This window comes from Myotis nattereri, assembly GCF_964212035.1.
Source record: "Myotis nattereri genome assembly, chromosome: 9".
NCBI classification, from domain to species: Eukaryota; Metazoa; Chordata; class Mammalia; order Chiroptera; family Vespertilionidae; genus Myotis; species Myotis nattereri.
The window spans coordinates 620,219-757,669 of NC_138084.1; the positions used below are offsets into that span (position 1 = coordinate 620,219).

Sequence of the window (137,451 nt, forward strand, 5' to 3'; positions counted from 1 at the left end):
CCACCCCAACCAGGGAACCCCCGGCCAGGAGGACAAACACCATTCTCCAGGCCCCTATCGTGCCAATGCCAGCCTCTACCTGCCCAGACAGCCGCGCCCACCATGCCCATCCGTCAAATCCCGCCCAGACCCCATCCTTGGCCTCCCCGCAGGCCCCCCCCACCACCACCACAGGGCCCCCGCGGGCCATCCCTGACCTCCATGGCCGGGCCTCCCAGGTCCCACAGCACCTCCCCGCCCCCCGCAGGTGTGCCCAGCGCCCGGGGCAGCTCAGATGTTCGGGGACCAACACTTCGCCCCTCCCGTGCCAAGAGGGTCAGTCCCAGAGCCACAGGACGCCCCTCCTTCCAGCTCCCCCCTCAAGGCGTCTCCGAGCCACTCGGAGCCACGTGGGTGCCGGGGCCCAGCCCGCGCTCTGCCTGTCCTGCACCTGCGGCTGCGCCTTCCTTCCCGGTTCAGCTCTGCTGGGCCCTGGGCGCAGCGCAGCTGGTGGGCGTGGGAGCGAGCACGTGGGCGCGGGTGGGAATGGGGAGCAGGTGGGCGCGGGCGGAGCCGAGCACGGAGGGTGGGGCGAGGACGGGGTGAGAGCAGGGCAAACAGGTGAATGCGAAAGGGGCGGGCCGGACAGGTGGGCAGAGGCGGGGCGGGACCAGGCAGGTGAGCCAGGTTCCCCGCGGGGCCAGGGCGCCCCGTGCGCGCCGGTTGGCAGGGGCGGGGCGTCTGGCCCGGGGCGGGGCGCGCCATCCCCAGGGACCGGCCCGTGGCCACCGCCCCCTCCCGGCCCCGCCCCCACGCCCGGCGGGCGGGCACCGGCCCCGCGGCAGGGCTGGCACCAGAGGCCGCCGGCTCCGCGCCCCGACGCCCGCCTTGGCTGCAGCTCCCGGAGCCGCTGCCCGGCCGGCCCGCGCGGGCCTCCCGGGCCATGGCCGCGGCCTCCTCCCCGCCCCGGGCCGAGAGGAAGCGCTGGGGCTGGGGCCGCCTGCCGGGCGCGCGGAGGGGCAGCGCGGGGCCGGCCAGGAAGGCGCCCTTCTCGCTGGAGCTGGCGGAGGAGCGCCCGGCGGGGGGCGCGCTCTATGCGCCCGGCGCGCCGCCCGCCGCCGACCTGGGCCCGCGGCCGCCCGTGAGCCTCGACCCGCGCGTCTCCATCTACAGCGCGCGCCGCCCGCTGCTCGCGCGCACCCACGTCCAGGGCCGCGTCTACAACTTCCTCGAGCGCCCGACCGGCTGGAAGTGCTTCGTCTACCACTTCGCCGTGTGAGTACCGGCCGGCCCGCCCTCCGTCCTCCAGGCTCCGGGGGCTTTTCCCGCCGCCGCCTCCGGGGAGGAGCCTGGGCGAGCGGCCCGCGCCACCTGCGGTCCCCGCCGCCGCCGCCCCCGAGCGCGGGGAGGGGAGGAGGGCGGAGGGGAGAAACGGGAACCCCGCGAGCCTGCGCCTTGGCGCTCAGGGACGTGGGGTCTGACCCTGGGGGCCATGAGGGACACCCTGGCTGACCCGGGAGCCCCCCACTGGCCCTGCCCAGGCCTGTGCGTGGGGGCAGCCGGCTGGGGAGGGGGGGGGCCCAGCCGGGACTCCAGGTGTTAATCATCTGGGAAGGGACCTGTGCCAGGGAGCGCGCCCTTGGGTGCCGGGGAGAGAATGCCCAGGGGCGGCTGGCGCCCTCGGCTCAGGAGCTCCCGGAGGGGGCGGCGCCCTGCTCAGCGTCCCCGACCCCAGACCCCGCAGGCCCCTGGTGGGGGCGGCCTCCTGCCCAGCGGGGTGGGTGCCCTGCAGGGCCGCAGGCCTGCTGCTGTTCCCTGAGGGTCAGCGATGGGGGGGGGGAGTGTTCACACCTGGTCCAGCTCAGGAGAACCTGGGGGAAGCAGGGGAGGCTGCGGGGGTGTCGTGTGGTGCGGAGGGACGGGGCCCCCGCGTGCCAGCCCCAGGAAGCCGGCGGGAGGAAGTGGGCCCTCCCTGCAGCACCTGCCCTGGTTACCAGGTGGCTCCAGTCGCCGGAGTGGCATGCCTGCAAGGGGCAGGGCAGGGCACTGGTGGCTCAGGGACAGGGGCACCAGGAAGTTCAGGCCTCAGGGCCACCCTCCATGGTGCCCGCCCGGAGCCTGCCCCGCCGCCGCCCGCTGTGGCCCTGGTGCTGGCGGCCCCGCCAGCTGCCCCTTGGTCCGGTGCCAGCCTCTGGTCTGTTCTGTGAGCCTTCACCCCGCCGTGCCCGTGCCGGTCTCAGGGCTGCGTGGGGCGGCCTCCTCCTGGCTTCCCACGGTCCCTGCTGCCTCGCCTGGCCCAGGGCTGGGGGGCGGGGGCAGCTGGGGTGTCCAAGCCCTGTTTTCTCCCTGGGGGCCCGCGGGGGCAGCGGGAGCCAGGACGGCCGGTGGCAGGCAGCCTCCGCCTCTCCCCTTTGGCCTCTGAAGGTGCGGGCGGCACCGGGCTTGCTGCCCTCATGCCCTCTGTGGCAGGAGGGACAGAGAGCAGTGTCCCCAAGGCACGGGGCCCTGTCCTCAAGCCCCTGCCCTACCGCCCAGGGCCACAGAGCTGGTCTCGGGGTGTCACGTGCCGTGACCTCGAGGGACCCCGCCTGAGCAGTCCCGCTCTGCAAACACCCAGCCGGCGCCGGGCTTGTGGGGCCACTTGCACACGAGGTCCCTCCTCGCCTGCTGGGCCCAACGCCGTGAGGCCCGGGGGTGGGGCCTGGAGGGGACCCTGCCCGGCTGCCTGCCCATCCCGTGGCCCTGGGTGCCGGCGCCCAGCAGAGGCAGGGCGGTGTGGGCAGAGGGCTGCCAGGGAGTGCCGCAGTGCCCCCGGCCAGAGGGCCACCAGGGTGAGGGGCCACCAGACACCCCGTGGGTTGGCGCCTGGGACGCAGGCCCGCGGGAGCGTGGCCCGGCGCTGGCCCCGGCGGTGCCTGGGGAGGAAGAGGGCCGGCCCGCCCAGAGGAAGTCTCCGCTTACACTTGTGTTTTCTTCCTGGTTCCGATTGTTCGGCTCTCGGAAGTTCGCTCAGCAGAGCTGCCTTCGCCCGGCCTCCCGGGATCTGGGGCGCAGGGTGGCTTCCCTGGGGGATGGGGGCAGGGCGGGAAGGGATGCTCTGCGGCGGCCGTGTGCCCGGGCGGCTGAAAGGAGGGGTTTGCAGGAGGGTCCCAGGATGAGGACCCGGGCGAGGCTCTCACGCCTGGCACGGTGCCACCCGCCCTGCCCTCCGCTCCTGCCCGGCCCAAGGACTTTCCGGCGGCTTCGGCGGCACCTTCATGGTGTTAATCATTGACGCGCTGGAAGCCAGCCCCGGCGGTTTGCTGGGCCGAGCCCGCCCGCCTTCCCAAAGTGCAGGCCAGTCGACGGGCCATGTGCCGCTCCCGGTGCCCCCCTGGCTGGAGGCTCCTGCCACTCGCAGACCCTGCGGAGGGGGCAGTGGGCAGTGAGGGCGAGGAGCACATGGGCCCTGGTCCGAGGATGGGCGGTCTTCCTCCACTGTCCCCTGAGTCCGCTTCCTGCTCCTGGGCCCGACCTCCACGGGCCTCCTGACCTCGGTGGACGCTGACCTCAGGGGCACTGTTGCAGAGGGGGAAACTGAGTCACGGGGTGGGGCGGGCACACCAGGGATCCGACAGCCACGACATGGCCACGGCCCAGCACAGACGCTCACCGCCCCAAGGGGCTTCTCTGTGACTCGGACGCGGGAGCAGGAAGGAGGAAACGCAGACGCCCTCCCAGCCCCGTCGGCGGAGTGTGGGGAGGCCGTGTGCCTTCTCACGGCTGCATAGGCTCCCCTGGCAGCGGCACCGCGTGCATGTGGGCAGCCCCGTCCACGGGGGTCAGGCTTCCAGGGCTCAGCTCCCGTGAGCACAGCTGGACCCAGCTCTCCAGCGGCGAGGGCGGGCCGCGGCCGCCGCACAACAGGAGAAGGTCTTGTCTGGGTGGGTGCGTAGATGGGTGGACAGACAGACAGAGGGAGAGGTGCTGGGTAGATGCACGGTGGGTTGGGGTGGATGGACAGGAGGAATGATGGGTCGACAGGTGGGTGGATGGAGTGGCGGACAGGTGCACGGAGCCTCGGACGGCCGCACGCCATTCCTCAGGGGGGCTCTGGCCAGCCTTGCCCCCCGCGTGGCTGGGTGGGTCACTGTCCTATGGTCCGTTACGGTGACAGAGCTTTTCTGTGTGTCCTGGGCCAGCGAGCCAACGCCCCAGATTTAGAAGGCAGAGGGTCCTCCGTTCCAGGGGTCCAGCCCTGCGCCTTTCCCGAGGGTGTGGGCGCCGCCGGCCTGGGCCCTGGATCCCTGGCGGGGGGGCTGCTATACGTCCCTGCGGTCAGCGTCCCTGGGCACGAGTGTGGACAGCCGGTGTGGCCAGTGTTGGGGCCTCGGTCTGTGCCCGCCCTCAGACTCTCAACTCCCTCCACCCTCTGACCGGCCTGGTCCTGAGCCTCCCTCCTGCCTGGGCTCCCAGCGAAGGCCTCGGATTCTAGAAGGTGCTGACGCCGGGGTCATGGTGGGAGCCGTGAGGGCCCTGCCGTTACCGAGCGGTGGCCAGCGCTCATGCGCACGGGGGTCCTTTCTATGCTCCCGCCCACTTCCAGGTCCCCGGGGTGCAGGGCGAGCAGGAGGGATGCGCTCGGCCCTTGTGGGGGTCAGGACCCGGTGCCATGGGGGCTCCTTGGTGACCCCCCTGAGAATCAAACAGCTCGGGAAGCCGGGCCCTGGGCGAGGGGCTGGTGGGGCCCGGCTACCGCAGAGGCCGCGGTGGGTGGACAGATGGATGGACAGCGGGACGAGGGCCGTTTCAGCCGCAGGTGGGCCCAGCGGGGCCCCTGCAGCCCAGCCAGGAGGCCAGGTTCCTTCCGAGGCACCAAACAGCCATTGAGGGTCTTAGGGGCAGGCGGGGTCCTGACCTGGTTTGAGCCTCTGGAGCTGCTGGGTGGGGGCTGAGGCGGAGGGGGGTGCCTTTGGGGCCGGGGGAGCGGGTTGGGTCCAGGAGGCCCCGGCGTGTGTGTGGTGAGTGGGGAACCTGACATGTCGCTGTGCCCGGCTGTCCCGAGCTGCTGGGCACCCTTGGGAGACGGACTGGCTCCCTGGGTCTCTGGGGAGGCCCACCCCTACCTCGCTGGACGGGGACATGGGGACATGGGCCCTGAGGGCCCCGCAGCCTGGGATGGGGGCTGCTCCCTGCCCTGAGTCTCCCGAATCAGAGGCCGCTCAAGGTCCCTGCGTGAGCTCCGCAGTGCGGCACCTCCAGGCACCTCCTGGGCAGCGCTGGAATGTTCTGGCTGCCCTTGGCCCGGGGGATGGGCCGGCTGGGGGCTCTGCGGGCCTGGCTGGCCATCCCCGGGGCAGGCCCCGCCTCCTGCACTCTTATCGCGTCCTCCTCGCTGCCAAGCTCCGGCCACCTCAAAGTCACGCTGTCCAGGGCGTCCGGGCCCTTCCGCCTCCCCAGACGGCCTTGGGGTGCGGTCACCCAGGGACTCGCTCAGGGAGCTCCAAGAGGGGCCGAGCTGAGCTCTGAGCCGGCCTCTCGCTCCCCGAGACCCCACTTTCGGCAGGACCTTTCCTGTCTGCGTCTCGGCCCCGGTGCACAGTGGCTGCTGGGGGCACCGTGTCCTGTGTCAGCAGGCCCCGTCTGTCCGTCCATCCGTGATTGTCCCGCAGCCCCCAGTGGCCTGGCCCGCTCGACTTGCACGATCTGTTTTCGCCGGGGCCCTCGTCCTGGCCACTTTGAACCGACCGCACCCAGCACCCAGCAAGGCCCCCGAGCCCCCGATGGGCCTGCAGAGTAATTCCCGGGAGGCGGTGCCAGGGGCGCCCCGGGTGTGAGTTCCGCGTGGCGGTTTCTAAACTTTTGCTTAATCTGAACTTTCTGCTTTAAAAATGTTGGTTGTTTAAAAATGGTAGATGGCTGTTTCTATGATAGAAGTGATGAGATGGCCCCCAGGCCATGTCCCCGCCCCCTCAGGGGTCATCCGGGCGGCTTGTCCCGAGGGGCCGAACAAGGTGTCTGGCCAGGAGGGTCACTTGTCTCCCGACGGGCCCCGGAAGGCCTGGCTCACCCCGAGGAAGGGAGAGCGTCCCTGGCACCGACAGCAGGCTCGCAGCTGGTCCCCGGGCCCTCCCCCTGCCTTCGGGGCGATACAGCAACGGTGGCCCTCAGACCACGCCTGCTCCATGGCCAGGCCCGTCAGGGTCTGATCGGAGGGAATCAGCCACCAGGGCCGAGGCAGCTCACGGAGCAGGTCAGGCCCGAGGACACAGGGGCTGGACCCCAGCATAGGGCTGCCCGGGGCTCCCCACCCCGTGCCTGCTCACCCCATGGGCCCGGGGCAAGCTGTGTGCTCAGGACAACGGGCTGGGGGGCGGCTGTGCCTGCCAGTGGCCAGAACGGGCTCCCTCCCCAGACCCAGGCAGGGCCTCTCCCTTTGGCTGGTGTCCCCAGGGTGGCACCTCTGAGCCCCAGGCTACTATCTGGGCAAGTCTGGGCCCAGGCTGCCTGGGGTGGGTGGGTGGGCGGGGCAGAGGGGCAGGAAGAAGGGGCAGGAGGAGGGGCAGTTGGGCTCTGGCCGGAGGCCTGTGGGAGGTTGGGGTGGGGATGGCCTTGGGCTCTCTCTCCATGGCCTCCCGATGGACCGGGTGGGCGAGACCGGCACGCACCTCGGCCAGGCTTGCCTGCAGCCCAGGGCTTGCTGCGTGGGTGGGTGGGGACAGTGTGCCCCCAGCCTGTGCAGCCCGGGGGTTGGGGGGAAGGCCCGACTGCTCCCCACGGTGCCTCCGAGAGCCGGGAGGGGCCTCGCCAGCCCGGCTGGCGGTGGTGGGTGCTGAGCCTCACTGGGTGGCTCTGGATGTGGACAGTTCCTGGTGCCACCTGCCTGGCTGGTAATCTGACCCCTCTCCCCAGGGAGCTGGAGGATGCTGGTGCCGCCTGCCCCGGGGGTGTGTGTCCGGCCAAGGGCAGCCGTCCGCAGGCCACCCATGTGGGCGGGAAAGCACCTGCGCCTCCTGAGGCCTCCGCCCAGGGCGCGTCGCCCGCAGGCCCGGCAGTGCCCCCCTGCTGAGGAGACTGGGACGCATTCTGCCTCGCTCCTGTCCTAGCGCTGGGGAAAGCGAGGCCTGGATCAGAGAGGGGGCCTTCGGGGCAGGAGGGGGGAGGGGGGCAGGTGGCACCTGGGCCAGTCTCCAGCCTGGACAGGTGCTTGTGGGTGGCAGACGCCCTGGGCCCAGGCCCCACCCCTCTGTGCCCTGCAGACCCTCCCAGGGGCCAGGGGCTGGACGGGGTGCTCCCTCCTGGGTGGGGGCTGGGCCGTCCCCGCCTGGCAAGGCCCCACAGGGCCCGAGGTGCGGCCTGGGGGGGGGGGGCGGTCCGCTGAGGAACCACGGGAGGCAGATAAGCCTCAGGAAGTGGCCTCAGACACGGAGGCTGGGCCGTGTGGATTGGGTGGGTGCAGGGAGCGCAAGGCCGACCCCATTGCTGCGGCCCCCGCTCCGCCTGCGGGGCCTCCGAGCACCTCGTGCGAGCAGGTTACCGGAGCCACGGAAACAGCAGCCGCACGTGCTCAGGATGCACGGCGTGCGGGGCCCCGCGGGCGCAGGCCTCCCCTCTCCGGAGCCGCCTTCCCACCCCTCCCCGCACCCTCTCCCCACCGGGGAGTGTCCGTGGACGCGCCGCAGGGGAGGGCGCAGGTGGGTGGGTCTGACCCGGGAGCTGCCCCTCCCCTGGTGGGAGGTCCCTGTCTTCCTCTCACCCTGTGGCTCCTGGGGTGCGCCCCCTCCCCGACTTGATCGCGTTTCCCTGGCGACCGGGGCGCCCTGTCTTTCCCCGCGCACCCGCCAGGCGACCCCTCTCTGGCGAGGCGTGCACCGCGCCGTCCACGGGAGAATCGGCCGCTCCATGCGCTGCCGGCGCCTCCGGGAGCTTCTGGCTTCGCTCCGCCCGGGCCTCCCGTCCGCGTCCCTCCGGAGGGAAGGTCTTAGCGTCGGGCGTGGATTCTCCCGTGTCCTTCGGGGGCTGTGGGCCGGCGAGTGTCCGAGGACCTTGGCCGAACCGGGCACGCGTGGCTCCGGTTCTCCCCGAGAAGTTGTGTCGTTCGGTTTTCCGTTCGGGCCCAGGCGGCCGCGGGTTCACTTCTGCGTCAGCCTGAGCGCGGCTCCGAACCGCCAGCTCCACGTGCGGGAAGGGCTGTCCCCACCCCGCCCCCAGCGCCCGCCCCGCCCCTCACACGCCCAGCCCCGCCCCTCACACACCATGCCCCGCCCCTCATACGCCACGCCCACCCAGCGCCCCGCTCCTCACACACCACCCCAGCGCCCGCCCCTCACACCGCGCCCCGCCCCTCACACACCACGCCCACCCAGCGCCCGCCCCTCACACACCACGCCCACCCAGCGCCCGCCCCTCACACACCACGCCCACCCAGCGCCCCGCCCCTCACACACCACGCCCACCCAGCGCCCCGCCCCTCACACACCACACCCACCCAGCGCCCCGCCCCTCACACCACGCCCACCCAGCGCCCCGCCCCTCACACACCACGCCCACCCAGCGCCCCGCCCCTCACACACCACGCCCCACCCCTCACACACCACGCCCCGCCCCTCACACCACGCCCCGCCCCTCACACACCACGCCCACCCAGCGCCTGCCCCTCACAAACCACGCCCACCCAGCGCCCACCCAGCGCCTGCCCCTCATACACCACGCCCACCCAGCGCCCGCCCCTCATACACCACGCCCACCCAGCGCCCTCCCCCTCACATGCCACCACACAATGCCCCGCCACTCACATACCACGCCCACCCCAGCCACGCCCCCATATATCAGGCCCACCCAGCATCCCGCCCCTCATACACCACGCCCACCCGGCACACGGCCCCCTCACATGCCACGCCCACTCCGGTGCCCTGCCCTTCCGTCACCCCGCCCCCTCCGATGTCCCGCCCCTCCAGTGCCGCCCCTGTCCCCGCCCACCCCCACCCCCTCCACCTCCAGTGTCCACCCTCTGTCTCTGGACTCCCACAGCGCGTGGCCCTCTGGGATGGCCGGCGTCGGGGTTCCACTGCCTTTAAGCCGAGTGACATTCGGCTGTCCGCTCATCCGTGCTGGCCCCTCGGTGGCCTCCCGGGCGTCTGGGAGCCGCCGCTGCCGTCGAGCCGCAGGGTTTTGTTTGAGCACGTGGTTTGGATCCTTGGGTGTGCACCGGGGGTGGTTGTGGTCATGTGGCTGCCGGTCAGCACCGCCCGTGGGGGGCCCCCCGCCGCCCCCCGCAGCAGGGCCTTCACCTGGGGGCACCTGGCCCCCTCCTGCCTGCCCCACCCGTCCCCCAGCTCTGGCCTGGATGAAGCCCCTCCCGCTGCCCGCTCCCTGCCCACCTTGACCTGTCACACGGGCACCGGCTCTGCCAGGGCCAGCTCCTCCCTCCGCCCGGTGTGCGCCCACTTCTGTCAGCCGGAGGCCCTGCCGCTGGCCCTGCGGGAGGTGGCAGCGGAGCCTCAGCCCAGGTTCTGCCTGTGCCAGGCAGAGCCACACTGGTCCCCACGGCTGCAGGCAGGGACAGGATGCGCCCAGCACAGGCCCTGAAGGAGGGGGGGAGGCCTCCTCTCTCCTCCGGCCTCGCCGCCCTCCCCTCATTCCCTCCGCCCCGTCTCCTCCCTCCCCCTTCGTGGGCGAGCTGCCAGCTTCACCTTGTGAGCAGGCGCTGACGTGAACACCTCGCCAAGATACAGAGAGAACTGCCGCCCGGCCGGCTGGCTCAGGGGCTGAGCGTCGACCTAGGAACCAGGAGGTCACAGTGTGACTCCCGGTCAGGGCACAGGCCCGGGTTGCGGGCTCCATCCCCAGAGTGGGGCGTGCGGGGGCAGCCGATCCATGATTCTCATCATTGATGTTTCTCTCTCCTGCTCGCCCTTCCTCTCTGAGATCAATAAAAACATATTTAAGCCCTGGCTGGTGTGGCTCAGTGGATAGAGCGTTGGCCTGTGGACCGAAGGATCCCAGGTTCGATTCCAGTCAAGGGCACACGCCTAGGTTGTGGGCTTGATCCCCACTAGGGGACGTGCAGGAGGCAGCCGATCCATGATTCTCTCTCATCATTGATGTTTCTATCTCTCCCTCTCCCTTCCTCTCTGAAATCAATAAAAAAAATATTTAAAAAAAACCCAAACATATTTAAAAAAGGAAGAAAGAAAACTGCTGACCAGCATGTGTGCCCGCGGAGGCAGGAAAGCCTGCGCGAGTCCGAGAGCACGCCCGTGGTGGGACCGGCCTAGGTCATGAGCTCAAGGCCCCGGTGCCCTCGTCCACCTGCGAGTCTGGGGGTGGGGGCACTCAGAGCCGCCCCACGGGTGGGTTCCTGACGAGGGAGGGGCCCCTTTCCGGGGGCAGCACCTGCCCCTGGCCTGGGCGGGCAGCATCCACCCCTCCAGGAACGGGCGGACCCACGCCAGGGAGCCCGGCCGGCTGTCCCGGCTGCTGTGTTCTTGCCAGACACATGCCAGCGTCTCACTGCGGCGGCCGCAGATAAGGCCACGGCGAAGGACACAGGGCAGCGCGCTGAGCGCGTCAAAATGTCAAGGTCAGCAGTTCAGGCGCAGGGGCCGCGAGGCGGGGGCGCCGTGTGGAGCCGCTCCCGTCCCCGTCCCCGGGAAGGCGTGCTGGCGGGACCCGGGGAGTGCTGGGGCCAGTGTCGGTGTGGAGTGTCCGCGCGGACACGTCCGAGGCCTGTGCTTGTGCGGACGCCCTGGCCCCGAGGGGCACTCCTGGCACGTGGAGCCGCGAGCAGGCAGGTGTCCCCAGCTGGCCCCGGAGGCTCAGAAGGCCCACCCAGGGGCCGGGGAGCCCAGGGGGCCGGGGAGCCCAGGGACCGGGGAGCCCAGGGGCCGGGGAGCCCAGGGGACCGGGGAGCCCAGGGGCCGGGGAGCCCAGGGGCCGGGGTGCCCAGGGGACCGGGGAGCCCAGGGGCCGGGAAGCCCAGGGGGCCGGGGAGCCCAGGGGGCCAGGGAGCCCAGGGGATGGGGGAGCCCAGGGGGCCGGGGAGCCCAGGGGCCGGGAAGCCCAGGGGACCGGGGAGCCCAGGGGCCGGGAAGCCCAGGGGATGGGGGAGCCCAGGGGGCCGGGGAGCCCAGGGGCCGGGGAGCCCAGGGGACCGGGGAGCCCAGGGGCCCGGGGAGCCCAGGGGGCCGGGGAGCCCAGGGGCCGGGAAGCCCAGGGGGCCGGGGAGCCCAGGGGGCCGGGGAGCCCAGGGGATGGGGGAGCCCAGGGGGCCGGGGAGCCCAGGGGCCGGGAAGCCCAGGGGACCGGGGAGCCCAGGGGCCGGGAAGCCCAGGGGATGGGGGAGCCCAGGGGGCCGGGGAGCCCAGGGGCCGGGGAGCCCAGGGGACCGGGGAGCCCAGGGGCCAGGGAGCCCAGGGGACCGGGGAGCCCAGGGGCTGGGGAGCCCAGGGGACCGGGGAGCCCAGGGGCTGGGGAGCCCAGGGGCCGGGGAGCGCAGGGGCCGGGGAGCCCAGGGGCCAGGGAGCCCAGGGGACCGGGGAGCCCAGGGGCTGGGGAGCCCAGGGGACCGGGGAGCCCAGGGGCTGGGGAGCCCAGGGGCTGGGGAGCCCAGGGGCCGGGGAGCCCAGGGGCCGGCGGTGCTGACGCAGGAAGTGGGCTGTTGAATCGGGCAGAGGGCGCTGGGAGTTCCTGTGCTGCTCTCGCCGCTGCTCCGGGCGCCGGAGAGTGAACCGCCCGAAGGAGAAGTGACCAGGCCGCTCTGGCTTCCTGTCCCGCCGCGGGAGCGGGCGGTGCCAGCGCTCGGAGGGAGCGCACTGAGGGGAGCGGCCTGCGCCTCTGCGGTCGCTGCTCACGGCCCCTGTCCCGCCGCCACGGGGACGTGCGGCCAGGAGGGGCCTTGTTCCGATGATGGACCTGACATGCTGAGCGGAGACCTTCCAGAGATCCCACAGGCGACAATGAAAGCGACTCTGCCACCACCTGGGGGTGCCTGCTGTCCGTCCTTCCAGGGCAGCGTGTGCATGTGTGTGTGCCTATGTGTGGGCATGCGTGTGCCTATATGTGTGCAGGCCTGCATGTGTGCGTGTGCATATGTGCATGCATGTGTGTGCCTATATGTGTGTATGCATGTATGTGTGCGTGTGTGCCTATATGTGTGCATGTGTATGCCTGTATGCATGCATGTGTGTATGCCTATATGTGTGCATGTGTGTATGCATGTATGCGTACATGTGTGTATGCCTATATGTTTCCATGTGTGTATGCCTATATGCGCATGCCTATATGTGTGCATGTGTGTGACTGCACACATAGGTGATGTATAGGCACATGCATGTGCACACAGGTGACGATGTTTGTGTGCGCACCCATGTGTGTTTTGGGCATGTGTGTGTGAAAGCACCTGATGCTGTCTGGTGAGAAGCAGGTCCACAGCTGGACTCCCCAGCCCCGGCCACTGGCCTATCCTGCCTGCGCCTTGCTCTCCCCTCTGTGCAGTGGGAACAATGTGGGTCCTTGCCGTGTGCTCGCTGGGCTGCAGGGGTTGCTGGCGGGAGCACGTGACAACAGGGCCAGCGCAGAGCACGCTCCGCGGTGAGCAGGGTCGTCCGTGTGCACTTGCACGTGTGACCTTGAGGGGAAAGTGAGATGACCACTCACTGTCCCTTTCATCATGTGACGTATGGTGGACGTCGCCCCTCATCCATCCTCCGCCAGCGGGGTTTCCGCGGCCGCCTGGCGTTTCCACCGTTTCTGAACCGGCGCCGTGGCCGTCTCCCTCCTGTGGACGCTGGGTTATCGCCTGGTGGCCCTGTAAACGCACCGCGATGCGAACCCGTGGACACACTTTCGCCAGAGCCCGCGCTATTTCCCTGCGTCACACGTGCGAGAAGACGGGCAGGTCAAAGGGCTCCCGCGTGTCTACCGCGTGGGCACCCCTCCCAGAAGCCTTCCCGCCATTCACCTCCTTCCCTGGCCGGCCTCTCGCTCTTTTCACTCTCTCTAAAGCCGGGCGTCACCACGAAACACGCTGCCGTTTGGATGAGGCAAAAATAGCATCTTGTTATTTGTGCGAAGTCAGGAGGACACGTTCACGTCTGCGCCCTCCTTCCCCCGCTGCCCGCTGTGCCCTGGGCCTCGGGGAACCACGAGTCAGTGAGACAGGATCGCTGCCCCGGAGATGGCGTTTGAGAGAGGGCGGAGGGAGGTGAACCAGCGACTAGCGGGCCCCACGGTGGTGAGGGCCGGGGAAGGTGGCAAGCAGGGAAGGGGTGGAGACCGAGGTGGGGCCCTGTGGGGAGGGGTGGTCAGGGCCAGCCTCTTGCACTGAGCAGAGACCTGAAGGACGGGCATCTGGCCAGAGGAGGCAGCATGTGCAAAGGCCCTGGGGTCGGGCTGTGCTTGGCACCTGTGAGGCGGAGCCAGGGGCTGGGGAAGGTGGAGGGGAGGAGGCTATGACGCTGAGAGCCCTGGGGCAGCGAGCGGCTCCAGCGAGGAGTGATGGGGGTCTGCCTTCTTTTAGTTTCTGCACTTTACTTTTAATCTTCACCCAAGGATGCGCAGAGAGAGAGAGAGAGAGAGAGAGAGAGAGAGAGAGAGAGAGAGAGGAGAGAAATCGATCGGTTGTCCTCCATATGTGCCCTGACAGGCGATTGAAACCGCAACCTTTCGGGGCACAGGATGACGCTCAACCAAAGGATCCACTCTGGCTGGGCTGTATGTCTCATTTATTTTATATTTTATTTTTCAGTTGTCTGTTGCCTTTAATTAACATCTAAATAGATAACATAGCTATAATAATAAAAGCGCAATATGCTAATTAGACCGGACGTCCTTCTGGAGAGCCTTCCGGACGCGGCTGGGGCCGTGAGGGAAGCCGGTGCCCGCAGCCGGGGGAAGGAAGGCCGGCTCTTGCACGAATGCTGTGCACGGGGCCTCCGGCTCTCCTGTAATTGTCACGTGGAAACGTCTGTGGACAAAAGAGGCCCATGTTCTGGCAGACGCCAGGGAAGGGCCGTCAAGGCCGGCCAGGTTTCAGCCGCAGCAGCCGCGTCTCTGCCGCCGCCGGCCCGTGTCGGGGACAGAGGCCAGTGTCCGCGTCCCTCTGGTCCCTTCTTCCAGCGCCGGCTGTGCTGGGGGCAGCCCCTTCTCCTTCAATCCTGGGGACTCGGCTTGGACCCCTGCACCCCCCTGCCCAGCCCCCTAAACGCCAGCGACGGTGGCAGCGTCGCCCGAGGACGGCTTCCGTGAGGGTCCGGGTTCCCTGGGCCCCCTCGCTGCGAGGCCCACGTCCACGCGTGCTGCCAAGAGGAAGCTGCCTTCTGCCGTGGGCACCGGCTCTCTCACCGACTGGCCTCAAGGCCACGGCCGAGTCTGTCCTGTCCCCGCGGCTGTCCGAGCGAGCAGGCCCTCGGGCGGACCCGTCGGGGCAGGGGCGCTGCTGTGGACGGGCTTCAGGCCACCATGCCTGGCCGCCCCCCGCCGCCTGGGCTGTATGTTTTAAAAACAAATTTAGTCAGAAAAATAAAAACTTAAACTTAGCCCTGGTCAGTGTGCTCAGTGGTTAGAGCGCCCGCCATGCCCGTCTCCGACTCCCGCTCAGCCCACGGCTCAGCCCCGCCCTGTCTGCGGTGACGGTGACGGCTCGGCAGCAGGGAGCGCGGCTCTCACCGACTGTCTGTCCGCCCGGGATGCGCATCCCGGAGCTGCCGTCTCACCGGGGACAGCGTTCCGTCCAGAGCGCGGGCGCCACCCTGTCTGTCTGGGGTGTTCCTACGACACCTGTCCCCACGCCCTCGGGACCCGCCTTTCCCCGCCTCCGTGCGGCCCTGGCGTCCACCCCAACGCAGTTACACGCGCTTGTGAGGCGCCCGTCCATCTGAGTGGCTTTATTGCTGTGATTTGGGGTCTGGGAAGCGTCGGGGGTTTTTGGGAAACGGCGTCCCCAAGGCCCGTCACTCCCCGCCCGTCCAGCCTGCCCGCCCGTCGCTGCGTCCAGCCCGCCCGTCGCTGCGTCCAGCCCACCCGTGCGCGCATGGACTCTGCAGTCCGCCGTTCCTGTCCTGCTGGTCTCTGCACGGATGAACGAATATTCATGTATTTTTCGTCGCTTTCCTTTTTAAACATGTTTTTATTGATGTCAGAGAGGGAGAGGGGGAGAGAGAGAAACATCAGTGACGAAAGAGAATCATGGACCGGCTGCCCCCTGCACGCCCCCACTGGGGACGGAGCCGCAACCCGGGCCTGTGCCCCGACCTCCCGGGAATCGGACCCTGACCTCCCGGTTCCTAGGCCGACCCTCAGCCCCTGAGCCCCGCCGGCCGGGCTCCCCTGCCTTTCAACTGCCCTTTTATTTTCTGTATTTTTAATTTTTTGTTTTTTTTTTTCAATCCATCGCCCTTTTTGACAAGAAGGGAAGCATGAAAATTTGTGAATTGTGGTGAAACACACAACACAGAACTGACCCCCCGGAGCCATTGCTACGTGCGCGGCTCAGGCATGAAGACCGTCCTCACCACCGCCATCTCCAGAACTTTCCGTCGTCCCAAACTGCCATTCTGTCCCCATTAACCACTCCCCCCGCCCCCAAGCCCGGCACCCACTCTCCCCCCCCCCCCCCCCGTCTGTGGTTCCGATGACTCCAGGGTCCGCGTAGACGTGGGGTCATAGCTCTTGGCCCTGCGTCCGGCGTGCTTCCCTCGGGCCACTGTCCTCAGGCGTGTCCACCTGTGGCAGGTGTCCGCGTCTCCTGCTGAGCTGAGTCACGCCACGGCCTCTGTCACGCGCGTGTTCACTCGCCCACGACGGGCGCGTGGGCTCCGTCCTCTGGGCTGCGGCGACTGAGGCTGCTGTGGGCACGGGGCACCCGACTCGCTCCGGGGCCCTGCGTTCAACGTTGGGGCTTCTGTTCCCAGAAGTGGAATTGCTGGGTCACGTGGTCATGTTGCCTTTAAGTCTTTTGAGGGGTTGCCATCCTGGTTTTATGGGGGCTGCGCCGTCCCATCCCCTCCGACGGCCCAGGCTTCCCGTGGCCCCACGTCCACGCGACACTTGTCACCTCCTGTCGCCGTGGGCGGAGCCGTCCGGCGGGCGACGGCCCCTCGCCGCGGCCCCGGGTGCGTCCCCCCGATGGTTGGGGATGTGAGCCTCGCCCCGCCGGCTGGCCCCTCGCTGCGGCCTCGGGCGCGTCCCCCCGATGGTTGGGGATGTGAGCCTCGCCCCGCCGGCTGGCCCTTCGCCGTGGGCCTCACTCAGAGAAACGTTGATTCATTCGGCGCCAGGCTGTTTCAGCTTCATGGCGGTTTGATCGACGGATAAGATAGAAAGATACGCAAAGCTCGCCCGAGAGGGACTTGATATGCATTGAGGAAGGGTCCCCAGCGAGGGAAGCGTCCAACCGCCACTTCTCCTGTGCCCCGTGCGGCGAGAACACGTCCCTTCTGTCCTCTTGGCAACTCCCAGCGGTAACAGGGCTACCAACCATCCTCGCGCCTGACACCCTCGCGCCTCAGGCCTTACTCGCCGTCTCTGCCCCCAGCACCCCCGGCCCCGACTTGGGGGGGCTCCCTCGCCCCGCTGAGTGGCCAGGCCCGGGAGGCGGGCCGTGCGCGTGGGGGAGCTGAGTGGCCGGGGCGGGCGGGGCGGGCGGGGGGTCTGCAGCGGGGCAGGGGGCGCGCAGGCGGCCGGCGGCTCGAGGATGTGCTGCTATTGTGGGCAGCGGCAGGAAGTGGCAGTTCCCGCGGGTCCGAGGACAGGACAGCGGGAGGCGTGGCTCCTGCCGGCGGTGGAGGCGTCGGGGTTTCCGGCCCCAGCGCCTGGGCCGGTCCTCGTCCTCGGCCGGTTCCCCTTTCCCTCTGCTTTGTTCCCTCCTCGGCTGCAGCTCCTGGACGGGGCCAGGAGGCGGCCCCGTGAGGAGGGAGCCCCACGCTCTGGGGGGAGGCGGGCAGGTGTGGGCAGGGCGCGGGGGCGGCCAGCAGCCCGTGGAGATGCCCGCCGCGGTGACGTGTGATGGCGGGGTCGGATCGCGGCTGACGCCCCCTCTGCTTGGATGCGTCCGGCACCCGACGCCGGTTTCCTGGGGTTCAGAGCGCCTGGCGTTTTCCCGGCCTCTGTGGTTGGTGTGGACGGAAGCGGAGCCTTGCTGACGTCTGCTTGGGTCGCTGGGGCCCCGGCCAGGAGCTCGGTTGACAATCAGCAGATTCCCGCCCAGAGCTGTGTCCGCCGGTTCCAGGAGGCGTGGCACTCGGAGATGCCCCTCCGCCGCCTGCAAGCTCTCTCGGGCCTGGCCTTCCTCCGACCTCATCGCTGCCGGCCCCCAGGTCCTTGTCCTGCTCTCAGCTCCTGGCCTCCGACCACCAACCCTGCCACAGGGCCTTTGCACGGCAGTTTCCTCTGCCTGGAGTCTCCAGCCTCAGCCCTAGCTCATACGTTACCTCCTAGAGCCGCCGAGTGGCACCAACGGATTCCCGTCTCTGAAGCCTCCACAGGGCCAGAGAGGCCATGCCAGGCCCAGGCGGCCTCCCCAGTCCGCCTCTGGCGGGCGAGGGCCTGGCTGTCCTGAGCCCTGGTCCCTCCCTGGTCCGGGAAGCCTCCCTCGGGGCTGGCGGCGGTGGGCGGCCGGTGACAGAGGACTGTGTCTTCGTGCCCTTACTCGGTCAGCGGTGCTGGTGCACGTGCTGATCTGCCCCTGGGGTTGGCACCGGGCTGCCATCTGGTGGGATGAGGATGCTGAGACCGAAATAAAACTGCCAATTGCATCCGGCGTGGATGGAGCAATCGCAGCCCGCCCCCGGGGGGAGCGCCGAGGCCGCCGGCTGCCGCGGGGGGAGGCTGGTCTGGCCCGGGTGGCCGCGGGGGTCCAGCCCGCAGAGCGCCTGCACCTGGGCCCGGCCCCGGCCTCTCACACACGTGTGGGGCCCGAGTGTGTTTGCGGGGCGAAGGGCACAGATGAGAGCGGGAGACGGAGTGGGAGGAAGTGCCCGGCCTGCTGTGTCCCCAGGCGGCCGACAGGGAGGAAGCAGGTGCTTCCTGGACACACTGACCCTTCACAAGCGGCGGCTCGAGTGGCAAGACCGTCTTGTCCCTGGATGACCAGGGGAGGCCCAGTGTCGAGTACCTGCCACGCACCAGACACCGTCCCTCCGACGCTCCACCTGCACAGACGCCGGGCCCTCATGCTGGGTGCTGGGCCGGCCCTGCCCCCCTCCCTGCGGGGCCAGCCCCAGGCCACAGCCCCAGGCCACCACTCCAGGTCACAGCCCCAGGCCACAGCCCCAGGCCACCACTCCAGGCCACAGCCCCAGGCCACAGCCCTAGGCCACTACTCCAGGCCAGCACCCCAGGCCACAGCCCCAGGCCACAGTCCCAGGCCACCACTCCAGGCCACAGCCCCAGGCCACAGCCCCAGGCCACTGCTCTGGGACCCTGCAGGCACCATTCGGGAGGCAGGGCCCTGGGCCCTGGGTGGGGAGCCCGTGGGCCCCCTCCCAGCCCCGGGTGCCCAAGTCCTCGGGCACCGCCGCCTGCTGTGGGAGGATGTGGGCAGCCCTGGCCATCGGTGCCCCCAGCAGGCCTGCAGAGGCTCCTGTCTCCGCCCGAGATGCAGGCCCGACAGGGGGAGTGACGGGTGCAGGTGCATCTGCGAGGCCCGCGGGGCCCTCCCGCCCGGCCAGGACCCCTCACGGGGAGACGTTGTGCGTCCCTGGCAGATGAGGCCCCATCTGTGAGGCCCCTTCAGGCTGTTCTCCGGCACCTTCTAAATATACCCTGTGAGGGGTTTCTTATCACGGCCAGGCCGCCAGGCGTGGTGCAGGGGACGCTGGGGGACGGAGCCGGCCCGGGCCCTGCCTCCACCTCCGGTCCTTGTGCTCCAGCCTAGAGCACGGCTGCGGGACCCCGAGGGCGGGGCCTCCCCCTGGAGCCTGCCCCCTCCCCCTGCCACGCCCCCTCCCCCCGCCACGCCCCCTCCCCCCTCTCCCCCCGCCCCCCCCCCCAGCCTCCCAGGGGCAGGGAAGGCGGAGAGCTGCCACTCCTGGCTGCCCCCGGCTGCTGGCCTCCTGGAGGCACAGGCTCGGTTGGTGGGAGGGGCTGGAGGCTGGTCCTCGGCTGATGCTTGGTGCTGTGTGACTCGGGGCGGTGGCTCGCCCTCTCTGAGCTCCCCCTTTCTCCTGTGATGAGGGACAGGCTTCGTGTGATGGGGGCGTGAACGGGAAGTGGGCTCCTGAGCAGCTCGTTCCCACCTGCCCGTCACGCCGGGGACTTGGATCCCGAGGCGGCCGATGGGAGAGCAGATGGGTCCCAGCTCCGTGGGTGGCACTGCTGGGCCTGATGAAGATGGGGGACGCGCCTGGGGTGGCCTGGGGCCGGGGCCCGGTCCGAGGTCGGCCACCCCAGCCTGGCCCTCGGACGTGCTGTCGTGTTCCGATGGAGTGGACCCCTGCGGAACGGCACGTGCGCCCCCACCCAGATGCACCCCCAGACGCTCCCTCCACTGGGCACAGGGCCCTCTGTGGCTGCAGACCATTGCTTCTGCGCCAGCCAGCCAGCGCCCGCACTTCTCCGTCAGCAAGTGATACATTGTATCGCTTATAATTAAAATGTGTAATTAATGTGATACATTCAGTGAATTAACATCCTCCGAGGTGTCCGGCTGCCGCCTGTGGGGCCTGGCATTTCAGCTGGCGACCCGGGTCCGCCTGCCACGGGTGCCGAGGCCCCTGCAGCAGCCACGTTTCCTCTGCAGGTGACGTGTGTGGTCCGTGTCCCCGGGGACCTCCTGAGGGTGGGGGACGCTGTCACCGAAGATTCAGGGGCTTCCCCAGCGTCAGGGCCTGTCCCCTGCCTCTCCCGGGAGACCAGCCGGGCCTGGGTTCGGTGGTTGGGTCACCTGAGCCGCCCTGGCCCGCGTGGGTGCCGCTCGGGGCCGGCCACGGGCAGGAGGAGGGCTGGCCTGGCAGGGCTCAGGCTGCCACGTGCTCCGGGTCACCTGGCGGCTGCCAGCGGCGCCCGATGTCCGATAAGGCCGGACGCCCCGGGGCTGGGCTGCGGTCACAGCGTGGAGGTGGCTCGGCCGCCGGGCACAGGCAGGGCATTGTTTGGGCCCAGGGCCACCCTCGCCCCTGGCGGGGCCTCTCCCTCCAGGGTTGGCCGGCAGCCCTGGGCCCATCCTGCCTCCCAGCGCCTCTTCCCCTCGCCCTGCCTGGGAAGTGGGTCTGAGCCCCTCGTCCCCTGGGCCCTGTCCCCGCTCTCAGGGTGGGGGCTGCCTGGTCTCAGAGCCTCGGGACTCCGGCCGGGACCGAGGGCCGGGCTCGCCCTGCGCAGGCAGGAGGGGGCGCCCCGCCCCCCGGCTCTGAGCCCCGGTCCCCCCTTCCCGGGCGCAGGAGGAGCAGACAGGCCCACGGGTGGCGGGTTCTGCATGCCGTGAGCACAATGCCTCCCGACGTCGGAGCCACGCGGGCCTGAACCCGTCCCCTCACCTGAAGGGCGCCGGCCAGCAGGCCTCCGGGCGGCCCAGAGGCTGAGCCGCGCTGACCGTGGCCGTCACCGGATCCCGGCCAGTCTCCCGGCAGGAGGGACGGAGATGAGGATGGGCCGAGGGGCCTCAGGTGTGGCGAGGGAAGGTGTCCCGGGATAGGGGGCCCCCGCGTCTCCCTGCGGCCCCCACGGTCGTCACTCGTGTCCTCGGAGGGACGGTCAGAGGTCGGGGGGGACCAGCTGCTGTCCTCGCTGCCCCTCCTCAGGCCGGCCCCAGCCCTGTCTGCCCCCCATGACTCTCGGGGGCCTCGGGAGAGCGAGGCTCGGTTCCCCGTCCGTGACGTCGGGGGAGGACGGCCTGCGGGCGGTGGGATGTGCGACTGTGTGTCGTGCTGGTGGCCGTGGGTCCCACAGGGGGACGGGCTTGTCCCCACGGGCCGGGCGGGGAGGGGGCAGGAGGGATGGCTGGTGCCAGGCCGGGGGCGTCCCGACCGACCATCCCTCCTGCGTCCGGCTGTGCTGCCGCCCATCGTCCCATGTGGAAGAGGCTCTGACTTGTGTCAGGGAAACTGAGGCAGGGACCTACCTGGGCCTGTGATCCTGGGAGCAGCACCCGGGGCTGGGAGGGGGGGCCCGTCCGCGGTTCCGTCCCTGGTCCTCAGGACGGCTTCCGGGCTGGGAAAGGTCACGACCCAGAAGGAAAGCCTCACCCACTGCCTGGGCACCAGCCGTCCGTCCGTCTGTCCGTCCGTCCGTCCGTCTGCCCTTGGGGAGTTCCCACGGGGACACTTCAGGGGCCTGGGGTCCCAGGCTCGTGCTCATCAGTGGCCGCTCGCGCCGCCGTGTCTGGCTGAAGGCGCGTCCCTGGCTGGGGGTCAGCTCAGGCCCGCTGTGTGGCTGGGTCGCGCTTACCATTGGTTCATGGCTGGTGGGGGCTGGGGGCTGGGAGGGGCGCCTGTGGGGGGAGGGGCGCCTCGGGGGAGGGGCAGGTGGCCACAGGAGCAGACCCCGGCCTGACCGCTGTCCCCTGTCTCGCAGCTTCCTCATCGTGCTGGTCTGCCTCATCTTCAGCGTGCTGTCCACCATTGAGCAGTACGTCGCCCTGGCCACAGGGACCCTCTTCTGGATGGTACGTACCGGCGGCCGGCAGCACCGCCCGGGGCCTCGTCTCCCCGCTGTGTGGGCGTGGGGCGGGGTGAGCTGCCCCTGGCTTCTCCCGCCTGCACGGAGCCCCTGGACCGGTGCCCCTTCTGCTGGCTGGCGGCTGTGGTCTTGCCTCGATATCGGGGACCAGAGGAATGGGGGACCCCACCCCCAGCTCTGGTATGTGCAGGATGTGAGCATTGAGCCAGCAGGCCTGAGGCGGGTGGTCTGGGAGGGCCTCCTGGAGGAGGCGTCTTCTGAGCTGGGCCGGGAAGGAAGGACAGGAGGATGCGGCCACGGGGAGCTGGGGCTGTGGTCGGCGGGGACTCGCCCAAGCCTGCACTTGGGCCCGAGGTCTGGGTGACTCTTGGCCTGGGTTGCAACTGGGACACACAGACCCGGCAGCTGTCCCAGCCCCTCCCTCTGCCCCTCCCCTCTCCCTGGACACCCCTTGCACTGCCCTGCGAGGCTCTCACCCATATGCCTAGGTCCCCGGCCCCCAAAGAGGGACTCGGGAGCCGTGAGCACAGAAGAATGGCCAAGACCGGGCCTGGTCCCCTGCTGCCCAGCCTGTCCGAGCGCCTCACTCAGGGCTCCTCTCTCCCCACCAGCGCTGACCCCTCGGACAGGGCCTGGGACAGCCCCCAGGGCTTCGGGCCAGGGTCCGGAACGCTGACCCCAGGAGGGGCACCTCCCAGGGGACCCATCTCTGAGGCTGGAGTCAGGGATGGTGGGACGCGGGGCGGCCGGGTCCCCAGGCGGCTGCCTGACTCCAAAACCCGGGCATGTGCCCGACCGGGAATCAAACCTGCGACCTTTTGGTGCACAGGCGCCGCGCCACCCCTGGGCCTCCGGCCGGGACGTGAGGGCGTTTCTATCGTAACCGGGTGTCCGGGGGCCAGCAGGCCGCCTGGGACCCCTGTTCAGGGCACGGGTCTGAGCGACCTCACATCCCAGGGCCGCCTGCCTCCAGGACACGAGCCCCGAACTGTTTCATTTCATGGTGTGGTCCCCACCCGGCTCCCCAGGGGCCACCTGCCACTGCCCCCCAGTTGGCTCTTCCCAGGGACCCCGCAAACACCTGTCCTGCCCCCGGAAACCCCGATGCCTCTGCTCGTGAGTGTGGGGCCTGAGTGTCTGGTGTGGGGGCGCCGTCCGTGAGCCTGGGGGCGCCCGTCGTGAGCCTGGGGGCGTCCGTCGTGAGCGTGGGGCCTGTGTCCGGGGGCTGGCGGCTCTGCCGTTGGGGCTCAGAGGCGGTGTGGGGTTCACTTCTCGGGGGAACGGCAGTGGCAGCGATCGCCAGGGTGGCCGGGGCGTCTGTTCTCTGTGGCCGTGGCCCGTCCCCCGCGTGGCCTGTTCTCGTCGGCGGTGGCTCAGCCGCTGGTCCCACAGGGATTTGTGGACACGCACCGGCGAGCAGATGCGCACGCGGCCTGGGGAGCGGCCTGGCCGGCGGGGGGACTCGGGCCGTGGGCCGCGCTGGCTCCGTCTGGGGGCGGCTCCCGGCCTCGGGTGCAGGGCCGGCACCCGTGAGCGGGGTTCACGCAGGTGCGGACGCGCATCTTGCCGGCTGCGTGGAGCTGGCTGTCCCCACGGGGACCCCTGGCTCTCCTGGGCAGGCCCGTCCCCGGGTCCTGGTGGCTGGTTTAACTGCCCTGCACTCAGCTCCGTCGCCGCATGTGCAAGCAGGACAGGCTGCGTGGCAAAGGGGTGGGCACCGTGCCGGCGGGGGACAGTGTGTGTGGGTCCCGTGGTCCTGCCCCCTGCCCCCTGCCCCCTGCTCCCGGCCTGCTGCCCCATGCCCTCTGCTCCCTGCCCCCTGCCCCCTGCTTGCTGCCCCCTGCTCCCTGCCCGCTGCCCCCTGCCCCCTGCCTGCTGCCCCCTGCCCCCTGCTTGCTGCCCCATGCCCCCTGCCCCCTGCCCCCTGCTTGCTGCCCCATGCCCCCTGCCCCCTGCCCCCTGCTTGCTGCCCCATGCCCCCTGCCCCCTGCCCCCTGCTTGCTGCCCCCTGCCCCCTGCTCCCTGCCCCCTGCCCCCTGCTTGCTGCCCCCTGCCCCCTGCCCCCTGCCCCCTGCTTGCTGCCCCATGCCCCCTGCCCCCTGCCCCCTGCTTGCTGCCCCCTGCCCCCTGCTCCCTGCCCCCTGCCCCCTGCCTGCTGCCTCATGCTCCCTGCCTCCTGCTTGCTGCCCCATGCCCCCTGCCCCCTGCTCCCTGCCTCCTGCCCTCTGCCCCTTCCCTGCTGCCAGCTTCCTTCCTGGCGTCGCCTCCCTCCTGACATTTCTGAGGTCTGCCTGCCCCCTGGTGGCCAATCTCTGAACTGCGGGCACAGTGTCCACTGAGGATGGGGGCTGGGCCTGGGCTGCGGGACCAGAGAGGGGGTGTGCCCTGAGCACTGAGCCCCTTCCCACCCCTGTGAGGGCAGAGGCCGGGGCTTCCCCTTCCCCCCCTTCTCTCCTGTGGCCCCCTTGCTGCCCTGCTGTCCCCCAGGCACCCTCTGCACACAGCAGGCCTGGTATGTGTGTACATGTGCGTGTGTGCGTGTGTGCGTGTGTGTGTGTGCGTGTGTGTGTGCGTGTGTGTGTGTGCGTGTGTGTGTGCGTGTGCGTGTGTGCGTGTGTGTGCGTGTGTGCGTGTGTGTGTGCGTGTGTGTGCGTGTGTGCGTGTGTGTGTGCGTGTGTGTGTGCGTGTGTGTGCGTGGGGGGGTGCAGGTCTTCCTTTAAAATAGCGGTTCTCAACCTGTGGGTCGCGACGCCCTTGGGGGTCAAACGACCCTTTCACAGGGGTCGCCTAAGACCAGCGGAAAACACAGATATAATGACATATTGCTTTTGTGATTCATCACTTTGCTTTAATGATGTTCAATGTGTAACCATGAAAATACATCCTGCATATCAGACATTTACATGACGATTCATAACAGCAGCAACATGACAGTGATGAAGTAGCAACGAAGATAATGTTATGGCTGGGGGTCACCACAACATGGGGAGCTGTATTTAAAGGGCCAGAAGGTTGAGAACCACTGCTTTAAAAAATCTGATCACCCGGCCAGCGTGGCCCAGGGGTTGAGCGTCAACCTATGAGCCAGGAGTCACGGTTCGATTCCCGGTCGGGGCACAGGCCCAGGTTGCGGGCTCCATCCCCAGTGGGGGGCGTGCAGGGGCAGCCGGTCCATGACTCTCTCTCATCATCGATGTTCCCATCTCTCCCCCCCCCCTTCCTCTCTGACATCAAGAGGTCTGATCGCTCCAGAAGCTCCTCTCGGGCCCCAGGTGCCCCTCAGCCAGGCACCCCTGCTGCACCGCCCGCCCCCCCTCTCCCCACGTCCCCTGTGCCTGCCTCTCGCTGCCCCGGGCCCTCCCCGCTCTAGACCAGGCTGTTCCTCCACGGACATGGCCCAGGCCCAGCTTCTCACCTTCCCAGCTCCGCCTGCCTGTCCCTGCCTCCAGGAGCCCCTGCCCTCCATGAGCCTCCAAACCTGACCTCCATGGGGTCCCTGCCCCCCGTGGGGTCCCTGCCCTCCATGAGCCTCCAAACCTGCCCCCCGGGGGGTCCCTGCCCTCCGTGGGGTCCCTGCCCTCCATGAGCCTCCAAACCTGCCCCCCGGGGGGTCCCTGCCCTCCATGGGGCCCCTGCCCTCCATGAGCCCCTGCCCTCCATGGGGTTCTCCAAACCTGCCCCCCGTGGGGTCCCTGCCCTCCATGGGGCCCCTGCCGTCCATGAAGCCCCTGCCCTCCATGGGGTTCTCCAAACCTGCCCCCCGTGGGGTCCCTGCCCTCCATAAGCCCTCCAAACCTGCCCTCCATGGGGTCCCAGCCCCCCGCGGGCCCCTGCCACCCCCCTCGCCCCTGCTGTCAGACCCGTGTGCTGGGGGCTCTGGGTGGCTCAGTGCTCCCCCCACACGCCGGGAGGCCAGGCCCAGGGGGTGCTCCCCACGTGCCCACGTGGCCTCCTGGGTCTGCCACTCCCTGCTTCAAGCCCACGCACCCCGAGCGGCCCCCGTAGGACAAGCCAAGTGGCGGAAGGGTCCTGGGCCTCCATTTCCCCGCCCGTGAAGGGGAGGGGTGGGCAGGACGGCCTCAGCCAAGGTCTTGCTGGGTCTCATGCGCTGCTGAGTCAGGGCCGGGTGTGGGGGATGCTGGGGAGACAGGGACGGGGCAGCCCTGGGTCCCCCACCCCGGGGGGCAGAGGTGAGATTCTTCAGGTCTGGCTGGGAAAGGGGGTGCGAGGTGAAGAGAGAGTGTGGCCGGACGTGAGAGCGCCCTGGAGGGTCCCCTGAGACGGGCATGGCGGGAGGGTGCACGCGGGTGCTGGGGGGAGGCCTGGGCAGGAGGCCCCTCCCCAGCTCACCGTCTCCAGGGTGGGCCCCGGGGGCTGCCGGTGCAGGTGGGAGTCGGGGGGCTTCCTGGGGGGTTTGGTCTGCTGGGCGCCGACCCCACCCAGAGGCAGGGCGTGGGGAGGGGGCCCGGGAAGCCAGGGTGCCGCCCCCGCCCGCCCGCGTCCACCCGGATCCCGGCCCCGGACACCAGGCGGCGCTGTTGTCGGCAAAATGCGGCGGCTGCTGGCGGCGGCCCAGCGCGCGGAGCCAGACCGCAGGCTGCAGGGCGGGCGGGGTGGGTCCTGCGAGGGGCCGGGCTGGCGGCGAGGCTCCGGCTGTGTTTTCCCAGGGAGCCCATATTTCTTCCTTTTTTCCGAGGCCCCGCGTTTACGGTGCCAGAACGCTGTTATCTCAGCCGGGAAGGCAGCCCCGGCCTCCGGGGATTACGCGTTCTGCTGAGCCAGGGATATTCGGGCCTGAAAAAGCCATTTTGCTGGAATCCCGGCTCTGCCGCGGGGTCTGTCCGGGGCCTGCGCCGCCACGTTGCAGCCCTGAGCTTTGTTCACGGCCGCTGGGGCGGGGGCGCGTCGGGGGGCTGCGGCCGCGCTCAGCACGGGCCCCGCGTCCGGAGGAGGCCCCGGGCGCGCCTCTGTGCGTGTGTGGACACGTGTGTGGACACGTGTGTGGACACGTGTGTGCTGCTCACGCACGGCGCCGAGGGCACACGCGTGTCCACGCTCTGTGCCCGCGTTTCCGGGCGCACCCGTGACGGGGTCCCAGGTTTGGGGGCGCTCCCGGCCCCTCCCCGTCCTGCGGCCGGGCCAAATCCCCCCCCACCCCCCGCCCCGTTCTCCGGGAGACCCTCCCCAGCGGGGAGAGCGGCCTTTTGTCTCCAAAGCACACTCCGTGTTTTCTGATTTTTTCCAAATCCCACACAAAGAGCCGCTCTCCAAAGCCAGCAAACACAGGTAACCGCCCGCAGGCCAGGCCAGGGCCGTGCGGGGCCCCAAGCTGAAGCCGCGAGGCCGGAGGCCTGGGGGATGAGGTCATTGCTGTGGCTTCCTGCTGCCGCGGGCGCCGGCCCCTCCGGTGACCGCCTCCCGCCAGCTGCATCCCCCTCCCCAGCCCGGCCAGACCCTGGGGCCCTCGCCCCGTTCCCAGCTGCACCCGGAGGCCCAGGGGCTCCACGGCCCCTCGCCGCCTCCCGCGGTCGAAGTCCGGGCTGTGCTCCCCACACCCTTCACTGCCAGAGGGGGCCCGGCTCGGGGAGGCCCCCGCCCCCGCCCCTGCCCCCCACCCCTCTCTCGCTGGCGTCCCAGGGCTGAGGTCCCTTCTGCCCCAGGCCCCCTTCTCTCCTCTGCCTCCTGCGTGGGGCCCCCCTCAGCCCTCACCTCTGCTCGGCGAGCGCCTCATTTCCTAGAGTGGCCTCTGGGATGCCTGCCTGCTGCCCCCGGACTCGGGGTGCCCGGGAGGAGCCCCTCGCCCCTCCTGGACCCTCGGCCCCTTTGTCTCCGTCCCCGGCCCCTGGGAGCCGCTGGCTGAGATGTTCCTGCAGCCCAGGCCTTCCTGGTGGCTCTGCCCCGAGTTCAGCCGCCGCCGCGCCCGGCTATGGGTCCTGCGCCCTCACTCGGCCAGCACCCCGGCTTCATGCCTGCACTCCGACCCTCACCCCGGGCCCGGAGGAGGGCGTCATGCCCGGGCAGGGCTGACCCTCAGTTCCCGGGAGCCGGAAGGCAGTGGGCATGTGCCCTCCCGCGTGGGAGTCTGTGTGCGGGCACACGCATGGGGCGCCAGGCCGCCAGCTCGCCGTTCGGTAGAAACACTGGGCGCTAGAGGAGGCCCCACCCGCAGCCCCCGGCCCTGATGTTCCCCGATGCCTGTGGCGAGGGCGGCGGCCACCTCGGGGCCGGGCCTGTCTGCTCTGCAGGTCTGGGGGGCCCACAGCCTCGTGCCCACCCCAGGGAGCTGGCGGGGGCGGGGGGATCCTGGGGACACAACCCAGGCCACGCCCCTGAGGCAGGGCCTTCGGCTCCCTGACCCCTGACCCTGATGGGTGCCCTGTCCCACCCGCCCCGTTCGAGGGCCGTTGCCGGCCCAGCGGTTGCAGCAACGTCTTTTTTAAGAAAATGTTTTTTATTGATTTCAGAGAGGAAAGGAGAGGGAGAGAGAGACATCCATGATGAGAGAGAATCATGGGCCCGCTGCCTCCTGCACGCCCCACACTGGGGATCGAACCCGCACCCGGGCCTGTGCCCTGACCGGGAATCGACCGTGACCTCCTGGTTCCGAGGTCGACCCTCAGCCCCTGAGCCCCGCCGGCCGGGCTGGGGCACCTTCTCCTCTTCTCACGGGCTTGTCACTGGTGGTGGCGGCTGGGCCTGGAGCAGCCTCGCCCCTCCCGTCCCGGGCGCCCCGAGGGGCGAGTCCCGCCGTGGAAGGGGGTCCGTGTTCTGGTCCCGAGGGGGTCCAAGCAGGAGGGGCCGAGGCCGGAGAGGACCTCGATGGCCCCCCCCCCCGGCCCCCGCCCGGTGGGCACAGGCTGGGCGGAGGCAGCTGCCGGGGGGACAGCTGGCATTCCTTCGCGCGGGGCCTCAGAGCGTGAAAACGGGGATCGCGCTGTAACCAGAACCTTCTTCGAGGACCCTGCCCTGTGGGGGTGTCCTGCATGTCTGTTCTGTAACAAAGACGGCCTCTGTGCGGCCCCCGGCCGGGCCCCACGGCGTCGCTGCCAGAATTGTCATATCGATCAAGCCCGTTCGGAACACGGGGTGGGGGCAGGAGGAAGAGGAAGCTGTGGAAAATGTTTGCGACGTTCCCGAGGAACACGTAACCCGAGCCTTGGCGAAGGGGCTGAGTCAGGTGGACGGTCCTGGCCGGCGAGAGTCCCGGGAGGGAGGGAGGGGCCCGGCCCAGCACGTCCACCTGCCCCTCCCGGCCTCCCCCTCCCTCCCCACAGGCACCTCTGGGCCTGCATGCTCCGCTGGCCCCTGAAGAGAGAGGGGAGGGGGCCTCGGCTTATGCCTGGTGCTGGGTCCCCTTGGACCTTGGGGAGACCCCACGGGGTCCACTGGAGGCCCCAGGGGCCCAAGACCAGCTGGGCTCCCCCTACCTCCCCCCTCCCCCCCCCCCCCCCCCCGCTGTGGGAACCGCGAGCCGGGCTGTTTCCATGGCATTTCCTGTTTTCCAGCCTTAAAACCGGGTGATGGAAGGGGAGGGCTGGCACCTGAGACCTTCCTTCCGGGGGTGACCTTCCCGGAGCCCCTCTGCCCCGGCCCGCGGACCACCCTCCTCCTGGGGAGCCACCCTCCTCCTGGGGAGGCACCCTCCTCCTGGGGAGCCACCCTCCTCCTGGGGAGCCACCCCGCTGGTCCTGGGGAGGCAGGAGCTCTGGGCCTGGTCCCCTCTGGGCTGACCAGGGCCCATCACCATGCAGCTGCCCACTCAGCAGACTCCATGGCCGGCACCGGGTGTGTGCGTATGTCTGTGTGCGTGTCCGTGTGTCTCTCTGTGTGTGTCTGTGTCCGTGTGTGTCTCTGTGTGTGTGTGTCAGTGTGTCTGTGTGTGTGTCCGTGTGTCTGTCTGTGTGTCCGTGTGTGTCTCTGTGTGTGCCTGCATGTGTGCCTGCATGTGCATGTGTGAGTCTGCGTGTGCGTGGTTTCCAGGTCTCTCTCTGCACAGCCAGGCTCTGGGTGGTCTCTTTCCCCACCTCCCCCCGACCCCCCTCTTTCCCTCTTTTCAGAAATTGATGACTCAGCTCCAGGTTGGTCGGAAACCAGAGACGGAGCCTCCCGGGTTGGGGTGCAGGCGGGTGGGGGCCCCGCTGGCTCTGCTCGGATGGGGAGCCCAGCCCCAGCCCCAGCCCCAGCCTCAGCCCCAGCCCCAGCCCCAGCCCCAGCCCCAGCGTGGGCGGGAGGGCCTCGGGGTGCAGCAGGCCCTCTGCCCGCCCAGGAGGGACACCTGTCCAGGAGGGTGTTCCAGCTGCCGGCACCCCGGCCGCCCCGTGAGGCCCGGCCCACTCTCCCCTGTGCCCTCGTGGCCTCTCCGAGCCGGGCCCTCGCGGGGCTGGGCTGTGCCGGGGATTTGGGGGGATCAGAGGGGCCGTCGTCCTGGGACAGGTGTCTCCTTTATGCTCGGCCGGGGGGGGGGCGCTGGTCATTAGAGCCACAGGCAGGGGGTCCGCGCGGGGCAGCGGGGGCTGGTTTTGTTCGGGCCTTGTTCTCACATCTGACCCGGCCAGCTGGAGCGCCTCCCGTCCACGCGGGCAGCAGCTGACACAACATAACGGGGCTCGGGGCGCAGCGGGGGCCGGGCACCGCGCCGCGTGGGGGCTGCGGGGCGGCCTGGGATCGGCGGGATAATGGGACGAGCTGTGGGGCGCAGTGCAGGCCCCAGCTGTCGCCCCACAAGGGGCTGCCTGGGGGGCCGGGCGAAGGTGGGGCCCAGCTGTGCAGGTGCAGAGTGGCCGCATGCCACTCAGAGGGGTGCAGCCGTGCCCGGCCTCCAGGGCCCCCAGTGCGCCATCGAATGCACCCCTGGTCACCCGGCAACTCGGTGGCAGAAGGAAGGGAGCTGGGCACCAACCCTCCGGCCTCAGCCCTAGCCCCCAGCCCCAGCCCTTACATCAGCCCCAGCCCCCAGCCCCCACACCCCCCACCCCAGCCCCAGCCTCACGAACTGGCCTCAGACCCGGCACAACAGCCCCTGTGGAGCGGGTGGGACAGCCAGGCATCCCGGGAGGGGGGCCCCCAGGGCCGGGGCTGTGGGCAGCCTGTTCAGTAGCCAGGGGAGATGCCCATGGCCAGGTCCAGCCCAGGTGCCCGTCGGTGACTTCAGGTTCCAGGCGAGCGGATGGGCTCATGAGGCCCCGATGGCACCGTCCATCGTGTTGGGAGGCCGAGGAGCCCGCTGCGTCCCCGGGGCCACGGGAACGGGGGACGGCCCCTCCCCCAAGGCGTGCAGGTCCTGCCGGGCTCCTGGGGGGGCAGCATCGGGCAGAGACCCCAGACCCCAGCCACCTCTGCCTGGTCACGTGGACCCAACCACGGCCAGGCGGGAAAGCCCCTGTGCCGGCCCCAGGCTGCGGGCCGGGACCTGACGGCGGTGCCCTGTCCTCACGGACGAGGGCGAGGGCGAGGGCATGGGTGAGGGCACGGGCGGGCACAGGCGAGGGCGAGGCTGGTAGACGTAGCAGGTTGGGAAGATGCCTCTGGCCCACGCGACGCCTGACTGAGAAGCAGGCAACGCACAGGTGCCCACGTGGAGGCAGAAACACAGGCACAGCGGACAGACACGCAGCGGCACCGCACGCACAGTCACACAGATGCACAGAGACACACACATGCACACGCGTGTCTGTGCCGTGCACCAGGCCCGAGGCGGGGCGGCCGGGAGAGACCCCAGGGCCGCGTTCCGCGCGCAAGAGCCGTCCGCACGGGAGCAACGGGAACACAGTGCGAGGCTGTGCTGGGCCCGGCCCCCCGGGCAGGCACGGATCTGGTCCGTTTCGCACACGAGGCGCCAGGAGGGGTCGGGGGGAGCCGGGGGCGGGGGGCGGCCCCTCCACGTTGTGTCCAGCTTCGTGAGCAGCCTGTGTCCCTTCTCCCACCCGGTCTGAGCCCGGCCGCCCTTCAGGGGCCGCCCTTCGGGGTGAGGCCCCGTGTCAGCCCTTCCCTGGCGGCACCGACCGGGAGGTCCCGCAGGCGATGGCCGGGAGTCTGAGCTGGACCCCAGGCCCCCGACACCCCCGGTGCTGGGGGATTGTTCCCTGCAGTGAGCACATCTGAGGGACCCGGGGCTCGGGGACGGGGCGGGGGCGCCTCCGCGGGGGAACGGTGAGGACCTCCCGTTTCTCCGTGCTCAGAGGGAGCCCCTCCGCGTCTCCATCGCCGGCCCTGTAGGCGGGCCTCCGCGGGGCTCCGGCCGGGCAGCAGGGGAGGTGCCGGGCAGCGCCGGGGCCTGCGGCTTCCACCTTCCCGGTCTGTGGGAGGCCTGCGTGGGCGTGGCTCTCCGAGGCCCCTGGCGCCCGGACCACACAGACAGACAGGCTCCGGGAGGGGGCGTCCAGACCCCCACACGCGGCCACCCTCCCCGGACCGGGGTTTCCTTGAATGTAACATCCGGGGGGTGTCGGGGGCTGCGGGCCTGGGGCTGTGGGGGTGGGCACGCGGGGCGGGAGGGCTCGGTCCTGAGCCCACGGCCTCCAGGGCTGAGGACAGAGGGGGCTCCCGGCAGGAGGGAGCGGGGCCCGGCGCTGGGGGTAGAGAGGAGCTGCCTGTGCCACTAGCGGGGCCAGCAGGAGCCGGGGGGCGGGGGGATCGATCGGGTGTTTGCAGACCTGACGTTCTCCTGAAACCCAAGGGGGAGAGACAGACGGGCAGACCGACCCACGCTGGCACGGCAGCCCACGCGCCCGGGTCTGCACAGGGTGTCGCGGCCGCCGGTGTATGAACTCTGCCCACGTACACCCACACCCGCTTTGGGGGTGTAAACGCTGGCGTCTGCGGACACCCCGAGGCCATCACCACCATCAGGACAGCGAGCACATCCCTGACCCCCAAAGTGTCCTCATGACCTGGGGACCCCTCCTGCCCCCCGCCCCCCACTCCGGAGGGGCCGCTGGCCTGTTCCTGTCCGGAAGGGTTGGGTTGCGTTTTCTAGAATTTTCTGTCCGTGGGCTCACTCGCTAGTGCCCGTGTGGCTCCTTCACGGGGCGTGGCCGTGCGCGGCCCCTCCGGGCTGTGGTGTGTCAATTGTCTGTTCTTTTTCATGACCAAGCGTGTTCCTGCGTGGGGATGTGTCGCGGCCTGCATGTCCATCACATGTGACATTTGGGTCGTCCCAGGCGCGAGCTGCCATGAGTATATGTGCCTGCGTCTCCGGAAGGACTTGCCTGTCCTTTTTCGTGGATGAATACGCGGGAGTAGACGGCCCATCGCACGGTCGGTGCGGATTTTACTTTTTTGTCTTTTTAAATATATTTTTATGGATTTCAGGGAGGAAGGGAGAGAGAGAATCATCAATGATGAGAGAGAATCATCGATGGGCTGCCTCCTGCACGCCCCCCACCAGGGATCCAGCCCACAAACCTGGGCACGTGCCCTGACTGGGGATCAAACCGTGACCTCCTGGTTCATAGGTTGACACTCAGCCCTGAGCCCCGCCGGCCGGGCTGGGGTTTACTGTTAAGAACCCGGCCGCGCCGTCCTGCATTCCCGCCTCCGAGAGCATCCTGTGCCTCCCACCCTCACCCACACTCGGGGCGTCTTCTCACGTGGGCCCACCCCGTGGCCGGGACGTGGCGTCTCGTGTTCTAATGTTCGTTCCTCGTGACTGTAGATCCCGACCCTCTCCCACGCGCCCCCACCTCCGTTCAGCGTCTCTGATGAGCGAGCAGGGTGTCGGGTCTCTGCCGTTTCCTGTGGCTCCGTGTGTCCCTCAGACACAGGGATGCACATTTTACAGGTTACACTCCCCCCCCCCCACCCCCATACGGCGTTCCTTCCCGTTCTTTTAAAGATGAAAACGGGCATTGGCCCCTCTGGTCGCGTTGATTTGTAGCTCTAGTTTGAAGCTTACGTTCCGATCGCGGTTACTTTCTGCAAACGCTGTACGTGAAGGTGGAGGTGAGCCACGTACGTGAACGTCCGACTGCTCCGGGGCCACGTGCTGGAGAGAGTGGCCCTCGCCACCGAGTCACCGTGGCCCCACGAAGCCTGGGCCCGCTCCGGGCGCCGTGCGGCCCGCGGGTCCGTTGGTCTGTCCTCGCGGCTTCACAGATCGGCTTGAAGCCAGTGAAGTCGCCGGCCTCCTGCTTCTCGGTGCGCCCGGGGCCTTTGCGTTTTACACACCAACTGTAGGAGCCGCTCGTCCGTGTTTACGAAGAGGCCGGCATCCTCGCCGGGACGCACGGAGCCCAGGGGCCCACGGGGAGGGACGGAGTCGGCGCCAACGCCGAGCCTGTGACCCACGGGCGCTGTCTCCCCGTTCATCGTGGCCTTTCATTTCTGTCGGACGACGGTGGTGCCCAGGGCCAAGGCCTCGCACTTTTTTTGTTTTCTGGTCAGGAAGCCATTTCATACTTTCATGCTGTTGTCGATGGCGTTTGAGAATCCTGACTTCTGACGGCTTGTTGTTCGCGTGGAGCGCCTGATGACAATCCGAGACCGATCTGATGTCTTTGTTTGTCTCTGGGGACGTCTCCCGCGCCCTTCGTAGCTCTAGCTCTGGGTGTGGATTAAATGGATTCTTTCGTGGCGATGAGCGTGTCCGCGATGAAGGCAGCTCTCCCTCTTCGTGTCCCATCTGGGCTCCGCGTCTTCTCCTTTCTCAGGTTTTCCTTGGTGGACGGCGCTGGCGGCCCCTCGAATGCGTGTCCAGCAGGTGGGAACGTGACCGTCCTCGCCCGTTCCAGCCTCAGGAGCGACCATGGGACCCTCCCGTCCCCCGCGAGGGCGGAGGCTTCTGTAGATGCGGCCGAGGGGCCTCCCTCAGGACGGACGCTTGCAGTTCGCTTTCTGTGCGGTTTGAACGCGAACGGGGGCTGTTTCGTCAAATGCTTGTCCACATCTCGCGAGAGGGCCCCTGGCGCTCTCTCCGTGCGTCTCCTGCTCTGGTGGCGGATGCGGGTCGAGCGCCGCGCTGAGCTGGCGTGCCTGGGCGACCGCGTGGTCGTGTATTTCCGTGGTGATGAACGGCCGGCTTCCCCTGCGGCGGCTCCGGTCCCGTGACGCGCGTGAACGCCGCGGGCTGCGGTTCCTCCTGCGTCTGGTTTTGGTCCCAGAGGAAGGCCGGCGAGACGAGCGGGCGGGGGAGGCGAGCCCCTCTCCGTTTCGGGGAGAGTTGGGGCGGTGTTGGCCTCGCCTCTGCCGCCTGTGGAGGAACCGCCGGGCGCGGTCCAGGCCCGAGTCCTCAGCGCGGGAGGTGGTCACGGGATCGCGCCGTAGCCGCGGGGACATAGGTCACCTACGTCTTCCCGGGCGGTGGTGTCCGTGCCTTTGAAGAAGCGTGTTCCTGCCGCCCGAGGTTTTAGTCGTGTCGGCGTGCGCTGTGCGTTGTACGTGTCGGCGTGCGCTGTGCGTTGGACGTGTCGGCGTGCGCTGTGCCTTGGACGTGTCGGCGTGCGCTGTGCGTTGTACGTGTCGGCGTGCGCTGTGCGTTGTACGTGTCGGCGTGCGCTGTGCCTTGGACGTGTCGGCGTGCGCTGTGCGTTGGACGTGTCGGCGTGCATTGTTCATCTGGTCCGTGATGTGAGCACGTGTGGGACCTGCAGTGACATCCCTCCTCCCCCCGGAGATCGGCCACGTGCGCCTCCCCCTTTGCTTTTTTGTCACCAACGTGGCTGGCGTTTCCGTGACTTCTCTGATCTCAGCGGACAGACCTTGGTTTGGGGTTTCGTTGGCATTTCTCTCCCGTTTGTCAGCTCCGGGATTTCTGCTCCGATGGGGTCTGTCTCGCTCTGCACGCCGGGCCCCTGAACGGGACGCGGGTGCCGGCCAGAGGCCTGTGCTCTCTGCTGAGGGCCCTGCGCTCCACGTCAATCCGAGACTCGGTCTGTTCATTTCGCCCCCGAGACCCGGGGGGGCTCTTGCGCCGACCGGTGCCGTGACTGGTGTCACACGGGACGGCGTGTCCTGACCGCGGACCCGGCGCGTCTCCCACTTTATGGTCTTCGCCCTCCCTGGCGGCGGGCGCGCGGCCTCACCCGTCACGTGTGCGGTGCGTCAGCAGTTCCGTGTGCTGGGCCGCGGACCGCGTGTCTCCGCTTCGTCTGGGTTGTTTGCTGCTCGTGGGCCAACCTGGTCCCCGGGGCTGAGCTCACTCGCCCTCGAACCCTCTTTTTTGATCAGGATTCTCCGGGGAGATGACCCTGTCGACCCAAACACTCGCTTTTCTTTCCTCCTTTTCCACCTCTGCTTTTTCTGTTGTTTGTTTTTTAAATATATTTTTATTGATCTCAGCGAGGAAGGGAGAGGGGGAGAGAGAAACATCCATGATGAGAGAGAATCACGGATCCGCCGCCTCCTGCAGCCCCCCCCCCCCCCCCCGCCCCACTGGGGATCGAGCCCGCCACCCGGGCCTGTGCCCTGACCGGGAATCGAACTGTGACCTCCTGGTTCCTAGGTCGACCCTCAACCCCTGAGCCATGCCGGCCGGGATGGGCAGTGAGCTGGGTTTTGCCAAACGTTTTCCCTGCGTCGATCGAGCGGGTTATGTGTTTCTCTCTTGGCTGGTGAACATGGCGCCCGGCACCCGGGGCCTTTCCGGGCGTCCACCAGCTCTGACTTCTCTTCCTCCTTCCCCTCTTCCTAACGCCTCGCTGCTGCGAGGTACAGATGGCCCCTCGCTGACCCCCTCACGTCGGCCGTTCGGTCAGGACGCGTTTTCCACCAGCACATCCCGGGCCGGCCTGCCAGCGCCGGGCGGGCGGGCTCCGCATCTGCGGTCACGAGGGAGCTGCCTGGGGCTCGGGTTCCCGGAGCAGCGTTGCTCTTGGCGTCAGGTGAGGGGCTGGCGGAGGGCTGGGCGGCCCGGCGCCCGCTCAGGCGGAGCGGGGGGGCGGGGGGTTGCGTGTGCGATGGCTGCCCCACTTCCCGAGATGTTGGGGGACCGTGCGGAGCCCCCGGCCCAGAGCTGTCTTTGTGGGAACCCCGTTAGGACCCCGTGTCTTCCCTGGACCCGGCCCGCGGGCGCCCCTGCTCCCCTGAGCCGCTGTGGAGCCTGTGTGTCGGTGGAGGGGCTGGTTCCCACGTTTCCGCGAGCGGAGCCCGGCCAGCTGGGGAGCGAGGCCCCTCGTGATGGATGTCAGCCCGGGGGCCTGGGGACCGTGGGTTTGCTGCGTCCGCACGCAGCTGTTCGAGGAGGGGCTCCTCCCTGCCGGGAGAGGGAGCGCGGGCTGGGGCCCCCCGCCCCCCGCCCCCTCCCCGTGCTGCTGGCCGTCCAGCGGGCGCCCCGCGCTGGCTCCGGCGCAGGGCGGCCGGGTGGGGGGATGTGGGAGGGGGCCTCCAGCTGTGCTCTGGGGGCGCAGCCCCCCTCAGGCACGGAATGCGGGGCCCGCCCTCCGCGCCCAGCAAGCCCTCGGCCTCGCGCTCGCTCCATGAACTCCAGCCTTAGAAAAACATGCGGCAAAAGCTGCTCACGTGTCCGCCCTTCAGACGGCAGAGTCTGCACAATCCCTTCCCCGACCCCTCCCCGTCCCCTCCCCGACCCCTCCCCGACCCCGAGGGACAGCATGGTCCCCATCCACCGCCCGTCCCGCCCCGATGCCAGGCGGAGCGAGGGCCCGGCGGGCACGGCGCACACACGTGCACACCGCGTGCGCTCACGGCACCCGCTCCCCACGGGCACGCCCCCCACACACACAGGCCCCCCTCCCCGACCGCCCGCTGGGTCCCCGGGTCCCGGGCGCCTCGGCTCGGCTGCAGGAAACCCCACTTGCGCGCAACCTTCCCGGCCCCTCGGCCAGACGGTTAGACAGGCCGTCCATCGGAGGCTCTGGGTTTGGTGCGCATCTAGTTCCGGGCGAATTCTTCTATAGAACTTTCTAGAAGCTCGGGCTCGGCCGTCACATCCAACCGCCCGTTGCCCCAGCCCCCCGGTAGTGGCGACCACAGCGTGGGCCTTCTTTGGGGTGAACAGCCCTCAGTAGTGGGGTCCCCGCGTGGCCGGCCGGCCGACGGGAATAGCCCGGCGGGGGGACGGGGCTGCTCTAAATGCGCGTACAGCTGGCCACGGGCGCTGGGGTGTCCCAAGGGCACGGCTCACAGGCCTCCCGCTCCCACCGCCAACTGCAGGGCGGCCCCCGGCCACTGCTGTGCGCGAGGCCCATTCACGGGGCTCTTGGCCCCGAGCCGTTCAGGGGGCTCGGGGGTTCCGGATCTTCTTGCTGTTCAGAGTCCTGGGTGCCCCCCCCTCCCACCCCGCCCAGCGTTTCCTGCCCTCAGCCCGGGCACAGCGGCTCCTCTTCAGGGAATGCCCTCCCTCCGGCGTGAGGACATGTCTGATCCAGCCCCCCTCCCCCTCTCCTGCTGGTTTGCGGTGACCTGTGGGCTCCCTGGGCCCCAGAAGCCTCGCCCGTCTCTGCCCTCAGTTCAGTGGGGCCCCCCTGCCTGCGTACGTGTCGGGGTCCCATCAGGCTGGGTCCGTCCGCAGAAACCCCATTTCCAGTCCCGTCCACAGGCCCCGGGCTCAGGGCCTCGACGTGTGAAGTCGGAGGGGACACAGCTCCCCCTGAACAGGGACTGCGGCTGGGCCTGGGGAGCAGGGACATTGGGTTCACGCTGACCGTGCTGCTCTGGTGCCCGAGGAGAGCGGCCAGGGCTCGTCGCCTGTGGGGTCATGATTCCTGCCAGGGTGTGGCGGGCGCCAGGGCCAGGGCCTGCCCAGGAGGAGACCGGACACCCCCACACGCAGGCTTCTGGCAGAAAAATAAATAATCTCCCTATACCTGTGTCTCTATCTCTATCTCTCTATCTCCACCTCCACCTGTACCTCCACCTCTACCTCTACATCCACATTCATATCTATGTCTATATCCATATCCATCTATATATCTATATCTATACCTATATCTATACCTACATCTATATCTATACCTATGCCTATGCCTATGCCTATGCCTATGCCTATGCCTATGCCTATGCCTATACCTGTCTATGCCTATATCTATACCTACATCTACATCTACATCTATATCCATATCTATATCTATTTCTGTGCGGGTTCCTGTGAAGCCTATGGAAGTGATGCTGGAGATATCGCTTTATTCACCCCCTAGGCTGTCGAGGGGTGAAGGGAGGGGGAAGAAATTGAGTCGGACACGCAGTCCTGTCCCATAGGATGGCTGGGGTGGGGGCTCCCCAGCGCAGGGCAGGCTCGGCTCCGCGTTTAGGGCCGGGAGGGTCTCGCTGGTGTTAGAGGCTGGGGGGCCGCCCGCCTGCATGAGGGAGACGGAGCGGTCTGCTCAGAAGCCACAGGCCACACGGAGGAAGCCACACGTGAAGCAGCAATCGAAGGACGTTGGGAAGGAACCGGCGGACCCGGTTTTACACTAAATGCGAACGGCCTGGATTTCTTCGGGTGGGATGAGCGTGCGGCCACGTGGAGAGCTGGGCGTGGCCTGTGCGTGGCAGCAGGGCGCCGTGTGCCCTTCCCCCAGCACTGCCTGACGGTGGGCGGTGCTCACACCGGGGTTCCGGGGCTGCCTGGTGCTTCGCTGGGTTTGCCAGCACTGGCTCGCACACGGGCGACGTTTCCCCGTTAAAAGCAAATAGCAATCGAGAAAACGCACATCACCTGGCGCACAAACACACAGACACCCGTCCGCCAAGCCTCCCAGCGCCCGCGTCTCCGTGGGGTTCCTGGGGCTGCGTCGCTTTTGTGTCCTCAGCGGGTCACCCCAGTCCCGCCCACAGAGGGCCATGCCTGCCTCCCTGACCCGCCAAGTGCTGGGGGGCTGCTGTGCCCGGGACCCCTCGGTGCAGCGGGCAGGGTCCCGGGGCGGGGCCCCTCCAGCAGCTGTCCATCGTCAGTGCCCTGGGTCGGCCTGGTGGCACCGTCGGTCAGTCCACGTGAAATTAAAGTGGCCGAGGGGCCGCGCTGCTTCGCCGCGTGGCTGTCTTTATCGGGGGGCGGGGCCGGGAGCCTGTGGTCTGGGATGGCTCTGGCTCACGATGGGGGGCCCAGCACAGGCCAGGGCCCCGCGTCGCTCGTCTTGTCCTGATTCTCCGAGGGGCTCCGACCCGTTTGCGGAGCTGGTGACGAGTGCCAGGCGTCCACAGGCACCGGCATGACGGGGGCAGAGACAAGTGTGGGGCAGGAGCAGGGCCGCCCGAGCTTCTGGACGCAGGACGGGTTTGCTCAAGGGGCATCCTCACAGTCTTGGTGCTTCCTGAACGGCTGTCAGCGCTGCCGGAGGAGTCCCCCGGATGCCCACGTGGGGGGCACGCAAGGCTCGGTCCAGGTGGCCACGGAGCCTGCAGAAGGCAGCACAGACCCGAGCGAGGGCTCGGGAGGGGCGGGCGTGTCCCCCGGAATGTCCCGTGTGGGGTGGGCGCTGGGCTGGGGGTCCGTGCTGGGCCAGGTCGAGTGGAAAAGGCAGGCCCGGCCTGGGGAGCTGCTGGGAGGGGGTCGGGGTCCCCTGGGTTGGGTGAGTCCCGCCGCCTGGGCCGGGAGAGAAGGCCGGGCCGGGTGGTGTGAAGGGCCTGAGGTGTGTCCTAGGGGCTCGGGTGTCATGTTGAGGGATCTTCTGAGTTGGGGGTGGCATGGGGTCCCGATGGCAGGGGCCCTGAGACAGGTGTGGGTGAGGCCCTCCTCCAGCCCCCACCCCCCGCCCCACCTGTGCTGGGACCTGGGTCCCCCTTCCTTCCTCCTGTCACTTCTCTCTTGGGGCCGTTCACCACAAGGGTCACCCCGCCCACCACTCCCAGCGCCCGGTGGGCAGGTCAGAGGTCGCGGGCAGCAGCGGGCAGACTCTCAGGGTCACTGTGGGCATCCAGGACTCAGGCCAAGGCTGTGGGGGGCTGTGGGCAAGGGAAGTGGCTGAGCACAGGGCTGGGGAGGAGGTGGACGGGGGACCCGGGCCGGTCAGTTCCCAGCGGGGTCCCAGCAGACGGCCCTGCTCCACCCCCACTCTGCCCGCTCCACGGGGCGCCCCCGGGCCCTGCCCCACGCCCGGCGACTCTGTGGCGGGACGGGGGTGGGGGGCGGGTGGGGAGGAGGTTGGTGCTCCGTGGGGCGGGAGGCGGCGTGCATGGAGGCCCAGCTGTGCCCAGCACATGTCATGGGGGCCCAGGAGCCTCACGGGGGCGCGGCCGTAGCAGCTGCCCGCAGGCGGGACCCTGAACAAAGGGCGCTTTGAGCAGCCCTCGCGCCTGCTTCGCACCGTCCGGCCAGCTGACCCCGGAACGCGGGGCCCGCTCCCTCTGCGGCTTAGCGGGGCCCACGTGGAAGAAACAGCTGCCCCGAGCCGGCCAGCGGCTGGGGGGACCCTCCGGCCCCCGGGTCTGCGAGCCTGTGGGAGAGGCAGCCCCTCGCCCTGCAGCGCACCCCTGGCCGGTAGGTGGCTGGGCAGGCCCCGCGCCCAGAGGCCTTCGAGGGGCCCTGGCGCCCTAAGGTCCCCAGGCCGGTCTGCGTCGGGCACGTCAGCGCCCACAGGCCACCAGGGTCCACGGTGACGGCTGTCCGAGACCCGATTCCTGCTTTTGGTCAGCCCTGACCCTAGCCTGCTGTCCCTCAGCCCCCTGAACCCCTCCCTGAAAGGTGACCTTTCCTCTGACAGAGCAGGGCGCCGGGTCAGAATCACGGGGCTGCCTTGGCTGCGCAGCCAGAACCCCCGAAACGAAAGCAATGCTTTCATCCCAGAGGTGGGGGCGTGTGGCCGGGCCCCGCTCGGTTCCGTGCGAGCAGCTCAGGCTCCAGTGCTCCCAGGCGGCTCAGGCACAGGTGCCCGCAGGGGAGCCCCGGACGCAGCGCCCTGAAGCCCCCCCAGGACGAGGCCGATGAGAACGAAGCAGCAGATAAGGCGGCCGCCGCCCTTCATCCCCACGATGGAAACCTCTGAGCTGTTGCCAGCTCCCCCCGCGCCCGAGAGCGAGCCCAGATGAGCACCAGCTTTTCTAAACCTTTATCTCGACTCCTGGGGTTTCCGGATCACGTGCCCTGACCCCGGGACCCCCGGCGGGGCCTGCGTGCCTTCCTGGCCCAGCTCCTCTCGTGAGCGTGGCCTGGTGTGTGTCTGCCGGACGGCAAGGCTCCACCGTGAGGAGGAAGTCTTGGGTCGGTGCGCGGGGCGGGGGGGGAGGGGGGGGCTGCGTGGGTGCCACACCGTGGGGGAGCCCTCGCCCCTTCCGCACCCCAGCCCGCCCTCTGTGCCCCGGTCCCCGTGTCGTGGCTGCAGCCCCTGGCTGAGCTCGGTGGTTCCTTCACTGCTGAGCTGACTGTGCCTGAAGGTGAGGGGCGCGGCCGGAGGCGGCTGGGGGGACGCTCCTGGCCACGGCGGCCGGCAGGGCTTGGGGCGCTGCTGCCCGGGGTGTGCCCAGAGGGTCCGGTGCCACGACCCGCCCGGCGAGGGGCCAGGCGTTCCCAGCTCAGCGCCCAGGGCTCCGGTTTCGCCATGTCCTCGCCAACACTTGTTGTTGTCAGTTTTTTTCTTTTTAAAAATCTATGTGTATTGACTTCAGAGAGGAAGAGAGAGGGAGAGAGACAGAAACACCAATGATGAGAGAGGATCATGGACCGGCCGCCTCCTGCACGCCCCACCCTGGGGACGGAGCCTGCAACCCGGGCCTGTGCCCGGACCGGGAATCAAACTGTGACCTCCTGGGTCCTAGGTCGACGCTCAGCCCCTGAGCCCCGCCGGCCGGGCTGTTTTTTTCTTTCTGGTGGAGCCACCCTGGTGGGTGTGAGGGGCGCCTCCCGGGGTCTGGTCTGTGTTTCCTTGGCGACGAGGGATTCCGTGGGCTTGCTGGCCGTTGGCACATCTTCTCAGCTCTCCGCCCGTTTGTAACCGGTGTCTGTGGGAACGTTGTCCTTACTGACAATTCTAAACGACACAGATCCCCCCGCTGAGAGGGGGGTGGGGGTGGTGGCTGCTCGGACCCCGCACGTCCCTGTGTCTCAGGTCCGGGGGCCTCGGGCAGGCGGCCATGCTCTGTCTGTACCCAGTCCCGGCGCCCAGACCGGCCCCGGCCCATCTGTGAAGCCCGCAGCCAGGAGGCAGGCTCGCTTTGTCGGAGGGTCAGTGCGGGGGGTGGGGGTGTCTGTGTCTCACCCCTGACGCGGGCGAGGCCCCTGTCCTCCCGCCTTCGGGGCAGAGTTCAGGGCCATCTCCACGGGCGACCGGGCGCACACCCAGGGCTCCCTGGGGCCCATCCCTCCCAGGACAGAGACCCCCGGGCATGACGGGTGGGCCCTGAGGCCGGAGGCTGGCCCCCCTAAACCCACAGTGAGGAGGGGTGTTCCCAGAAGGAGGGGCGGCACCACGAGCCGGCGCTGCCTGGACTGGACCGGCCGGGACATCGGCCCCGGGAGTGTCGGCCACAGGAGCCCCAGGACCCCGCCGAGGGCGCCCGCTCTGAGGTCCAGCCTGGCCGTGGCCCTGAGGGCCATGCTGCCGGGCACCGGAGGCGGGTGGAGGCCACCGGCTCGGGCCTCCCTCCCGTCCCTTCCCGGTAAGCCGGCCGCCGCGTCGCCGAGCCGGGGGCCCGGGCCACTTAGATACGGTGAGCCCAGCGGCCAGCGGCCGGCTCTGCATTCCAGACTCAAACAGGATTTGGGGATTAGCATTGTTTAAAATTATTCCTACACCTCGCCCTCCGGAGGGGTCCCGCGTCTCGGCCGGCGCCCCCGACGGCAGGGCAGCTGGGTCCCCGGCGCGGAGGCCGGATGAACCGGGGGTCACGCCGCCGTCGGCCGAGGCTCTGCCGGTCATTCCTTTAAGGTCTCGCCCGAGACGCCTGTCGCTCCCGATCTGATTAGGAAGCGCTGACGAGTTCAGTGATTTAAAAATGCCCCGAAATGAGAAAAGAGCCTGCTAGCGGGCGGCCGGCCGTGCCGTTGGGGGCGTTCGCGAGACACAAGTGAGCGAGACGGTCCCTGCCAGCGTGCGCCCGTCCGTTCCTCCTCCCTTCTTCATCCCGTGTGTCTGCGTCAGTGCCCGCCTGGGCGGGGGGTGGACAGATGGACGTGCCCCCTGACCCCTGGGCTCAGCCAGCTCCCAGCCAAGGCCGCTGCCCCCGAAGCTGGGGAGAGAGGAGGGACCGGTGCCCGCCCTGAGGCCGCAGAGTCTGCGCCCGTTTGCCCTGCCCCTGTCTCCCCGTGTCCCCAACCACACACACACCCCCGGCCCCTGAAGGACTCGACCTTACAAACCAAGAACGTTTTTGCAAAAGGCAGGCAGGCGGCATTCCGCAGGCTCGCCCGTCACCCACGGGCCGGGCCCCACACACAAGCCGGGTGGCACAGGCATCCCATCGCCCTAATGCACAGCGCGTGAGTGCCTGCCGGCAGCGCCCAGCGCCCCTGTGCTGGGCTCCGTGGCGGGAGGGCAGACACTGGGCGTGGGAGCGGGGCCTGCTGCTGCCACCCCTGGGAGCAGACGCCCCTGCCAGCGCCGGGTCCTGGGGTGGGGGCACGGGACAGGGAACCAGCTGTCAGTGGCCTGACCCCCGATCGGCGCGTCTTACTGAGCACAACGCCCTCCAGGCCTGTCCCCGTGGGAGCCTGTGTCGGGATCCGCTTCCCCGTTGAGGCCGAGCGCGATGCCGTTGTGTGGAGGCACCACGGGGTGTCGGGGCTGTTGGGTGCCCGGGAGATGCCACCCACATCGAAGACGCCTTTCTTCTGTTTCTGGGGGTCTCCGAGGGTTCGCCCCGAATCGCCGGCTCGGCCGCGGCCTCTGCCAGGCACGGCGATGGGGTGTGTGCGGTGACGTGCCTCCCTTCGCCTCTGCCCGTGCAGGCCGCGCACTCCGTGGCTAAGCAAGTGCCCGGTACTTCATGCGCCCTTGATGCCAGTGTAGACAGAGCCGCGCTGGCAGCTTCCTGTGCAGATCGCCCATTGTTGGCCGGAACAATGCAGCGGATACCGCGAGGCCGCCGATTTCTGTGTGCTGACCCCGTACCCCGCTTTGCCAGACCCGTGGATGAGGCCTAGCAGGGTTTGGGGGGGGGTTGCGAGGGTCTCCCCGGCTGAGTTCGCATCACCTGCTGGCAGACAGGCTCTTCTTCCTCGTGTCCAGTTTGAATGCCTCTCGCCGCCTGTTCCTGCCTCCCGGCTCCGGCTGGAAGGCAGGGGCTGCGTCGAGTCGATGGGGGAGCGGGCACCCCTGTCTTGTTGCTGGTCTTGGGGGGAAGGCTCTCACCTCTCCCCGTCCAGACGCTGTTTGGTGTGGGCTTTTCTGGAGACTTTACCCCGTGGAGGCGGCTCCCTTCTCCTCCTGGTCTGTGGAGTGTTTTGGGCCCGAAAGGGGGTTGAATTTTGCCGAGCGCCTGCTCCGAGCTGGCTGAGGCCGTGTGTTTGCTCCTTGTCCCGTCGGGGTGCGGTGTGGTATTGGTTGAGGTTCGCACACGGAACCGTCCTTGCATCCCGAGGACAAACCCCACGTGGTCGTCGCCCTAATCTGTTCGATAAGCGGCCGCGCACCTGGGTCTCACCGAAGGTTTTATCGTCCTCGCTCCTGAGAGACGGGGCTCTGGGCGTTTTTTTCTCTTTCTTTCTCCTCGTGGTGCCTTTGGCTTCGGTATCGGGGTGATGCTGGCCTCGCCGAACGAGTTGGAAAGCGTCCCCTCCTCTTCAGCTTTTGGGGAACTTCAGAGACGGGCCGGTGCCGGTTCTGTAAGCGCCGGATGGACTTCCCCGGCAGAGCGGGAGGCCCAGGGCTCTCCTTCCCGGGAGGGGCCTGATGCCCGCCTCCAGCTCCCAGCCAGTCCCAGGCGCGTCCAGCGTGGCTGCCTCTCCCTGGTGTCGTCCTGGCAGGTTTTGCGTTTCTAGGAATCGGCCCGTTTCACCCGGCCGTCCAGCGTGGTGGCAGGCGTAGGCGCTGGCCTTCTGAGTTGAGTTTCACCCGCCTGTCTTCCCTTGTCTACCCGCCCACCCGCTCTCCCTCCATCCCTCCATCGTCCGCCTGTCCACTGTGCGTCCATCCGCTGTAACTCCCATTGGCCCGGCTTCACCCAGGTCCCTGGCTGCAGGCTGACATGGGGCACAGCCTTTTTCGGAGCCTGGGCGATGGCAGGGGTCTCCCCCGTGGCAGTCACGGCCGCCGACATTGACCCTGCCCCTCCTTTCGGGATGGGGCCAGTGATGCCCTCTGACCCCATTGGCCCTTCCCCGCCCGAGGCTGCGGGTGACCCTGGAGGCTGCACGGCTTGAGCTCGGGCTCCGCGCTGTGCAGAGCGCTGGCTGGAGCCTGCAGGCCCCGGGCCAGGCCGGGGCACCCTCCCGACCCAGAGCCGCTCCGAGCCCGGGGGGCCCGCCCTCTGGGCCTGGTCTGAAGAGCAGGGCGCCCACTGCCGGTGGCCTGGGCGGCAGGGCCCCGGTGGGGCTGCGGAATGGGCGGCGGAGCGGCCGCGAGGTGAGCTCACGGTTCTGTCCCCACAGGAGATCGTGCTGGTCGTGTTCTTCGGGACGGAGTACGTGGTCCGCCTCTGGTCAGCCGGCTGCCGGAGCAAGTACGTGGGCGTCTGGGGGCGGCTGCGCTTCGCCCGGAAGCCCATTTCCATCATCGGTGAGTCCCGTCCGTCCCCACGGAGTGTCCCCCGAGATTCCTGGCCAGCGGGCCGGCCTGGGGTGGGCCGGGTGGGCTCTGCAGGTGCCGGGACAGTCCCTTTGGGGGACCCCGTCCCCCCACCCGCCAGGCTCTTTCCGCGGAGCCGGCTGCCGGGCTGGTGACGCGAGAACTCTCCGCCCGCAGACCTCATCGTGGTCGTGGCCTCCATGGTGGTCCTCTGCGTGGGCTCCAAGGGGCAGGTGTTCGCCACCTCGGCCATCAGGTACGCCGGCTGCAGGCTCTCGGGCCGGGACTGCCCCCGGCTGAGCTGAGTGAGGGGTGCAGGCCTGGCCCAGGCTCCCCCTCGCTGTCTGGACTCGGGCTGTGACCTCACCATCCAGGGACCTCGGTCTGCTCCTCTGTAAATGGGGGATCCGGCCGGAGGCGGCCTAGGGTGGGGGCGGGGGGAGGACCGTGCAGGTCTGGCCAGGCCCCGGGAAGGGCGAGGGGACGGGGGGCGGGTGCGCCCGGTGAGTGGCGGCTCACGGCCGGGGGGACAGGGCCTGGGGGCCGGGGGGACACAGGCTTCTCCTCCGCAGGGGCATCCGCTTCCTCCAGATCCTGCGGATGCTGCACGTGGACCGCCAGGGCGGCACCTGGAGGCTGCTGGGCTCCGTGGTCTTCATCCACCGCCAGGTGGGCCGGGCCGGGCCGGGGGCAGGGCCGGGGCGGGGACAGGGCCGGGGCGGGGACAGCGGCCTGTGGCTGGCATCTGGCCTGCCCGTCTGATGGGGTGCCCATTCCTTCCGGGGGGGGGGGGGGGGGGACAAGGGACTGTCGGGCACAGGCAAGGACAGCCAGGTGACGGGACGGTCCAGAGGCTCCGAACCTAAAGCCGGGCCAAGACCCGCCCCGGGCGGGGAGGGGGGGCTCGTGGTTCCAGGCCGGCACGTGCCTTTGCTGCTCCTGTGTCCCCACCCGCCCTCGACGCCGCGGGAAGGGAGCCGGGCGGCCAGGGAGCCCCTGCCGCCCAGACCGTGTGCCCAGGCCATGGTGGGCCTGCCGGCTCCCGGGGGTGGGGCCCCACCGCCGTCTTTGATGAGAGTTGTGAGAAGTAGTCGTTGCGAAGTGCAGGGTCCGCGGGGAGACGTGGCGGAGATGGCACGTCCCCGTCCGGGTGCCGTGGGGCCTGGCGGCCGCACCCCCCGCCCCCCCAGCCCGCCGCCCGCCCGCTGACCCGCCCGCTGACCCGCCCGCTGACCCGCCCGCTGACCCGCCCGCTGACCCGCCCTCTCCCCCAGGAGCTGATCACCACCCTGTACATCGGCTTCCTGGGCCTCATCTTCTCCTCCTACTTCGTGTACTTGGCCGAGAAGGACGCCGTGAACGAGGCGGGCCGCGTGGAGTTCGGCAGCTACGCCGACGCCCTGTGGTGGGGAGTGGTAGGTCGGGCGCAGGCGGGCGGTCGGTGTGGTGGGGGCTGTGCGGCCTCAGCTCCCTCCCACCCCCCACCCCCCACCCCCCGGGGCCTGGGCAGAGACGGGGGCAGGATGGCGCCCTGTGGCCCTTGGGCTCTGGTTTCTCAAGACTCGATGCCTCATTGATGGGGACTCCCAGCCCCAAAGCCGGAAACGCCGCCTGCGCAGGGCTGGGCGTGTGCGGGCCAGGCGTGCGGCCACCAGCGGTGGGGCCAGGCGTGCGGCCTGGTCTCCCAAGCCCCTTCCCCGGGCATAGCGCTCAGGGGCTGCGTGAGCTCGCGGCCTAGGAGGCGAGTGGCGGAGCAGGAGCCCCTGAGCTGGGGGGCACCCCGGCCTGCTCGGACCAGGGAGACGAGAGGGTGGCACCTGCGGGAGGTGGGCCAGGGCCTTGGGGACAGCACAGGTCCAAGGGGCACTGGGCAGGGGCAGGGCCTGTGCCAGCCCCACGTGTTTCTCCTTCCGAGAAGGAGGGCCCCTCTCTCCAGGGCTCCCCACCGTCCCCCACAGCGGGCACCCCTCTCAGATGGTGGGGGCAGAGGCCCCTTGGTTCCGGGCAGGCACGTGCCTTTGCTGCTCCCGGGTCCCCATCCACGAGGCTGGGCTCCCAGACAGGGCTCCTGACATTGGTGGAGACCGTGTGTTTTCTGGAAGCTTCCAACGTGCCAGGCTGCTCAGCGAAGGCGAGGGCACGCTGGCCCAGCTCTGGGTGGGCATGGCCCTGGTTCTGGCCCTGGCGGCCTCCCTCCCATAGGCCCGTGCCCCTCAGGTCCAGGGCGGCAGCCCCCGCAGGTTTGGTGGGGGCCTCACCCTCAGCAGCGAGCTGGCCCGTGGTGGGCAGAGGGGGCACCGGCCCTGGTGAGGGGCAGAGGGTTGCCAGGGCCAGAAGCACGTGGGTGAAGGCTAGGCTCGGCCAGGCTTGGCGCTGCCCCCACCTCCTCGCGGCTCCTGGAGCTGCGGGCAGCGAGGGCCCCCTGCCCCCGCCCTCCGCACGGCGGCGCGCCCACTCCCACACCTGTGCAAACATCCGCCCGCCGGCCAGGAAAACGGCCCCTTTGTGCCCGGCTTGGCACCGGTGCCCCAGGCCTCGCCGTCAGCTGCAGCCCCAGCCTCGGCCACCGTGGGCCCTGGCCTGGCCATTGTTCCCGCTGGGCCCTGGGCCGCCCGGGCCCCTGACACCCGGGCCCGGGGGCAAACAGCTCCCATTCATCGCGGCGGCTGCCCCTGCAGCTGTCCGGTGCCCCCCGCGGCTTGAGTTATGGGCTGTGTTCCTGGCGCGTCTCGGACAAACAGAGCTGCCTGGCTGGGGCTCCGGGCCAATGGCATCTGTGACCACGCAGTTGCTGTGCATCGGCTTCCTGTGTCCCGGCTGCGTCCACCCCCTGACCCCCCACCCCACGTGCGCACAGGCACCTCCCCCCGGCCCAGCCCTGAGAGACGGGGGGCTCCTACCACTGGGTGGTGAGGACCCCGGACAGGGCCAGGGTCACCGGCCGGGCCATTGCTGACCTGCATGCCCGGGCCGCCCAGGACCCAGACCAGCTGCTCAGGCGCCGGGGGAGGACCCAACAGCAGGGCGTCGGGCGTCAGGCGTCGGGGCCTGAGTGCTGGCTGCTGCGTCCCCTCTGGAGCCGGGAGCCCTGCCGGGAGCCGTGTGGGCCCCAAGGGCCATAGGAGCCAGGGGTGGCCCAGTGCCCCCCGCCGGTCAGCCCTGGTGGTTGCCGGGTGAACGAATGAGTGAAGGAGCCGGTGCCTCGGGGTGGCCCTGCCTGGCATCGGGCAGTGGGGTGTTGGTCCCCAGGGCTGTCCCAGAGTCCCGGGGTCCCCCCCGGGGTCTTACACAGCAGCCGCATGCTCCCCAGGTCTGGAAGCCAGGAGGCTGACCTCTAAGTGTCGGGGGGCCGCGCTCCCTCCGGAGGCTTTGGGGAGGGCCCCCCTGCCGCCTCCAGCTTTGGGGGGCCCAGGACCCTCTGGGCGTGTGGCACATCTTCTGTCTCTTACGGGGACACTCGTCGTTGGTCGGGATAACTGGGTCACCCCTCAGCCTCCGTGACAAGGGCCCTGTGTCCACGGACGCTCACAGGCTGGGGATCGGGTGGACACACATTTCAGGGGACACTGTTCAGCCAGGACAGCAGTGCTCCCCTCGCCCAGGCCCAGTTCCCGCTCTGCGCAGCGAAGGGGCCGGCTCTGTGGCCGGTGCCCCCTGCCCCCCACCCTCCCAAGGTGGGGACGCCCCTCTGGTGTGATTGCTCCCCGCTCCCCCATGTGCGGCGCCCCACGCCCAGCCGCTGGGTGTGGGGAGGACGGAAGGCTTTTTCCTTTGCCCCTGGAACAAAACGCGAGTGTTTGTGTCGAGCCGGGGCAGCGGGGACGGGCTCTGACACACGGCGCCTCTGTTTCGTGCCCGGGGTCTCCGATCGGAGGCTGCTGGGCGCTGGTTTCCCGGGATCTAAATTTAGAGTCCAGAGTGAAAACCCGGGAGCCGGCCCTGCCCTCGGCCGCATGCAGACTGGCCCGCCTCCCGCTCACGCCCTCCGCCACGCGGCCCCAGCAGCTCGGCCTCGCGGGCTGCCTGGCGTCCTGGCAGGGGGCGGGCAGAGGGCTCTGGGGCCGAGTGGGCGCCTGGGTGAGGACAGGGCCTCCCAGACACTCGGGCAGAAGCCCTGGGTGGGGCCCGCGTCAGGACCTCATTGGAGCTGGAGAAATGGAGGCCCGTGGCCCCAGGGGTGGCAGCCAGGCCCCCACCCCAGCGCTCAGAGCCCACCCACCCAGGGCCCTTCCTCTGGGGGAAGCCTGGGGGGACCTGAGGGTGCATCCAGGTCCTGGGGGGACCCAGCGGCCCCCGCACAGCCCTGTGCCTGTGGACCATGGAGTGGGGGGTCACTGTGGATTCTGGGAGCTGAGCCAGAGGGCCCTCCCCAAGGAAGGGCTTTTACAGCTGGGTTTTGCAGGATGAGTAGGAGTCTATAAGGAAGCTTCACGTCCTGCCCCCTGGCAGACACCTGGGGGTGCGCAGTGGGGGTGGTGTGCAGGATTGATTTTGGGGGTGGGGTGGGGTTCAGCACATGTCAGCGAGGGTAAGAGCTCGCCAGCTTCAGCCCGGGGGAGAGAAACGATGACGGCATCAGGAGACACCGCGAGACAGGACACGGTGCCGTGACCAGATGGGCAGGAGCCTGGGGCCAAAGCCAGCCGCGGGGCGGCATCCGAGCTCCACCACTGACCTGCTGTGTGGCCCGGGGGGCTCACCCACCTCTCTGGGCCCATCTGTGAAGTGCGTATACGATGAGCACCTCCTTCCATGGATCGTCGGAGAGCGGTGTGAGCGAGCGCACAGGAAGCCACAGGGACGCAGGAAAGGCTGGTGATACATTCTAGGGGGCAGCTACCAGTCACCGTTCTCCTGGCAGGGCCCAGAGCCAGATGCTCAGGGTGGCCCAGAGCAAGCTAATTCACACTAAAGTGTTTATGGTTGCCAGCGTCCGTCACACTCCTTAGCCCTCTGGCCTCGAGGGTCCTGCCACCCGCCCCGCTGGGAAGACGGCCGAGCCATTCCTGGATGCACCGTCTGTGCGGTGGCCACGGGATGACCTCCTGCCCAGTGGGGTCCAGGTTTTGGGCCCCGGAGGGCGGCCTGCAGGGTGCTGCTTGCAGGAGGAGGCTGCAGGGTGCCCGCCCAGCGCCTCGGCAGAGCGTGGGGGGCATGGGGGCGGGGGCTGGCGGGCCTCTCGCGCCCCGTCCTTCGGAAGGGACGTGGAGCAGCAGAGGCTCCTGGGAGGACGAGGGCGCTCCGCGGCCCTGGGACGGGCCGGCCGGGTCCGTGTGGCCACGTCTGAGCGTCCCGGCGCCCGGGAGAGGCCGCGGTGGCCGCGCCGTGTCCCCCGCCCCCGCCCCCCGGTCTGTGGGCCCCGCGGACGTGCCGATCTGCATTCTAGCGCCGCGTCGGGGGCGAGTTCCGAGCGGCGGCGGCGAGGCCCATTCCTGAGCTGCCTGTGTCTGCGAGCTCCGGAAAAACAAACAGCCGTGGGGTCGGCCGTTTCCTCCAAGGCGGGAGGACGTCGTTAACTTGACAAAGAGGGTCTGTGACAGGGTCCGAGGCCGGCCGGCCCGGCTCGGGGCCTGTGCTCGCCGTGGGGGTTGGGGAGCCCCGGCCCGGGCACCCCCACCTGCGCTGACCGGCCGGCCGGCAGCCCCTGCCCCTCGCGGACGCGGACGGCGTGGGCCAGGCCCGGGCGGGGCCGGCAGGAGGGCCCAGCCGGCTCCTGTGCTGAGGGGGTGGTCTCAGGCGTCCTCGCCGGCCGCCCGCCGCCCGTCCCGCTGCCCCTCAGCCCTTCCTTCCCTCACTTCCTTCGCTGGGCTCTTGCAGGAATTGTGATCGTTTCAAAGGTTGGGGCACGTGTCTTTGTTATGTTTCCTGAGTTTCCGGGCGCCCTAACCTTGGTGCCCAGGTGTGGGTGCCCCACCGGCCTCCCCGCCGCCTGGTCTCCGAGGTCCCCCCGCCGGGAGGCCCTGGCAGGAGCTCTTTCCTCTTGACGATCGAAGTCCCGGAGAGCGTGTGCTCACGTGGCTTCTCTCTTTGCTGCTGAGCACGTTAGGAAGCGGAGGGACTTTTAAATGCCTCCCTAGTAACTCCTTGAAAATAGGAGATGCTCCTGATACGCTAATAATGTCTGTTCACGCAAATAAACCAACTTCCGAGGGAGGCCTCTGCTTCCCAGAGAGGGCGGGGGGGGGGGGCAGAGCGCCCGTTTGCAGGCCCAACGCTGCCTCTGCTCCGGGTGCCGGGCCCTGGAGAGGCAGCTGCGGCCCAGGCGTCACACGTGGGCCCAGGCCCTCCCTCCCAGGAGGACACCCCGCCGACCAGGGGGCCTGGCTCCCCCAGGGTCCCCTTATCTGCCACCCGCCCTCAGCCCTCCCTTGGCCGCATGCGGGGTGGGGGGGTCTGTCTCCACCCTGAGGCCCCCGGCTCTGCTCTGGGAGCGAGGGCTCGCGTCTGAGTGTGCCGGGGGATCGGGCTCGACGTGGCAGCAGCTGGTGCGTGTGACCCTGCCGTGTGCGTGTGCGTGTGCCGTGCATGCACGTGTGTGCCGTGTGACCCTCCTGCACGCCAGGCCCTTGCACATCGCTGCGTGTGCGCGGTGTCCGCCGTGTGTGTGCGTGACGGGCCGGCCGGGGCCGCTCGCTGCTGGCGTGGGATCCGCTGTGTCTCCATGTCCCGTGCCTCCTTCCGGCCCCGTTTCCACCCCGGCCTCGCCTCGCTCCCGGGTTCTGCGCCGTCACCATGCCGCGTGGGCCGGGGAGGGCCTCACCGTCAGGCGGACAGAGGCTGCTCAGCGGCCTGCCAGGCCCTGCCTCCACGTCCCCGCTCCCCCCACGGGCTCACGGGGCCGGGGATCGAAGGGAGGCTCCCCGCAGACCTCGGGCTGTGGAGGCTGCTCGCTGGCCCGGCGTCCCACAGGGAGAAGCCACTGCCCAGGCCCAGGCCGGCCGTCCACGGGCAGCAGGGCCGGCCAGGAGGTCTCCCACGGCCCCGGAGCCACGGGGACACTCGGCACCGAGCCTGCTGTCCTGTGTGCAGGTGTGAGCTGCGCCCGGGGGCAGCGGGGGCTCGGGGCATCCGTGGTCCCCTGCCCAGGCTCGAGCCAGGCCCTGGAAAACCCAGACTCGGGGGCAGCTCGGGGCTGGGCCGGGGGGCTGAGCAGCTGGCCCCGCCTGGGTGGGCTCCGGAGTCCCTACAGCATGTCCCTGTCAGCTCACGCTGGAGCCGGGGGGTGGGGGGGCCCTCCGGTGGCAGCAGGAGGCCGGCCCAGTGGGGGAGCCCCAGCCCCATGTCACTCCGCAGCCTGGGACGGAGGCCCCCAGACGGGAGGAGGACGGGGCTGCGGCTGCTTCTCGGGAGGAAAGGGCACAAGAAACATGTGCCTGGTGGGGTCAGGAAGTGCGTGTCATCCGTGCGGCTCTCATCGCGGCCGGCCTCCGGGGGGCCGTGCGCAGCGACGTCGGTGGCCTGGGGGCAGCCTCCTCCAGGGTGAGGCAGGCGCGGGCGCGGGCGGGAGGCCTGCACGTCCACGCGGCCTGGTTTCCATTGGCACCAGGGCCGTGCCCACCCAGGGAGCGGGCCCAGGAGCAGCGCGCAGCGTGGAGATCCCGACCACCCTGTGCGCACTGGCCGGGCAGGGTCCCCACTGTGCGCAGACCGCTTAGTAGGGCAGCACAGCCAGAGTCCTGCCGAGACCGCCTGGCCCTGCTCGTGGGGTGGAGGTGGGTGGAGGTGGTTTAGGCGAGACAGATGCCCGTGGCGGGATACTGGGGCCTCGACTGCTGACCACTGTCGCCCTGCCCCTCCCTGCACAGGTCACGGTCACCACCATCGGCTACGGGGACAAGGTGCCCCAGACGTGGGTTGGGAAGACCATCGCCTCCTGCTTCTCCGTCTTTGCCATCTCCTTCTTCGCGCTCCCAGCGGTAGGTGCTCTGCATGGGTGTCTCCGCGGCTCACCAGCCTCCCCTGGGCTCCAGGACAGCAGGGCCCCACTGTGAGCAGAGCCCCACTGTGTGCAGTGTCCCCACTGTGAACAGAGCCCCACTGTGTGCAGGGTCCCCACTGTGTGCAGAGCCCCACTGTGAGCAGGGTCCCCACTGTGAGCAGAGCCCCACTGTGAGCAGGGTCCCACTGTGTGCAGGGTCCCCACTGTGTGCAGAACCCCACTGTGTGCAGGGTCCCCACTGTGTGCAGAGCCCCACTGTGTGCAGGGTCCCCACTGTGTGCAGAGCCCCACTGTGTGCAGGGTCCCCACTGTGTGCAGAGCCCCACTGTGTGCAGGGTCCCCACTGTGAGCAGAGCCCCACTGTGAGCAGGGTCCCACTGTGAGCAGGGTCCCACTGTGAGCAGGGTCCCACTGTGAGCAGGGCCCCACTGTGTGCAGGGTCCCACTGTGTGCAGAGCCCCACTGTGTGCAGGGTCCCACTGTGAGCAGGGTCCCCACTGTGAGCAGAGCCCCACTGTGAGCAGGGTCCCACTGTGAGCAGGGCCCCACTGTGTGCAGGGTCCCACTGTGTGCAGAGCCCCACTGTGTGCAGAGCCCCACTGTGTGCAGGGTCCCCACTGTGTGCAGAGCCCCACTGTGTGCAGGGTCCCACTGTGAGCAGGGTCCCACTGTGAGCAGGGTCCCCACTGTGTGCAGAGCCCCACTGTGTGTAGGATCCCACTGTGTGCAGGGTCCCACTGTGAGCAGGGTCCCCACTGTGAGCAGGGTCCCACTGTGAGCAGGGTCCCCACTGTGTGCAGAGCCCCACTGTGAGCAGAGCCCCACTGTGTGCAGGGTCCTGCTGTGAGCAGACTGCTTAGTGGGACAAAACACGAGAAGCCAGCTTCCTGCCCGAGCCCCAGTGGAGTGGCTGCTGGAGTGGCCTGTCCCTGCACACTGGGTGCAGCCGGCTTATTCAGTCCCCAGCGGGTAGGGTGAACCCCAATAGTGACTCCCCCGCGGGCACCTGGTGATCCACATCCTTCCCAGAACCCACAGCCGAGGGGTAAACGGAGCCCAGGGGTACATCGGGGTCACTCTGCGTGTGTGTGCGTGTGCATGCACACTGTGTGCTGTGTCCCGTGTTGGGTGTGCGTGTGGAATGCATGTGCATGTGTGTCTCACAGGTGCACTCAGAGTGTGTATTTGCATATGCTTTGCGCCCAGGCACGGGTTGTGTCTGTACCCGTGCCCCGTGTGTACGTGGTGCACACGCATCGTGTTGTGGATACTGTGCGTGGTGCACACGCATTGCACGTGTTGTGGATACTGTGCGTGGTGCACGCACGTCACGGCCACAGCACAGTGTTGTGTGAGTGCACGGGTCTGTACGCCTTGACCCTCCGCGGACGGGGGGCTCCCTGCGTGAGGAGCGGGTCCCTGCCGTCAGCCCCCCTGGGTCCAGCAGGGCCCTCCCCCGACGGGCCGCCCTCTGCCTGGGCTGACCACGCGGGTCCGTCTCTCCCAGGGGATCCTCGGCTCCGGGTTCGCCCTGAAGGTGCAGCAGAAGCAGAGGCAGAAGCACTTCAACCGGCAGATCCCGGCTGCAGCCTCGCTCATCCAGGTGAGGGCCCGCCTGGCGGCCCCGGGAGCTCAGGGCCTGGGGGCCGTCCTGAGTGCCAGTGGGTGTGGGGTCCGCCCACAGGTGGTGTCTCTGCCCCAGGAGCCCCACCAGCCAGCACCTCCCACCTCCCCCCCGCCCCCCGCAGGCTCCCATGGCCAACACGACAGGGCCCAGGATGCAGCCTCACACCAGGCCCTGCTGCCCCTCCCCCCACACGTGGCGCACGGCCCCCTCCTCTGAGTTGTCCCGTCCAGAGCGGGCACCTGGGCCTCGGGGCCTCTGCCTCCTGGCCACTCAGCCTCGCCTCCTGCCAGCCCCAGGGCCCGCTCCTCCTGCCCTGCTTGGTGCCCCCACAGCCCCTGGCATCCTGGCTGGAGGGAGCCCAGCCCTTCGGCTCTGCCCTGCCCTGCCCTCACTGTGGCGCCTCAGAGAGTGGCAGCCATCGGCCCCCAAGGAGGGTCGCACACAGTCCAAGGCTTCTGTGGTCTGGGCCGCAGCCCTGGGTGCGAGGCGTGCTCTGCCCGCTGCCCGCTGCCTCGGGGGGCTGGGGAGGCGAGGGGCTGGCAAGGGAGGCCCTGCTGTCCTGTGGTGGGGGTAGGGGTGGGGGCACGGCAAGATGGGGGCTGCAGCTTCCGCACGGGGCCCCGCGGCCGGCTCGGCCGGTGACAGCCTCTCCCTCCGGTTCCAGACGGCGTGGAGGTGCTACGCGGCCGAGAACCCCGATTCCGCCACCTGGAAGATCTACGTGCGAAAGCCGCCCCGCGGCCACATGATGCTCTCCCCCAGCCCCCGGCCCAAGAAGTCGGCCATGGTACCCGCCCCCCACCCCTCCCCGCTCCCAGGACGGGCCAGCGTTGGCAGGCGGGGACTGTGCGGGTCAGCCCCGGGCACTGGGGGGACACCCATGCTGGACCCGCCATCCCAGTGTCCCCAGGCTCCAGGCCACGGCGGGCGGGCCAGCGTGGGGTCCCCAGGCGGGACAGCTGTGGGAGAAGGCCCTTGAGGGGGCCCCGTGTTGGACTGTCACAGCCAGGATAGCGGGAGGCTCCGGGCAGGTGGGGCTGCATGGGGAGTGGCGGGTGGACGGCCCCGCTGCCGCCCACACCCTCCCTGGGGGACCCGCCTCAGCGTCCAGCTCCCTCTGCAGCCTCTGCACCCGCCGTCCCTCGGCCGGAACCTTCTCCCAGGGTCCCACGCGGCCTGTGCCCTTCCTTCCGCCAGGGCACGTCCTCCGGGCGGTCTGGGCTGGCCCCGTAGATACCCCTCACGTGCCTGAGCCTCCGGGGGCCCAGCCCTGGTCCCCATGCCCTGGCGTGTTCCCATACGTCCCTCTGTCCACCTGCCCCCTGGCCGTGAGCTCTCGGGGCTGAGTCGGAGCCGAGCCCCACAGGGCAGCCCACGGTGCCACAGCCCACGCTGGGTGGGAGGGCGCTGGGGCCGGGCCCCTGGCGCGGGCGTTCCGAGGCCGGCGGAAGACTCCCATGAACCGCCAATTTACTGTCCGTGCTGGGTGTTTTAGGTAAAGAAGAAAAAGTTCAAACTGGACAAGGACAACGGGGTGAGTCCGGGAGAGAAGGCGTTCGCGATCCCTCACATCACGTGCGACCCGGCTTCGGAGGAGCGGCGGCTGGACCCCTTCTCCGCCGACGGCTACGACAGCGCCGGTGAGGGCCCCCCGGGGGAGGCTGAGCGGGGCGGGCGCGGCTCGGACCCCTGCCCACTCTTGCCCAGGACCCTGCCGTCGCCGGGTGGGCTCAGGGGCCCCAGGGCCTGGCACTGGCCCGCTGGGCCGGCGTCTGCCTCAGAGTCCTGCCCCGACTTCCAGCCGTCCTGTTCTAGACTCCAGGGCGCCGAGTCCTGCTGTGGCTGGTGCCCCGAGTCAGCAGAGGGGGTGGCCCCCACACAGACCCCTACCAGGGGCGTGGGCACGGGGCGCTCCACTCGCTGTGCTCCCAGGCCCACCCCTCCCCTCGCGGACCTGGTCCTGGGACCCACGGGTGCCCGTGGCTGTGAGGACGGTGGCACTGACCCCGCTGTGTCCTCTGTACCTCGTGATCGTCCCTGGCAGGAGGTGGGCAGTGCGCTGGGAGGGGCCTCAGCCACTGTGTGGGGGGAGGGACACTGCCGTGGGCATCCTCCTGGGAGCCGGGCGGGCGGGACGGAGCGGGCACCCACCCCGTGGGGCCCCGGGCTGCCTGCGGCCGCATCACGTGCCGTCTGGCTGTGGCTCTGGCCCAGCCGCGTTGCCGGTGAGCCCGGGACGTGCTCCCGCTGCTGCCGGAGTGGGCACAAAGGACAATTGTGCCCACAGATGCCCGGTGCCCCACGGCTGGGCTTGGGGGCAGGGCCATTGTCGGGATGCAAATGGGGGCTTTCTGCGGATGCTAATGGGCAGGTTGGGCGCGGGGAGAGGCCTCCCCCGCGGCCGACTGCGGAGCCGGCGCTGCGTCCATTCAGCCGCGTTGCCCGGCGCACAGCGCGCCCGCCGCATGCTGATGAGGCGTCCGTGCCCGGAAGGCCGGCGCCGGGCGTGCGGCTCTGCACGGCTGGTTCTCTTCCCCGGCGCGGGCGACCGTCAGCCGGCCTTCCGCGTCGAGCCTCCCCCCGAGGGTGACCCAGGGCGGGCCGTGGAGAGCCTGGCGTGGGGGGAGGGGGTGGACCTGGCCGGTGCCAGCCCTGGGAACAGCCACGGCCCCAGCTCCCCGTGGGGCGCCTGCAGTCCTGCTCCGTCCGACGACTGAGCCTGGCAGGTGCACTTGTGGGCGAGCGGACAGGAGGGCCAGGCTGACGCACCCCCTCCCGCAGACGGACGCCTCTCACCTGCACAGGGAGCTTCCTGGCAGTTGTAGGAAAATGGGGACCCAGAAGCCCAGCGGGTTTGGAACACTTTTTTAAAGTTGTTGTCTCCATACAACGGAGCCCTCCTCACACACAAACAGAAATCAGCTCTGCGGGTCCCTGGCCGGTGTGTCTCAGTGGATAGAGCGTCGGCCTGTGGACTGAAGGGTCCCGGGTTCGATTCCGGTCAAGGACACAGGCCCGGGTTGCAGGCTCGATCCCCAGTGTGGGGCGTGCAGGAGGCAGCCGATCAGTGATTCTCTCTCATCATGGATGTTTCTCTCTCTCTCTCTCTCTCTCTCTCTCTCTCTCTCTCTCTCCCTCCCTTCCTCTCTGACATCAATAAAAATATATTTTAAAAAAAGAAATAAATGATTAATGTGCATGATAGCCTGGGTGAATCTCAAAATAGTAATTATTATTTTTTATTGGAGAGAGAGAGAGAGGTTTGTTCCATTTATTGATGCATTCATTCGTGTATTGATTCTTGTATGGGCCCTGACGGGGGATCAAACCTGCAACCTTGGGCTCAGAATAATTATGAGTGAGAAAAGCCAGACTAAAAAAAAAAAAAAAAAAAGAGTACAGACTCCCTTATTTTACTCATATAAAACCCAGAAAATGCAGACCTCTGTAGAGGGACAAGTTCAGTGGTCGCCTAGGGATGGGGGGGCCTGGGGACAGTTTTGGGGAGGCGTCCGCAGGACACAGGAAACTCGAGTGTGTGTGTTGCGGGGGGGGGGGGGGGGGATGCCTCCATGACCTTGACTGTGGCGATGGTCTCATCCTGTGTCAAAGGTGACCAAACCGTACACTTTAAACACATGTAGTTCGTGACGTGTCCGTTCTGCCTCCACGAGAGAAGCATACAAAATAAAAATATTTCGCAAAGCAAGAAAAGAACCAGAAACCCTTCTGGGAGCAGAGCTGCCCCTCGTTTCGAAGACCCAGGGCTAATTTTATCACCGTGCTGCACAGCTCTTGTAAATCATGGGGAGAAAAGGCCGAAGTCTGGAAAAAGCAGTTCCCAGGAAAGGAAATACCGATCAGTCTTAGGGATGAAAAGATGCTGATAAGCGGCATTATGATAAGAGTAATACAAATCCAGGCGCTGGGACTTTTCACTTATCTGGTTACTAAATGCGAAAGCATCTGATCGCGCCCTCCGGGTGGGCGCACCCCAGGCGCCCCTGTGGGAAAGCGCGAACGCGGCGACCGCGGGGAGGCCCACACGGCCGCTTCCGGGAAAGTCAGACGCGGGCGCCCTTTGACCCGACATTGCACGTTTGCTCAGGGGTCTGTGGCCAGGACACCGATGCGTGTGCTTGTTGAACAGCAGACACGAGCCAGCCCCACCTGCCCCACCCCCCATGCCCGCCATGCCCGCCACGCCCTCCGTGCAGGTCAGGTCCGTCGCTCCACAGCCATTAAAACCGCACTGTCCCGCCCTGGCCGGTGTGGTTCAGTGGATAGAGCATCAGCCTGCGGACTCAAGGGTCCCAGGTTTGATTCCGGTCAAGGGCGTGTACCTGGGTTGCGGGCACATCCCCAGTAGGGTGTGTGCAGGAGGCAGCTGATCGATGTTTCTAACTCTCTATCCCACTCCCTTCCTCTCTATAAAAAATCAATAAAAATATTTATTTTTAAAATAAAACCGCACTGTCCCCTCTGCCTGGGGAAAGACACCCCTGAGGTCTGACCCCCGGAATAACAGCGCCCGGGGCCGGAGGACCAGGGCCCTGTCGCAAGGCGTGTGCGAGCGGGGTGTCTACAGAAGGGGGGCCGCCTGCCCCTCTGCGTCCCGGGACAGACCGGGAACGGGGAGCCGTCTCCTCGAAGGTGAAATGTCAGGATGAAGCTCTCCGTCCGCCGAGCCTGCGCCCGTTTGCAAGGACCCCGGACCGCTCTTCCGTCCGCTTTTCGTTGTTCGTTGGGAATCAGTTTGCCGCGTCTCGGGGTGATTTATTCGCTGCGCTGTCACCCTCCGGGGTTCAGTGTGTCGCCACTTGGTGGAAACACGTTTTCTCCTGAGGATTTTATGTTCTTCTGTAGCCGTTGCCTCTTTTTTTTTCTCTCTCTCTCTCCTTTGAGCTTTATTGTTTTGGTTTTATTTTTAAAAAAGAACAGAAAACCACACCACACTCGAGAGAGATTTATATTTTAGCCGGCACTTACTCTCTTGCCGGAACGCGGCCTCTCTAGCTGGTCTTGTTTTCTGTTTCCCCGACGTGGCCCTTGGGTTTATCAACTCCCTCGTCCCGGTAACTGCGTCCTTCCTTTAAACTTCGTGCAGAGTGATGCTTAGTTGGTTTCGTTAGAGTCTTTCTTCTAAAAGGCATCTCAAGGCTATAAATTTCCCTCTGATGCCAGCGTTAGCTGTGACACGGAGCTCTTACTGTGAAATACGTCCCTTTTCATGGCTTTCTCGGCGGTTTTTATTTCGTGTTTTGATTTTCCCCTTTGATCTGTGGTGCTTTTAAGAGATGTTTTCATAATGGTTAAGCAGTCCTCTTTTTATCACTGTTATTTATTTCTGACTTAACTGGCGAGCATGTGGCCTGTGACATCGCTTTGGAAAACGAAGATTTTCTTTGTGTCCAAGGGCAAGAATAACACCCTTACTTCTGTGAGGGGCCACGGACTTACGTGGAGAAGGCATGTTCTCTCTTGGTAGAACACCAACCGTTATTGGCATGTACAGGCCAAATGCATGTAGCATGTACGTGCAAACGCATGAGATGATGATTCACGCACAGATGCACATGCTTACTCGTTGCATCCCTCAGATTGGCTCCAACCTTCCTTACGACGATTTTTTTTTTTTTATCTAATGTATCTGCTGCCGAATTCGGAGCCAGGAAAACAAAATCCCGCCTTCACAGTTACGTGTCTAGGCGTCCAGTGGCGGGCGTGGGAGCGGTTTGGAGCACAGCCTGCTGGCCCAGCCCCTGGCCTGAAGCCCGACTCTGCCCCTTCTCCTGTGTGACTCTGGGCAAGCGTCTGCCCTCTCTGTGCCTCAGTTTCTCTGTCTGTGAAACAGGGATCCTGACAGGGTGCCTCCCAGGACTGTCGTATTGACAGAGTGAGTCAACACACCTCGGCCCCCGGTCTGTGTGGCGCCTGCACCCCCATGTCCCCATCTTCTGCTCTGACCTCCTCTCCCCTCCCCTCCTCTCCCCTCCCCTGCCAAACAGCCCACATGTCACCGGCTCCTCATGCCACCCATCTCAAGGCTTCTCTCTCTCTCTCTCTCTCTCTCTCTCTCTCTCTCTCTCTCTCATTGCTAATCCTCACCTTCCGATATTTTCCCATTGATTTTTAGCCAGAGTGGAAGCGAGAGGGAGAGACAGAATTATCGATGTGAGAGAGACACATGATTGGTCACCTCCTGCATGAGCCCCGCCCAGGGCCCGGGCTGGGGAGGAGCCTGCAACCGAGGCGCATGCCCTTGACCGGAATCGAACCCGGACCCTGCGGTCTGCAGGCCGACGCTCCGTCCACTGAGCCGCACCGGCCAGGGCAGGGCTGGTCTCTCCCGAAAGCTTTCTCAAAGCGACATGACACGTACGACTCACACGCCTCCCGCGACAGGTACAGGGGCGTGGCTGTGCCGTCCTTGGTCTGCTTGGCCCACGGCCCTCCGAGCCGTTCCAGTCCGCACGCGGGGCCCACGGGCGCGAGGAACCGAATGCCCACGACGATGGGGCTCGCATTCATCTCCACACGCGGGGCCGGGGACACGTGCTTGTCTGCCCCCCACCCCCGTTCCGTGACCTGGTGGGCGTCCCTCCGTGGACGCTGGAGCCGTTCATTCCAAACTGCTTCTCGGTGGGTTTGCCTTCCGTCCCCAGCTCGGCCTTTGGGTTTATTAACTCCGTCTTCCTGGGTGACGATCCTCCCTTTAAGCTGGATTCAGAGCGATGCTTCGTGCGTTTATCTGAGGTTTTCCTGCTAAAAGGCCCCCCAGTTAGAGGCTTCCCTGTGTGCGCGGTGCTCCCCGCGCTCTGTGGCGGCAAACCCGCCGGCTCCGGGTTCCGGGCGGCTGTCTGAGCGCCTCCTCGCACCGGCGTCCCCACGACGCGTCCGGTCACTTCTGTGGGCGACGCCCGGAGGCACGCGTCTGCTCGGGCCGCCTGGCGGAACTCTGCGCTGTGGCCGCGCTGGCGTGACTGCCCCCGTCCTGGAGGCCGGGGCCCAGGACCCAGGCCACCGGTGGCTCCTCCTGAGGCCTCCCTCCTCCTGTGTCCACACGCGGTCCCTCTGTGTGTGTGTGTGTGTGTCCTGATCCTCTCTTCTTATGAGGACCCGTCACACTGGGTGAGCCCACCCCCCCCTCGCCCCCCGTCTCCCACCAGAGTTACCTGTGAGCCTGGGGGTGGAGTTGGCCCAGGTGAGGCTGGTGGGAGCACAGGTGAGGCTGGTGGGAGCACAGGTGTGGCACATCGTCCATGTCTGTGAGTGTCCCAGGCAGGGCCCCCTCCCTGGCTCTCCTGCACCGTCCATTGTCTCGTCTCGTCAGCCGTGGGTGGGGCCTCGCACCAGCGATATTTGGGGCCACGTCAGCCTTTCTCGAGGGGCTGCCGGTGGGTCGTAGGCTGTTCAGCATTGCGAGCCCGTCGGGGTCCCGGCAACAACCGCCCCCCCAACCCCAGGTTATGACAGCTAAACTGTCTCCAGGCATCACTGAATGTCCCGGGGGGGGGGGGGGCAGAATCCCCCCAGGTGAGAACCACTGGGCTAAATGGATGCCCCAGGGTTTGGGGTTTTTTTAAATATATTATTTTTATTGATTTCAGAGGGGAAGGGAAAGGAAGGGAGAGAAACATCCACGATGAGGGAGAATCATGGACCGGCTGCCTCCTGCACGCCCCCCACTGGGGATGGAGCCTGCAACCCGGGCCTGTGCCCTGACCAGAATCAAACCGTGACCTCCTGGTTCCTAGGTCGACGCTCAGCCCCTGAGCCACGCCGGCCGGGTGTGTGGAGGGGGTGGGGTTAGGGGTTTGGGTACCCGGTTCCTCGGGGATAATGTTGAGCTACGGGGATGGAGACCAGCTGTGCTTCGCTCGCCGGGACAGTGGCCCCACTGGCTCCCCGTCTGTGTACCCGACACTGGTTTTCGGAGCCACTGGAGAGGATGTGGCGTCTTGCTTTGCCCTGAACCGTTGTGCTGTGTTTGCTGGAAAAGACAGGTAGCATGGCCCCCCCTTGGCAGGGACTGCTAATCTGACCCCCGACCCCACAACCAGGACGGCAGCGCCGAGACGTCCCCACGCTGACGGTCCCACCCCACACGGTCCCTCGTGGGCCCTGCAGAGCCACACCCTCTCCCCTCCGTGTCCCTGAAACCACCCGTCTGGTCGCCAGTTCCCCAGCTTGCCATTTCTAGAATCCCCTTCCCTCGCCTCTCCGTGTCCGTCAGCACCACGTTCTTTCAGATCGTCGGCCCGTCTCCCAGTCGGGTTGTTCTGTGAATATTGAGTTTTGCAAAGTCTCTATGTTCTGGATACTAGGCTCAGGTCCGACGTGTGGTTGGAAAAGCCTTTCGCCCGCCCTGTAACTGCTTTTTCCATCCTCTGGGCAAATGCTTCTAATTTCGATTAAGTCCAACTTATTCTCTCGGTGGCTTGTTCTCTCAGGATCAGGTCCAAGAATTCTTTGCCTCACCCTGGATCCTGAATGTTTTCTCGATCGTTTTTTATTGTTGTTGTTAACAGCTTCACTCAGGTGTAATTCATGCACCACGCAACTCACCCCTTTAAAGTGTGCAACTCAGTGGTGTTTAGCATGTCCCCGGGGTTGTGCAAACGCCCCCATGATAAATTTTAGGCAAGGGTTACCCCAGGAGCACGAGTCCTCCCCCCCCCCACCACCTCTGGGTGGCTGGCGGCCCCTGGAGACGCCAGGGCCCACGCCCTGCAGTGGGGCACTCGTCCCCGTGGGGAAGGGGGTGGGGGAGGCAGGAGCTCTGGGCATGTGGCTGGTGAGCACTGGGCAGACTCTGATTCAGCACAGGAGACGTGCCCTGCAAGGTCCTGGCTGTTTATCTCATCTCCCGGCGGAGGAAACGTGGCTGAGCCATCAAAGACCTTTCCCAAGGCCACGTGCTCGGAAGGGGCACGTTCAGGATCTGCAGGAGCCTGGCTCTGGGACTGTGAGACCGAGATAAGGGCCTGGATTTATGAGGCAGACAGAGGGGAGCCCCAGGGGGCTCAGGCTGGGGAGTGACAGCGATCAGAGAAGGAGCGCTGGACGACAGCTCCCCCCTCTGCGTGCCCTCCCCCCACGCGGCTAGATTCAGCAAAGAGAGGCCAGGCGTCCGGACGGAGCGTGAAGAGTGCCCGGCGGGTCCGAGCTCACACGGCTTCATTCAGCACCGCCTCCGGCCCTTTCTCTCTCTTAAAAAAATGTGTGTTTATTGATTTCAGAGAGGAAGGGAGAGGGAGAGAGAGAGAAACATCAGTGATGAGAATCATTGATCGGCTTCCCCCCGCATGCCCCACACTGGGGCTGGTGCCCGCACCCCAGGCCTGTGCCCTGACCGGGAATCAAACCCTGACCTTCTGGTTCATAGGTCGACGCTCAACCACTGAGCCACGCCGGCCGGGCCAGCCTTTCTCGTCTGCGTCCGAGCCTGTGCCCCCCACAGAGGTGAGCTGGTCGGAGGTGGCAGGTCTGGCTAGAGAAGCTGCCGGAGGGGGAGGGAGAATGACCTGTAGACCAGCAGCAAGAGGACCCGCCACCTGCCCGCTGCTGACCTGTGAGCGGGGGCCTGCCCCGCCCAGGAGTCCTTCCTTCGGTGTGGCCCGAGGGGATCCGATCTCATGAGCTGTTGGCAGCACTGGTCACCCCGATGGGGTGGGTACCGGGTGTGTCCGCACCAACACCGTTTACGGAGGAGACTGCCCTTCGTCCTGTGTATCCTGGGCTCCGTGGCCCTGCGTGGCGTGGCCATCGCGGCCAAGGGTTACTGCTGGGCCCTCCGTGCCACGGGACCGGGTGTCTGTTTCTATGCCGTTCCCGCCCCGTGTGAACGCCCGTAGCTTACAGCCCAGTTAGGAACCGGGGAGAGAGAGGCCTTGCCAGTGTTTTTACAGGCTTTTCGCGTCTACGTTTGTAGGTGTTCTGCACTGTCCCCATCTGGTCTGGTGACCAGGGAATTCTGTTTTCATAAAATGAGTTGGAAAGCAGACCCCCCTCGCCTGTCTCCCGGGACGTGTGCTGTGCCATTGTCATCCATTCTCCCGGAAAGTCGGGGAGAAAAGCCACTCGGGCCTGGGAAGTCCTCCTGCGGGATTTCCCCACGACAGCCCCCAGCTTAGCAACGCTCCCGTGGCCACTGCCCGTGGCGGCGGGTGAGGCACAGTCCCCGCTCAGCCCTCCCCTCCCGCCCGCCCGCGCCCGCCCGGCTCCCCTCGGCCCCCGCGTTCCCTCCTCCGCGTTCGCGAGGTCACCGCCTTCTCCCGGGGCCACGCCTCGCGCGTCTGTGTTTGGGTTCCCATCTCCGTGGAACCCCGGGAACCATACCCCACGCCACAGCCAGCCGCCCGGCCACCGCCCGCGGGGGCCCCGAACCCAGACCCGAGGATGCCGTCCGCTTGGGCTTGTACGTTTGGCCGGTTTTCCCCAAATTTCTGTCCTGCGTTCGGGTGCCTTCCCGGGGGACGGACCTCGGGGAGCACCTGCTCCCGCTGAGGTTGGCCACGAACGTCCCGGTCCGAGGGTCATCGTGCCGCTCACGAAGGCGGCCGGCCTCAGACAGCCCGGGCGGAAAAGAGCAGGAATCTTCAAATCACAGGTGTCACGTCCTCACTGGGTCCGGGGCTCTGGGCGTTACAGGCGGCCCTGCTTCGTGCCGACTGCATTGTGCGGCCTGTGCTGTTTGGTGAACCGGCCCATCTCACCTACGTCGTCAACTTGTTGTGTGTGGAGCTGTTTGAAGTGTCCCCTTAATATTCCTTCTTTTAATCCTCATCCTAGGATAGATTTTTTATTTGAGAGAGAGAGAGAGAGAGAGAGAGAGAGAGAGAGAGAGAGAGATCTATGTGCGAGAGAAACGTCAGCCGGTTGCCTCCCATCCACGCCCTACCAGGGACTAAACCCACCACCCGGGCACGTGCCTGACCGAGAATTGAACCTGCGACTTCCGTGGACCGGCTGTAGCTCCACCGGCCGAGCCCCACCGGCCGGGGCTCCCTGCCGGTTCTTCCTGTGTTTGGTGATTGCGAGCGAGTCGTTTTCTGGGGAGTGGCCCTGGCGTGACCGCGTGCACCTGCCGGCGGGCATCGCCTCCTGGTCCGTGCTTCCCTTCCCTGAGTGAAGGGTGTAAACCAGGGGTTCCCCGCGTGGGGCCCATGCCCACGGGGGGGCCGTGTGACTTCTAAGGGGGGCAGGTCGGGAGTGAGTTATTCACAGTGAGTTTTTTGCATTTCTTAGGGTCCTAGGGGCCTCGTATATACTAGTAGAATGTAAATAGATATTGTGACATATTGGTGCATTTCAGGTCTCTATTATGTTTTGAAACTTTGCTATTTTTCCTATCCCTCCATATTATTATTATTTTTTTAACAGTTTCTTAGTGATTTCTTCCCCAGGACTCCCACTGTCCTTCCGTTCTTTGATTTTCTCCTTCGTGGACGCCATGTCCTTGGGAAGCTGGTTTGGACCCAGTTCATGGCCTTTCGGGCTTCCTCCACGTGAGCAGGGGCTCGCTTTTTGAATAGTAAGAATTATACGTCACGGGGGGCGGGGCATCGGGGTTTTAGAGACGCCTGGGTGGGCGTGGCCAAGAAAAGGTAGGGACCACTGGGTTAAGCCTCCCTGTCGCCGGGTCCTCGCCACTCGCCCGCTGCCAGCCCCTCCCCCCCCGAGAACCCCCTCCCCCGTGCGTGCGCCCCTCCCCTGCATCTCCCTGGTTCGAGGATCCCCAGCTGGCGGTTCTATTCCTTGCGGTTTTGGAAAATGTTACACCCGGTCGCCCCGGTTTCTGCCGAGACAGGACCGTCCTCCGGCGCCGTGCTCCTCGCTGCGCCCCGCGCCGTGGGTTCCTGCGTGGCCTCCCGTCCTCCAGAGCCGTGCTCCTCGCTGCGCCCCGCGCCGTGGGTTCCTGCGTGGCCTCCCGTCCTCCAGAGCCGTGCTCCTCGCTGCGCCCCGCGCCGTGGGTTCCTGCGTGGCCTCCCGTCCTCCAGAGCCGTGCTCCTCGCTGCGCCCCGCGCCGTGGGTTCCTGCACGGCCTCCCGGCCTCCGGCGCCTGTGATGCGTCTCGGGCAGCTCGCCTTGGCCTCAGGCTTCGTCTTCACTCAGCGCCGGCCACCGAACGTGGGAGCGTCCGTCCGCTCCTTCGACCACGCGTGTGTTTTCATGCTGAGCCGCCTGCTGTGGTCGGATTGTCCGGTTCAGCCCTGTCCGTCTGTGTCTCCTGCGCTTCAGGGCCCTGCTGTCACTCGCGTGTGTGACTTCCGTTCTGTTAGAATTTTTATCGCGGTTGAGCCTTCGGCCATGACCGCCACCCCCGTCGTCTTGGCGACCTCGCCCACGGTAGGGCCTTCCTGCCTGCGCCCGGTGTGGCCTTGCCGGCTCTCTGGAGCTCAGCGCTGCGTGGCCCCTTTCCCCACCCTGGTTCCTGGAACCTGTTTGTGTCTCTGGGTCCATAATGTGTCCATTGTGGGCGTGCGTCCTTGGTTCCTGCTCCAGGCGATCTGGCCGTCTCTGCTTCTTTGTTGAGTGTTTAATTCACTTATAGGTAATGCAATTATTGGTATGTGGTAGGATTTACATCTGCCATTTGCTCCTCGTTTGCTGTACGCCTCACGCCTCTTTTGTGCCCCCCTCCCTCCCCTCGGCCTCCTGCGGGCTGAATAGAGGCACGTCGGCGTCCCTTCTGATTCCTGGGTTGGTGTCCTCTTTGCAAAGTTGCTTTCTTAGCAGCGTGACCCGGGGATCACAATGAACACCTTAACCGAAGACAAGCTGCCTCAGGGTCACGCTCCGCGCTCCCCGATGTCTTTGTCCCTCGCCCCCTTTCCTGCGGAGACTCTAATGGCACATCCGTCGTCACCGATCAGGCCGCCCGCAGGCCGCAGGCGCCCGCTCACGCACATCACCCTCTCTCTGCCTTGATCTGAAGAAGGAGCCATCCTGGTGGGTCCACCGCCAAGGCCACTGGTCCCTTCTCTGTTCCGCCCGCTCACCCCTGCCCTGTCGCAGTGTTTGTGCATTCCGACTCCAGGAGTTCTGAGGGGTTTGCTTTATCACCCCCCCGCCCCCCCGTCGGCGTCTCCACTGGGTGCGTCCCTGTCATCGCTCCCTTTCCTGCTTCAAACGCTGCTTCTTCAAGGTCCTCGGCGCAGGTATTCTCGCCGCTTGAAGTCTCGGCCCCTGAGGCTGCGGTCAGGCCCCGCAGAGAGCGTTTCTATGGGCTGCTCCTCACTCCACATGTGCGTTACGCTCCCTGCTGCCTTGCACGTCTCAAACGCTGGGTGTGCCCGACCGGTGTGGCTCAGTGGTTGCGTGTCAACCCACGAATCAGGGCACAGGCCCGGGCTGCGGGCTCGCTCCCCAGTCAGGGCCATGCGGGAGGAGGCCACTGAATGCTTCTCTCTCATCCTGGATGTTTGTTTCTATCTCCTCCCGCCTTCCTCTCTCTGACATCAATATAAACATCAACCACCACAAAACCCCGACTCCTGTCCCGTCCCCGGGAGCTGGGGCTCCCGTCCTCCCTCCAGGCCCCGGCGCTGGGTGCCGGCCTGTGAGACGCGCCACCCGGGCCTGGCTCTGCAGTCCGTCTCCGGCCGCGGGCGGCCGCTGATGTGTTGGCTCGAGTGTTTTAAATCCTTGTTTGTGTGTGTTGAGCCCTGGCTTCCTTGGTGTCACCACTGGATCAGCCTGGCCCGTGGTCAGACGGATGGCTCAGGCGTTTTGTCTGACCCTGGAGCCAGGCCCTCTACCATGGACTGGGGTGAGAGGTCGAATCCCGGCAGCTCACGGGTCTCTCCGGCCTGTCCTTCCTGCTGCGCTCGCCCGGGAGTGTGTGCGGCCTCCAGGCCTCAGAAACCCCTGGGAATCCCTCCAGTGGCCGTGACGTGAGCTCCCGGTGATGGCCACTGAGGTCACGGTGATGGCCACTGAGGTCACAATGGCGCGTGGGGTTGGCACAGAACCCCATCTGTGGGTGCAGGTGCCGAGCCGCGTGTCCGTGAGGCCGCTGTGCCCCAGGGGCGGGAGGAGGCGGGGAGCGGCCCCACGAGGCATCGCCCCAGGCCCTGCTGTTCTTCGCGAGGTGTCCACGGGGTTGGAGGTTTTTCTTGGATGAACACATTTCAGCTTGCTGTGCGCCTCCGGTTAATTTCTGGATTCTGAAATGGCTGCTTCTGACAACGCTGTTCATGTCATCGCTGCCCTCCAGGGAGTTTGTCTGGGTCAAGGTGTGTGTCTGTCATCCGCCGGCTCAGTGGTGGTTGTGTGTCTCTAGGCCAGCGATGGCGAACCTTTCGAGCTCGGCGTGCTGTCAGCATTTTGAAAAACCCTAACTTCACTCTGGTGCCGTGTCACCTAGAGAAATTTCTTGATATTTGCAACCAGAGTAAAGCAAAGACTTATATCTTTGATATTTATTTTATCTATTTAAATGCCATTTAACAAAGGAAAATCAACCCAAACAATGAGCTCGCGTGTCACCTCTGACACGCGTGTCATAGGTTCGCCATCACTGGTCCTGGACATGGACCCACTTCAGCCCGACCGCAGAGAGAGGGTCTGAGGGCCGTGCCCGGCCACAGCCCGCCCGTCCCACCCTCTGCCCTCGTGGGGAGCGGACCCGAACGCTTCCTGCTTTCCCATCTGTGTGACCCGTGTGTCCTGACCACCCACGTGACTGCTTTCTCCTCGCCCTTCCTAGTGACAACAGGTGCCGTGTTTGTTCTAGAAGCACCCGCAGTGTCCCCCAGACCCACTCAGTGTCGGCTCACGGAGTTCACTCCCTTCCCTCCAGCGGCTGCCCTTCCGTGTGTGTGTGTGTGTGTGTGTGTGTCTTCCCAGCGCGTGTCCTCTGCGCGCGTGGACACTGTCCCGTGGCCGGTGCCGGCCCCTTTCTAATATCTCGTCCCTGCACGTCAGGCTGGGCTGCACAACCTGGGGGATTGTATTTATTTATTTTTTAACCTTGGGTATTTTTTTTTTTTTTTGCACATTTTTGGAGGCATATCCTAAGGTGAATTCCTAGAGCTGGACCTGCTGGGTTGAAAGACGAGCGCACCCTTCGTTCTGTTAAATCGCGCGCATTCCGCTGCGTGGGGCCGGCGCCCGGGCGTTCCCGGGGCAGCAGGACCGCACGCAGGCGGCCGCAGGAATGTGAGCGAGACCTGGGGTTTCTGTTGATCTGATAGCGAAAAAATGGCATCTGGACTTTGCTTTTGCTGGCATTTCTCGTTTCTGAGCGAAATTGCAAACTCCGTCAGCAGCGGAAGGGCCAGGGGCGTGAGTCACCCTCGGAGCGGCCGCCCGACGGGCCTGTTTCTGCAGCCACGGTGGCTCCTCTCCCCCGGGTGGTGGGTGTGTGGAGGTCGCGGCCGCGAGCCTGTGGCTGGCGATGCTGCTGCAGAGCTTCCCCCCCGTCCGGTCAGAGGCCTGTCCTCGTGTGCGGTGCCTCCTGTGCCCCGGGGTGGCGGTCACGGGGCTGCCGTCGAGGGGGCGGCTCGCTCCTGGCCTCTGGGGCTGGAGTCACACGTGGGGGCCTGGCTCCAGGCACCATCCACAGAGGCCCCCCCCCTCCCAGCGCCTGTGCCTGTCGTCCTGGGAGCAGCCGCCCGCGGGCAGGCGCACAGGGACTTAGTGGGGCTATTGACGAATAATTGGAGGCCATCGTGTTTCTCCTTCGGCCTGTCCATCTGGGAGAGCTGTCCGGCTTTGCCTCCGCGTCCAGAAGCAGTGGTGGCCTCCTGCTTCCTCCCCACGCTCTCCCCCGTCAGGTTCGCTGGGAACAGGGCTCCACAGGCCCCGCCACGTGCTGTGCTCGGGAGCCGCGCCCGTGAGCAGGTCTGGCCGCAGAGGTCCGGCTGCACTTCTGGCTGCGGCGCGTTCCGTGAGGGCAGCTCCTGGGTCCATTTTTCTGTTTCTTTACTTAGATTTTTTGGAAATGCGTGTGTTCGGGCTCTTGATTTCTAACGAGACGGGTTTTAGATAAGCCGCATCCTGCAGGGAAGGTGTCCGTTTGGTCCGTGTTTTCCCCATCGTCCCCGAGGCGGGGACAGGCCGTCTGTGGGGATGTCAGCGCTCCCCCCCCAGCCAGAGGCCGGGCCCCGGTCCTTCCGTGGGTGGGTGCTCCCTCTCTGCTCCCGAAAGAGGACTTGGCCTGTTTTTTTTTTCTTTTTACTCAATGTGTCCCCATTCACAATACAGACCAGGCAGAGAGCCTGAGCTGAGGTGTCTGTGGGGAAGTTACTCTGCCTCCGGTTCCTGCACAGTCAGTGTGAGCACACAGCCTGTGGTGGCACCAGGAGGCCTGGCCTGTTTTACTTTCCCCCGCCACCAGGGTGCTGATGTGATTAAACGGGCCCCCGCTCCCGGCTTCTGCTCTTAGCCCGCCGTTCCTTCCTCAGGCCCTCCCGACGCCCTGCCCCTTCGAGCTCTCCACGTGGTCCTGTCCTTCTGCTGTCCTCCGTGAGGCCCCCAGGCGGGCTCGGCAGGGCAGCTCGGCCCCGTGCTGCTCGCAGACCTTCTGGGGCTGCTTCGCCCGCTGGGTCTGCCGTGCGACCCTCCTCTGGCGCCTGCGTCCGAGCTGAGTGGCTGCTGTGGTCCTTGCTGCAGTTGTTTGCAACTGTTACCCCTTCGTTACGAAGCGTGGCTTTGGCATTAATTATAAAGCCTCCTTATGCGTCTCATTTAATGCATTTAGCACTAAACGCCTTCCCTGCCTTTGGCTTCGTGACCTCTGCTTTCTGGATGTTTCCATGCATGGAGATCTGGTGATGGTAGGGGCCACCTAAGCAAGGTGAAGTCTCCCTCATGTTCTGAAACCACTCCTGCACAGTACGAGCACCGTGGCATGGCGCATTGTTTTGTTGGAAGAAGCCATCTCCGTTGGGATACGCCATCACCATGATAGGATGAACTTGATCAGCAACGATACTTAGGTATGTTGTGCTATTCAGACGTTGTTCTACACGAATTAAAGGGCCCAAATCATGCCAGGAAAACATGCCCCAAACCATAGCACTGCCCCCACCAGCTTGAAGGGTTGTATTCATGCATGTGGGGTGCATGCTTTCATGCTGTTTCCACAGAATTCTCACTCTGCCATCTGCATGATGCAACTGGAAACGTGACTCTTCGGCCACATGACTTTTTTCCAATGCTCGACTGTCCAATCCTTGTGTCCCTGTGCGAATTGGAGACGTTGTATCTTGGTAACTGCAGACAGCAAAGGTGTTCGAGCAGGCCTCCGGCTTCCATATCCCAGACGATGCGGCGTACGGCTGATTTGCCTACAAACGTCATAACAGTCTGCCACTCAGTGTATGCGTAGACGGCCGCTTGTAGCCCGCGTGTTAATGAGTGACGTTTGGTTGTCGTCTCGTTACGTGACCACGCGTGGCAAGCACCCCGGACTGTCACGCGGCCCTGGTAGTGCTCGCCCGTGCGCCGGCTCTGCTCTCGGCCGGCGTTGTGCGTAAGATGCTGACGGACGTGTGCCAGCGGCTCCCCTGGGTTTACCGACTGTGTGGCAGTGAATTCATTTATTTACTTAACGTTGGAGGCGTGGTGGGCCACGGGTAACTGCGTGCTCCTCCCTGTGACGCGTGTACATCCGCTTCCTCTGTGCCGGGGGGGGGGGGGCGTGTGCTCCTCCTGCCCTCCTCCTCGCTCCCGGGCCCGGACTCCTTCTGCTTTGGCGGCACCTACGGCGCCCAGATCTGATTATTCAGCCGGGACGCCACCCGGGGTTCCTCTGGCTCTGGATGGAATATGCAGACTGTCCCCCACCGTCCTGCCCGTGCTCCCAGCTTCTTACTTCTAGTAGGTTCTTCAGCAAGGCCTGGTGGGCGCATCCTGAGCTGTTTTTCTGTCCCTCCCTCCACCCTGAAGGAGGTCGGCCTGCCTGGGCCCAAAGCCACTGGTCTCTATTTCCTTCAGTTTCTGGAAAACTCTGTCCCCTGATACCCTGCTGGGTGTCGTTTCCGTTCAGCCCGTGGCCAGCGGGAAGCTCGCGCCTTCGTCAGTTACTCCCGCCTCCCCCCGGAGGCCCAGGGTGTCTCCGTGTGGAAGTCCAATGGTTTGACCACGAAATGCCCGAGCTGGAGTCCCAGACCCGCGTCCTCGTGCTGCGAGGGCCTGTGTGCGAGCGGCCTTCGCTGTGCCTGTGTTCCCCTACGTGGTCTGACCCATTCCTGTTCTGGTTCTTTTCTCCACGGCCTCGGGGCACGCGTGTGCCCTCCTTTGCCATCTCCCGCTTCCGCTGCGGCCACGCGGGCTGTGTCTGTCGTGCCCCCATGTCCGTGGTCGGGGCTGGTCTCGGCTTTTCTTCTTGGCCGTCACCGGTTGCCGTTTCTCCTCCTCACTCTTTGGCCCATTTCTGTTTTCAGCCTCTTCCCGCGGATTCAAGGTTATGTTTCCATGCCCCCAAGGCCGAGGGCGTTTCACCGTCTGAATATCGTCTACGGCGTCCTGGGTGGTGCCCGGGGACTGGGACTGGCAGGGGAGGTGGCGCCTCCCTTTCCGATCCCCCCAGAGCGGTGAGCGTACACGCCGCCCGCTTGCTGAGGCTCCGACGTGCCAGGGACCAGAGTTCCAGGTCAGGTCCTCCCTCGTTCCCGCAGCGTCTTTCCTCCGTGGCGCGGGCCGGGGAGGGCGTGGCACGTCTTGTGTTTGTCTCGAGGTCCCACAGGGTCTCACTTCCCGCTCTATCTCCCTCCTCGCCTTTCCTGCGGCCCCTTCTCTCCACGCCCGCGCCTCCCGGGAGTGACACGGGGGCTGCCCCTCCAGTCCGTCCCTTCGCGGCCCCGCGTTGTCACGGGTGCTGGGAGCCGCCCGCAGCTGACCTGCGGTCGCTGTTCTCACACTTACTGTTGGAACTTTTTCTGTGACACTGTTAGGGCTTCTGTGCCCCATTTTTTAAGTGAAATTCGCATAAGATTAATTGTTTTCAAGTCACAGCTCAGTGGCGTCTGGTGCAGCCACAGCGCTCCCATCCCCACAGTGTATCGCCAGCTGCAGCGTCATGAGGAGTGGCCTGCTTTCCTCTATGGAACCGATGGTTTGGGCTCTGACACGGAGGTCGCGGGTCCATTTTGAGGTCATTTTTCTCTGTGGTATGAGCGTGTGCCCCTCCCTCCCTTTGCCTGGACGTCCAGTGGTCGCGGCACCGTTTGTGGACAAGACTACTCCTTCCCCTCGAATGGCCTGGGCACCCTTGCGGGAAACCCACCGACCGCACGTGAGGGTTCGTCTCAGGTTCTCTGCTCGGTCCCACTGGCTCCCGTCTGTATGTCCGTCCTCAGGCCAGGGCCGCCGGGGTCAGCCTGCTCAGCTCTGTGGAGGTTTCGAAACCGAGACGTGTGCGTTCCAGCTTTGTACTTTCCAGTCGTTCCAGCGATCCGGAACCCCCCTCCCCTGCGGCAAGTCCACAAACACCCGAGGGTCAGCGTTTTCACGTCTGCAGACACGGCCATTGGGGCTGTGACGGGCTTGGTCACCTGCGGCTCCTCTCCCGCCGGGCCCGAGCGCGGGCGGCGGCTGTTTGTCTCCGTCTTCGCCTCCTGTTGGCGTGTCTAGCAGGGGAGCCTCTCACCTCGGTCCTGGGTCCTGCATCCCTGGGTCCTGTCTTCTCCCTGTGATTGCACGCGGGCCGCACATTTCCCCTCCCGGGCTGTCCGTTGCTGGTGGAGACACACAAATGGGTTTTGTGCGTTAACCGTGTGCCTGCGGCTCTGCCGAGCTGCTCATCAGCTCTAGTGCTTTCTCTGTGGCCTCTCCGGGCTTTTCTATGCCCAGGAGCACGTCACCTGCGAATAAGAGGACCTTTACTCCTTTGCCGGAGCTGGCGCTCCTGCCCCTGCGCCTAATTGCCGCGGCGGACGCTCCCAGGGCTGTCGAGAGGCGGCGGTGCCCACGGGCGTCCTCGTCTGGTCCGCTCGGGGAGGAGCTTTGTGCTCCACCGGGGCGTCCGCGGTGGCGGCGGGCTTTCAGATGCCGCTTGTCGCACCAGAGCTCCCTTCTTTTCCTAATTGTGTGTTTTTAAGAGAAAGGTGGTCCAGTGCCTTCTCGGTGGCTATTGAGAAGGCTCTCTTCATGCTGAACGGCCCCCTTCCACGTCCGAGATACATCCCACTGGCTCACAGCGCGGGCGCCTTTGGCGGCGCCCAGAGAGTGGGCACACTCCCGTGCTCTTGAGGCCGTGGCGTCGCGAGGGCTGCCAGGGGCCGGCTCTCTCCTGGTGGGGGGTTTGCCCGGCGTTGCCATCAGAGTAATGGCGACTTCATAGAAGGTGTTGCAAACTGTCTCCCCTGCTCTGCCTGGCCCCCGGCTCGTATGAACTCTTCCTTAACTGGTTGCTGTAACTCACCGGATGCTGGACTTCTGTCCACTCAGTTGGAAACCGATTCAGACTTTTTACTGGTTATCAGGGCGGAATTTCTCTTTCTGAAGCCAGTTTTTGTAGTTCACGTGTCACTAAGAATTGGTCCGTCTCGTCCAGGTTGGGTAATTTGTTGGAGTACAGTTGTTCATACTATTCTTTCACGGTATTATTTTATTTCTGTGAGTCCATTCTAGTGTCCTCACTTGAATTTGTGATCTTATTTATTTGCACCTTCTCTTGTTTTTTTCTTCGTCATCCTAGCTAAAAGCTTGTCAGTTTCGTCGATCTTTTACAATCACCGACTTTGGGTTTAGTTGATCCTGTTCTATTCGTTCATCTCCCCACTCCCCTAGAGCTGCTTTAGCGCTGCCTTCCCTGCGTCCGATAAGTCTGGGTATGCTGTTTTCATTTTCCTTTATTTCAAATCATCTTTAAATTTCTTTTGTGCTGTCTTCTTTGGCCCACTCGTTTTTTAGAGAGTGTGTGGTTGAATTCCCACACGTTTGCAGTGCTGCAGTTTTCCTTCTATTATTGATTTCCAGCCTCATTCCATTTTGGTTGGAGACGATACACTGTATGATTTTAGTTTCTAAAAATGTACTGCTTTCTGGCCGAATGTGATCTGTCCTGGAAAATATTCCACATGCACTTGAGAAGGGTGTGTATCTGCTGCCGCTGGGCGGAGGGGTCTGCACGTGTTTGTCAGTTCTGGTGGGTTCACAGCCGCTCCCAGTCTCTGCTTCCTCGTCGATCTTGTCTGGCTGTTCCATCCATTACTGAGTGTGGGGTATCGACGTGTCCAACTATTGGACTATTTCTCCCTCCAATTCTGTCAATATTTGCTTCATGTTTTGGGGGGCTCTGTTGTTAATGTAAACTTGTATGAACAAGTTGGTCCTTTTCGCCGTTGTCCTTTATCTCCTGTCACCATTTTTTATTCAATTGAGCTTTTCTGATATTAACGTAACCTCCCAGCGCCCTGCCCCGGTGATGATTGTTGGCAGCGGCCATCACTCCCCGTCCTTCACGCCAAGTCTGTCTTTGGATCTGAAATGAGTAGGTCGTAGACAGTGTGGGTCCAATAATTCTTTCATCCATTTTGCCAATTTCTGTGTTTTCATTGGAAAATTTAATCCGTTTACATTTAAAGTAATTGTTGGTGAGGACTTCATTTTGCTCTTTATTTTCCGTGTGTCTTATGCCTTCTTGTTCGTGGTGCTCCTCATTTCTTCCTCTGCTGCCGTCTTCCACATGTGAAGGATTTTTTTGAACAGTGCATAGTAGCGATTCTCTTCTCAATTCCTTGCGTGTGTGTCTTCCAAGTGATTACCGGGAGGATTGCATTTGACGTCCTACATTTATTAAAATTCTAGTTTTAACCCTGGCCTGCTTAGCTTCAGTAGCATACTGGCTCCCATAGGGCCCCACCCCCTCATGTGGTAACCCAGGTTGCGTTTTTATGCACTGGATCGCCGGTAACACAGACGTATCATTCCTGTTTCACGCACGTGTCTTCTACGTGTATAGGGGACAAAGAGGGCCACAAACTGGAAATACAGTAATGCCGGCTTTATGTTCGCCTGGGCAGAGACCTGTTGCTGGAATTCTTCCGTTCTGTGTGCCTTCGGGTTACTTCCTACTGGCCTTTCCCTCCGGCCTGGAGGAACCCCCTTTGTGCAGGGCCCGTCTACTGGCCGTGGAGTCCCTCCGTGGCTGTCTACTCAGGAGTGCTGTAATTCCTCCTTCACTGTTGAGATAATTCTGGGAGACATAGGATTCTTTAGTTCTTTTCTCCTAGCGCTTCCCGAGTTCAGTCACCCTCCGCTCCGGCCTACGTGCCTCCGGTGAGAATCCTGGCGCGGCCCCATGCGCGATGAGTCACTCGCCTTCCGTGGTTCTATCTTTCAACAAGATGATTGCGATCTGTCTCCTGGAGTTCACGGAACCTCTGGGAGGTGCAGAGTCCATGTTTTCCATCAAGTCAGGGGAGTTGTCAGCTGTCATTTCCTCAGATGTTCTCCCTGCCCCTTCCTCTCTCGCCTTGCCTTCTGGGGTTCCCACCATGGATCTGTTGGCATGTTTGAGGGTGTGCCATCTGAGGGGCTGTTCATGTTCCCGTCATCTTTTTTTTTTTCTTTCTGCCCCTCAGACTGGATCATGTAAATTAATCTGGCTTCAGGTTCACTGATTCTTCTCCCCATTCAAATATGCTAATAAAGCCCCTGTGAGTTTTCCATTTCCATTAGTATACTTTTCAGATCCAAAATCTGCTTCATTCTCTTTCATAATTCCTACCTCTCTGTTGATATTCTCCATTTGTTCTCCCGGTTTCCTTCAGTTCTTTATTGTTTTCATTGAACGTATTTTAAAAAGCTGATTTAAAGTCTTTGTCTAGTAAGTTCAGTGTCCGTACTTCCTCTGGGACTGTTTCTGTTCATTTCTCCTGTGAATGGAACCTACTTTCTTAATTTTTTATTGAAATGATATTAACCGTCATAACTCTAGGCATCGGCTCCTCTCCTGTTCCCAGTAGGTTTTCCTTGTTGCAAGCTGTAGCTGTTTCGTGACTTCCCTTTTCGTGAAATCTGTATCCTCTGTCCTTGCGGCCTCTGAAGTCAGTTTCTCCAGGTTGGATTCAGCTGGTCCTCTGGCAGAGCCTTCCCGGGCGCCAGGAGTCAGGAGAGGGGAGAGGGTGGGAGAAGGGGAAGCACTGCCCATCTTTGCAGACCAGCCTGTGCTGGGGCCACCCCTTCAGACCTGGCCAGTTTGCAGATCTCTCGTAGCCTTCACTTCCTGCTGGAGGTGGGCATGGAGGTCGGCCAGAGGGGAAGCCTAGTGTTCTGAGCACGCGCCCTGCCCTGGGCTCTCCATTCTCCGGGACACGTGGGTGCCCCTGACGCCTGATTTCCCCAGGAAACACTTTTCCCACGGCCCCTCTTGTGCTTGCAGCGCTGGGGCTCAGCCGCTGTCCCCCCAGGCGGCTGGGACCCGCCTCCCCTGGTGTTTTTCAGGGACACGTTCCACCTGGGCGAGTCCCTGGTGGAGGAAAGCATGGCGACCACCTGGTGTCAGGCCTCCAGGCTGCCCCCAGACAATCCAGGACAGACACACACCTTGGAAACTGCTCTGCTGGCTCCTGAGCCAGGGGTCAGGGCTCTGCACTGGTCATGAGGGCTGCTGGCCCGAGGCTGGGCTGGGCCGGGCCGGGCCGGGAGTCGGAGGGCAGGCTGAAAGGCCACAGGGCTTCCCTGTTGGTGGCTGCCTCCTGGCCGGCTGCTTCCTAGTCCTGCCGGCGCTGATGCTGCCGATTTCCCGCTTCCTGCAGGGACGGTGCGCCCAGGCACGCACTCACTGTCCTCGCCCGTTTGGACGTAGCGCCTTGAGCCTCGCCTCCTGACGCTGTGGGCAGAGGCTGGCACCCGGCTCACCCCTTCCCGTCGATGTGCAGGCCCCGCATGTGTCTGTGCCGGGGGAGGTGTGCGGGCGGAACAGCTTTATTTGCCCTTCTTGTTAGCTTTATGCTTTTGAGGGGTGAGTAGGGAGATCTGAAACCTGGGGGAAGGGGCGAGCCTGCCCTTGTTTCGACTGGGGACCCCGTGGATCTGTGTGCAGGTCTCGTCAGCTTCCTGGACCTGGCTCCCTCCTGCCTCCCCCCAGCCACCTCCCTGGTCACCTCCAGGGCCATGCTTTCTGCCTGGCCGCCGCCCTCCCCTCTGCCCGGGCCTCATTTTCCGCCCTCGCCTCCTTCCTCCACTCTCCCCGCAGCTGCCCGGGCTCTGGAGGCAGGGGAGCTGCTGCCTCCGTCGTGCCCCGGGCTTCCTGTCACTGTCTCGGGTCAGCTCGCCGGATGCAGAGCCCGGCCCAGGGCCGGGTGCAGGTTGCTCGCGGAGGAAGAGCCGGTGGCGGCCACTGGGAAGGCTCAGGGCCTCCTGGGAGCTGCAGGGGCCGGGGCCAGGCACATCTGTCCCCGCTGAGCGCTGCACCGGGGCCTCGCTGTGTCACCCCGCCTCCCCGTGAGGCTGAGCAGGAGGCGCGGAGGCCGGAGGTGGCGCCCGGGGCATCTGGCAGGTCTGTGCGGCGCCCTCGCAACATGCAGGGACGGGGGCGCTGAGGGCGCAGGGTGGGGCCGCCGGGCGGCCTGTGTCCTCGAGGACGGGGACGGCCTGTTCTTCCCCCGTGTCCCCGAGCCAGTCCTGCGGGGCCTCCGAGGCCTGGCTGCCGGGCACGTCCCACCGCCGGGGACCGTCACCCGCGTGCCCCTCCGTGCATCGCCCTCGCCCGATCGTGGTGGACCCCTGGGCCCAGGAAGGGGCCGGCGGTGTGGGGACAGGGCCGCACGGGCCAGACGCCCCCGTGTCTGTCTCCTCACGACGTGGCCCTCGCTCAGGAGGACGGGGTCAGGACCTCGGAGCTGAGCTCCCTCGAGCCCCTGGCCTCTCCCCGCCTCGCAGAACCTTGGCCGGTGGGAGCGGGCCGAGCTGATTGTTTCTGACATCAGTTGTTAACATAATTTTGACACTAAGCCTCCCCTGCTCTCGGGTGGCTCTGACTGTGTCCAGGCTCTGGCTCGGGGGGTCTTGGGGGGCCGCGGGGCCCGGATCTGGCCGGGCTGGGAGGCGGCCTGGGAAGGGCCCGGTGTTTCTCAAGCCCGCGCCCTCGGGGCCTGGGCGGGGGGCGGGGGGGGGGGGGGCGCGCAGATGTCTGGATCTGGTAGCCAGGCCTGGAGCCGGATGCTGGGAACCGGGCCTGCAACTCATTTCCCCACTAAACACTCTGAGAACATCTGCAGGGTTTCCAAGGCGTCCCGCACTAATTGCCCGATTGCTGCGCGAAGCGCCCCTGGCAGGGCTCCGCGGTGCTGGGACGAAGGTGAAAAGATCGCTCTTAATTAGATTAAGAACATTTCTTTCTCCCTCTGTAATTTCGCCTTGAAAATCAAGGCCACTTTTTTGTTTCCTTCATCCAAAGGCGCAGCAACGCCCTCCCACCTCTCCAGGGGCTTCTTGGGAATGTCCTGTGAGCTCAGCGCTTGGAGGAGCCGCTTAACCCAGATTCCATTGTGTGCGGACGCTTCCTGGGGCCTCGGCCGCGGGCGGCCAGGCCGGTCGGGGGCCCGGGCGCCGACTTCCTGGCGCAGACCCCCGGGTCGCCGCCGCCATGCGTGGGAGGCTGCGTGGCTCCTTCTCCGTTTCCTCCCCGGGTCGGGCGTCCTCAGCACCCGCTGCCCCAGCCCCACCCGGGGCCCCCAGCCCCGCGTCCCTCCCTCGTGTGTGTGTGTGTGTGTGTGTGTGTGTGTGTGTGTGTCTCCCACTGGGAGGGGCGGTGCGGGGACAGGGTCCTCGGTGCCGAGCGGGTGTGCGGACCGCAGTGGCCTCCGTGGGTCTGGCCAGGATGCCCAGGGTGGCGGTCACTGTTGCCTCGCTGCCATCTCATGTCGACCGTGTGCTCTGCATGGCCTGGGCGGGACGTGACATGCAGCGTGTCCCACGGTTTGCTCCAAACATCACCTCACAGGGTGGGAGAGGGCCCCGCGGAGGGAGGGAGGGAGGGCTCGTCCGCGAGAGCCGCCAGCAGCTTCAGGGGCCCCGCTCCCCAGCTCTTCTCCCGCCAGCTCCCCTCCTCCCCGCGCCCCTCCGAGCCCAGCCAGGAAATGTACGGGTTCAGCTGTGTGCAACCTCGACCCCGGCCCAGCCTGGACGCGGGCCTCACCCGTTTGTCACACATTCCTGAGGCCTCTCTGGGTAACACACGATGGAACCCAACCAGCGAGCCCAGCACAAAGGGACGTTTTTTGGCTCACACATCTGGCCCCAGCTGTTTCAGGCGCAGCTGGACCCCGGGGCTGGGCGATCTCGCTTGCTTGCTCTCCTCCTCCTGTCTCCCCCCACTCCCCTTTGTTCCCTCTCCTGCCCCCCATGTTCCCTCTCCTGCCCCCCCAACCTCCCTCTCCTGCCCCCCATGTTCCCTCTCCTGCCCCCCAACCTCCCTCTCCTGCCCCCCAACCTCCCTCTCCTGCCCCCCATGTTCCCTCTCCTGCCCCCCCCCCTCAACCTCCCTCTCCCCACTGCCCTGGAGCTGTCCCCAGGCAGCCACTTCCCAATAGGGATAAGAGGCCACCAGCTCAGCCGACCCCCAGAAAGAGGCCATCTTTCTCCCCAACATTCCAGCCGGGGCCGGGGCCGGTCCAAGCCCTGCCTCTGGGCCTGAACGGCCAGGCTGGGCCCAGACGCCCAGTGGGGACAGCGTGGGCGCCGGTCCGGGGGGAGCGGGGAGGGCGCAGTTCCCACAGCGGCCTGGCGGCAGGACAGGCACAAACAGCAGGTGTCCACCGGGCAAGGTATTTGGTGAGCGGAACCGCGTGCCAGCTGTGGATACGCTTTCACTCCCGCGCCCGCTCCTGGCAGCTGGCGTGGGAATGGCTTTCGGTTTTCTGCCCGTGTCCCTTCCTTCCCGCCTCTGAGCGGAGGCACAGGTGGTGGCAGGACCCGCTGGCTCGGGGTCTGAGCCGGGCCTGGGCAGCTGGCAGGGGCCTGGGGCTCAGCGATGTCAGGCGGGCCCCGCTGCAGCTGTCCGGATGCCCGGGGAGGGGGCTCATTCCCGGCAGGATCTGCGGGGCTTTGGCGGATCCGCCGGGAGGGGGTCCAGGGGTGCGAGGGAAGGGGCTTTGCTTGGAAGGACAGGGGCAGCTTCTGCTGATCCCCCGGGGCAGGGGGCGCCCGTGCCAGCCTGGAGGGACGGGAGGCGGGGCGAGGCCGCGCTGGGCCAGCAGCAGACCTGGAGGCCGGGTACACCTAAGCCTGTGTCTGGAGGGGGGGCCGCTCGGAGCCTGGGAGGCGAGCGAGGACTTGGGTTACACGGGGGAGCTTAGGCGGGTCTTAGTCGGTCACCAGGGAGAGCCAGGGCCAGGGAAGGTTCCGGAGAACTCGGGGCAGCAGGGCGGGCTGGCCCCACCTCCGCCCGCAGCCTCTCGTGCCTCCGTGTGCTCATCTAAAAACAGGAGTTGTCTCCAGGGGATGTCACCGTGCAGGCAGGGGAGGAGGGGGAAGGGACCAGCCAAAGGCCTGTGTGCAGCTCTGCCTGCGTCACCCATGGCCAGAGGCTGGGGCGGGCGGGCTGAGGGGTCACCTGGGGAAAGTAAGGGACCCGGGTGGCACTTTCAACAGCGAAGGTTTTAAAAAATAAGTAAAAATGAAACCAGGAGCCCACGCTGCCAGCCCTGGTGACAGTGAATCTAGGTGACCAGGGAAGCAGAGGGCGACGGGGTTCCCATCCTGCATGTCCAGGGGCCAGGGCTGTCCTGGTGGTGGGGTAGAGTGGCCTTGCTGGACAGAGGGCCACAGGGGCTGGGGCTGGGGCAGGGGCTGGGGCTGGGGCAGAGGCAGGGGCAGGGGCTGGGGCAGGGGCAGGGGCAGGGGCAGGGGCTGTGTGGGGCCGGAGGAAGTGGCCGGTTGGGCCTTGGTGCAGCCACAGGACAGGCTGTGCAGGCCAATGGGAGGTGGGAGCGAGGCAGGCGGGAGACCGCCTCCCCCGTGTTTTCTGACTCAGGAAGAAGTGGGCGCCCTGGCCGGTGTGGTTCAGTGGACAGAGCGTGGGCCTGCGGACGGAAGGGTCCCGGGTTCGATTCTGGTCAAGGGCACAGGCCTCTGCTGCAGGTTCCTGGCCCTCTTCGGGGCGCGTGCAGGAGGCAGCCAGTCGATGTGTCTCTCTCACATCGATGCTTCTCTCTGTCCCTTCCTCTCCCTTCCGCTCCCTCCAGCCATCCATGGACACCCCCGTGAGGGTTATCTTCAAAAAGGAAGGGTCGGGCCGGGCGCGGAGGGAGGAGCGACCCACACACAGGGTCGCTGCGAGCGGTCTCCTTCCGGTTCTTTCTTCGGTGCCCACGTTTAAAAAACAAAATCCAGCCGACGGCCGAGCAGGGCCCTGGCCGGGAGGAGCTGCGGTGCTGGGCTCCTGCTCTCGGGAGAGTGGGTGCGACTTGGCAGCCGGGCGGCCAGCTGTGGCCGTCGCCACGCCAGGGGCGGGGCTCGCCATCCCAGGCCTCCCGTTTTCCTAGAAAACAGAATTGTTTTGTTCTGCCCTGACCACCGAGGCCCAGATTCCGGCCTCGACGAGGCCCGGCCGCCAGGAAGGGAGCGCATCCGACACGGGCTGTCTTGGGAAGGTGACCTCAGTCGCCAGGATGCGGGCTCGGTCTGCAGAGGCCGGCGCCCGCCTGCAGCCTCCAGGCAGCCGTCTCCAAGCCGCAGGTCCCCCACCAGCTGAGCTCCCTGCAGGGGCTGGTCCTGGGCCCTTGGGACCCCAACCCCACCCCGAGCCCTGCTGGCACCTTCTGCGGCTCCTGACGGGGCTGTAACCACAGGCTGGACACGGGGCAGGGCCTGTGGCCTGGTAACCGTCTGTCAGGGGTGCCGGAGGCCAAAGACCCTAGAGCAGCGGTTCTCAACCTTCCTCACGCCGCGACCCTTTCATACAGCTCCTCACGCCGTGGTGACCCCCAATTGCATTGTTACCCATTGAACATAACGAAAGCATCGTGATGAATCACAAAAACAATGTGTCATCATAGATGTGTTTCCCGCTGGTCTTCCGCGCCCCCTGTGAAAGGGTCATTCGACCCCCAAAGGGTTGCAACCCCCAGGTTGAGAACCGCTGCCCTAGCGACTCGGACCCAGGAGCCGCTCCCGTTGGTGGGAGCCGGCCCCCTGCGCCCTCCCCGCGGGGCCCGTGTGCCGTTCCCAGGATGAAACCGCACGGCGCACATTCTTCTGTGGCAGGTGCAGCCGCGCCCGCGCGCCCGGCTGACGTGCGCCAGGTGGGGCCTCCGGGATCAGGCTCGCCCTGCCCGCGGGCGTGGGGATGGCGCTTGTCATCGGAGGCTCCGGGAACGGCCCGCGGTCCAGCCAGCCCGCGCCGTCCCGCCCGCGCGGTGATGCAGACGTGAAAGTATGTGCCTGTTCCTGTCCCTTTTTTTAAAAGAACGTGCGGATCCTGGGCGCGTGTGAGCTCCGTCGCTTGACAGCTGTGACACAGCCCAGGGCACCTGGACCGCAGCCGAGCCCGCTCACCGGGCGGGGGGTGCACAGGTCCCGGCTCTTCCCGCGCGGAGGTCGGGGTGACTCAGCCTGTCTGCGCGGCTTCCTGCGGGGGGGCGGCTCCTGGCCCCGTGGACGGCAGCCCCCCGGTTTCTTTACACCCCCGATGGCTGGTCTGCCCCACCCACTTCTCACTCAGCGGCCACACTGTTCTCACTGCTCGGGACGAGCCTGGGGACACTGGCCTTCGGCGGCCGCCCTCCTTTGCCACCACATTGGCCAGCCTTTCCCTTCCGGCTCCGGCTCCGTGCCTCTCGATCCTTCCAGGCCCGGGTCAGCTTCAGTCCCAGGGGTGACTCCGAGCGCCTGGGCGCCAAGCATGTGTGACTGTGCACGGTGTGAGGGAAGGGGCGGTTCTCACGTGTCCCCACGAGGACAGCCGCTGTCCCGGACCCTCTCGGCCACCACGTGCGGCCACCTCGGACACGGAGCAGGCGTCCCGAGACCCGGGCTTGGTTCGCAGGCCTCCTTGTGCCCTCTGTGCGGCCTGCTCCTTCCTGACCCTGACCCTGGAGGAGCACTCCTCAGGGGCCCTGACCTCTGGGTGGGTCTCACCCTCCCTCGGGCTCAGGCAGACGACATGGGTTTGGAGAAAGTGCCACTGACGTGAGGTGCTCGTCTCACTGTGTCACCTCATGGCCCGTGGCATCCTCACCGGGGTGAGGGTCCAGCCAGGCGCCCTCCACCCCCGCCCCCACCCCCGTGAGGGCGCCGCGCACAGTCCAGTCGTGAGAAGCCAGCCGAGCCGGCCCTGCCCCCTCGGGAGGGCGGATCAAAGAACCGGGGACATCTGTTCCCACGGCGCGGCGAGGGGCACAGGTTTGAGGGGAGATGCTTTGAAGTTGCGCCTCCAAGTCGCACCCACTGGCTTCCGCGTCCATCGCTCGTCGTGGAGGCTGCCGCGGCCGGTCCCGCCGCATTCCCGCGCTGCCTCCTCTTCCTCATTCTTCCTCGTCACTCGGGCCTCCTCCCCTCGCCGCGGGGCCAGCGAGGGCTCGGGACTACGTGTGGAGCGGAAAACCCAATCCTGTTCGTTCTTCTGTTGCTCAGATTAGGCCATTTTAATGGCCACTGGACGGCAAGCTCTTTGGGGTTCCCAGGTCTCCGTGACAGGCCCTCACCCACCCCCCCATCCAGTGTTCGGCCTATTCCAGACAGCATCTGGGCTGGGCCTGCGTCTCCCCGCTCAGCCCCCGCCTGGCCCCTTGCGCTGGGGTGAGGGGTCAGAGACCAGCCCCCGGGCCCGGGGTGGGCGTGTGGCCTCAGGGCGGCCGCTGCTCCCAGGATCTCAGCAGGCGGAGCGGGAGACCCCCGTCCGCACGTAGCCCGAGGGTGCACCCGCGCTGCCCGTGTCCCCGTCAGCTAAGAGGGCGCTCCGCCGGTGTTCTGACCGCAGGGCTCGTCCACACGCACCCCCACCCACTGATTGACTTCTTCCTCGGCGGCCGGAAGCCGGGCTGCCGTCGTCCGTCGCTTCTGTGCGTGTCTGTGGACCCTGTGAGCGGCAGCACCCTCGCGGGAACGTTTCGCAAGCGCGTCCTGTGTTTACCAGCTGCTCTTCCTCGTCCTTCACCCGGTCGTGTCCGGTCCGGGGCCGTTTCCCGAGGCTCGGGGGCCGCGCGCCTTCCCCTTCCCTTCCTGCTGGGACTAACGAGGACTTCGCTGTGTGCAGACAGTAAGCTGGCGCGGGCACGCACAGGCGGGTGGGTTTGGCCGTGTCCCGGACCCACCCCCGCAGCAGCACCCAGAAGGCCCTGGGCCGAAAACTTCCGTGTGCGGCCCTCCCCCAAACACGGGCGTCTTCCATCTGCTTCGGGCCCTGCCCTCCGTCCTTTTCCCGAAGGTCACGTACCCGGACCCAGACAGTCTGTAGCTCTTTGCCTCTGGCCGCTCTCACTGCCGCGGAACATGCGTGTGAGGTTCTCCCGTGTTGATGACCCATCCGTGGGTTTCCTTCGATGGCGAGCCGTCTTCTCGTAGACGGACGCACCACGGTTTCCCTTCACGGGCAGGGCGGCGCGGGCGTTGCCAGGCTTGGGCGACTGTGAGCGAAGTTGCTGTGCACGTTCACGTACAGGCTTTTGGGGACATGAATCCCATGCATCGGGTGTGTGTGTTTTAGGGGGGACAGCTGGGTCCCCCGGCGAGCGACTAACTTGGAAGGAGCGGCCCAGCTCTCTCCACCGAGGCCACGGTCCCCGCCCCCAGCACCACGCCAGCTTCTCGCCGCTCACACCCTCGGCACACGGCAGGCCGGGCTCCATGCTTTCTCTTCGAAAGTAAAGTCAGGAGTGAGGCTCTTTCTTCTCCCCAAATAAATACCCGAAGCCACTTAGAGACGTGAGCCGCGCTAACGGCGCGGTGGCTCACTGCGGGTGTGATCGGCTTTTCCCTCGTAACCGCAGAGGCCGGCGGAGCAAGGCACCCGCTGTCTGCTGACCGGCAGCCCATGCGTCCAGCGGGGCTGCCTGCTGCTCGCCGGCAAGCTGCGCCCGCGCCTCTGGTCCCGGGGCAAGTCCTCGGCCGGGTGGTGCCGCGCCCAGGCCTCCCCGTCCGTGGCCTGACTCCTGTCCTTGGCGGTGTCTTTCGCAGGCAAATGCTTTTCATTCTGATCACGTCCAGTCCTTCCATTTCCCCTCACAGATCGAGCTTCCGGTGTCGGAGTTCAACCTCCAGGGCCCGGTCCGAGGCCCAGGGATTTCCCGTTTCCTTCAGGGAACGTCCCTGCTTCGCTTCAGGGCTCCGGGAGGATGGTCTATTCCAGCTCTCACACTTCCACGGTCCGATGGCTGACCGCTCACAACGTCAGGCGTAAATGCTAAATACATGAAAATTTACACACACACACACACACACACTTAAATTACAAATAGATTTAGGAAACAGTTGCATTACTTTGGGTGGGAAAACCTCCCTTTTTCGAAAAAGCAAAAGAGAGGCATACGATTTTAAAAACCAAACGCGTGCCCTGGCCGGTGGCTCAGTGAGTTGGAGCGGCGTCCTGTATACCCGGTTGCAGGCTCGATGCCCAGTCAGGCCCAGGCCTGGGTTGAGGGTTCCAGCCCTGGCCGGGAGGCGTACGGGAGGCGGCCGACCAGTGTTTCTCTCTCATATAGATGTTTCTCTCTCCGGCTCTCTCTAAAACAAGTCAGTAATAAGGAATAATCATATCCCAGGTATAAAAGCTCGTCTGCAGCCACCACAGCAGAGAAGGAAGAGGTGTGAACCCCGCGAGCGGCTGACACTGATGGCCTGGGGGAGGGGGCCTTTGTGAATCTTCACCTTTTACAAGGAGTGATTAACTCTTTTACAGGGAAAACTTTAAATAAACTTAGCGCCCGGCCGGTGTGGCTCAGAGGCTGGGCGTTGACCGAGGAACCAGGAGGTCACAGGTCACAGTTCGATTCCCGGTCAGGGCACGTGCCCAGGTTGCGGGCTCGGTCCCCAGTGTGAGGCGTGCAGGAGGCAGCGGACCCATGACTCTCACCGTTGATGTTTTTCTCTCTTCCCATTTCCCTTCCTCTCTGAAATCAATAAAAATATATTTTTTAAAAACTTTAAATGTAAAACAGTAAGTCCAGACTGAAAATCAGGGGGCGGATGGGTGCTCCCCGCCTGGCCGGGGCCCTGTCAGCCTGGGAAGGGAGGCTGGGAGCCCGCATGTGCGGCCCCTCGCGGGGTCTGCACCCCCGGGTGCAGGTGGTGCCGTGGCCTCTTGGTGAGCGGCTGCCCCTCCTCCTGGCTTTCCGTCCTCGCCGACGGGACGCTGACCCCCCACCCCGGCTATTCAGTGAGGTGCCCGCAGCCTGCCGTCGGCAGGACAGTGTGGGGGCGGGGCGTGCCTCTGACTGGACTTGCGCTGGTCTGACCCTCGACCCGAGCAGCAGGTGCGGAGCGGAGGGAGCCCAGGGCCCAGTCCTCACGAGGCATCGCGGCCCCTGCTGCTCTGTAGCCACTGGAGCCCAGGCCCGTGGGGCCGGTCAACCCCAGGTGCTCGTGCTGGGCTCCCCGTGGGGTCTCCAGCCCACCCCTAGGGGACATCGCGTCCGTCCGTGGGGAGGCCCAGGTGTCAAGGTGTCCGTGCCAGCGGGGCAGGTTGGGTGGGCATCCTAGCCCTTGGCCACCGAGCCTCCCCTGGCGTCTGACGTGCCCGCTCTCCCCACAGTGAAGAAGAGCCCCACGCTGCTGGAGGTGAGCACGCCCCAGTTCACCAGGACCAACAGCTTCGCCGAGGACCTGGACCTGGAAGGGGAGACCCTGCTGGTCCCCATCACCCACGTGTCGCAGTGAGTGCCTGCTCGCGGGACGGAGGGGGTGGGGGCGGGGGCTGCCGCGTGCGGGGCCAGGCCAGGCCACTGGCCAGCAGGGCGGCGCCGAGGTGGGGCCAGGCGGGAGGGGCGCAGGGCACTGCCCGCCTGGCTGAGCGCCTGGCCCCTGGTCTGACTTACGGAAAACCCGCCGGTCACTTTCCACCTGTTTTCGTGCTCGGAGCGTCTGAGATTGCTGTTCCCACCCCCACCCCCCTCTGCCCCCGGCCCCGCCTCCGCTCCCCCAGAAAGAGACAACTTTGTTCTTGAGCTTCTCCCCGTGGCGCCCTGGCCAGGGCTCCTTCAGGTGCAGGCAGCGGCTCTTTCCGTGCCTTCCCGTTGGCCTGCCCGAGGCACAACGGGCCGGGATGCCGCCTGCCCGCCCGGCGAGGTGACCAGTGCCCCTCTGTCAGGGCACCCAGCGTGACAGCCTGGGGTGGGGTCAGTGGGACCGTGAGGCCCCTTCCGGCCACCGCGCACCAGGGGTGTCCCTGGAGAAGTCTTGTTGTGTCAGGACGTGTGAGCCCACGCTCGGCCCTTCCCAGCCGCTCGCTGGCCCTCCCTGCCTCTCTCTCTGGGACAGTCCACCAGGCCCTCTGGTTTTGGGGCTCTGAGGCCCGGGCTGTCTGCGCTGTGGGCGCTGCTGTTGCAGTGAGGCCCTGCGCCTGCTGCCCGTGCTCCTGGCTGGGCACAGCCTTTGCTGCTGGTGATGCAGGAGGCTGGCACCGTCACTGCAGGGCCTCGGGTACTCGTATGGCCGGGACTGGCAGGCTCGGGTGGCAAGGACGAGGCGGCTGTGGCGTCTCAGGGTGGCGCTATGACCAGATGGACCCGCCGGCCACCTTGGGTGCCCCTGTGTGACAGGGAGGCTGACGGGAGACCCTGTGCTCGCAGGCTGGTTGGGGGCCGGGCCCTGGGGAACAGGGCGGCGGTCGGCCTGGGAGGGGCTCCGACCTCCGGCGCATCCTGGAGGCCACCTGCCCGCTGGCCTGGTAACTGGGCGGGAGCTGAGGTGTGGGCGCAGCGGAGCCAGGCAGCCTGGCAGGGCCAGGTCGGGGCCCGAAGGCAGAGCACCCGCTACACCCTGGCTCAGAGGCTGCACAGCTGGGCACCAGAGCCTGAAGCACAGCACCATGGCCTGCACGCTGGGGGGGGGGGGGGCACAGCGCCATGGCCTGCACGCTGGGGGGGTGGGGGGCACAGCGCCATGGCCTGCACGCTGGGGGGGTGGGGGGCACAGCGCCATGGCCTGCACGCTGGGGGGGTGGGGGGCACAGCACCATGGCCTGCATGCTGGGGGGGGGGGGCACAGCGCCATGGCCTGCACGCTGGGGGGGGGGGTGGGGGGCACACCACCATGGCCTGCCCTGGGGGGTGGGGGGCACACCACCATGGCCTGCCCTGGGGGGGGAGGGGGGCACACCACCATGGCCTGCGTGCTCAGTGCGGGGGGGGGGGGTGTCCAGCACTGGCTGGGCCTAAGCAGGCAAGACCCCCGTCCTCACCCGGTCACTGGGAGGCTGTGGACAGCACAGACCTGCTCAGAAGCAGAGGCTGGTGTGACCACTGGGCGTGGGGCTGGGGTGAAGGGTCTGCGGGCGCTGGGGGTGGGGACCAAGGTCTCTGTGGGGGCCACTCAGGCACTGTCTGGTCAAGGCCGAGACGGGATGGGTGGGTGTGCGTAGCAGTTGGGGCACGACCCCTCAGGGGGCCCTGCTGGGGAGCATAGGGTGCAGGCACGTGAGAGGGTCCGGGGCCTCAGAACCTACGTGCCCCGGGGCCACGGGCCTGGCAGAGGCCCACCCCCCTGGCTGCAGGCGGCCGTGGCAGCGTGTTTACTCGGCCCGCCACCACTCGGGGCAGGGAGGGGGCAGCGGGGCCTCGGTGCCCGCACTGGGGCTGCATTCCTGCGCCTCCGGCACAGCCTGCCTGGTGACCGAGCCCCTGATGGACCCACCCCAGCTGCTGGGGACAGCGCCTCCCGGCACCCCAGCCCCGGCCCCCCTCCCCGGGGAGAGCCACATGCCCGTGTGTGAGACGGGGATGCACGCGGGGTCTCACAGGGGCAGAGCGGGCGGGAGGGGGTTACTGAGAAGCAGACCCATTTCCTCAGCATTTTACTGATGGTAAATGTATTCCCATGTTGGGCCCGCTCCAGAATTCAAATTAAAAGCATAAATAAAGACACATTTTGTTCCATCTCCAGCTCTCCCCGCCCGAAGGGCCCCAGGGAGGTGAGGTCACCGCAGCCTCCATTACGGAAGGTCCCGGAGCTGGGAGAAGCGAGGGTGGGGGCCCGAGGTCACTGAGCCAGCCCGGTGCAAACTGGGGAGTCGCTGGGAGCAGAGCTGGGGTCCAGTGGGCTGAGGAGACAGTGGCGTTAGCCACCCCAGCACTGTGCAGCCCGCACTCCCTTCCAGGCGGTCTCCCAGGTCCCCCGGGGCCAGAGGGAGCAGCTGGCTGCCCGCACCCGCGCCCACTCCGAGCCTGGCTGCGGGGCTTCCAGGGGCAAGTATGAGGTAGAGGCAGGACATGCCAGGCACGGTGTGGGGATGGGGGAGCCCCTCCCTAACCCCACAGGAGGGGAGCCGTGCACCCCAGCAAGAGCCAGGGAGGTTTCCGGGGCTCTGCCCACCGAGGCACAGGCACAGCGGCGGGAGGAGAGGCCCCGGCCCCAGCCTGGCACATGGCGCCCTTCGGGACGCGCCTCGGAGTCCTCCTCCTCCCAGCACCCGCTCGCCCTCAGCGCAGAGGCCCAGGGCCGGGGCGGGCAGCCTATCCTCCTCCCCCGCGAGGCCCTCGGCCGTCCCAGAGCCGTTAGCACGGGGCCGGGGACCCTTCTGGGGTGTTTCCCTGCCCGACCCTCGGCTTCTGGGGAGCAGGGCCGGTGCGGTTGCTCAGCCTCCCGGGCACCCTTAAAGCCCAGCCGGGGCAGCTCCAACCTCCCCCAGAGCAGACAGCCCCACCCCCCGCACCCCGCCACCCGCCAAGGGGCCGGCCAGCGCATCCCAAGGGGAGGGCGAGGACTCCGGGAGCCTCAGTGCCGACCCAGGGCCGGGCCAGCTGGGCAGAGAGGCCTGGGCAGGAGGACGTGGCTACCTTTCCCAGCAGCCCTGGGGACGGCAGCGTTCCATGCAGCCCCCCACACCAGCCCCGTCCATGGCACGGGGATCCCCACGACCGAGGGTGCAGGAGGCCGGCCATCATCAGCACAGCGACCTGTGCTCCCCGAAGGGTCCCTCCAGGAGAGCTGGTCCCCGGTGCCCTCCGTGGGGGGACTCGCTCCTGTCTGCCCCCCCCAGCCTGCCCTGCGTGGGAGCGTGCGCGCCCCGGGGCCCACAGGTGACCGCGCCCCCCGGCGGGCATGTGCTGCGGGCTCCGGCGCCATGACAGCCCGTGGATCCTTGAGCAAAACCAGCCTCGTGTGTGTTAATTAGAGTTTCCATGTCTTCAACTTTCTCCCGGGCCCTGCGGAGTCTCACGCCAAAACGTTCCAGTTTCTGCTTTCCAGCGAGGCTGCTGCGGCCTGGCTTCCGTCCACATCACTGCTCATGTCTCCTGAATTCTGCATCTGTCAGCGAGGCCGGGGCCAGCCCGGCCGTGCCTGTTGGAAACGGGGCAAATGTCACAGGCTCGGCCCCGCGCTGGCTCCGTGAGGCCCGGGGTAGCTCTCGGGGGGACCACTTGCTGGGACAGTTCAGTGGCTCGGGGCCCACGGCCACGGGCCACGGCGGCACGGGCACCGCCCCTCTGCCGGCTCCTTGCTCCGTTCCCTGCCCCGCAGACCTCGGTGGGAGGCTGTGCTGGGACCCGTGTCGGGCGGACAGGGAGGGGGCTTGCCAGGAACAGAAGAGACCCGTGTCCTGTCTCCTTCGGGGCTCGGACCACCTCTGCCTGCACGAGGTGCCAGGCGGCCCCGGGGGACGGCTGTGGGGAGCTGTGAGTACAGGCTCCCCAGCCCGGCAGAGCTCACAGCCCCGGCCCCCAAAGGCATGGAGTGGGGGGAAATGTTCTCCCGATAGTTAAACGCCAGGCAGGATGGCTCCGTGGGAAAGGGACGGGTCTGGGAACGGGAATGGGATGCCCTCAGTCTGGCTCCCGGCCGGCACCGCCCAACTGCGGGCGGCCCCCAGGGGCCCCCCACCCTCTGGGAGCTTCGCTTCGTCCACTGAGCACGTGGGGCGGCCGCTGTCTGGGGAGCAGGCCCAGAGCAGAGCGGGCAGCCTCGCGCCCTCGGCCCAGGTTCGGCCTCCGCTGCGCCCTCGGCGAGGCTGCGGGGCCAAGGAGAGGAGCGCGCCCAACCGCAAGGGTGGGTGGCAGACAGAATGACCCCACAAGTCGCACTGTCAGCCCAGGGGCATTTCCGGGGTTGGGGGTCCCGCATATGCTCAGCCTAACCCGGGAAGGGGGACTGAGCCCTGAGGTGTGTGGCCCCGGGCAGGCCCGGCCGCCCGGCTCCAGGCTCTGGGCTCGAAGGGACACACCGGGCAGCGTGCTCACCTGGTCAGGGGACGGAGGAACCGCACACAGATGTGCGCCCGACCTCAAGGGCAGGGTTCGTGCTCACCCTGGAGCCACGGAACCAGGAGCCCCTGTCGCCTGGCGGCCGGGGGGGGGGGGGGGGCACAGGCCTGGCTCCTGGCAGGTGTGGCGTGGGAGTGGCCCACACTCTTCACCTGCTCCAGGCACAGCCGCCGGGAGGTTCCCAAGGGGGGTGGTCACCAGGCCTTGGTGGACACGGTTGCATTTCCGGTGAGCACGTGCCAGGCAGGGAGCTGCTGGCCGTCAGGTGGGCGTGCGCACTCAGTGAGGACTGCCCGACGCCCCGAGGCCGTGTGCCCACCCCGCTCGCAGCACCGGCAGCGGGCGAATGGCTGCCCCTCTGCCATCCTCACCAGCGGCTGGGGAGGCTGGCATCTCGCTCGTGGGCCCAGAGCCATCAGACGGGTTTGATTTGCAGCAGCCTGATGCTCACGCAGCAGAGCCCCTTCCCGCACGGTCCTTTAGCCGGATCCTGGCCTTGGTCTCACGCCGCGTCTTCTGCCGTCGTATCCCAGTCACCTTTCCCGCCGACCGTGGGAGCTTCCTGTCTCCACGGGTCTCGGACACGCGTGGCTGGTCAGAAGCCCATCCGTGTGCTCGGCCTCCCCGGGAAGGGGGACGGGGCCCCGAACGAGGAGCGCCTCCCGTGCAGGCGCCCGTGGCCTCGGGGTCTCCGGTGAACAGAGGGTCTGGATGTCCACGCGATCTCGGTCATGCCGTCTGCGCCCCGTCCGCGCAGCTCTGGCCACGCCAAGGCCACGGGCCATGTTTCCTGTGGCTCCACAAGCTCACCTTCCCCCCCAGGTCTGCGTCCACCTGGGGTGATCGCGGCGTCCAGGGCGAGGCCGAGGTCCAGGCACACTCTCCCGGCCTGGACAGCCGCTCGGCCTCCGTCCTGAGCCTGCGTCTCCCCGCTGCCGGCCACACCGTCGCGACCAGCTCTGCCTGGGCCGCTGCTGGACCCGACCCGGTCCCACGGGTCAGACCTGAGTGGTCCTCTTGCTGTGTTTCCTGCCAGGCTCCTGGTCACGGTGGCTCGAGGACAGAGCTGGGCGCTGGTGGGCCGCAGGCCCCGCCTGCCCTCCTGGCTCGCGAACGGCCCCTCCATCTTCGCGGGGTGGGGCGTCTGGACTGCGGCTCGGGCGCCCGCGCTGTGGTCACTTCCCTTGTCTGCAGTGGTCAGTGGGGCGTTGTGCGCACCTGCCTGAGGGTCACTCCCTGTCGCCTGCTGGGGTATCCTCCCAGCTTGGGGACACTGTCCACCAGGTCCTGGCCAGCTCGGGGGGCTGCGTCCTGCCTGTCGGGCACTGGGCGGTCACTCGCCTCTGAGCCTTATACACGTGGGGGAAGTTTAGGCGTCCGGTGCTGATTCTGGGCCTAGAGATGGGTCAGGCGTCTGTTGCTGGTTCTGGGCCCGGAGATGGGTCAGGCATCCGGTGCTGGTTCTGGGCCTGGAGATGGGTCAGGCGTCTGTTGCTGGTTCTGGGCCCGGAGATGGGCCAGGCATCCGGTGCTGGTTCTGGGCCCGGAGATGGGTCAGGCGTCCGGTGCTGGTTCTGGGCCCGGAGATGGGTCAGGCGTCTGTTGCTGGTTCTGGGCCCGGAGATGGGTCAGGCGTCTGTTGCTGGTTTTGGGCCCGGAGATGGGTCAGGCATCCGGTGCTGGTTCTGGGCCTGGAGATGGGTCAGGCGTCTGTTGCTGGTTTTGGGCCCGGAGATGGGTCAGGCGTCCGGTGCTGGTTCTGGGCCCGGAGATGGGTCAGGCGTCCGGCGTGGACCTGCTTCACCAAGTGCCTGAGGGATGTTCCCCGTGTAAATGAGGGGGGCCCTGGGGGGCACCCTCACTGGGCCCGGGAGCTCCTGAAACAGCCAGGTCACGAGTTTCCCTGGGAACACACGGGGTTGGGCCTGCAGCCACCAGGGCTTGTCCTTAGCAGGTGCCTGGGGCCCGAGAACCAGGCCTGGGGGCTGGGCAGGGGGCTCCCGGCTGTTTGGGCTCCTGTGAGGCGGCTGGCGAGCTGGTGCAGCTGAGCCTGTGCTGCCGATGGTCTACCTGGGCAGCAGACGGGCACAGGTGCCGCCAGGGCACCAGGTCCCCGAGTCCCTGAAACGTGCCCACGCCCCTGGTCATCACGGTCCTCGTCGCCGCTGTGACCTGCAGGGGCAGACTCCGCTGGCCGCTCCCTGGCCAGGCAGGTGCTGGGCGCAGGGGCCCGAGAGGCTGGGCGTGACCAGCCCGTCCACCGAGCCGCTGCACGTGGGCTTGTGTCTCACTGGCCGGGCTCGCGTCGGCCTCGGCCTGTGAATGTTCCGCCCGTGAGGGTGCCGGGTCTCGGCGCTCCGCAGGCCCAGGCTGGACGGGGCGGGGGCGGGGGGTGGCGAGGCCTTCTTGCTGGTATGTGGGGACCCTCGAGTGGGGAAGGCAACACGGGGTACAGAGCAAGGAGACTCCCTGCGTGAGCGAGCCCTGTGCTCCTCGGTGAGGCAGCCACGGGGGGAGGGGGGCGGGGGGCGCTGAGGTTTCCGGCGGTTTCAGGCCTGGGGCGCGGCCCCCGGTTTGCTTGCTGGCGGCCCCGGGAGGACCTGGCCTGGTCTCAGGCCGCGGGGAGGGCGGCGCGGAGCTGGCTGCTGGGCCACCCAGTGCGGGCGCGGGAGGGGGGTAATGAGGCTGAGGCGGAGCGGGGCCCAGGGAGCTGTGGGTTTTCTTGGGGCCCAGAGAACCCCGAGCAGAGACGGAGGCCCCTCTCCCTCCGCCCGGCACACACTGGGACCTTTCTTTGCGTGCGGCTGCGGGGCCGGGGGCCAAGGACACCTTCTGGAAACGCGAATTCCATTCGCTCTTGGCAGAGGGCGGCTTCCTGCCGGGGAAGGTGCGCTGCGTGCGCACGTGTGCCCGCCGCGGGGGCTGGGGCTGGGCCCGGCCGGGCGGGGGCGTTTGGGGAGGCAGGGCAGGCGACGTGGGGCTCTCCCGGCCCCGGGTGGCACGCGGGGAGCCCGTCCGAGGAGCGCAGGCAAATGCCCGAGTGAGGCTGCCGGAGGGCGGCCGCCGCCTTTGAACCCGGCTCTGGCTTAGACCCGTCCCGGCCAAGCACGCCTCTGCCGCTGAGGCCCAGGGCTCTTTGCAAAACAATCCACAACGTTTGCTGTACCTTAGACCTTTCCTGATGCTCCTTCCTCTGACGTTAACTCGTTAAAGTCGCTCCCATGCCGCCGGTGCCAGGCCCGCTTCCGGGAAGCCCTCGTGCCGGGGCCTGGGGAGGCCTGTCGCCCTCCCGGCTGTAAAAGAAGGCGCTGGGCACCGCGGCCGCCGCTCTCAACGGGCCTTTGCGTCTGCTCCGGCTGCGGAGTCTCCAGGCCCCGCTCTGCCGGCTTCTCACAGGCGGTGCCCGCCCGCTCCTCCCGCCAGTTCTCAGCCAGCGGCGTAGCCAGGCCTCCCCGCGCCGGGGCGGGGGGCAGGGGTGCCCGGAGTGGCTAGTATGGGCCTGTCCCACGTGGGTCCCTGGCCCCGTCTCCCCTCCACCTCCTCCGTCCTGCCCCCCACCCCCCGGGGAGAGATTGGCCCTCCTCGGTCCACACGGTGTCACTGCCCCGGACGCCCAGGCCGTTTCGCACGGGAAGATGGCCCGCTCTTCCCCAGAGCAGTTTGAGCAGCAGACGGCACGGGTGCGAAATGGGCCCGAGTTACCGTGGAGACCCGAGTCTGAACCGTGATGTGTGCTAGGAAGCATCACAGTAACACGGACGCGAGGCACGGCCATCGAGCGCTCTCGGCAGCGTGTGGTCCCGGCTGCGTGAACCAGAACGAGAGGCGGCCTGAGAACAGAGGGAAGACAGACACGGAGCGAGACGCAGCCGCCGGGACACGCTGCCCACGCTCGCGCCTTTAACGCCGCTCCTCTCCCCGCTCCGGGGGCAGAACGTGTGTACCGTCTCCCCTGGGAGAACCGCTGACGTGCAGGGGGTGGAGGGCACCCCTTCCCGGGAGCCTCCGGCCTGGCCTCTCCCCGTCAGAAAGCCCTGGTGCACCCGGCCCTGCTCCTGGGCCTGACAGGAAGCAGAGCCACCGCGGCCCCACGCGGCTCCCCGCTCCGCACGCACGAAACCAAACATCACGTCGCACCGAGATGACGACCCAGGGGCGTCACCGGCGCCCAGTCACGCGGGTCCAGGTGCAGAGGGAACATGGGTACCCGGCTGCCCCACCCCGAGCCCTAATTCCTCCCCTGAGGTCACCCCTGAACAGCGCCCTACTGTGTTCTCCAGCTTTTCGCACGGACACGTGTGTCTGCGTGTGCGGATGGGCCGCCGGTGCACAGTGGGGGCTCAGATGTTCGTCTCGTTGCCCGTGGACGCACGAGCCGGGCGGCACGAGCCATTGGCCCTCCCGTGCCCCGGTGAGCGGCCGCGCACCCGCCCGTCCCTGCTGAGGGAGGCGCTGAGGGCCGGCCCTTATCAACAAGCCCCGCAGAAAGTAAATAACCGAGAGGGGAGGCCGTAAATCTCACCGGGATGTGAGATTTCGTGAAGTTAAGTGAGGCTGAAGGACCTCTCGGCCGGAGATTAGGAGATTAGAAAGAGCTAAACCCTTCGTCAGCGCGGGGAGAGCCAGGCCGGCGAGATAAGCGCCTGGGAGCTGAGCAGATGAACGGGGGAGAGGAAGGGCGGCCCTGGCCTGCCCCCCGAGGCTCCTCGCCACTCACGTCCCCGCACGGGAGGCCCGGGTGCCTGGGGTGCCACCGCGCGCCCCACAGCATCACCCGGCCTCTCTCTCCTCCAGTGAGGAGATGCCGCAGCCACAGCCACCGGCTGGAGGAGGGGCCGCCTGCGTGTCCCCGCTCCGATGGCCATTGTTCAGGGTAGCTTCCCAAACAAATCTCTTTTGCGCGTGATATTTGGGTCTCCGTGGTAACGGGTTCCCTTCCTTAGGTCCAACCCCCCGACCAGCAGGTTTCGGTTGACGCTGCCAAACCGAACGAAGGCCGAAGGCCGCACCTGCACAGGGCGCCCTCCCCACCTTTTATTACCGACGCGGCTGTCATCTCCCCGAATAATCAGACGCGCTGGCTTCTCTTTTTGGGGACCCCCTCTCTGCACCTCCTGACTGACCTGGAGGAGCTGGCGTGGGCGGGAAACGCCTTATCCCAGCTTTCCTTTCGTTTTTAGCTGCGTCTAGGGCAGGAGTCCTCCAACTCCGGCCCGCGGGCCACATGCAAATACAAATATTGTATTTGTTCCTGTTTTGTTTTTTTAACCTCAAAATAAGATCTGTGCCGTGTGCGTAGGAATTTGTTCATAGTTTTTTTAAACTATAGTCCGGCCTCCAGCGGCCTGAGGGACGGTGAGCGGGCCCCCGGTTTAAACAGTTTGAGGACTCCTGCTCTACAGTGTTTTCCTGCTGGTGGGATGTTTGTTTTTAATTTTTTTAACCGTTCGGCTGGGTGTGACTGACACGAGGTCTGCACATGATTAACGCACGCACGCGATGAGCGTGGAGGTGCCCGTGCGCCCACAGGAACGTCGCCCACCTAGGCCGGGGCGGGGCAGGGCTTTGCTGCCAGAGGCCAGGTGATGTCTGTGGCATCATTCTCGGGCCACACAGAGGGACCAACGCGAGCAGGAGCCGCCCGGTGTGGTGGGTACGTCGTTCCCTCCCCCGGGGCCCGGGCAGGGCCGGACGGAATGACTCCGGGGGCCGGGGTCTAGCACCGCATGCCCGTCACCTCCAAGCCCCGCCCTCTCTGTGCCTTAGTTGCTGCTGCTGCTTTATAAGCACCCTCAGACCCACCCTCGGAGCAGCTCCGTGCCCACAGGGGGTGCGGGACTGGGCGCTGGGCTGGCAGACCCTGAGGCCTCGCCCTGGCAGCGACAAGCCCCGTTAGGCTGGGCTCCTGGGGCCCTTTTGGATCCCCGGGGAAGTGGTCTCGCGGGGCCGGGCCTGCGTCTGGCTGCCTCACGCCTCTGCAGGCCCCTCATTGTCACGGGCGCAGCGTTTCCTCCTGGTGAGGAAGTCACCCCGCACGTCCATCTGGGAGAGCTGTCGGGCGGGAGGAAAGCCCTCCTCACACCGCTGCTGCCGGAGAGGAAGTGGGGGTGGGGGCTCCCTGCGGCTGGAGGCCGGGGTTCCGACGCCCGCCCGGGAGGCCCGGGACCCTGGGCGCCGTGGGGGGCTGGGCGGAGGGCATTCCTGCCTCAGGCCTCCCCTAGGCATTTCTCCCAGTGTCTGCCTCCCTCAGCCCGCCCACCCGGGCCCCCTCTGCCATTCTCCCTCCAGCCCTGGGACCTGGGTGCCTTGAAGCTCCCGCTCATCCCATGTAGAGAAGGCTCTCGAGGCTGGGTGACTGCGGCCGAATGGGGACCCCAAGGAAGCTCTAGAGGGGGGTGGCCTCAGCTCCCTGGGTGAGAGCTAGGGCTGGGTAACTGGGTGAAGATCCCCAACCGTCCAGGCTGGGCCGGCCCCAAAGTACGGGAGGGGGTGCCCGTGGCTGCTCTGGGGGTTTCCAGCTGTTCGCCACCCACCACCCTACATGCACACCCCGAGCTAAGGAGGGCACCTCCGGCCTGCGATGCCCATGCGCTCCCCCAGGGCTGGTGGGGGGTGGGGCCCAGGCCGCCGTAGCTGAAGGGACCGAGAAAGTTCCGTGCGCGCCCTGAAGGCGGGTGGGGAAGGGCCCCGTCCTGTGTGTCTCCGCTCCTCCGTGCGGGAGGCGTGGCCCGTGTGGGCCAGTCCCTGCTCTCGGAGCTCCAGCCGGGTGGTCACTGGCTCCACAGGGAGGAAAACGCACTCGCCCGCACGTAGCTCTGGGCTAAAGGATAACCTGAAACCGATAGCTCCCGCCGGGCTCGGGGCTGCGCGCCCTATGCACACGCACCCTGCGGTCTCAGCTGGGCCGCCCCGTCCCGGCCTCGGGCTGAGGGCTAAGCCAGGGCCCAGGCCCGGCCCCCGGCCCCCAGCGCCCCCGTCTGCTGGGCTGGCGGCCAGGCCCGCTGCTGTCCCCGCGAGCACGGGTGTGAGGCTGCCGCCGCTCAGCGTGTATCTCCCGCCCCCAATCCACGGGCGGCCACGGCGGCCCTGGTGCTCGATGAGTGACTGAGCGAGAGCAGGAGGGGGCTCTGTGTGCGGCTGCGGCCACCCTCCCGGGAGGGCTGCGAGGGGCACCGCGGGGCGAGGATCACAGAGAGCCCCCCCCAGCCCCCCTCCCGCTGCCGCTCGGGAAACAGGACTCCGCCGGCGCCTCGGGGCCCGGCCGTGTGTGCAGGGGCCGGTTCAGTTTTTGTGGATCCAGAAACGTGGCGTGGGGGTGGCAGACGTTCCCGGATAGAAAGCGGGGTCTGGGGGCGGCGCTCGGTCTGTGGGTGCCGAGGCCTGGGCCTCTGAGGCCTTCCTGGCCGCGGCCTCGCTCTGCCTCCTGAGAACGAGGGGCTCCAACGTTTCAATGGCAAGACTCCCGCTGGCTGAGAACCAGGCCCCCCACCCTCCTGTGCCCAGTAAGTCTCCCCGCCCCAGGAGGCGCGGAGATGGCCGCCGGAGTCATGACTCGGACGGAGGGTTCCTGCGAGGGCGAGGAGCTGGGGGCGAGGGAGGCACCTCCAGGCCGCGGCCGCTCCCTGCCCGTCCTGCGCCTGCAGAGGGTTCCATCAAAGGTGGTTTTCCTCTTAAAACACGACCCATGAAAGCACAGGCTTAGCACAGAGTAAACACCCGACTGCTGAGGGGAAGCAGAGACTTGCAGCCGCGCGGGGCTCAGGGCGGACGGGCCCTGACACTGGCCAGGCCGCTCCCTGCCCACACCCCCCGCTCCCGCTGGGCGCAGGGCCCCCACCTCTGCCCCCAGCAGCTCCGGGCCCCTCCCCCCGGCCCCACACTCAGGCCGCGCTGGCCAAAGGGTCGCTCTCCACCGTGCTCCCCGCACGGCAGGCCTGACGTCGGCCTTTTGTCTCTCCCCTAGAAACTTTTCCCTGGCGACCAGCCGGGCCTTAGTCAACGGCAGCCTCCCCTTATCGAGACGCTGTTTAGAGCGAATCGCTCATTAACGGGCAGCACCTTGGGAACCTGGCTCTCGAGAGGCCTCTCCCGCGGGCTGGCCGCTCCGATTGGACGCACGGACCTCGCCAAGGGGAGTGAAGTGGCTCAAGTGGCTGCCCGCTGCTACCCCCTGGCCTCCCGGGAGGCGGCCCCCCATGGGCCCCGGGGCCCGGCCTGCTGCTGGCACCAGGCAAGCCCCGGGTCGGCGTGGGGGTCCCCGTGGACCCTCCGCTCCCACAGCACCCTTCCACGTGGAAGCGTGTCCTCTGGGGCAGACCTTGTTCCAGAACCTTCTAGCTGACCTCCCCCTCTTCCTCCTCGTCTGTCAGGGTTAGAAAAGCAATCTGTGTGTTTCCTCCATGTCCTGGAGGCGACTCTCTGGCCGAAAAGAGTGGCCCTGGTCTAGGCCCAGGGCTGGCTCTCCTGGTGAGGAGCCCCTTGGCCAGACCTGCCCATCTGGACGGGTGAGGGAACCTGCCCCCCCATTCTCCCTCGCAAGCCAGCCCGGCACAGACAGATTTAGGGGGGCCTCCTGCTAGGCCAGCCCGTGGCCAGCCCCCTCCGGAGAGCCCCGAGTCGTGGCTTCTGTCTGGCAAAGATCCCCCAGGAAGGTTTGTGCTCCGATCCCACAGCGCGTTCAGCGTGCGCCGGGCTGAGCGGGAGCCCAGGGCGCTGCCACCCGCAGGGTCTGCCTCCCACTCGCGCCCCCTGCTCGGCACGCGCGCCTCCTGGGTCTGAAATGCGGGCTCTCGGGACAACCTGAGAATTAGACAACAGGGCGGGGCTTCCTATGGGCAGAGACCAGCAGGTGGCGCGCCCCTGGGCCTGGGACCCCCACCCCCAGGACCACTAGCGCTCACAGACCCGGACAGTGGGGTCACCCCGTGGGGGGCGGGGACGAGCCCACACAGGCTCTCATGCCACGGACCTCCCTGCCGCTCCCAGGCTCTGGCGTTTCAGCACCACGTGGGCTCGGCCCTGAGGCTGGGGTCCGGGGTCCCGGGCTCGGGGCTCGGGGAGCGCGGGCCGGGCTGTTTCCACCCGGCGCTTGGCCTTGGCCAAGGGGAGGCCACGTGCTCTGTGGATGCGGCTGCCCAGCCCTGGCCTGTTCGCCCTCGGCCGCTGGGGACACGGGGCACCTCTGCCTCCCACCCACCTGGCAATGGGGGAGCAGAGAAGGGTGCTGAGCCAGCCCCCAGGAGTCTGAGGTGCTGACAGAGTAGGTGCTCACCCCACCTCACCCTCCCTGCCGGGTGCCTCCCTGAGAGCACAGCTGTGCCTGCCCATCTGCCCCCCACTGCCCCGCCTGGCTGTGCCCCCAGGCCCTCCGCTCGGAGCAAAGCCCCCGCCCCCATCACGCCCTGGCCTGGGTGGGCCGGGCCGCCCCCAGAGCCGGGTGCCGGCGGGGAGGAACCCGCTCCGGCTGCTCGGTGCCCTGTAGGCACCTCGCCCCGACCGGAGGCCGGGACCCCGTGCCCGAGCCCTGCCGCCAAGTTTCCATGGCTGTTCTGAAACAATCCCCCCACAGACACCCCGCCCGGTCCCAGGGCAGCCTCGCTCCGGCCGAACAACGGGGCCGGGTGTCCGGGAGGACAGCTGCGGTAACCCGATCCCGGGCCGGCCTGCCAGCACTTTCCACATGAGCGCGCCTGCCGGGGTCACGCTCTGGGCCCACAGAGCACGGCCGCTGGACCAACCGGACTCGAGGCTGGGGTGTCCTGCAAGCCCTTTCCAGCCTGGACCCCCGGCTCCCACCACAGAGCTGCACCCCCTGGACAAGCATCCTCTCCCCGCCCCAGAGAGAGCCCCAAAGGGACTGTGTGCGACGCCCTCCGGCCAGAGGGCCTGGTGTGTTAGCACCCAGTCTGGGAGGGCCTTGTAGGCCAGGGTGCCCAGTCCATCGTCCTGGGGAAGTGAGGACCCGGCCAGGCCTGGTGTGTGGGGGCAGGAGTTGGGGGAGGCCTGGCAGCCTCAGCTCTGGGAGGGCAGGACCCCAGAAGGAGTCGCCCCAAGTGAGGCAGGTCAAGGAGATGTGAGCCCACTCTGCACTGGGAGATGGGGGCCCAGCCTGTCCGCCAGCCCCGGGGCTGTGAGTGCCAGGCTCCCGGGCTGGTGGCCTGGGCTGAGGGCTGAGGGCTGGGGCCTGGGGTCTGGAGCCTGGAGCCTGGGCTGAGGGCTGGGGCTGGGGCTGGGGCTGGGGGCTAAGGGCTAAGGGCTGGGGCTGGGGCTGGGGCTGGGGCTGAGGGCTGGGGCTGGGGCTGGGGCTGGGGCTGAGGGCTGGGGCTGGGGCTGGGCTGGGGCTGGGGCTGGGGCTGGGCTGGGGCTGGGCTGGGGCTGGGGCTGGGGCTGAGGGCTAAGGGCTGGGGCTGGGGCTGGGGCTGAGGGCTAAGGGCTGGGGCTGGGGCTGGGGCTGGGGCTGGGGCCTGGACTGGGCCCTGCAAGAGGCTCTCTCAGTGGATCCCCTGGGCCTGGCCGGCCAGGGAGCAAGCCCCCACCCTGTCGAGGGGGTGTGGCTGTGGGGCAGGCACAGGCTCTGCCCTCTGCACACTCTGCGGTCCTTCCTGCCAGCGGGTCCCAGTCCCGGGCACAGTGTCTGATGCGCCCAGGCCAACAGGCAGCACATGGTGGGGGACAAGGGTGTCCTGGGGCAGGGTGTCCTGGGATAGGGGGTCCTGGGGCAGGGGGTCCTGGGGCAGGGGAGTCCTGAGGAAATCCCCGTGGGATGGAAAATCCCCAGGCCCCGTGGACCGGCCTCCCCGCCTGCTGGGGGCCAGCGGGCCCCCTGCTTCCTGCTTCCCTTTGATGTCTCGTGCGCGGGAGGGGTCGCACCCTGGTCCGGGGCACACGCTCGCTCACACACTCGCTCGGCTGCGCTTGGCTGTGCCTCTGGGGCCCGGGTGTGCGGGGTCAGGCTGGGGCCCAGCGGGCGGGTGGGGAAGGAGGCGATGGAAAAACCCAGCCGGCGAGCTCCGGAAGAGGGAGGGAGGGTCTGCCCTGAGCCCCCCGAGGGCGCGTCCACTCTCGCAGGGCCCCCCTGCCGACGGTCTGCTTGGGGGGAGGCGCCACGCTGGCCCGTGCAGGGACACGAGGCCTCGGACAGGCCTGGAGGGTCACTCCCACGGCCTCCTGTGCCTGAGGGCCCTCTCAGGGGGCTGCCGTTTGCCGGCTCGGTGTGCGGTGCCTCCCGGCCGCGCCCCTTCCCCACACATGGTGCCAAGGCGGGCGCTCTACCGCGCAGGGGCTGAGCTGGCCTCTGACCGCCCGGTGGCCCAGGAGGGCCAGCTGGCTGTAATGCCGGTTCGTGGGTCACAGATGAGGACAATGGGGCAGAGAACGGGCGGCCACCCAGTGGCACACGCCTCATCGGCTAGAGCTGGATGCAACCCGGGCGGCCTGGCGCTGCCGCATGGCGCCCATGCGATCTGCCACCCTCACCTCGCACCCCACCGCGCCCCCGCCCATGTGACCTGCCCCTGAGGTGACCGAGGGGGGTGGGCAGGCCGGAGTCCAGGCAAGTGTGCCCCCTGGGTTGTAGGGCAGGTCCCCTCTCTCTGGACGAGCCCTAAAGACATGGCGGGGAGACCAGGAAGCTGGGCCCAGCATGGGGACCCTGAGAGGCCTTCTGCAGGGCTTCTCGGGGCGGCGGTGCCACCCGTCAGGGCTCACCTGCCCGGGAGGAGGGGTCCGGCCCCACCGCCTGCCAGGAGAGCCTGCGACCTGAGTGGGGGGGGGGGGAGAGGGCAGGTGACTGGGGAGGCGCCTCCCCCTCGTCTGTGTTCAAACAGCTCCGCCTGACTTTGATGCGGAGTCGGCGGGCGGCTTTGAAGTCGGCCCTCGGGGGACGTTCTATCAGCCCCGCAGATAATCTGCACCCCCGCCCTGCGCCCTGCCTCTCGGGGCACCCCCACAGCTGGAGGCCTTTGTGGTGGCCTTGGGAAGAGGAGGTGGGAGAAGCCCCCTTGGGAAAGGGGCATGGGGAGGGCGGACGGTGTTCCCAGAGCTGCCCTCCCTTCTTGGCCTGAGGAGCCAGCCCCGGCCACTGGGGTGGCCCCTAAGCGTCCACCGCACAGCCCCCTCCCTCCCCTGCCTTCTCTACCAGCCTGGGGGCTCGCGGGGGCACCCCACCTGACGCCCCGCGTCCAGCACTGGGCCCGCCCGGGAGGAGCCCAGCACACGGCCTGTGGCCCTGGCAGCAGAGGAAGGGGCGGGCGAGCGGCCTGCAGGGGAGCGGCCCGGGGCGTGCGTGGCTGCAGGGGGCAGCGGACCTTTGCACCCGACGGGCCCAGGCCCACTGGGCGGCAGGAAGCTGGGGCAGCATTGGCTCTGGAGTGGCCCCTGCAGGACGGGAGGCGATGCCGTATCGAGGTGGCCTCAGGCCTCTGGGGCCTGGGCAGCCGGACCTGGACCTGGCCCCGCTTGGGCTGGGAGGGTGCGAGCCTCGGGGGGCAGCCCGCCTCTCCTCCCTCCCTGCTGCTTCGCCCAGAACTGACAGGGCCCATCTCCCAAGGTCAGGACAGCGCCTGACGGGGCCCGCAGCCTTCCCGGGCGTGAGGACCGGGCAAAAGGCCGCCATGTCAGTGCCCAGTGGCCTTGGAGAGGCGCCGGGAGTCCCGGTGCGGCCTGGCTGCTCGGCCGGTCTGCACGTGAGGCCAGGGCGCCTCCCCGGGGCTGTTAGGGGATTCAGTGAGGCCGGAGGTGAGGACGCGAAGGTGCCACGCCGTGAAGGCGGGGAGTGGACGGTGTGAGCGCAAGGCCTGGGCTTGGGGCCTTGGACACAGCTCGGGCCCAGTGGGGCCTCAGCTTCCATCACAGAGAAGGGGGCACGGGCTGTGGGCTGGACCAGACGTGGCCTGAGGAGGGGACGGAACCAGGCCTCATGGGAGCGGGCGCTGGACTGGGCGCTGTGTCAGGGCGTGTGGGGCGGGGGCTGGCTGCTGGGGCTGGAGGGGTTTCAGCCTTGTGCTGGGGGAGGACGGGGGTGGGGGGGTGCACCCGGGGCCCTCGGGAGGGAGCGCCTGGCAGGGGGTCAGGAGATGTGGGGCGCGGGCTGTGGGAAAGGCCCCCCGTGCCCCGCTGCGGGGAGCAGGTCTTTGGGGAGAGGAGTTGGAGCTCCCACGCCCAGGCCCAGCCATGGCCCCTGGCTGGCGGGGGGTCAGCCTCGAGGCTTCATCTGGGAGCCGTGCAGGCGCGGGTGGGGGGCAGGCTGGGGGGGAGCCCAGGCTGAGGCATCAGAACGGGCTGAACGAGGGAGGGGATGGGGAGTCTTTGTTCTAGACGCACGTGGATTCCTGGCGATGGGGGTGGGGGCTGCTCGGAGGCCCTCTCGGGGCTGCTGGGAGGGGCGCCCGCCCGCTCCGAGCTCAGCTGCGTTTAAAAATTAGCGAGCGGAGGAGTGGGAGGCTGTGCAGTTAACCCCTTGGAGCCTCTGGAGCCTGTTTGAACGAGTCACGGGGCTGAGCTCGGGCTGCCGGGCCCCCCACGCCTGGCCGCCCCCCTCCTGGGCTCCGGGTCCGGGTCTCGGGCGCGGGACGGACAGGCGCTGTGCCTGCGCGGGCCGCGCCCTGCCCCCTCCCTCCGTGGCCGGGGACGCCTTTGTTTCTCATCAGCTATTCAAGGCCGTTTCAGCTGCTGGCTCCACGCTCGCACGGGGGGATTCTCCACCCTCCACCCGAGGTTATGAAACAGCTCGCAAGGATGAGGCCGCCCTCCCCCGCCTGCTTCCCCCGCACGTGCTGAGCGAGAGGCCCTGCGCCGGTCCAGGGGCGACCGCAGGGAGGGGAGGCAGGACGCAGCGGAGGGGGCCCTCTGGGTCCTGGGTCCTGGGTCCTGGGTCCTGGGAAGGTGCTCGGCAGGGCCGCACTCCCGGGGGGCACGTCCCAGGGGGCCATGGTTGGGCCGGTGGTCGCCACCAAGGTTCCGAGTGCCAGGAGCCCGGGTTCCAGGGCGGCCTCTGCAGGCCGTGCCCCAGGCAGGTCACTGTCCCCCCGGCGGCCCCCCCAGCTCTGTCCCCAGGCCAGGCTGCTGACCCAGAGCTCCCCAGCGGTGCTCCCTGGACCCTGCAGTGTCCGTGTGTCCTTGACTCCCCAATGTCTGTCTGGCCGGGCTTCACCCTCCAGACCCCCGCTCCGTCCCCTGCCCCGCAGCCCGGCCACGGCCTCCGGCACTTCCCACTCCACCAAGTGCCCCTGCCACCCCTCCAGCCACGCAGGAGGACCCGGCATCACTGCCCGCACCAGCCCGCCACCGACAGGCAGGCGTCGCCCGTGCTGCGTCCTGCTCTACCCCACGCCCTTCCCCTCTGCCCTGCAGGCCCCCGTCTGCTCAGAGGGACAGCCCTTTAGAATGCAGACCCCACTGAGTCATTCCCTGCGAGGGACCTCGGCCCTCAGAACAAGGCCAAAGTCCCCAGGCACCAGGATCCCCTCCTTGTCTTATCTCAGCTCAGAGGCCTGGCTTTGCTCAGCCCCTCGCCGGGCTCCTCCCCAGCCGGAGCCTGCACCCTGCTCTGCCCCCACCGCCTTTCCCAAGGGGCCTCTCGGACCCCAGGAGAACCCTGTGCGGACCTTTCCCGGGGCCCTGCCCCCCCTGCGAGCACTCCCCAGGGTGCAGCACACACACTGGGTGGTCTCCCCTCTGGGCCACAAGCCCCCTGAGCAAATCCCTCCACCTGGGTCGCCAGTGCCTGGGGCCCGGTGAGTTCACCACAGATTGGCAGAGGAATCTGTAGGGGGCAGTGCCCAGGCAGAGGAATCTGTAGGGGGCAGTGCCCAGGCTCTCAGTAACTCAAGGAGGGGCTGCGGATGGCAGACCCTGCCCTGGAGGCGGCCGGTCCACGGCCTCGCCAGCGTCCTGTGGTGCGAGCGTGGCACCGAGGTGCATGGCTCCCAGGGTGCTCCGTGGGCTGGGGTGCGGGGTGGCGGCTCCCTCACGGGGGGGGGCTCCCCACGCTGCAAACGTCATGTGTTCCCAGAGGACCTTCTGTCAGGCCACCGGCTGCTCTCCCCCCCGGACCTCTCGGTCCCAGCCAGTCCCTCTGCCAGGAGGGTCACCTGTCACAGTCCAGGGTGTGGCCGCCAGGCTGACCTGTTGGAGCGCACACTGGCCACCATCCCGTGAGCACCAGGGGCCAGCCCTCCCACCCCCACCTCCACCTGAAGCCGGGCGGCACGGGGAGAAGGCCCCCCTCTGTGGGCCCAGAGGCCTGAGCTGGGGACAGGCTTGTGTGCCAGGCGCGGCCCCCCAGGGAGTCCTCATTCTGTGACACTAATGGCCACAATTAGCAGGAGAAAGGCCCATTAGATCGGTTTCTCCAGGGCCGAGGCTGCTGGGGAGGGTGAGCCAAGCCCAAGGCTTTGGGAGGAGCAGGGATTCTTCCATGAAGGAGGCAGCATTTACATTGCAAACAAGGGCCCAGCCCCTGGAGAGGCTGGGGAACGCCGGGGAGTGGGCCCCTGCTGGGGCACTGGGTGCACCTGGGGGAGGGGGTGCACGCTGGGGGAGGGGGTGCGCCTTGGGGGACCGGGTGTGCGCTAAGGGAGGGGGTGCACTCTGGGGGAGGGGGTGCGCCTTGGGGGACCGGGTGTGCGCTAAGGGAGGGGGTGCACTCTGGGGGAGGGGGTGCGCCTTGGGGGACCGGGTGTGCGCTAAGGGAGGGGGTGCACTCTGGGGGAGGGGGTGCGCTAGGGGAGGGGGTGCGCTCTGGGGGAGGGCATGCGTGTTGGGCTTGGTTGGGGGACTGGACTGGAGCCCTGGGTTACCAGGCTCCGGCAGGGACCCAGCTCTGGGGGGCAAAGGCCGGAAGGGGCTCTGGGGGGAAGGACAGGGTAAGAGGCTACTCCCTCCTGCCCACATGGCCGGCTCTGAGGCCCCTGGGATTTCTCCTCCTCCAGCGTCTACTCCAGACCTTCTGGGTCCCCCAGGCACTCGCTCCTCAGTCTGCCCTGGTGGAGGCTGGGGGGGGGGGCACTTCTAGTTCGGACACGTTATCGGGGCCACGTCAGGAGCAGCGTGGGGACTGCAGCTGAAAAGGGGCCCAAATGAAGCCGTCGGTGGCGGCCCCGGGGCCATGGAACTTGGGGAATCGCCGCCCCTATAGGGCTGTGGTGGGAAAGGCGCCTCATGGAGAGGTGAGGCCCTGCTACTGGGTGTGCTGGGGTGCAGGCCAGGGCTGGCTTCATCCCGGCCCCGGAGCTGGTCTCAGGCGGTGCCCTCGCCGGGGGCCCCCGGGGGGCACTGTCGGGAGACGTTTCTATCACCAGCGTGTGGGGTGCGGCAGGTGACTGCCGGGCAGAGGCTGCTAAACCTCTTACAGGCAAAGGCAGCCCTACCCGAGGACCGGCCAGCCCGTGCGGCCTGCGGGGCCAGGTCCTCACGCTGTCGCTTCTGACCGCGCTCAGAAAGTGGACACTCTTCCCGGGCCGGGCCCCTTCCTTCGTTCAACAAATCAATGAAGCCATTCACCAGAAACGCATGGCGCCCGCCGGGGCCGGCGCCGCACGGACAGACGCGCTCACGGGCCTGCCCTCCGGCGACGGAGACAGGGAGACAGCCGGCACCGAATAAGCAGATGCCTGGGAACTAGGATTCCGTGGCGGAGCCTGTGCTCTGAGGCCTGAGCATGGTGCCGGCCCAGCGAGTGACCGCCGGGGCCGAGGGCGGTGGCCGGTCACGGAAGGTCTCCCTGACAAAGGGTTTTCCGGGGCGAGACCTGAAGGACCTGAAGGAACTGTCACTGGACGGTCACAGGGGAGGGGCGCCGGGCAGGGGTGGCCGTGCAAAGGTCCTGAGGCACTTGGCCGGTTGGAGAAATGGGCAGAAGGCTGGCTTGCCAGGAGCCAGGCAAGGGAGGAGGACAGGGCAGGGCCGAGCTTGTAAAATGATGGAATGTGAGTTTTATTTCTTAGAAAGAGAGGCCGCTAGAGGGTGCCCGTCGGGGAGGGAGCGAGCGTGCATTCATTCATTCATTCTGGACCTCCAGGGAGCAGGACGGAGGGTCAGCCGCAGCCTACGTTTGTGGGGCACTGGGAGGGTCCCCGGGAGGCATCGCTGTCCCTTCCCCTGCTTTGCCATCCAACCCCCATTCTCCACCGCGCACCCCTCCCGCTCCAGGTCCCTTACTCACACCCCCACCCCGGTCCCTGCGCCTGGGTCAGGCTCCCTCCCCTCCCCGCACGGCCTGCCGGGCGCCTGTCATTTTATTTCAATGCGGAGCCGTGGGCCGCGGCCCCGTTCCGCTCGGCACCGTGTTTGCACACGTCTCCATCTTGTGCAGAGCGTGCACATCCAGTCCCCACTCCTAACCACAGCGCCCGCTCCAGCTCCCCACCCCCCCGCGGCCGCCCGGCGCACACAGCCCCTGTTGTTCTGGGGAGAGGCGCGGGCTGTTTACCCAGGAGGGAAGCTGCCGGGCTGCAGGTATTAAAGATTTTATTTGAGGAAGAAGTGCTGGCCGGCGCTCCCGACCGGCTGCCGGCTGCGCTCCCACCTGCAGCACACAGGGCGGCTTGTTCCTGCGCGGCTGCCAGCGCTTGGCAGGGCCGGCCTTCTCGCGCTCGGCAGAGGAAGCTGGTGGCTTTGCTCTGCCTTTCGCTGGTTACTGATGAGCCCGAGGATTTTTTGGGAGCCGCCGTTAACCCCTGAGAACTGCCCGTTAATGTCGTTCGGGCTCCCCGGCCTCTCTGATCTCTTTCTCGTGGATTTGTGGGACTCGCTGGTATATTTCAGCGATGGCCCCTTATCTGTGTGAGTCGTCTCAAGTATCTTTTTTTTTTAATCAAATATCTTTTAATCTGCCATCTGCGGCCTGGGCACAGTACAGTGAGGGCGATAAAGGCAAGCCGTGCCGTGGTGGGTGAGGGAAAGCGTTCCGACCTAGGTCGTGCTGGACTCATTTAACAGGACGCCTTAATGTGCGTCGTTTCAAGTCCCTCCATTTCAGCCCCGGAGCCTTGCTTCCTGGTCCCACCCTGGCCCGGGAAATCATTCTCCAGAATTTTCTTCCACTGAATGAACACCAAGCCCCTTCAGGGTCTGAAACCTTTCGTGCCTTTGGAATCTGCTCTCTCTGGCCGGCCAGGCAGGACTCCACGGTTACGTCTCTCCCTTCGGGGCCAATTTCCCAACCAGGACCCGCACGGTCCCCAGAGGCGGTGGGGCCACCTTCGCCCCCGCCCCTCTCCCCACACAGGGCTGCCTCTGAGGGCTCTCCTGGCCTCCGGCCCCGCCTCCCCGTTCCTGAGGCTTGGAGTGGGCCCCAGGCTCTGCGGGGACAAGGCCTTCTCTATTCTCCTCCTTCCAAGTTCACTCATGTTTGCAGATCGTTCTCTTTCGCGTCCATTTCAGAATATGTTTGTCAAGTTCCTCAAAAGCTCCACCTGGAAGCCGGAGTGGAGCTGCGTGGAGTGCGCCGATGGGGGGGAAACCGGCCTCTTTCTCACGCGAGGCTGAGGCGAGACCCTCCCTCCACACCGCACGCTCTCCTCGATATGTTTCCACGGAATGTTAAACTTTTCTCCATAAAAGTCTGCTTTGTTCCTGCCTAGACCCGGTGTACATTGTGCCGTTACTGGGATCTCGGCCTGAACTTCCATGCTACTTGGCGTTCCTACTCGCAGAGAGAAACGCTTGGGGGGGGCGGGGGGGGGCAGGTCCAGCAGGCCCTCGAATAGCATTTCCTTCGAGGTCGCCCCCTAACACGGATGAGACGCCACAGGGACGGAACTGGCGCTTCGGCCCCTCGGCCTGCGGTAGGAACCATTTCCCTTAGAGCCGTGGACGCTGCCGACAGCGGTGAGGCTTTCCCAGGCACTGATCTTAGAGCCAAGAACGTCGGCAAAGCCCCTTTTTCGGTCTAAAACCTTAATGTTTTTTCCGTGTAGCTCATCAGTTTTCAAAGTGTGGTCCCCGGGAGCCCCGAGGCCCCTCCGGGCAAAGCCAGAGACACTTTCCTAACAGCCCCCAGACAGGACCCGCCTTTTCTGCCTCCGGCGCTTTCCAAAGACAGCCGGACCCTGGGGTCTGCGCTTCACCGTCCGGTCCTCCACGCATCAGCGTCCACGGGCACAGCCCCGAAGCTCGGTGCGGACCCGGACGGCTCAGAACCCAGCCGCAGGCCAGCAGCCTGTGCGGGGCAGTTTTTCTCCCGCCCCCCATCCGCCCCGGCCTCTCCGGCCACCCTTTCCCTTCCTTGTGCCTGGGGACGGCCACCCGGCCACCGGGCCTGCTCCTTCTCTTAAAGGAACAGAAAAACTCTGGGTTTCTTGCTAAAGTTTGCTAAAAAGTAAAGTTTTGGGTCTATAGCGAGACCCAGTTAGGGAAGCGCCGGCTGGTTCTGCCTGGCTAAGGGATGCCCCCCCGCCCCGCCCGCAGCCATGCATAGGCACTGAACTTTATCATATAATTTTTCTCCCCCCTCCTCTCCGAATGCGGCGCGTTAGGCGGGTGGCGTTTCTGATACTGGATCATCCCTGCATTCCTGGGAGAAATCCCACCGGCCTGGCCGCGCGGTTTGATGGGCTGATGGGCTCTGGGAGCCGGGGCTGGGCATGGCCGCCGCGGGGCCTCCGTGTCCGCCCGGCAGGTGGCTCCTGGCGGGAATCCGGACGGACAGGCCATGATTTGCGATTTCTAAAGACCCCTCCAGCCGGAGCATAAATCCTGCCGCAGCCCCCTCTTCCCTCCGGCGTGTTTGGAAACATTAAAACAGAACCGAAATCGGGCAACCCAATCCTGAAATTTTTCTCCTATTGAGTCTGTGGCAACAGGTGCAGAAATGGATCATTTGAGACACCGTAGAAATCTGGTTAATCCGCCGGCCGGGCGGATCGGGCTCTTGGTGGGTGCGGGGCGCCCCCGAGAACAAAACAGCCCGGCCCTCCCTCGTGGGAGCCCCGGTGCAGCCAGGGGACTGGTCAGTGCACCCCAAAGTCGGGTGAGTGCACCCCGAAGTCGGGTGAGTGCACCCCCGAAGCGGGCCGGTGTGATCAGCAGCCTCCTATGCGCGGTGGCGCTCGGCAGAGGGCAGGCCCGTCCCGCGTTCTCTTCCCGCCAGCACCGCACGGCGCCCGGTTTTACAGAACCGGCGGCCAGTCACCTGCCAGGGCCCGGCTCGGCCCGGAGAAGACCGGATGGTCACCCGACCCACAGGCCCAGCCCTGCCCCAGCCCGGCCTGACCTGGGACTCCAGCCCCACCGCTCAAAGCCTCCGCTCAACTCGCAACGCTGCTCCCCAACTCGGTCCCCACTGGGAACCCCGACTGCCCACTCCGATCCCCTCAGGGCCCCTGGGAGTCCAGAGGGGGCCCCACAGCGTCTGCAGACCCGGCTCGGAGGCCGCCGCGGACTCAGGTCTCCCTCCCCTCCCCCTTCCCCCCTTCCCCCTCCCCCCATTCCACTCCTAACCGGTTCCGGCCGGCGCCGGCCCTTGACTCCGGACTACAGCGCAGCGCGGACGCGGACGCGGACCCGGACTCGAACCCGGACCCGGACCCGGACCCGGACCCCTGCGCGGATCCCAGGCGCCAACCTCCGAGGCGCGGCCCCGACCCAGAAGCACGGACTCCCGACGCTGAACCCGATCCCGGGCTCGGACCTCTGATACCGGGCTCGGACCCCGCCCCAGACGCATCGAGGCGGACTTAAGTGCGGAACTCCAACCCCAGCCTCGGGCTCGGCCCTCCAACGTGGGACTTGTTACCCCGCGCGCCGACCAGACCACGATCTTGGATCCCCGACCCAGAAGCACGAACTCCCGACGCCGAACCCCGATCTGATCCCGGGCTCGGACCTCCGATCCCCGCCCCAGAAGCATGAACTCCCGACGCCGAACCCCGATCCGATCCCGGGCTCCGACCTCCGACACGGGCTCGGATCCCTGCGCGCCGACCTCGACCAAGGTCCTCGGATCCCCGCCCCAGACGCATCGAGGCGGAACTCCAACCCCAGGCTCCGGCTCGGACCTCCGACACGGGACTTGGAACCCCGCGCGCCGACCCAGACCGCGAACTCGGATCCCCGACCCAGAAGCACGAGGTCCCGATGCCGAACCCTGATCCCCGGCTGGGATCCCGGGCTCGGACTTGCGACACGGGGCTCGGATCCCAGCGCGCCGACCCAGACCGCGAACTCGGATCCCCAACCCAGAAGCACGAGCTCCCCCATGCCGAATCCCGATCCCGGGCTCGGACCCCGGCTCGGAACGCCGCGCGCCGACCCAGACCGCGATCCTCACTGCGATCCTCGGATCCCCGACTCAAAACCACAAACTCCCGATGCCGAACCCCGATCCCGGGCTCGGACTTCCGACACAGACCCCAGCGCTCGACCCAGACCGCGAACTCGGATCCTCAACCCAGAAGCACGAGCTCCCCCATGCCGAATCCTGATCCCCGGCTGGGATCCCGGGCTCGGACTTGCGACACGGGGCTCGGATCCCAGCGCGCCGACCCAGACCGCGAACTCGGATCCCCGACCCAGAAGCACGAGCTCCCCTGAAGCCGAATCCCGACCCCGGGCTCGGACCCCGGCTCGGAACGCCACGTGCCGACCCAGACCGCGATCCTCACTGCGATCCTCGGATCCCCGACCCAAAACCACAAACTCCCGATGCCGAACCCCGATCCTGGGCTCGGACTTCCGACACAGACCCCAGCGCTCAGACCAGACCGCGAACTCGGATCCCCTACCCAGAAGCACGAGGTCCCGATGCCGAACCCGGATCCGGGTCTCGACCTCCCACACGGGGCTCGGATTCCAGACTCGGACCTACCACACGGGGCTCGGAACGCCGCGCGCCGACCGAGACCGCGACCCTCGCCACGATCCTCGGATCCCCGACCCAGAAGCACGAACTCCCGATGCCCAACCCCGATCCAGGGCTCGGACCCCCGGCTCGGATTCCGGGCTCGGACCTCCCACACGGGGCTCGGAACGCCGCAAACGCCGCAAACGCCGCGCGCCGACCAAGACCGCGATCCTCAGATCCCCGACCCAGACGCACGAGGCGGATCCCGATGCCGAACCCCGACCCCAGGCTCGGACTCCAACTCAAATCCACGTGGCGGACCCGCGACCCCAACTCGGAACCACGACAGGACCCCGCCGCCCAGCCCAGTTTCCACGAGACGCGGAGCGGAGCGCACCAGCGTGGCGGGTGGAGGGCGGCAGCCTGGACCGCGGGGATTCCCGGCGCCACGCACCCGCCACGGAGCTCACCTCGGAGACGGCGATCGCCGTCCCACGCCGCCCGGGAGCGCAGGCGGCCACGAGGAGCGCGGATCCGAGCGTGGACGGAGGAGCGCGGAGCGAGCTGCTTGCCGCGCGGCGGGCGGTGACGGTCTGCGGAGCTGGGCGGGCGGTGCCCCTGCCCAGACCGACGTGGCGGCCACCGCGCTGCTGATTGGTCGGGTCCACGGGGCGCTTGCCGCCTTACGCGGCACGGATTGGCTGTCCGCAGCAAGCGAAGTGCCGCGCTCTGCCATTGGCCGGGGGGGCCGCGGCCTGTGCTACCCGGGCGTGCATTGGCTGGGCGAGTCCAGCCCCACGTGGTGCGCCCGCCTCCCGCCCAGGCTCCGGGGCAGCGCCACCCCCACCCCGTGGTCCCTGCTGCCGCTGGGCCGCTCCTCCGGGAGCCGACCCGAGCCCCCAGGGACTCCGCGGGCCGTGGGCAGCGCTCGGTGGCCCGCGACAGCCCCCTACCCCAGGGCCCACGAGGTGGACGCGCGTGGGGCCACGTGATGGGACAGGCGGGCGGCTGGTGTTCCCAGAGTGACCCGTGGCAGAGCTTGTGAAGACGTCCCGTTCGGCCTGCGGGAGGTCCTTGGAGGAAGGGAAGTGCCCGGACTCCGGCTCCGACGAGCGGGTGCCTGTAGGTCCTACATTATACAGCGTAGGAAGTTAAGGCCCTTCTCGGGTCCCTCCCACAGGGCACCCAGGAGGTCAGCCTCCGCCTGGACCCTGACAACCCTGCGTGTGACCTCCTCCTCCTGATTCCCACGTGCCTGCAGGCCAAGTCTATCTCCTGACTCTCTTCCCTACCATCCACCCACGCACTCACTCACCCCCCCCCATTCCTCTGTCCATCCATCCACCCACCCACCCATCCATCCTTCCTCCCACCCACCCACCCACCCATCCATCCATCCATCCATCCACCCACCCACCCACCCACCCACCCACCCATCCTCCCACCCACCCACCCATCCATCCATCCATCCTCCCACCCACCCACCCACCCACCCATCCTCCCACCCACCCACCCATCCATCCATCCTCCCACCCACCCACCCATCCATCCATCCATCCATCCACCCACCCATCCATCCTTCCTCCCACCCACCCACCCACCCACCCATCCATCCACCCACCCACCCATCCTTCCATCTACCCACCCATCCATCCATCCACCCACCCATTCATCCATCCATCATACATCCTCCCACCCATCCATCCTTCCATCCATCCACCTACCCATCCATCCTTCCATCCATCCACCCACCCATTCATCCATCCATCATACATCCTCCCACCCATCCATCCATCCATCATCCACCCACCCACCCACCCATTCATTCATGCATTTGTCCCCCTACCTGTCCACCTGTTCATCCATCCATCCATTATCCATCCACCCACCCAATCACCCACCCATTCATCCATCCATCCATTCAACCACCCATTCATTCATCCATTTGTCCCCCCACCTATCCACCTGTTCATCCACCCACCCATTATCCATCCATCCACCCAGCCATCCATCATCTATCCACCCATTTGTCCATCCATCTGTCCATCCATCCACCCATCTATCTTGCATGGCTACTGAACTCATCCGGGGTGCCAGGTCCTGCCCCCTCCACTCAGGGTTGACTTCAAACGGGAGGAAGAAGGAGGTTGGAGCAAGTGGCGGTCCCCGCATCCAGAGCGTGCAACGAGGCCGCTCATCTCAACAGCTTTGCCTGAAATATAGGTCTACAAAGAGCCAGGACTCTCTCCAAGGCTAACTGAGTGGGTTTTCTTCTGTGGTCCAGCCTGGAGGAGGAGGGGGAGCGCTCACTTTCTGGCCTTGAGAAAAGATGCCAGGATGGGTGGGCTCCTCATTCCCTGCCGAGCCCACAGGAAGGCTAGACAGCAAGCCTGGTGGGGGCCCTTGGCTCAGAGGGTCATTTCCACCCTTGCCACCTGGTGGGGTGGTTCTGGGCACTGGCCTGTCCCAGAAGCAGGGTGTGGCCCGCACCACCACACGCAGCTCCATGCTCCGAGGGGCCCCAGCTTCGGGCTTTAGCTTTGAACTTGTGTTTCGTATGTGATGTCTAAGAGGCCACCTCCCTGCCTCCTCAGGGCAGATGCTCAGCTGCCCACTCTCCTGCCCGCCCAGCCTCCCTTCTCCCCACTCCCACGGCCGCCCGGCCGAGGATGGCAGGGAGGGGCTGGAGTCCTGGCCCACACCCTGCCACCCCGGGACCCCTACCTGCCAGCCTCGAGGAGCTGTGGAGACAAGGATGAGAGAGACCCTTTGGGGAAGCAGTGCGGGGACCTGAGGTGAGGGCGGCCACAGGCGCTGCCCGGCCCTTGCTGCTGTGAGAGAGGAATCCAGCCGGGTCTCTGCCTCCCGGGGCCTCCTTCTGTGGGAGGCCAGGGCCCTTCCCAGGATCCCCCGGGACCTGTCTGCCTCGACCTCATGGGACATCAGGGGAGTGAGAGGAGTTTGGAGTGAGTTCACAGATTTCACCAAAACAACCCCTGCCGGCGTGGGGCTTACAGTCCGGTGGGATGGACCGGAGACATTTCCCGAGTCCTGGGCCTTCCCCGCTGTCGGCTCTGGGGGCCCTGGTGGCTCAGTCAGCAGCTTCATTTGCAGGCACATGACTAACCACATGACTGACCACCCCGTCCTCGCTCATGAACTCAAGCTTTCCCCCAACCTTTGTGTTTCGGCTTTTCTTCTCTCCCTCTCTCTCTCTCTCTCTCTCTCTCTCTCTCTCTCTCTATATATATATATATATATATATATATATATATATATATATATGGGTGGATGGATATATATATATATATATTATTGATTTCAGAGAGGAAGGGAGAAGGAGAGAGAGACATACACATCAACGATGAGAGATTCACTGATCGCCCGCCTCCCGCACGCCCCACACTGGGAATGGAGCCCGCACCCCGAGCCTGTGCCCTGACTGGGAATCGAACCGTGACCTCCTGGTTCCTAGGTCAGCGGTCAGCCACGGAGCCACGCCAGTGGGGCTGGGTTTTCCTTTAATCCAGGGAGGTGGCGGGTGGGGCGAAAAGCCACCTAAAGCAGCTCCCCTCCCAGGGTGACCGCCCTCGGCGCACAGAGTCGCAACGCGTGCTGGCTGGGGTTTTGTGAGAACTGGTCTCGAACACGGTGGAAATGGAGTGGATCTGATCTTGTGCGTCACAGAAGTGGGGCTCTCGCTGTGGGCCCGGGTCGGGCACACCTCACCAGCGGCCAGTTCCTTTCTCGGGTGTTGGCGTGTCATGGTGCTTGCTCCGTCCACCCCTCTAACCTCAGACCTTCGGACCCGGACTCTCAAGGTTAACCCCAAGGCCCTGAGTCTCGGGGTGCTCGAGGGGCTGTGGGGGCGGGGGGCAGGGGGCACGCCTGGAGCCAGGCAGAGGAGCCTGCCACTGTCCACTCTGATACAGTTGTTGGGAAGGATGGTGCGGAGTCCTCAGCCCTCCCTCCCTCAGCCCCTCCCTGCACACAGGGTGCTGTCAATCAGCCGGTGCCGCCTGCCAGCCCCGCACACCTGTTGTGGGCCCCCCGCCCCACCCCCTTCTCTAGTCCTTTGGGGGAGACAGAGGGGAAAACAGTCCGAGACCAAGAGGGGTTTGTTGTCTCGTTGGGAGACAAGAGACATGTGGGAATTGGCTGGGGAAGCATGTGAGGCTGGGCGGGCTCCAGGCCAGCGGGGCCCTCTGGGGGCTGCCCGGCACGCGGGGAGGGGGAGCCTGGAGCCGGCCTGGGGCACATTGGCAGGACTGGGGGGGTGGGGGGGGGCGCGCAGCAGGCTCTCTCGGTGGTAGTGATGCCGGCTTCCTCCGAGGCCACCCTGGGGGCTCTCTGGTCCTAAAAGGCCCTGTCACCTGGGACGCAGGGCTGCTGGGCGCGCGGGGCGGAGGCTGGCACCTGGTGGCCGCCCCAGCTCCCCGGTGACGGCGGACGCCTGGTTTGTCTCATCTGTGCATCTGTGCGTGGTGGGGCTGACCCGGCACTCCTCACGCTCCCCCCAGCCCTGGTGCTGGGGCTCAGAAGGCTCCCTCGCAGGCCCCAGCCCGGCGCATGCACGCACACACGCACACACAGCTGAAGAGAATTAGGCTCAAAGCGTCCACTCGGCGTTTCTCTCCCCTCCGAGGTATTCGGGGTGGGGGTGGGGGATTAGGGGAGGAAGTGGCTGAGCTAATTCCCAAGTTTGTTCGCCAGCACAGAAGTGCAGATGGGCCCAGAGCCCCTCGGCCTGGGGGGAGGCGGCAGCCCTCCTCCATCCCTGCGGGCCGCAGGGGGAGGGGGAGCCCCTCGCTTCTTCGTGAGCGAGGACGTGGCAGGCCCTGGCCCGGCTTCTCTGGGCCGCAGTTCATCCCCCACCGCTCCCCACCCCGAGCCGAAGGGTGGGACCAGCTCCAGGCTCAGCCAGGTTCCCAGAACTCGCTTCCCCCAGGCCCAGAGGCCAGGCCACGTGGCTGCCCAGCCTGTCTCCCCGGGAAGGGCCGCAGCTCCACGCTGCTCTCCGACGTGGACGGGAGCGTGGGGGCACCAGGGGCCTGGGCGCCCCCGCACAGTTGCCAAGAAGCCGGTTCTCGGGCGCAGCCGCTGTCCCCCTGTCCCGGCTCCGGCAGCCCTTCCGCGGTCCCCCTGGGCCCCTCGCACAGTTCTTGGCGCAGGCACGCGCGCACGCACCCCACGCAGCTGTCCTGGGCGAGGTCTCGGTGACCCCCTGGCCCTCCATCCTGCCGCTTCTCTGCGGACCTGCTTCCCATGTTCTCATTCTGGAACCTTCCTCCTCCTGGGCCTCTGGGCCTCCTGCACCTGGACGTTACCTAGTCGCCCCTCCTCCTCTCCACCCCGCGGCTCTGCCTGGCCAGGACGCTCTCCTCTCCTTCTACGCATGTGGACCCACTGCCGACCCACCCGGCATAGCCCCCCAGATCGCCCTGCACCCCCAGGGGCACCCCCACACCCTCCTCCAGAGCTCTGACCTCCAAACGCCCTGCCCTGTGTTCCCACTGCAGAACTCAGCCCCCCATGAGGATGGACAGGCTCCGGCAGGCTGGGCCTTCCACACCGTGCGGGGAGGGGGGCAGTGCAGGTGGTGGGGCGTCTCTGGGAGGTTTGGGGGATCAGCTCTCCCTCTGGAAGGATCCCTCTGGCTGCTGAAGGAATGGGAACTAGAGGAGCCGGGAAGGCGAGGGGCCCAGTGAGCGAGGCAGGAGGCTGGGAGGGGTGAGAGGCGGTCAGGGTGGCGCTCCCCTGGGAGGCGGCCTTGGTGGGGCCAGGAGGGGCTTCAGGGAGCCCCTAGGACGGGTAAAGGGTCAGGTGGGGAGTCAGGTGGGCAAGCTGGGTCCTGAGAAAGCTGTGCACATGGTCGGCCGCCACCCCTCCCCCCAGCTGTGTGGCACCTTCCCCGTCTCAGCTGCCCAGGGCCTGGGGCGGGTCATGGGCTCAGGGCGACCAGGTGTGACGGTGGGTCCTGCGCCCCCTGGGGCGGTCCAGTTCCAACAGCCTGGGCCCAAGAGCATCCTGGGAACGAGTGACGGGGGAGTGCCACTCGGCCACGCACGGCGCCCGCCTTCCCTCGGAGCGGCTCCCTCTCCTGCACTGGGGTCCGGGGACTCACGGCCGGGAGGGGCCCAGGAGGGACAGTGCCCATCGCGAGGGCAGCAGTGCCCGCTCCCAGGCGGTGAGGCGGCAGCTGTCTCCTGAGGACCGGCGTGGGGCCCGGGTGGGTGCTCAGCGTGGGGTGGGGGGAGCAGAATGAGCCAGACCCCGCCAGACCCACCCTTGTCCCCCCCTGTCCTCCGAGGCCACGCCCCCCCCAGTGCAGCCCATCCCAGGGCCTGTGCGCCCCAGCCCCGCCGGCCTGCCGTTTCCACAGCCATCACTCCGCCGGCCTCCCGCCGGGTGGGGGGGTCCAGGCCGCTGAGGCCCGACCAGACGTGCTTTCTGGGCTCTGGGCTCCGGGAAAGGTGTTACCAGGGCCCCTCCCCGCCGCTCTGGGGGCGCTACGCTCTTCCCCATCATGGCAGGGCCCTCCCCCGATGTTAGCGGTGAGGCCGGAGCACACGTGCGGACAGCCCCCCGCAACCCTGCGCTCTGTGCTAGTCTAGCGGGACGGCGACTGCTGGGGAGCCCGCCAGGCCTGGGGAGCCGGGAGGGGCCGCGGAACCAAGGCGAAGGTCCTTCCTGAGCCAGGCAGGCTCAGAGGGTGGGCGTCACTGAGGGTCTGCCTGGGCCGCGGGCCGCGGGCGGTGGTCAGATCTGCCGCAGGCTCTGGGCTCACTGACCTGCTTCTGGCCAGCGCCACACGGCGGGAGTGACAGAGTGGCTGCTGAGATGGATGGTAAAGGCAGCACAGCCTCTTGCTCGCTCCCTCGCTGGCATCCCGACTCCAGGAGGCACGGCCCCCGTGTTGCGAGGGCACTCAAGCAGCCCGGACAGGGCCACTCCGGGAGCCAAGGAGGCCTCCAGCCAACAGCCTCAGGAGCGGGCCGTCTCGGAAATGGAACTCTGGCCGCAGGCACACCGTCCCCTGGCTTCTGCCTCCCAGGAGACCCTGAGCTCTTGCCCCTCCGAAACCAGGGGACGATAGACAGGGCGTTGCTGCAGGCCGTGCCGTGGTAGGGTCATTTGTTACTCGGCGGTAGCTAGCTGTGACAGCCCCCTCGCCAGCTCCCACCAGTGGGCGGGGCGTCTGGGCGCTGGCAGAAAGCGAGCCCTGGCCAACGGCAGCGTCCGCCCGGCGTGCCCGCGGTCTTCCCGCGCTCAGAGTGTGAATTCTGGCCTCCAGGCCGCTGGCTCTTCCCCTGAGGCGCCCACGCGACCCACCCCTGTGCAGGGCCCCCTCCCAGAGGTGACAGGTTCGACTCAGCAGGGGCCTCGGGCAGCAGGAAGCCGTTGGGGTTCGAGCCGGGGTGGCTTTATGACAGCGTGCTGTGGTTGGAGAAGCCGACCCCGGAGAGAAGCCCGGCACGGTGTCCGGCGGCTGTTGCTCCCCGAGAGCACCCCCAGTGCAGCTCTCGGGACGTGGGTGGCGCTGAGGGCCCCGCGCCGCTCCCAGGGCCTGTGACCTGGCCCTTCACCCCGCAGCCTCCAGGGCACCGGGCGGCAGGGGTTCCAGGGCTTTCCGTCTGTCTCTGAGTGGGTCCCCGTGCGGTCATGGGGTCGCCCCTTTCTCCCCTCCTCTCCTGGCACCCCACTTTTGGGGGCTGGCAGTTGAACCTGCACACCCTTTGGCTTCCCCTGGGTGCAGCTTCCTGTCCTGAGCCGGGGCCGAGGCCCTGCCCGCCCGATGGTTCTCGCGGGATCGGGGCCCAGCGGGGGCCTCACTGGCAGCGCTGTCCCAGATGTTCTCTGTGCCCGCAACACGGATGAGCCCTCTCGCTGGTGAGCCACAGTGAAGGGGAGCCGGCGAGTCGGGTGCCAGTGGCACACCCTGTAGCCCGAAGCCCCTGCCGTTTCCTGCCTCCTGGGTTGTGGGGGAAGGGGGGCAAACTTTCCAGCAGGATTCTTTCTACCCGAGCACCCCCCAAACCACAGGGGGCGTCCTCAGAGCCCAGACCCCACCCGTGGCCAAGCCCCTCCCCAGGCGGCCCTGCCCCCCAGGCTGGCTCCACCCAAGTGCCCTGAGCCCTCAGAGCAGTCCGGATGGGGAAGGCAGTGAGGGGGTGCGGCCGGGGCCCCCCAACGTGGAGAGACCGGGTCCCTCTCACCTCCCCACGGTTGCTGCACCGGCCTCGGTTCTAAGGGCGGTAGGACAGGAACTCACTTAATCCGACCCCAACCCCCGTGGAGATGGGGAAGCTGAGGCACCGCTGGTCAAGGCGTTGGCCAGCCTCACACAGGCAGCGGGTCCCGGCTCGGGGCGGGGAGGGACGGGTGCCGGCCTGCGCAGCGGCCACGTGCGGGGCGGGCGGCCTGGTGGACCCGGCGCTCCGGGCAGGTGGCAGGTGAGCCTGTGCCCACATCCGGCCTCCGGACGCTGAGCTCCATGCGCCCTCTCGGCCGTGTGGCCCGTGTGCACCCGGTGGGGGAGGCGTGTGGGCAGCTGACCCAGAGCACCCGGCCCCTCTGGCTGTGCCCTGCTCCCCAAGACTCCCCCGAAGGAGGGGGACCCCAGAACACCCCGGGCCTCCTGTGCACTGGTCGGGGCGCCTCAGAGGCCCTCGTCAGCGGGAGAGGGCACCCAGCCCAGCTCCCTTCGGCAGCAGCCACTCGGCCGACTCGATGTGGCCGCCGTCCTGGCCGACCCTGTCCTCCTGGGTGGGGCCCGGCCTTGGGCCATGAGCGGACCCGCGTGTCTCCCTCCTGCTCCCCACTCTTCTTCCTTTTAATGTCCCTGAGGGGGACCGAGTCCCCCAAGGGGGCGGGAGGGGGAACGGGAGTCAGGAGGTGGCACCCCAGGGGGTCGGGGCAGGCCTCTGGGCGGGCACCGGGCGGGCACTCTCGGCCTCTCCACCTCCGTCTGCATGCGGGGGCCCGGGAGGCGGGGGGTCCCCTCTGAGCGGGGCCTCCTTCCCTGCACCCCACCCCTCCCCAGCCCCACGGGGGCCGCAGCCCTCCTTTGGACACTCAGGTGGCGGGAAACGTTTGAGGGGACCGCAGGCCGGGCAGGGGCGGACCCCGCCTGTGAGCAGCGAGCCCCCATCACCTTTCCCTTCCCTGCTCCCTCGCTCCGCGCAGAGCGGTCTCTCCCTGGAAGGCTTTCTGGAAAATCTGAATCTTGTGAGCCATCAGCTGTTTATAATCAGAGAAGCATATGTTTAAAAAGGGCCGAGGGGCCTCATAAACTGCGTGTGCAAATTACCTTCGGGGCTGCTCCCCCCACCCGCCCTCCCCACTGCCATCGCCGGCGAGGGGCTCGCGGCGCAGAATTAGCTGTAACCCCGTGTGGCATGGGGTCTGTTTAGCTTTAGTCACGTCAGCTTGGCCCTGGAGCGTGGGAGCCTCCATCTCGGCGGCTGCCAGCCCCCCCGCCCCCACCCAGCTGCACACGGTCCGCTCGCTCCCTGAGAAAGAGCCAACCTGGGCCCCTGGAGCAGCACGTGGACCCCGCTTGGCCGGGGGCTGCGGGGGCTCCGGGCCCCACATCCAGGGACGGCCCAGAGCGGGGGGTGGGGTGGGGGTGGGGGTGGGGGCGCTCTCAGGCCTGCTCTGGGCCTGCGGGGTATTTGCTTTGTGTTGCTGGGTTTGGGTTTCTGCGTTTGGAGCAGCTTTGTTCGCAGATCCTTCGCACACCATACGATTCCCTCCTGGAGCTACGAGCCAGCGGTTTCTCTGCTTTAGAGTCGCCCGCCCCCACTCAAGTTCCAGGGCGCTGTCAGCACCCCGAAAGCAGCCCTCAATCCGATAGCCGGCACCCCCTCTCCCACTCCCTCTCCCCCCGCCCCCCGCCTGGGCACCCCGAGTCTCCTTCCTGTCCCCGTGGACATTTCGGGTAAATGCAGCCACACGGTCCGTGTCCTGTTGTAACTGGCTTCCTTCGCGGAGCATGTTCTCACGGTTCGTCCGTGCTCTGGCGTGCAGCCGCGTGTCAGTCGTTTCTGTGGCCATGCGGCACGCCGTCGTACCTCGAGGCCACCTTTTATTTATCCACCCACCCACCCACCCACGGGTGGCGTTGGGGCTGTTTCCACTTCTCGGCAGTTATGAACGATGTTGCCGTGAGCACTGGGGCGCCAGGTGTGCGCGCGTGTTTTATAGGCGCGGTGCGCGTGTCCCGGGAGTTCACCACGGAGGGGGGTGGCCGCGTCGCGTGGTAGCTCTGGGCTCGACCTCAGAGGGAGCGGCCGGACTCACACGGTCAAACAGCCGCACCCCATCTCACTCACACCCCCCCCACCCCCCCGCCCGGTGGCTGAGGCTCTGTGTCTCCCGGTCCTTCCCCTGGCGCCCCCCCCAGCGGGGCCCGGCGCGCCATCGCGTGGTTTTGAGGTGCGTTTCCCTGGCGGCTGGCGGTGGGGCGCCTCTTCATGTCTCTCGCCCACGTGTGTGTCTTCTGGGATGAAATGGCTGTGAGAGCCTTTGCCCGTTGCAAGTTGGGTGCCCGATCTTGCTGGTGGAGCTCTTTACGGATTCTAGACACAAGCCCGGGCCAGCCCGTTCCCGCGGCCTCACGGGCCGTCTCTGCGCTGCCTTCCCGGCGTCCTCCGACTCACAAGCATGTTGAACCGCGACGGAGCCGACGTGCTCGTGTGGTCGCTGCGTGTGTTGACGAAGTGGCCCGCGCGAGCCCCCGGCCGCGGCGACTTCCTCGCGGCCTCCCCTGAGAGCCTTCCCGTGTTCGCGTTCACATCTCGGGTTGGATTCAGCGAGCTCATTGCCGCCCTTGGTATGTGGCAGGAGTCTCGCTCCATTCTTTGGCATAGAGACATCTCGCTGTCCCGGCTCCGTCGGCTGAAAAGACGATTCTTTCCCCCGTTGAATGGTCTTGGCACCCGTGTCAAAACCAATTGACCGTAAACGCGGGCTTTCTCTCCGGACCCTGCGCCCTGGCCCGCTGGTCTGCGTGTCGGTGCCTGTGCCAGCCTCCACTGTCTTCATTACTGCGGCTTTGTGGCCGACGGGAAGCGCGGGCGTGTGAGGCCTGCGACTCTGGCCTTCCCTCTCAAGGTCCTTTGGCTGCTCTGGGCCCTTGGCGTTGCCATTTGCATTTGGGGATCGGCTTGTCCGCTCTGGCTGGGCAGGTGCTGAGGTTCTGAGCGGGGCCGCACGGGATCTGGGGGCCGGCCGGGGCGTCTCCCCGTGTGTCTTCAGGCCCACGAACCTGGGCCGGCTTCCCATTCCCGTTAGACCAGTGGTTCTCAACCTTCCTCACACCGCGACCCTTTCATACAGTTCCTCATGCTGTGGGGGGCGTGGGAGGGGGGGTGCCAGGCCTGTGGCCCCAGCCCACTCACGCCTCCTGCGCCCCTGGAAATGGAGGGACCCCATTGTTTGCCTTGCTCAGAAAATTGTTACACCTTGAACATCATTAAAGCACAGTGATTCATCACAAAAATAATATGTAATTATATCTGTGTTTTCCGATGGTCTTAGGCAGGGGTGGGCAAACTTTCTGACTCGAGGGCCACAATGGGTTCTTAAACTGGACCGGAGGCCGGAACAAAAGCATGGATGGAGTGTTTGTGTGAACTAATATAAATTCAAAGTAAACATTACATGAAAGGGTACGGTCTTTTTTTTTTTTTTTTTTTAGTTTTATTCATTTCAAACGGACCGTCGTTTGCCCACGGCTGGTCTTAGGCGACCCCTGTGAAAGGGTCGTTCGACCCCCAAAGGGGTCGCGGCCCACAGGTTGAGAACCACTTCGTTAGATGGTCCCTCACACCCCCTCAACCCAGTGGGGACCCACCGCCATCCGTTCCCACCCACTGGCCCTGCCCGGCCTCTGGGCACAGCCCCCGCCCCCCCAGTCTCCCCCTGCACCAGGCCCCTGGCCCACCCCATTGCGGCGCACACAGGCGCCCTCTCCGAGGCTTTGTGGACTGCGTCCCGCCTGGGAGCCGCGATTTCCTCCCCGCTCTCGGCTCTTCCTGTGCCCGGCGGGCCCCTGAGTGCCCCTCACGCCCAGGGCCTCCCGTCCCGGGAAGGGCTTCTCCCTGCGCCTTGTTGTGACAGACCCCGGCGAGCGGGGGACCTGCCGGGCGGCCTCTGCGTGGAGCCCACTCCCCCAGTCCGGCCAGGACCCCCACTCTGCCTCCTGTGCCGCTGGAAACGGAGGGACCCCACTGTTCGCCTTGCTCGGCCTTCGGGGCGCTTCCTCGGCTCCCGCTGTGGTTTCATTGTCCGGCTTATTGTCCTGGCGAGATGGAGTGGGGGGGCTGCAGGCGCCTCTGCTCCCGGGTTCCAGCACCGTCGTCGTAGCCATTGCCGACATCCACCCCCCCCCCCCACAAACACGTGTTACTCTCCCAACTTCATTCTCCTCAGAGGCGATGTGGGGGGGCAGATCTGTAGCCCCCCATCCCACCCAAGGAGAGAAAAGGGAGCCAGGTCCCGGTCAGCCCGGTCCTGGCGGCCGTGGCCACAGGCTGCGGGGCCCTGGCTGGGCGGGGCTCCGGGGGAGCCAAGTGCAGGGTGAAGGCCCGGGGAGGAATCTGGGCTCTCTTGGCTGCGGGTGCGACTACCCATTAAATCCGTATTCCTCGCTGTGGAGTTCACGGATCCGGAGCCCAGCCCGCCTGGCCGGCTTGCATTACGCGATATTGCTTCCAGATGGGCAGACACCCACTCGGCCCCGCACAGCGACGCCAGCGCAGCTCGCCCCTCGCCTTTGTTCTCCGTCCCGCTCTGTCCCCGCTCCTCAGGGCGCCCCGAGGCTCTATGTCCGCACTGGGGGGGGGGGAGGGGGGGGTGCCAGGCCTGTGGCCCCAGCCCACGGCACCTCTGCACAAAGAACGGAGCGTCTCGGCGCGAGCCGGGGGCCGAGGCCTCTTTGCTGAGCCGTTCCTGTCGCCGGGACCTGTGGCGGGCGTGGCCCCTCCGGTCCTGTGGGTCCTTCCCCAGCCCCGGGGACACGTCCAAGGGGAGCGTCCAGCATCCCACCCCTGGCTGGGGGCGGCCTCCTCTGCCATGCAGCCCACCCCCCACGGCCCGAGCACGAGGCCCCGGGCCCGGCAGGAGTCCTGAGGGCGGCGCGTGGACCCGGCCGCCCCCCTGGGCCTGGGACCCAGGCTTTCTGAGTGCGGCTTGGGTGGATCCGGGAGGAAGGCCCGCCCGCCTCTCCTGCGGGCGCACAGCCCCGACGGTGGCCTGAGCAGCGCGGGTGTGGCTGAGGCAGAGCAGGTCGGTAGGCCAGCGACAGTGACGCTGAGTGACACTCAGCAAGTGGTGACAGCTGCCCGCCGGGCCCCGCCTCGCCTGTCCCGGGAGCTCTCTGAGGGGGGCTCGCCCACCACCCCACGCCCCGCGCCTCTCCCGGGGACCCCTGTTCTCTGGGGAGCGCGGGGGAGCCCAGCCTGAAGGCCTGTCCGGGGGAGTGGGGGGCGGAGGTCGGGCGCGGTGGTCCTTTGGTGGCCAGTGGGGGGTGGAGCGCAATCAGGGGGACCCTCTTACAGCCTCCCAGGTCTCGGCAGGGCAGGGGGACCGAGGGGAGGGAGGGTGGGGCCCGAGCCGCCGGGGCCCAGGCCCTGGGAAGGCCGAGTGGCCAGGGCTTCTGAGGGGCTGGCCAGGGTGGAATGGAGGCTCCACGGGCTGAGGAAGACCAAGCCCATGCCCGCCTGCTCGCCTCCCCCTCCTGCCCAGGACGGCGGGGTGGGCGGGAGCTGCCTTCGCCTGGGGGACACATTTCGGACTTGACTCTCGGAGATGAAACAGGGCTTCCCGGCCCAGCTGGCATGGCTCAGTAGTTGAGCGTAGACCTAGGAACCAGGAGGTCACAGTTCAATTCCCGGTCGGGGCCCAGGCCCGGGTCGTGGCCTCGATCCCTAGTGGGGGGCGTGCGGGAGGCGGCCGATCCACGATTCTCTCTCATCATTGGTGCCTCTATTTCTCTCCCTCTCCCTTCTTCTCTGAAATCAATAAAAATATATTTAAAAAGAAACAAAACACAGGGCTTCCCGGACAACCCCAGGATTGAATTCCCTCCTGTAAAAGCATATTTCTGAGCGTTGGAGCCACCCCGGCCGGGCACGGCCTTTGACCTCTGCAGCCTGGGCGTGGCGGGCACGCTCTGCCGCCCACCCTCGGCGGTCTGACCCCCACTCCTCACCCGCCTCTTCTGTCTCGGGGGCCAGGCCCACACTACATGCCGTGCGCGCACCTGTATCGCTTCCCTTTTTCACATTTGGGGGGTCGCAAGTGACCCCGAGGCCAAGGGCCCCCACCCCAGCCTCGGACGTGCCGCGGCTCACCTGCGGCCCCCCTGGGGGCGGTTTCAGGGACTGGGGCTGCGTGGCCAGGTGGCTGCACGCAGGGAAGGGCCGCCGGGGGCCACGCCCGCGATGGCTATCTGGGAATGGCTGGGCGTCCGTCCTCCGTCAGCGCCTCCCGGGTGGCCTGCCCGGCGGCGTCAGCACAGACAGGCCTGGTTCTGCGGGCCCCAGTGAATTTCCATTCCTCCTCCAGAGCCTCTTATCTCCAAGCTTCCCGAGATGGCCAGGCCCCGGCTGGCCCCAGGCGCAGGCTCCCACTAAGCAAGGGGGCTGCAGGCTCCTGGGGGGTGGGACCCGGCACCCCACATTGATCGGGCAGGGCCTGGTGTCTGCCCCCCCCGCACTGTTCCTCTGCCCACACGCACAGGAGGTCCGGGGCTGCCGAGCCAGAGGCCACGGAGCACAGAGCATGTGCGGAGTGGAGCTGGGTCCTCAGTGAGGGGGGGCTTTGGGGAGCTTGAGCTCAGCTGCGGACCATCCCCCCGGATCTGGGTGGTCAGGGTGGTCGGGGTCCTCTGAGCAGCAAACAGCCCACTGGGTTGGTGCCCTCGCGTCCGTCCGCTTGTCCGGTCCAGGCCGGCCGGGGTCTGTCTGCAAACCCAGGCCCCATCCCAGGCGGCGTGGCCACCACCCCAGCAAGAGCGGGCCTGGAGGAGGCGAGGAGAGGGCGTCTCCCGTCTCCGCGTGGAAACCCCCCACCTGGGCACCATGACGCAACACACAGGCCTCTCTCTCTCTCTCTCTCTCTCTCTCTCTCTCTCTCTCTTTAAATATATTTTTGTTGATTTCAGAGAAGGAGAGAGAGGGAGAGGAGATAGAAGCATCAATGATGAGAGAGAATCGCGGACCGGCTGCCTCCTGCACGCCCCACACTGGGGATCCAGCCCCCAACATGGCCTGTGCCCCGGCCGGGAATGGAACTGTGACCTCCTGGCTCATAGGTTGACGCTCGGCCCCTGAGCCACGCCGGCCGGACACAGGCCTCCTCTCTGCAGCCCCGTCCAGACTCAGGCCGCTTTCTAGCCTTGGCCTTGAACGTGGCCGGTGTTTGTCCTTCCCCCTGGACCCGCCACTCACGGTGCAGGGCCCCAGCCTGGCTCACCCGCCTCGGTCACCGACACAGCCCTGTTCCCCGCCTGACATTTCATGCTCCTGAGGGTCAACTGGGGGGCACGGGGCCCTCCCCGCGGGGCCCCGCGGAGCCGAAATGAGATTCATGGGGATGGAGTTCCCAGCACGTAGTGAATGCACTGGCTTCCGGGGGCTCCATGGTTAGGGGCCCAGGCCGACCTCTGGGGGCCTTCCGCACCCCGCAGGGCTGCAGGCTCCGGCACCTGGGCCCCGAGTTAATCATCAGCCAGGACTGGCCGAAAGCGCCCTGCCGGCTGGGACGGGGGCACCGAAACCAGCGGCCTGGGTCCAGGGGGAGGGGTCGGGCACCTGGGCAGTGTCCCCTGGTCCTTCTCACCCTCCGCAGGGCCAGCAGGGCCCTGGTCCCCTGGTCCCTCTCGCCCTGCAGGGGGGAGGCGGCAGGCTCTCCCTGCAAGCGCCCCTGGCCTCCGGGCCTGGGTGGGTCCTGCAGCCACAGTCAAGGCTGCTGAGGGGGGAGGGGAGCCGTGAGGCCCACCAGGAATGTTGACAGCAGGCCGCCCCCTGTACCGTGCTGAGCGCTCCAGAAAGCAGGGGACTAGACAACAGAGTTCCTGCAGAAAGCTGGGCTCGGGGCGTCGGAGCGGGCCCAGGCCGGGCGCCCCCCTCCTCCCGCTGGCTGCCCTTTCCCCCCAGCCTCGCCGGCCCCAGCAGGCCCCGGCAGGCCCCCGCTGGAGGAGGCGGTGGGGGAGGGGAGCGCCAGGAAGTGGCAGCCCCTGCCCGGCCCCTCCCCCACTCAGGAAAGTCGCAGGCGCTGGCTCCTCACTTTGTTCTAAACACAGGCTCTCAGAGCCCAGCCGGGGACGTGGGGGCTGGGGAGGGGAGAGACGGGAAAGCTGTGCTTCGGGGAGAGGGCGTGAGACCCAGGCCTCTGGGCCTCCTGGGGACCCGCCCGCACCCCACTCGCCCCAAGACCCCAGGTGCCCCCCCCCGGGGAACGGGCGCCCGTCCGGGCAGTCCTCGGGGTCAGGGTGCCTCTGGGGTCCTGAGGCTGAAGGGCGCGTCCAGGGGGACGTGCTTCTGGTTCTGCTTGCGGACAGGGTGTTGCCTCAGTGCCCTGGTCTCCTCCTCGGCTCCTCGTCTGGGGGCTGAGCCTTTCTCAAGGTGACCTCCAGGTTGCCGGCTACCGGCTGCCTGACTCAGACCTGAGACCGCCCCCGCCCTCGGGGCAGAGCTCCAAACCCCAGCCCAGCCTCTTCGGCCTCGCCTTCCTCTTCCTCCTTCACTGTCTCCCACTCACACACACACAGATCCTCCCAGGCACCCCCGCCCGAGCCCCCACAGCGCCCCCAGCGCCCCAGCCCAGCCTGGGCCCTGCCGCCTGGCTGAGCCCCTCCTCCCCTCTCAGGCCCTGTCCGTCTTCCTCACCCATGGAGACCACCCCCTCCCCTGGCACCCCCCTTCGGGGACACAGCTCCCGGGACCCCGGTGAGCAGCAGGAAGGAGGGCGGGGAGCGGTCACCTGGGGAGTTGGCTCCCATGGGCTGCAGGAACCTTCGAAGTTGTCACAGGAGCCAGGCCAGCCACAGCCACGGCTGCCCAGAGAGCCCCCGGAGGCCCTGTGTGGACGTGTGGCCACCAGCGCATGTGCATCTGCCACAGGGAGGGCAGCGCCCTGCAGGCCATAACCAGGCTTGCTGTCCAGCCTGGTGCTGCCCCAGCCCCCAGCCCTGTGTGGGGTCACCCGCCCGCCCCCCGACCCCGAGTGCCTGCTGGTACACGGGCCGGTGGCCTCCGAGGTTGAAGCCCCTTGAGCTGTGTGTCCTGCTGAGTCTCCCTGCCCGTCCGTCCGTCCGGATGGGGGGCGAGCTTCCTGTGTGACTGTGGGGTGTGGATTCACCTCTTCAGCCATCGCAAGAGGCAACGGCGAAGGCCCCTGGCACCCCCGGGTCCCCTCCCTGGAGCTCGGAGCACGCCGACCAAAGCAGGTCCGGAGACTCGCCTCCGCCCGAGAGGCCCCTGTTGACCCACACCCTCGGCCCCCGTGTGCCCGCAGGTGGCCAGCTCTCCTGGTGGCCCTGGTGCCTGCGGCCGGCGGGAACTGCTACAGGCAGGGATGACTCTCGGGCCCAAGGCCTTGTGCTGGGCCCCACGAGAGGCAGCCTCACGCCCCAGTTACAACCTTCAGTTATGGAAAGACGACCAACCGGCCCAGGGGCAGGACCAGGTCCCCCACGTCCCGTGACTGGCACACGCAGGTGGACTTGCACACACAGGCGGACTGGCACACGCAGGCGGACTGGCACACACAGGCGGCCTGGCACACGCAGGCGGCTATGCACACACAGGCGGACTGGCACACACAGGCGGACTGGCACACGCAGGCGGACTGGCACACTCAGGCGGCTGTGCACACGCAGGCGGACTGGCACACGCAGGCGGACTGGCACACGCAGGCGGCTGTGCACACACAGGCGGCCTGGCACACGCAGGCGGCTGTGCACACACAGGCGGACTTGCACACACAGGCGGACTGGCACACGCAGGCGGCTGTGCACACACAGGCGGACTTGCACACACAGGCGGACTGGCACACGCAGGCGGACTGGCACACGCAGGCGGCTGTGCACACACAGGCGGACTTGCACACACAGGCGGACTGGCACACGCAGGCGGACTGGCACACGCAGGCGGCTGTGCACACACAGGCGGACTTGCACACACAGGCGGACTGGCACACGCAGGCGGACTGGCACACGCAGGCGGCTGTGCACACACAGGCGGACTTGCACACACAGGCGGACTGGCACACACAGGCGGCTGTGCACACGCAGGTGGACTTGCACACACAGGCGGCTGTGCACACGCAGGCGGACTGGCACACGCAGGCACACGCTCCCGTCGCAGCGCCCTCCAGTCCAGTCCCGGCTGGGGCAGGCCTCCGTCAGGCCTGTGGGGGGACAGCTGGCGGCGGGAGAGCCCACTGGCCTCTCACACGAAGGGGCAGCCCGGGCACCCGGCCCCTCTCCGCGGGGAGTGGGACCAGGCGGCGGCCCAGCACCTGTGCGCACCCCCGGCCTGCTCAGCGCTCCGAGCTCCGCGGGCCCTTCTCCAACAGCCCAGGTTGGGTCCTCTCCTTGGCCACTGACAATGGGAGCCAAAGTGTGGCAGCCACAGCCACCATCCCCCTGACAGGCCCAGGGCCCAGAGCCCGAGGACAGGCCGCCCCGGCAGTTCGTAGGGTCCCTCCTGCGGCCTGGAGGTCCTGGGAGGGGGGAGGGGGCACTTGTGCTTGGTTCTCCTCCTTGAATGGGGTGAGGCTGGGAATGGGAAACTGGCATGGACCCCACGGCCACGAGGGCTCGCGACCGAGGGAGACAGAGTGGTTCTCCGGGTCCCTGGCCCCAGAGGCCTCGCCAGGGCTCCCGGCCCCGCCCGCTGCCGCGGGAGCCGCAGGGGGTCCGCACCTGCCGAGGCCGAGGCCGGGCCAGGAGCCAGGGAGGGGCTTAGTCCCGGGAACTGGTGAGAGTCAGAGGGCAGGCGGGAGGGCCAAGGGGCGCACAGGAGATCCTTCCTGAAGGTCAAGGGCACGGACGGCGGGCAGACCACTCCCGGGACAGCGGGACGCGCACAAAGCTCGCAGCCCGTCTCGGCTAATTTCCTCCTGTCGCCTGGCCGGGGAGCGCTTGGGGGGTTGAGAGGCTCCCCGGGGGGTTGCGCACAGGGGTCCCCAGCCCTCGCAGCCTTTGTTCGAAGCCACTAATGAGCCCGCTCCCGCTGGGCGCCGCGTCGTCGAGGGCCCGGATTCCACAAGCAGCCCCTCCTGGAGCGGCCTCTCTCTCCGCACGGGCCCCGGGGTGTGCCCAGCGCTTCCTGTCCGCGTGCGGGTGGAATTAGCCGACTGCAGAGAAATAGTTCTAGGGATTTGCATTCCGGTGGTCAAGAGTCTTTTCCCGGCTTTTTCCCCATGTACAGGGGGACGGGGGGAGGGGGGGTGGGGGAGGGAGGTGCCCAGCAGAGGAGGCCGGGAGGCGGGGGCGGCCAGAGGGTCTCCCATCCCTGTCTCCACGGCACCTTGATGAGGTCCCCTCGCTCTGCATACAGTGGGAGGTGGCCGTTCAGGGCGTGTGTCTCCCCCACGGCTGTGGGGTGGAGGGCCTGCCACGGCCCCATTGGACGTGGGCTGCGGCCCTAAGGAGGCCTAGAGCTCACTGAGGCAGCCAGTCCCTCTGTCCGTCTGTCTGTCCCTCTTCTGTCTCCAAGCCCCTCCTGAGAACGTAGTTCCCTCCTCCAGTTCAGGGAGGCCCATGGTGGCCTTATCCAGGGGTGGCCCAGGAGACCCCCTCCACTGCCTCCCGTCCAGCACTGCCCCACGGCCCTGGGGACACCCTTACTGTCATCCCAGGACGCCCCGCTCCATCCCTGTCCCCAGGAGCCGTGCACCCAGAGCTTCCCACATATGTTCCGTGGCCACCATGTATTGGCTAGAGGCTCAGATACAATGTATCCGTTAGAGGCTCAGACACAATGTATCAGTTAGAGACTCAGACACAATGTATCAGTTAGAGGCTCAGACACAATGTATCCGTTAGAGGCTCAGACACAATGTATCCGTTAGAGGCTCAGACACAATGTATCCGTTAGAGGCTCAGACACAATGTATCCGTTAGAGTCTCAGACACAATGTATCCGTTAGAGGCTCAGACACAATGTATCCGTTAGAGGCTCAGACACAATGTATCCGTTAGAGGCTCAGACACAATGTATCCGTTAGAGGCTCAGACACAATGTATCCGTTAGAGGCTCAGACACAATGTATCCGTTAGAGGCTCAGACACAATGTATCCGTTAGAGGCTCAGACACAATGTATCCGTTAGAGGCTCAGACACAGTGTATCCGTTAGAGGCTCAGACACAGTGTATCAGTTAGAGGCTCAGACACAATGTATCCGTTAGAGGCTCAGACACAATGTATCCGTTAGAGGCTCAGACACAATGTATCCGTTAGAGGCTCAGACACAGTGTATCAGTTAGAGGCTCAGACACAATGTATCCGTTAGAGGCTCAGACACAATGTATCAGTTAGCTCCTCTGCAAAACAAACCATCCCTGAACCTAGCAACTCAAAGAGCAGCTGTTTCTTATTGCTCATAGCTGGGCGGGTGCCTCAGCAGGATGAGTGCTCAGGTTAGAGCAGGATCCGGCTGGTCTGGGCCGGCCTCACTCGCAGCTCAGAGCCCTGGCTGGGGCTGGTTCCCAGGGTGGTGGCCGCAGGGTTCTCAGCGGCCGGAGAGGACAGCTCAATGCACAGCGTTACCGGCCATCCCTGTGCTCATGGCCCAGTCGCCAGAGCAAGTCTCACAGCCAAACCCAGGCTCAAGGGCGCAGGAGACAGCGTCCTCCCGGGCCGGGAAAAACGGTGCGGTCACTGGCAGAGGGGCATGCCGGTCAGGGAGGGGCGGGCCGCCTTCAGGGTCGGCCGCAGGTGTGTAGGAACCCGCTCTGCTCACAATGTAAACCCGCTCAACCTCTGACGAGCCCCCCCCTCCGGCCTTACCCCTGCCTCCTCGCGTGGCACCTGGGTCCTGCCGGGGCCCCATCGTCCTGGACCGGGTGCCCCGTGCCATGACCAGGCCTAGGGACCAGCAGTCCAGGAAGGAGAGAGACGGGACCCGCGGGCGCACGCCGGCTCAGACAGGACCCGGCCTTCCCCCAGCGCCCTGGCGCTTTACGGCGTCACCTTTTGGCACCTGGCCCCTCACGCTGTTATGGTGGAGAGCCCACCTGTCCCCCCGGTGACGGCCCTAAATCCTGGGAGTGACAGCCACCCTCCCGCATGGCCTGGGCTTCTGCACCACGGGGCGGGCGGCAGCCAGAGTCCCCCGGGCACAGCCGGTGCGGAGTGAGGGCTGGAGCCAGGAAGGTGAGGGATGAGGACGGAGCCAGGCCGTCCTGCAGGCGCCGTCCACAGAGACCCCACCCCACCATGGCACCGCCTGGGGAGACGGGCAGCAGGAGCCGGGACACCTGGCATGGCAGCGGCCGGGCCCCATCCCCGTGCTCTGCCCTCTGCCGTGCCCCCACCCCTCTCTCACCTCCCCACCCCGGGAGGCAGTGCTGGGGTTATCCTGAGGGTGTGGGGCTGCCCCGCAGGCCGGAGTCAGAGGGGGCGGGGGCCGCCTGGCGCGTGCGTAGCAGGGTCCC

The 137,451-nt window shown here is 66.9% G+C and overlaps 1 protein-coding gene across 1 annotated transcript; it reads left to right on the forward strand.

Annotated features, from left to right (window-relative positions):
• Positions 1-922: 922 nt before the first annotated feature.
• Positions 923-89,458, forward strand: KCNQ1 (potassium voltage-gated channel subfamily Q member 1; the record flags this gene model as incomplete). The annotated part of the gene is made up of 11 exons (XM_081099271.1): positions 923-1,254; positions 21,466-21,556; positions 45,983-46,109; positions 46,296-46,374; positions 46,691-46,787; positions 47,393-47,533; positions 53,924-54,034; positions 55,565-55,660; positions 56,349-56,471; positions 57,180-57,324; positions 89,334-89,458. 11 exons carry the CDS (start codon positions 923-925, stop codon positions 89,456-89,458), a joined length of 1,467 nt encoding a protein of 488 aa, XP_080955397.1.
• Positions 89,459-137,451: the final 47,993 nt, after the last annotated feature.